Genomic DNA, 121,896 nt, shown 5'->3' on the forward strand with positions numbered 1-121,896 from the left:
GGCAAAAAAAAAAGTATCTCTCTGAAGCACTTATCTCTCTCTTTCAGGCATGACTGCAAACAGATTGGAAGGTTTCTCACCTTTAATGCTGCTTTTTATATATATTTTTAAATTAATGGTGATTTCTTGTGCCCCTGCACTGTTCAAATGTTTTCATCGTGATATTATGACCAGTGTTGGGGAAAGTTACTTTTAAAGTAATGCATTACAATATTGCGTTACTACCTAAAAAAGTAACAAATTGTGTTACTTTTTATTAAAAAAAGCAATGAGTTACATTACTTTTGCGTTTTCTAACCTGGGCTTGGCTTGCTTGTTTGGCTTGCTTGTTTGTTTTTTGGCAAATGTAAAGTGAAATGAATAAGCTTCAGGCTGATCACAAATGTGATGTTTTTCTAAAGTAATTTTTTCTTAGTATGGTTGAATTGGATCATCGAAGGTCAGCAGCAAAGACATTATTAATAAAGTGAGATTAAATACATAAAGTATATTTGTTTAATTTAATATATATTAAATTATTGCAGGTTTCTGTAATATTCTGAGATTGCATTTCACTGTTTTTATTCATTTTGAGGAATATTGACTCTGTTTTTGTGCAAGTGAGATGAGTAAATGCTCACATTTAGTACAGAACTATAATAACCTTCATGTTTAGACACAATGCCTCTTCTCTTACTCTCGATTTCTCTCAACATGGGGACAGGAGAGGTGTCAGGGAAAAAAGTAACTCAGATATTTTGTTGTAAATTTAAATGTAACATGTACTAGCTACTTGAAAAACGTAATCTGATTACGTAACAAGTTATTTGTAATGTGTTACCCCCAACACTGAATATATCATTATCATTGTTTTTTCATCCATTTAAATTGTCACATAAAGTCCTTTTACTTGATTTTCATCATCAACAAGAAAGAATGAAAGAAAGTTCATACACAAATTCAAAGCGCAGCAGTTTCTGGTAGATGGCATGAGGTAGAGAGAAGCAGGACCCCATCACCCAGATGACACCAATCCAGGCTACACCCTGAAGTCGAGACATCCGCTGTTTCATTGGATGCATAACCACCTGATGGACAGCAACAATCTCCAATCATGACTGTGCATTGGTATGCACTGATACATTGAGTTTTGATAAGAGGTGTGAAAAAGCTGTTTTAAAGGTTTCATTGATAAGATATTACAAAAGGCTGTGTGTGTCTGTTTGTGAGAACACATACCTGGTGTCTATCAATGGCAATGGCAACCAGTGTAAGAACCGAGACATGGACAGAACAATACTGTGCAAAGCGGCTCACATGGCACATCACCTTCCCAAACACCCAGGTACTGTAAACAAATCGAACCTGAGAGAACATATACAATAAAGTGGCCTTGGATCCAGATGCATGTAAGAATTAAAAAGCATACACATGTTCACCCCCACATACTCATAAATGTGTGCACAAATGCTGTTTTGTTTAGAGACACCACCACCAAACCCAGTAGAATTTTTTTTTTTTTTTTTTTGATTATTAAACTGCTTCATATAGCTATTAACTGACTGTTGGAATGTTGGATATGTGTTTTTAAAAACGTTTTTAAAGTGTCAAGTGCTGTAAAAAACAAAAACAAAATAAAAAACAATAAAATAAATAAAAAAATTAAATATTAATATTTTTTGAGTAATTAATATCAAGTGTTTGACTCAAGTCAAAATCAACTCAAAGTCAGGGAGGTGTAGTTGGGTCCTCTCTATTTTATGGTTTTCTTGTCATATGACAAATAATGGCTTCTGTTGCTTAGCCCACTCTTAGACTTAGATTTGGCAGAATAATATGTTTTAAATATTAGGAAATAATAATAAATTAACTATACTAAGATTTTTAAAGAATTGCAGCCTTTATTTTTTCCAATCTAAGGACAGTTACACTTTAACTTTAACCCCCAAAAACATTAAAACGACTTTTTAAATCGGATATTTGCGAGCATGTCCATCATAGAAGGTCTGTTTTCTTTTTTGCGTGAATTGTATTGTTTAACGCATTTTTAAATAGCTAAATCAAAGATTAGGACTATGAGCGATTGACCCGTAACAAAATTGTCTAGATTTTAAATAGCATAAAAAGAAACACGTTGTTTGAACAATAACAACATCGATATATTGTTTTCTTATTATTAAGTGAATAAGTGAAACTCGTGTAAACTTACCAGTGTAAAAGGCGTGTTGAGGAGAGTTATAAGGATGTCAGCAATGGCTAAATTCATGATGAACAAACTTGTCACTGAGTGCATTCTTTTATTCTTAATAACAACGTGACAAACCACCACGTTTCCGAAAAGCGAGATGACTATAATAACGGAATATGCGACGATGAGCAGCGCTCTGATGGTCGGTCTGTGGGATTCAGACTCGTAATTCGCTCCTCTGTCGTACATCGCGTCCAAAGAGAAATTAAAAAACGTGGATAAATTCTGCAAGATATAAAACTGCGAGAATAAATCCAAGGAGGTGTTTCTGAATGTCATCATAACGAGATTATCCGTAGCAGGTGCAGTGTCAAAAACACCAAAGCGCAGTTCTGTTCCACTTTTGGACACAGTTAGTGTTTGAGTCAGCCTGCTGCAAGCCAAATGGACAGAACAATCCGCTTCACAGACTCGCACGTCAATTGAAGCGGATTGGACGAAAGCCACGGTTATTAGGGATGCTGCATCTCAACCCCTGGCATGATCCTAATCACAGTCTTCGCTGTGGCTGCCACTTCACAGACTCACACACATACACACTATCCACGGCGTGCACCAATTCTCATCAGTATGCGCCTCACTGAAGGGAAGGTCACTTTTAATTGAAACCTCAATAATAGAACCCATCTTCCTTTATCTGGAAATACGTTGTGGCTTTGTAGGGTTTCATAACATAATTTCTCTTATATTCTCTCACTTCCATTAAAGTCCCCCTGTAGCCAATAATTTTATCCCTTGAAACTCATGTTTGATCACCAAAATGACACATTTAAACATTTTTTTCCTGTAAAAAAAAAAAAATGTCTTCATGCCTTAACATAGCTTAAATGTAACTCTACACCCTTGCCTTATTTATTATACGCGGATATATGAATATGCTAATTTGCCCCGCCTCCACTCACTAGGCCTACGAGCTCAAGAGATCCACTCGGTGAACTTGCTGAGGTAAAAGCTGCACAATGGTATCGCTTTTTACAACGCCAGACACATAACGGTATTTAATATGATTAGCCTTTTGCTTGACTACATTATCAAACAGCTAATAAAGTGTTGCTAATGTTACACAAACCATGTTCCCGTTCGTGAATCAGACAGCTGTCTTCTAACAATCAATATTAGAAACGCTTTGAACACCTCAGCTGAGAAAGGCATATAGTTATATACGTCATACACCCGCTATATTGCCAAATCTATACCCGATTTTTTATATCAACAGAAAAATATACCGGATGTATTCTCTAGAGACTCTCTTGCTCCAGAGCGGTCATGGTTAATGATATGCTAAAGCCCACCTGCACGTTGACATGATTGGTTACAAGGTAGTTTGTGACGTCAGAAACACCAGCAATTTCAAACCAGGGGTTTGAGACTGTCCTTTTTCACTGCAGTTTTAAATAGAAAATAGTCAGCAATGGTGTTGACTTATGCATTTCCACATGAGTTTGTCCTTAAGCATATTAAAAACACCACATAGACATAAACAACATTAAAAACTTGATTTTCAGCATTTTCAATATATATTTTTTTCTATTGTTTTTTCTACATTTGTAAATAAACTTCATGTTTTTTATTTATGTCTTTTATTTATGTAAAATTAAATACAATTGAATTCACAAAAAAATGAAGAGAACCACTGCCCAGCAGACTATATTAAACTGCTGGTCAAAAAGGGACATTTTAAGAAGAAAAAAACATGTACTGAGAAGTACACTCCACATATATTTTAGCTAGCTATTCCATTGCAATTTAGCCATGACTATAAGTATAACATTAACAAAACAGCCGTCTGTTTTGTTAGTTCATTTTTCAATAGTGTCTGTAATTATCAATTACAAAATTGTTCACATCAGTGTTTGTTTTCTTCCTAAATTGATCTGACTTTTGAACGAATTGGCTGAATGAACGATTTAAAGGGTTAGTTTACCCAAAAATGAAAATGATGTCATTTATTACTCACCCTCATGTCGTTCTACACCCGTAAGACCTTCGTTCATCTTCGGAACACAAATTAAGATTTTTTTGATGAAGTCCGATGGCTCAGTGAGGCTCTGTTAGTCTGGATTTTATTTTTAATTAAACATATAATTATAATATACTTAAAATATATAAGTTTGATTGCATTACTTATAAAATATAAGTATATTCTAATAATTTGTGGATATAATTTTACTGTGTTAATAAATTTAAGTTAAATGCACTCAAATTATGAAGTTTTTCTTTAGACCACGCCTCCCACACAGTGGTTTGCTGCAGCGAGTCAGGTAATGATGCCATTATATCATGGTGTGTGTGAATCCATGGGTACCAAAGACGTCACTTCTGCTATGCCCGCCGCCATATTTGTGTCTGAGATGGCAACTAACACAGCAGCGCTTTATTGTACTGATGATCATCTTTAGCTTCAGCGCGAGTGCTCAAACAGCAACAAAAAACATTATCTACGATTGTGGCTGTCATATTAATAACATTTTAATTGTATACACTGTTGTATTAAAATGTTGTGAATTCTTAGGCTTAGTTACTGTGTTTCGGTGTGTTGTTACAGGAAGAACGCATCCACAACAGGAGCTATTCTGACTACGTTACTTAGTTCAAGTTCACGCGTGCATGATTTTGTGAAAATTTAAGTTATAATATAATATATGTTAATATTATATTTATCTTGTATAAATATATATGAATTATCCTATATAGGATGTGTTCCGTTGAGTTAATTAACCTTCTAGCAAAGCGCTTTAGTTTACGGGTGTTCATCTCTTCAGCTTCAGCGCACGTAGCTCAAACAGTAATGTTGTCATTTGACAACATTATTTAGACTATAAAGAAACAAAATGCATGTGCCATGGATACATAAATTTAAATAGCCTCCGAACAGACAGTAAGGAAATGATTTTAATCAAACCATGTGTTGATGAAAATAATATGAGAACAATAGAAGTGCTAGTTATTAAAAATAATGCATTGTTTTTAAAAAAAATTGAAACATTTTTAATATTACAGTAGTGGTAAACATTTTTAATGACTGTTAATCGACTGTTAATTGCTCATTGCTGTCATTGCTGTTTGAGCTGCGCACGCTGAAGCTGAAGAGAATCAAAACCTGTAAACTGAAGGTTACTTAACTCAATGGAACACATCCTACACTGAAAAAAAAAAAAATCGTAAAAAAATTGTCAATGACTGTCAGCTACAGCTGCCAAACAAAAACCTTAAAATTAAAGTAAAATATTCTAATTTAAATAAAGTGTAAAAAATTTTAACAGAAATTTTCATTAAAATTTTTCTACAGAAAAACACTATTAGTTCTACTACTAGTTCTTATTGAGAATTAACAGAGGTTTAGATGTTGATGTTTTATTGAATAAAATAATAAAGTTTGAAGTCACCATTCTGGTGGTCAGTGCTTGCTTTAGTTGGGCTCTTGACCCTTGACTCTTTAACATTAGTATTTATAAATAAAAAATTTATAAAAAATATATATAAAAAAAAGAAACTCAGATGGTGTTGGTCACTTTTTAAGTAATGGTCATCATAAAGTGGTCTGATCTGGTATTAGTTGTAATTTAACATGCTGTGATACTATAAACAGTTTTATTAAATCATTATGCCGAAAATGTTTTGTTAAGGTCATACAGACTCACACAGACATCAAGAATCAGCGTATGAATATCAACAATGGTGACAAAAAACCAAAAAAAAAACTCATGTCACAAAACAAGCTGCTAAAGTCACAAAAAAGCTTTGTTGATTGTCACCATTGTTGAAATTTATGTTGATTATTGATGTATTGATTTAATTACTGATTATTTTTGTAATATTACATATTTGTTTGTAATTTAAGAAAACAGAAAAAATGCTGTAAAAAGAAGTATAGTAAATTTTCTGTAAAAAATCTGTGAATTACTGTATTTTTTCATTAATGTCATAATACATAAAATAACAGCCGAGTTGTAATTTTACAGAGTTTTGAGTGTAATTTAAAATAAAAGAAAATGACCGTAAAAAAATCAGTTATTTTCCATAAAATTAAGATTTTTTTTTTTAGTGTAGGCATTGTGTTAAAATATTTAACACACTAATGTGTCATAAATCACACAATTTGTGTCACAGATGTGCTACTTTTGACCAGTTAAAATGAATGGAACTCACACTCTTAGAAAGGATGTGTTAAACTGACTCAAAATGTGTTAAATTCTTACACATCAGTGTGTGAGTTTAGGGACAACACTTGTTGCGTTAATTCTTACACATTCATTGTGTTAATGATTTTAACACAGTGAATGTGTCTGGAAGGTGATCTGCTGTTAACAAGCAGAATCAAAGGAGAAAATCACAATTTTAAGTCACCATCATGGAGATCAGGGTGTGCTTTAGTTGGGCTCTTGACCCTTGACTTTTTAGTAGATTTTGTTTGTGCTGTTGTAGCTGAGTTATAACAGCCAGACAAGCAAAGAGAAAAAAAGATCAGGTGGTGTTGGTTATGTTTTCACATAACCATTGTTTGACCTGAATCACTGAACTCATTTAGAGCCCAATCTTTGAGTTAGATTTACATTATTGATTATAGAAGCACCGTGATTCTACAGCAGAAGGTCCAGCTTGTCCAGCTTTTTCCAACAAATCCAAGGATCTCTTAAAAGTTTTTCTGATTTAAAAAAAAAAAAAAAAATAGGCTACTCTTTTATTTGGAGACACAGATGTCAAGAATCAGCCTGTGAATCTCAACAATGGTGAGAATAATAAAGCATGTTGCAGTGCATTCTGGGTGCCACCAATCAAAATTTATCCATGGCTCCCAACATGCATTGCTGCATGAATAAATTATGAGCTGAATTGTCTTAGTAATTTCCTTTATTCTCACTACTTTATTTTTTTCTGTTTTTATGTGACTTTTTAGTAGCTTGTTTTCTAATGTTCAGAGTTGATCTGTATATCAGAATATGTTGCTTGTCACTAGGGATGTAACGATGCACCGCGAGTCGGTTGAAAATTGATGAAAATATGTGACTATTCAAGTCGGTTGAGATGTTAAATGAATCGCGATACACATTTTAAACCACTGTCGCTGAAGCTGATTACTGTGACGCGCTTTACAGGCACGAGAGCAGCGAGCAAGTCGAGCATCAAGCGCATCAGCGGTAATGTTAAGGACGACCCATCCTCATTCAAATGCAGGATTGGCGGCATTTACAAAGACTAAAAATGAAAGCGTTAAGGTGCAGATACTAATATACACTAATAACATACTAATACACACTAATAGCAGTCGGCGACGAATGCAAGATCTGTGTTTTCAAGGCAAAAGAGACGGTCGTTTCACGTCGTAGAAAGTTATTCTGGTCTGCCTCATCTAACGTTAGAGAAAGGATGTACGTTTTCCACAGACTGAAGGAGAAAGCTGTGCTGTGCTAAGGTCAGTTAATTGTATTTGTTGTACTCTTTCTAAATGTGTACATAGAGTTTTGGTAACGCTTTACAATAAGGTTCATTAGTTAACTACTTTAGTTAACAAACTAAGAATGAACAACTCTTCTTAGCGTTTATTAATCTTTGTTATTGTTAATTTCAACATTTAATACATTATTAAAATCTTGTTAACATTAGTTAATTCACTATGAACTAAACAGTGAACAGCTGGATTTTTATTAACTAACATTAAGGAAAAGATTAATAAATACTGCAGCAAATGTATTGCTCATTGTTAGTTAATGCTAGTTAATATAACTATAATGTTAACATGACACCTTACTGTAAAATGTTACTAGATTTTTAATAACATGTAAATTATTATAGCATATTTTTCTAAATGTGTTCAAAAGTAATTCTTTAAAGTGTAAAGATACAAATTATAGCAAATATTAAAATCTTGCCTTTATAGCGATGTGAAACCTCGGTCACTGTTGTACAGATTTTACTTCTTATATCTGCAGCCTCTTGACCAGACAGACACAGCAGGAGCTGAGCCGAAACAAACCTCCTCCTGAGAAAACAGTGTTAGAAGATCTAATTGGAGGGACTTTTTTGGGATTAGTTCTAAAATTTAAATTTAGTTTTGTTATTTGACCCAAGATATTTCAGTTTCACAAAGAAATATGCAGCATTTTGTCTTAGAAATAATAAAATCATATTTTTTTATTTATAATTTGTCTTAAATTTAATTTTGTTAAAAAAAATTGTGAGAAAATCGTATTGTGAAACAAGTATCGTGAATCATATCGCATTGTGAGTTGAGTGAATCGTTACATCCCTACTTGTCACCGTTGTTGAGATTCATATGCTGATTCTTGATGTCTGTGTGTGCCTAATATAAAGATTTTTTTTTTTTTTTTTTTGATTTAATCAGAACAACTTTAAAGAAATCCTTTGGATTATATTGAAAAAGTTGGACCTTCTGCTGTAGAATCACAGTGTTGCTATAATCAATAATGTAAATCTAACTTAGAGATTGGGCTCTAAATGAGTTCAGTGATTCAGGTCAAATAATGGTTATGTAAAAACATATCCTGATCTCCATGATGGTGACTTAAAAATTGTGATTTTCTCCTTTGGTGATTCTGCTTGTTAACAGCAGATCACCTTCCTGACACATTTACTGTGTTAAAATCATTAATACAATGAATGTGTCAAAATGAACACAAGTCATCCACCAATGAAGAAAGAGGCGAGAACTTGCTTAACGGCTTGCGGAGTGACGCAGCAGCAATGTGATTGGATGATAGTTAACACGTTGTGTTGAACACAGTGTTGTTTCTCTCTTTCTCTCTCTCTTTCTTTTTACACATGATTAACTTAAATGACACAAAATGTGTTAAAATAGCCATAACACAAAAAATGTGTCATTAATTAACACATCCTATTTGAGAGTGTAGAAACATAGAAACATGTCTTAACGACATACTATCTTGTTTTGTGTTGCAGTGTTGTAGGTCAAGAAGAGATGCTTTGGATTGGAAGTGTAATATTGCCCTCATAACTGTGAAAAGAGAGCTCAGCTATTTAACCCCTTAACTGTCACAGTCCCACTGGCCAGACGCTTCCCAACCAGAACACCCATGTAGGCCCCACATGGTTTAGCCCAGATTAAACACTACTCAGTGTGAACACTACAGGCTGTTAAATGTAACACTGAAACATGCTGGAGTTAATGAGATAATTAGGTGATAACGAGCAGAATCACCGAAGGACAGAGGAACAACAAGAACTACGACTTCAGCCACAGCCTTAGATGAAATCAGATAAAAGATTTTAAATATCTCAAGATCTGATCAAACAACTCCACAAACAGCATTACCAGCTTCACTTATTACTAACCAGATTGACTTTTTTTTCTGACATACATCTACAAAAGTTATTGAGAATTACCAGAGAATTACCAGAGGTTTAGATGTTGATGGTTTGTTGAAAATAATAGTTTTGTTTGATGTCACCATCATCGAGGTCAGTGTTTGCTTTAGTTAGGTAGTTTTACTCTTGACTTATGAAATGTTATTTTTTTTCTGGTTGTCGGTTATGGCAAGAAAGACAAGAGAACATGTGATCAGCTACTGTCAGCTATAAAACTATAATCGTTGTGTAGTGTCTTAATTCACTATTCTAATGATTGAGCTTTATATGAGCAAAGCGTTGTTGAGTTTGTGTTGGATCTCTTCTAGAAATACAATGATAAAACCGTTTTAATCAGAAAAACTGAATGAGATTTAAAACACATTATACACTAAACACTTTAAACTATGGTGAGATTTACTCACACACAGACATCTACAATCTGCATATGGATCTCAACAATCGTGACATGCTTCATGCCACAATGCATTCTGGGTGCATCATGCAAAACTCATCCATGGCTCCCAGAATGCATTGCGGCATTAAGCATGCCACCATTGTTGAGATTCATAGGCTGATTCTAGATGTATGTGTGTGAGTAAATCTCGCTGTAGTTTAAAATGTTTAGTGTACAATCGGTTTTAAAACTCATTCAGATTTTCTGATTAAAACTGTGTTGGATCTTTACTAGAACCACTATAAAACAAAGTTAGTAAGATATCACTCATATTAAACTCAGTCATAAGATCAGTGAATTAAGCCACTACACAATAATTACGTTATTATGAAGCTGCCACAGCATCAGATTGCGTTTTTTCTTGCTTTTCTTGTTACAACAAGCTCAGTTACAGCAGCCAGAGAAACTCTAACATTACAAAGACAAGTCAAACTACCCAACTAAAGTAAACATTGATCACCATGATGGTAATATAAAAAAACAAATTTCAATAAACAATCAACAACAAAAAACTCTCTCTCTCTTAATTCTCAATAAGAGCTTCTGTATATGGAGTTGTTTAATCCTCCTCTGCTGAGATCTTGAGACATTTAATGTTTTCTTTTATCTAAGGCTGTGGCTAAAGTCAGTTGTAGTTCTTGTGTTTCTCTTTCTTTCATTGATTCTGCTTGTTAATAGCAGCTATCTTCAATAATGCTCAATCATCACTTAATTAATTGCTTAATTATCTCATTAACTCCAACACTGATTCAATGTTACATTTAACAGCCTGTAGTGTGCACACTGAACAATGTTCATTTCATCTGGGCTAAACCATGTGGGGCATGGGTGTGCTGGCTGGAAGGCGTCCCGCCAGCAGGATCGTGACAGTTAAGGGGTTAAATCCCTTTTAATCCTTTTAACCCTTTAGTTGGCAAGACCATAAAGAGACATCAGAAAATTAATTTATTGCTATTTTCCATCCTATTAGGACACAAATAATACAACTTGATCTTTTTTTTTTTTTTTCAAAATATGACTTTTAATTTTGATTTTAATGTTTGTATCCCCCAGGGTACATTGCCACTTTGGGGGTATACATTCATTGAAAACTGAATTCTTGTTTGGCAGTGCCTTTTACAACATTTTAAACTATTTTATTCTCTTACAACATACAATAAACATCCTTTGTAACACAATAAACAATAAGTGATAAACAATATTTATGAACTCATTTATAATGCAAACTCATATAAGTCTGCACAGTTAAATTTCATACTAGCCCTAAAAAGGGCAAGACCACAAAGAGAAATCAGAAAATTAATCTATTGTTATTTTCCATCTAATTAGGACATAAATGATAAAATTTCATGATTTTTTTTTTTTTTTAAACAAGGCTTTTATTTTTTATTTTAATGTTTGTATCTCCAGGATTGCCCCTTTGGGGGGATAAATTAATTGGAAAAAGAATGCTTGTTTGGCAATGCAAATTGTCAAGCTAAATTTTTAAAACATTCATTCTTTCATAACTTAAACTAAACATTCTTTGTAAAATTCTTTTGAACAAGAAGTATAATGCCTATTTATGAATATTTTAGCCTGCTGTATCATATTTAATACGCAAAATTCTAGGGCCTATAAATTATCAATATGACCAAAACTTTGCTGAAAAAAATCTTGTGTTGTACACATTCCTTCTGTCCTCTGATTGACAGTTCATACTTTTCTTCTTTTTTTTTAAGTCTTTTTTGCTTATAAATTTGTAATGATTTTTATAAAGTAAATGTAAGATAAACATTTACTGGACTGAAGCAACTCGATTATTCATATTCATACACCATTTTTTTAACGTAAAAAATTAACCTAAGAAAAATTTCTATCATTGGTGATAGACAATAAAGTTTCTCTGAACTCTGAACTCTGAATAAATGTTTTAAAAAATGTGGCTAATATGTAGTAACACGCATTGCCAAACAAGCATTCTTTTTTTCAGTGAATTTATACCCCCAAACTGGTGACGTGTCCTGGGGGATACAAACATTTACAGATTATAAAAAATGTAAAAATTATATTCATAAATTTTCAACATTAACATAATAAGCTAACACTTAACAACAACTTTTTAAACATGTAAGTTCCCTACAAATTTTGTAAATATGTGAAATATGTCAACTTTTATCTGAAGGTTAGTGGATTTCCCACTACAGGTGGTCATGTTGTTTTTAAATGCTGCCCGTGAGCTAAACAAAACATTTATGAACAAAGTCAATATACCTAAATATTCACAACAAATACCCTTTCAACATGAAACCAAGAAATGAGACCTAAACTTTCCCTGACTCTCCCCACAGCCTCTCAAATGTTTGTATACCCCAGGATACTCCACCAACTAAAGGGTTAAATATTTAATTAAGACTAAGCCCTGATTTTGGTAATTCAGTTGGTAAAACAGGTTGGAAGGAAAGCATATGTTATCTGTATTTGTCAAAACCTAAAAGCAAGAGAAACTGTATACAACTTTGATTATATATTAATTATATTATAAAATTATATTCTAAAAATATTATTGTGAAATATTTGTTGGTTTATAAATAATCCTTTCTACTGTTTTGGCACTTTGATCAGTGTATTTTTCGCTTCTGTGTAAAAAGTTTGGGAGTTCAATGGTGATGCATTGACATCAACATCATTGACAGGATGTCTGATGGATTTCTTTCTTTACTGCAGTTTATGCTAGAATTTACTTGGTGGTTTGGTCATCTTATATAGAAGAACTGGGCATTGCTGGTTATCGTTCTGTCACACAGAGATAATTACTAACTTGAATTACAGGCTATACCAAATGATCTGTTTGATTGGAGGCAGTCAGGCAAACACAGAATTCAGAGACAAAGGAATTTTATAAAACCTGAAAAGATTGTAAGGGGCAATCTTCTTTGCTTTTCAAACACAAACACATGACAATTGTGATCCATATATAGGCAAGAATAAGATCTGAAGAAACACATCTGCAGTAAATCAATGTTTTCACAAAGCCTTTCCACACATCTAAGGCAAAAACCTGTTAGAACGAAATAAAATGCTAAAGTAAAACGTTAAAAATAAATCCAACCACAAATAAAGAGTGAACAATGAACTTCCTGCCCACGTTTAGAAATCGAATATATCCAAGCTGTTTATTCTTTTTTTTCTACCCCTGAACCAAAAACATAAAATCAAGCTGAATTCTTGTTTTTCGGGTTTTTTTTTTTTTTTTTTTTTAAATGAAAAAACCAAAAAGGAGCCATTTTCTCATTTTTCTACTTTCAATATTAAATAAAAAAAAAAATGACTGAATGAATGATACACGGATTTTGTTCACCCAAAAATAAAAATTCACCCTCAAGATATCCTAGGTGTATATGACTATCTTCTTTCAGATGAACACAATCGGAGATATGTTTAAAAATATCCTTGTTCCTCCAAGATTTATAAAGGTTATGAATGGGGGGCCACATTTTGAAGCCAAAATAAATGCATCCATCCATAATAAAAGTAATCCGTACGGCTCCAGTGGGTTAATAAAGGCCTTCTGAAGTGAAGCGATGGGTTTTTGTAAGAAAAATATCCATATTTACAACTTTATTAACTATAATAACTAGCTTTCAGCAGACGGCCGTACGATACTCCTACATCCTGCATCATATATCCCGTCAGGGGGTTAGTCGATTTGCGCAGTATGTGTACAGTCGTCCGCCGAAACTGGTTATTTGAATTTATCAAGTTTTAAATATATATATATTTTTCTTACAAAAACGAATTGCTTAGCTTCAAAAGGCCTTATTAACCCCCTGGAGCCATATAGATTGCTTTTATTATGGATGGGTGCATTTTTTTTTTTTTTTTTTTGTGGCCCCCATTTACAACCATTATAAAGCTTAGAGGAGCAAGGATATCTTTAATTATATCTTTAAATATATACACCTAGGATGGCTTGAGGGTGAGTAAATCATGGGATAATTTTCATTTTTGGGTGAACTATACCTTTAAAGATACACCACTCAAAATGTAAAACTTGTTTGATTTGAATGCTTGATACTATTGGCACGTAGCAGAGCTGACAGATTCCATGTCTTTTTGTTACAGTTCATGTAGTGATTCAAATCATTTATAGAGAACAGCACCTAATTTACAGGTTATTCTGAAAAAAATATTACCACACAGCTAAATAGTGGTTCTCAACTGGTGAATTGCGATTCAAAAGGGTCACAAAATTAATATTTTTAGATCTATATTTTATTGTTGATTTATATGTAACAAAATTATTATTGTTTGTACTGTTGTGTAGTAAGCAATTAGATTTGGAGAACAGCTTCTCTAAATACTGACTTTTTGTGTACTGTCCCTTACATTTGTACATGAGAAAATAAATTGTGATTTAGGCTAATTTATATAGGTTTTCTGACAAAATGAAAGCTCAATTGTTTAACATTTGAAAACAAAGAAGACTTTTCAAAACCATAGTATTGCAATTTTATTGTTGTGTAAAATAAAATGGTGGCGATTATTTTACAGTACAATATGTGATGGTTCAGGTTTTCCATTTTTTAATTATTTTGCTGATCACATGGCTGATATAATGAAACCTTGTTTGAAAGGCTTCTTGGCTGGTAAAAGACAGGCCTTCAAGTCAGGGTCATGAAGATGGTCATAAGGGTTGTCCATAAAGTGCATAAATGACAGGCTGGATTCAGCAGATGGAACCATTTTCACAGCTCAATCATCAACGAGAGAACACTAGCCAAGCTATTTCCATTTAATGTCAAATTAAGGTTTGACAGGTGTAATCTGTTCAGGATTGTTGGTGTGTCCAACAATGTCCTTGTCTATCAAGGCCCATTCTTTTTTGTAACTGAATTCTTCTACCAGTGGCAACTGGCAACATGTGAATAACAGTTTAGTGAATAGTAAGTTGGTTCTCCATCAAAGTGCACTCAGTCAGCCCTTGACACAAAGAACCTGCCTGGAAATTAATTTGAATTCTCACTGTCTTCAGTACTTCAATTTACAGTCATTATCTGCATTCATTAAGCCTGAAGAAATGCAGATAAGCTGCCAATCTATTCATCAAAACAGGAAATCTTACCTTGTGAGTATCTTAGTTTATGAACTTGTTCTCTAAAGACATCAGTTATGTTTGCTGTACAGAGACATCTTTATTTGCATAACACTTTTAAAAGAGCTATAGTAAATGTATAAACACCCCACCTGAAATATTTATTTAAACACATTTGTTGAATATATTTGCCAAGTGTATGATTTTGTTTCCTCAGTCATAGATGTGTTTATGCCTTCACTCTCTCCAGTGTGGTGGTTGTGTGCTTTCTGTGAAAGTGATGTGTTTTAACTTTTATCCTTGATGTTATTTGATGGTAATACTGCACTGCTTTTAAAGTGTTTTTAGTTATTGGCGATGCATTGTCTATTTTAAAGTCAAGTGCTTAACAAGACGCTTTTAGGTTGAGATACCAATGTGTTACATTTGCTGCTTTTGGTTTTTAATCTCTCTTTGTGCACTTTTGGAAATTGCCACTTTATGTACAATATGTAAATGTTGCCATCTCAAATATAGTTTTACCCTTGACCGATGTGCTTGGCTTTTAACTATGTTGTTAATAACTAAAACCTTACTTAATAGTAAACCTACAGTTTTGTGTCTCTGAATAGGAAGTTAGTCTTATTGACTTCTTTCATAGTAGGGGAGACCATAACAGGGTACTACATTTTCTCCGACGTTTTTAATCTTTTGATAACAGATATATGTTAAGGCATCAAGTTTTTAACCCCTTAACTGATAGTGCCCCGCTAACAGGGCACTTGCCTTTTATTCCTATCACATATTTTATTAATCATCATAAATTAAGTATCATTCAAAAGCTTACACCCACATCCTGTCAAAACCATTTCGAACCCAGACATTGCGTTACCATGGAAAAGGTACTTAAATTTCATTTTTGCTCTCCTCCCCCCTAGTGGGCAGTGTCATGTTTCATATTACAAAATTTATTGCACGTTTATAATCTCAACTTTTTCTAATCTTGACAAAACAAATCTTTGAAAAGGTCTAAGACTCAAGGCTTCATATTTGTTGATTATTTTGTGATAGAAGTGATATTGTGACAGAAATGTTTTAATTTGTGACAGGAGAAATCATAAAAAAAAAATTGATGGAATGTGCGTTACACCCGGTAGCTATTTTTCGTGAACCGCACCTAAACCAAATCTCATGGGAACTTCAATTCTTGTGATATTAGCTTAAAACTTGGAACACAACTTGGTTACACATATGGCTTTGATTTTATAGTAATTTTTAAAATGCACTTTCATTTTTTGAAGTGCTGTAATATGCTGAGTGTCTTCTTTAAAAACAGACCAACTTTAGGTCTGTATTCCAAAGCATTCATAAATTACAACCATTTAAGTATGGATAGTGCATTTTTTATGTCTATGCTGAAAAGGGAGGGAGGTGACAGTAACAGCATAATCAAAAAGTCACTCTCATCTCTGAAAATTTAGATTTCCCTCATTTGTCTCAAGCAAAGAGAGACATGAGTAAGTGCTATCACAGTTTGTTTGTTTGTGATTGAAGTGTGTTGCAATTGTCCCCAGTCTCCTCTGCTTAGCACCCTCAACATATAATTTTGTTTCATTTTGTTCTCATACAACACACTTGGGGTTTAAAGACCTTCGTTATCTTTTAGCCATTCCCCCAAAAAGATTGAAAAGCTAGAATGAGAAGAGTATGAACTTTTCTTACTAGTTTATCTAGTTTACCTGTTACCTAGTTTTTTATTTATTTTATTTTTTATGTTAAACAGTGTGGGAATATGCATGTATCAACATTGTGGAAATTTAATCCCACAAATAATAAGAGCAATTATAAAGCGACATCATGAACCAAGCACACCAAAACATTTCTACCAGAAAGACTCGGGAGACAAGATAACATAACAATGATATTTATTAACAAATCTGCAAATGTAAGCAAAATATTGTAAGATAAGTTCTTTGGCGTAGGCCCCGTCCGTAGCTCACATCCTGAGGGTTGCAGACTCTGCATTTCCTGCCTTAAGATGAAGGCAGGGGTGTAGCCGACCCCCGGGAGGTATGGACAGGGACCATCCTGGTGGTGGTGGGGAGGATGGGGGTGAAAGTTGGCGGCATCATCTGCGAACTCAGACATGTGTAAGTACCGATCTTTTATACTCCAAGTGTTAGATAATGATTGGTTAGATCTAAACATAATTAGTGATGTAACATTTGACTCTTCCTGGCAGAACTTACGCTAGAGCTTTTATTTATCATATTCACAAAACCTGCAAGCACTCTGAATAAGTTCATCTGACATCTGCACCGGCTATGGTTGAGTACCATTCATTTCTCTAAAAGACAGCAATATTTCTGTGCATTTTTAAGGACTCGACAGATTGTAAATGCATTCAACACCAGTCTTTTGGTATTTTTGGAATGGAATAGTCACTATGCCTACAGCATATGCTGTTACAGCCTATGCACAGTGTGCATGCTTATTTAACAGTAGTGTGCTTTATTATTATGACATTCTCACTACGTTGTATCTCTGTATCTTGGCGAGACATCTGGTTATCATAAATAGGTAATTTAGCCATTCTGGTTTGTCAATAATGAGTCACAAATTAGATATAATACACACAATGTACAGATTCAGAATAGGCCACACAATATATACATTTTTCACATATAGTCCCACACAAATGGGATATGAATTATACAAGTGTTCGATTTGTGGTGTCAGCAAGAGAAACTTTAAACATGGATTACTTTAAAACATACACAGTAAAAATATATGGGTTTCCAGTGGAGTGTCGGTAATGTAAAACAGTGACAGTGGGCTCAATGTGCAATAGTGGAATACAATCAGCCAGCAAGCATTTTGATACTTTCAAGTATGCGGAGTTCATTATATGACTGCATATAAGAGTGCATTGAGAGATAGATGTGCATATTATTTGTTATTTCTGTTCTGTCTGCAATCCGTGCATACAGAAAATGTGCATACTGCATACATACTTTAATACAATTAAATTTTTTTTTTTTTTCAATTTTAATGGTATGACATTTGAAACGTATGTTTTTATTTGTTGTAGACACCAACTGACTGCAAAAATTGGACAAGGTCTTCAGAAAGAACAAGAGAAGAAAGGCACCAGGCCCAGACAGCGTTTCACCAGCCTGTCTGAAAACCTGCACTGACCAGCTGGCCCCCATCTTCACACAGATCTTCAACAGATCACTGGAGCTGTATGAAGTCCCCTCATGCTTCAAACGCTCCACCATCATCCCCGTCCCAAAGAAACCCAAAATTACTGGACTTAATGACTACAGACCTGTGGCTCTAACATCTGTGGCCATGAAATCATTTTGAAAGACTGGTTTTGGCTTATCTGAAGGACATCACTAGACCCTTACTGGACCCCCTGCAGTTTGCTTACCGAGCACACAGGTCTGTGAATGATGCAGTCAATATGGGACTGCATTATGTTCTGCAGATAGACCAGGGACTTATGTGAGGATCCTGTTTGTGGACTTCAGCTCTGCTTTTAACACCATCATCCCATCGCTCCTCCAGCACAAATTAACTCAGCTCTTCGTGCCCACCGTGATATTTCATGATTGTGGACTTCAGGAGAAACCCCCCTGCTCTCCCCCCACTCACCATCATGAACAGCACTGTGACTGCAGTGGAGTCATTCAGGTTCTTGGGCACCACGATCTCCCAGGACCTGAAGTGGGACAACCACATTGAGTCCATTGTGAAATAGGCCCAGCAGAGGTTGTACTTCCTTCGCCAGCTGAGGAAGTTCAACCTACCACAGGAGCTGCTGAAACAGTTTTACTCTGCCATCATTGAATCCGTCCTCTGTACTTCTGTATCTGTCTGGTCCAGCTCAGCTACCAAATCTGACCTCAGAAGACTACAGAGGCTAGTCCGGTCTGCTGAGCGAATCATTGGTACAACCCTCCCCACTCTCCAAGATCTGTACTTATCCAGAGTGAGAAAATCCAGCACACTCCCTCTTTGAACTGTTGCCGTCTGGTCGACGCTACAGAGCTCTGAGCACCAGAACAGTTTCTTCCCTCAGGCAATCCATCTCATGAACACTTGACAAATATGGAACACACAACACTATTATAGATTATTTACTTAGAACAAATACTTATTTATATTTCAGATTTGCACACATCATAACTGTACATACAAATTGTCTATATTATATATTGTTTTTTGCTTTTTTTGCACTTTGTCTATCTTATATATTTGTATATTATTCTTTTTTATTCTTTTTATTATCTGTGTCTTGTCTTGTCGCTGTCACTCTGTTGCACTGTGGAGCTTCTGTCACTAAAACAAATTCCTAGTATGTGTAAACATACCTGGCAATAAAGCTCATTCTGATTCTGATTCAGCTTACCAACAATGAAAACAAATGAGCCGTTTTAAAATACACATTTTTGTGACTGAATCTTTAATTTTAGAGAGTGATAACAGATTTATTTATTAGTTGGTGAGTTAAAAATATATATTAAATGTTGCCAAGATGCATGTCTTTCTATTTAGGACCATCTGGACACTGTTGGCAACACAATATGATGCATTACAGTGAATTGTGCAAACTTGTTAATAAGCATTACTGAATTTAGAAATTGGCATGACTTAAGAATAAATGCAATTCATTCATCAAAATCACTATTGAGCACTGGGATTCATTTACCGATAAACACATTAAGCTGCAAAAGGCTAATATGCATATGGACATGTACACTGCTGGCAGTGTTGAATGTGTTGGCTCAGAGAATGTCACAGACTGTTTTTAAATTTGTCACGTTGCAATGCATTACCCAAATAGAGCTTAATTATGTCCTAGGAGTCTCAACGGAGTAAAGTTGTATACATGAACAACATGGTGTGAATGAGAGATTATGTGCACACAATTATAGACAACAATGTCTTGTACCATTTATAGATATTTGACATAGAATGTGTAACCACAGAAATCTTGACAGAATAACTGGTTATTTTACTTGGAAAGGTTTTTTCCCCTTTTAATAGGTAGCTGTTTGCTAGCTTCTACAGAAGCACTTCAGACATCTTCCTGAATATCAAGAGGTGTTCTATTTGCAGTTGGAAAAAGTCAGATTGCCTGTTTCCTTTAGGTGCAGTGAGTGTATTTCTACCATTTCTGTATGTCCTGCTGAAATAAGGCAGGTTTGAAGCAGCACCTCTGGAGGTTCAGAACATGCAGCAGTGCTGTCAGGTGTTTTTTTTCATTGGATGTTAATGGACATGACTGCTCTGGCCGTTTTCTCCCAGTCAGCAGGAAATGACTACCATGATCATTAGTTCAATTCTACATTTTAACAGCTACACATAAGCTATGAGTGAAAAGAATAATTCAAACCTAGAAGTATTTCTGCCAGAAAAGATATGTGAAAAGATGTACTAATGACCTGCCATTATTAATTTGTTTTTGACTGTGATTGCAATCACTGTCCCCATTTAATATGCATCATTTGCATTCATATGACAGGCTTAGAGTCATCATTTAGAGCAGCAACGACTGTGGCAGTCCAATTTGTGAGTGGCAACCTTTAGCACAGTTTGCGCACACATAGATCTCTGTGTTTCAGTTTGTTCATAATGGGCTACATTCAAATTATTTGCCCAATAGGGGGCTCCACACAAATAAACTCATAACAGCTCATTGCTCTCTAAATGCACAGTCTGCACCACTCTAGCCACTGGGGAGTGTTTGTAATTGCACATTTCATTTCTGCTGCTCTTCAAATGTATCAGACTCATATGGTTTCTATGTGAACATGCCTGGTCTGTACTGCCATCTAGTGGTGTGGGAAAGCATAGAGTAAACCAAATTGTCCTTTGTTTTTCTCTGTGAAGATCACATCTGTGGATTGCAAAACAAAATGGTGGTTTATTTTTTATTTTTCTAGCGCCTATCTTTGTGTTTTTCAGAAAGTATCATTATCTCAGCTTAGGATGGTCTATAGCTTCTTGAAATAAAAACTGATCTCACACTGATAAAACTTTGAAGGCACTGTAACTCGCTTTGGAAAGTGTCAACCAAAAGTACATGTATGGATTGAGGAGTTAATATTTAGATACATGTAGAATTTATTGTGTCAGCAGAAAAGTATCTAGATGTTTAAATGCATTTAAAACAAACACTCTGTTAGGGTGAAATGTACTCAACATCAGTAGCTAAGACCTATAGTTTATAATATTAAGAAGTGGATAACACTTATAACACTATAAAATTAGCTGTAATAATTCATAATCTATACTATAATAATCGTATGAAAATGTGAAATTGTGAATCAAATTGTGACACATCTCTCAACCTCTAGCTTCCAAAAGCCCATGCATCTTTAACTATAAACATGCATTTACATTGCTGTCATAGAAACTTAAGCTGCTATTTTTATTATTTCACTTCACTATAGTGCTAAATGTGCCAACGTGATTGAAATCATCTGCATCATAACTGTACATATCAAACCTAATGGAGTCTTCTGTCTCCTCATTCTAGCTACAGCAATACATTACATTTTCTAAAATCATTTTTTAGATAATTATGTTTTTAAATTTCCAGGCTTTCATGAACCCCGACCTTTTAACACACTGGCTGTTTGTTTGAAGTGCCTCATTGCTTCATCAATGTTTTTTCTCCCAACCCCCCACATTTGCTCTAATCTCTGTATCTTCTTAGTACTATCTAGAGCATCCATCTAAAGCCTCCAGCATACACTGCGGTTTGGGTATCAGGTTAATTTTACTGTCGTAATAATCAACCGCACAACAGTGAAATCAGGAAATCCTGGACTACATGTTACTCCAGTGCAGGAGTTAAAATATTAAACAAATAACACAATAATAACAAACATATTATTTACACAATTACTCTGAATATAAACAAAATAGAATGAAGATCATCCTGCCTGAATTACAAGAGTTTGAGGTCTTTTTGCAAAAAGGGTCAAAGAGTTAGAGACACTCTGAAATCACTGGACCAGATCAGAGCCATGCAGGAAAAGGACGAGAAGTGTGTCTGACAGTTCCAGGTTTAAACATGATTTCAGATGACGAATTCCACTATATCATTTTAGTTGTAACAGAAATCAGTGATGAGATTTGTGGGCATACATTGTCATAAAGGGTAATGCATATGCAGAATTACCTGTGCAATGGGGTATTTCAAATAGATTTTTTAAGGAAAATAAAACTTGTTTTCAGAATTCATGCTTGAGATTATTAATAATATTAAAAAATAAATAAATAAAAATGAAAATAACAAAGTGCAGTAGTTTATTTCTAGAGGGCTGAAAAGAAGCTGAAACAAAAGATTACCTTTTACTTTGTTCCTGGTGGTTCAAAAGCAATGACAGGAATGTGTTTTGCTGCGTTTTGGCAATGTTTACATTTTTAGGTTATGAGAAATTTCATGGGTCTATTCAGTTGAAAAACACTATTTTTGGGGGTTGGGCAGAGTGGAGAGATAGAAAATGGATGATGTATGTATAGGAGTCATATACAGAATTAGTTAATTGTTGAAGTTGTTCAAGTTCAATCCACAAAACAGTTTTGTAAACAGAAAACTCTCCAACAAGGCAAGCAAACTGAAGACTAAACAACACATCAAATCAGACGTCCAAATTAATTTTGAGTTAACTAACAAAACCTCCTTCATTCTGATGAAGGACATCCAAATACCCTGATAAATAAAACACACACAGAGAAGTAGTGAATCTCCTATAATGAATGTGAGTATATAAACAGCAGAAGCTAAGTGCTGTTTTGTATTCTGAGTGTGCAAGTGAAAGTAACTTACAGTAAAAGTGAAAGAGATGAATGCTTAACTTGTGTGACAGTGTTCACAGGCAACAGCAGGAAAGGCGAAGAAGACTAGTCTGAAGGATTACAAAAGACTCACAGACAAATTTGCAGTTTTTCTTGACACAAAACTTGTGAGAGCTTCAGGTCCTCTGGACGTTCTTCAACTGAGACTGGAGATATTTTGACAGAAAAGGTAAAGCAACAAGCCACGGATCTGTTCACACACACGCGCACACAAACACACTGTGTTCTGTGTTTAAAATGTGAACGAATGGAAAAGTCTTTAAAAGTAGAAATTCTTTTACCATTGTACAACATCTTAATGGGTCATAAACAGACATCTGATTTTGTTAGTTTTATGATTAATTAAATGAATGTCAGTAAAGCTGATAATATTGAAATACGAATTGTGATATGGTAATGTTGAGTTGTTAGATGAGATTTCTTTAACAGTTTCTTTGTCCCAATATTTAGGAGAGAATAATGGCATCTGCAAGCAGCAGTAAGGCTTAAAATTCTGTCATATGATATTATTTCATTAACACACAAAATATAGCATCAATTCGATCATGTACACAAGTCCATGTGTTTCTTTCTTCCTTCACAGATGAGTTTTATCTTATTGTTCCTAATGAATCTCAGAGTGCTGAGGTCAAACTGGGGTCTGATGTCACCATACCGTGTCATCTGTCACCTGAAATCAGTGCTGTTGACATGGAGATCAGATGGTTTAAGGAGACAGACTGTGCTTGTCTCTATAAGAACAAAGAGGTAATAGAAGGGAGGAGCTTTGAGGGCAGAACAGGTCTGTCCACTGAAGAGCTGAACAAAGGAAATGTGTCCTTGAACTTCAGAGAGTTCAAAGAATCAGATATGGGGGTTTACTTGTGTCAGGTCATCAGTGAAGACAGAACAGAGGAGATAACAATAGAAGTAGAAGGTGAGCATCCCATAACTTCTACAGCAGCACAATGTCCTCCACAGTCTCTTACCAGAAAGAAATGAATCTAGAGGTGATCAGTCAACTGTTACACCACACCCAATCAAACACATGCTCATGCATCAAATTGTGTCTTGTTCCCTCAGAAAGGAAAGATTCTGATGGCCAACCTGTGAATCAGTCATCAAAGATTCAAGGTAGACAAGTTCATCTGATACTACATGAGGTAAGACATACGCTGTTGGACATTGTTGATATTTGAAATCAACCCAAACAAACCCACCCCTCTCTTCATTGCTCCGCCTCCAAAACTCACACTCCAATCCTAACCACCCTGATCCGAGTCGAACCCCGGCCCGTCCGCTGCTGGCAGGCAAGGCGAGAGCACTAACAATGACGCTAAACACAGCATTCTCTAGAGGTTGTCAGTGTGCAGTAGTTTAACTGCAAAACTCTCACTATCTGACCACTGTTACACATACAGTGAGAGTGGATGTCTGTTTATCACAGCTGACGTGCAACAAAATGCTTCACGAAAAATAAAGCGCAGTTGATGAACGAATGACAACGAAGCGCAAAAAAATGAACGTACAGTACACAAGAGTAAATACAAAGTGTTCGTTGTTAGTCGCCAACAGCACAGCAGCCCCAGACAATCAAAACCCAGTGTACTCACATGAGAAGCGGGATCAAAGCAGCCTCCGCGTCTGTTTTCAGGCCTTCCCACTTAGCTCTCTCCAGCGCTGGAAAGCTTTTCTAATATAAACGTGGGTCCTAAAGCGCTTGCCCAGTCATAAACCTTCATTCCAGCGATATTCTTTTGAGCTCTTTTGTATTGTGTCCCATCTCTCGTTCTGCAGTTTTTTTTTTCTTTTTCAAATCTCCCTCTTGCTCGTTCTCTCTCCTCAACCGTCATACGCCCCCTAATGCTGATAGGTTAGACGTTTGTTGTTGGTGTTGGCCCGACTAACTTCCAACAGTGTTTTTGAAATTCTACTGATTCCACCTATTTGTTGAGATGTATATTAACCATTAATATGTCATGTAATTGCTTTAATGCATTATTGTTGCTCTGACTTAGTTTTTTTTTTTTTTTTTTTTTATTGCTTTCTGGCTTTGATTTAAACATTTATGCACAAGGATGCTAAATCGTTATAAGAAGCTGTTTTGCTGCATAATAGATTTTTAATTTAATTCTTAGTGCCCAGTATTTACATACACTTTATATTGTAAGCAAGTGTAAATCGGGTCATAAATGTGATCTAATTAGAATATGGATGCAAAAAGATATAAGACATGAATGTTATGCAGATGACCGCATTATAACACTATACCAAAAGCATTACTGAATCAGCTCCAATCAGAAGTGTCTCTAAATAACATCACCTCTATATGATCATTTTTTAAACAGAGAACTTTTTGCTGTATGAAACATAATGGGCTCTTAAGACTCTTTTTCTTGACTTCCACAGTCAAACAGAACATGGAGGGAGAATCAGAGAATGAAAATGGAGGAATCTGCTTTAATGATAGGTGAGTGTTGTTAAAGTTCATGTTTGTGTGTTATAAATCAGGAGGGACAGACACATTAGGGAGTGTTACAAGGTTTGACAGTGCTGCTCCACCACAGCTCCCTGAAAGACCAGCACAAGGAATTAAAAAGAAAATGTGGGTTTATAACATAGAACACCTCAACCCCACAAACTAGACAATGGTACCCGGAGTCTCATCTCCCACTCTGAAACTTGTATACACAAACCCTCAGGCAATTAAAGGATACGTTTATTTAAACATAACTCGACTAGGAGACCAAACGGAAAAGCTTCGGGAGAGGGAAAGGTTAAAACGAAAAACAAAAGTAGCCAGCTAACTATAATTACAAATATTTACTACACATAGGAAAGAAAAGGAAAATAAACAACATAAGTTTACCTCCCTGGCTAACCACAATACAGGAGAAAACATGGTACAAATAAACAGGCACCCTTCACCCTACATGGGTCTCCGTACAATAAGATTAACAATCTTTTACACAGGGCAAATCAATCTCATGATTTATATGTTCAGGAACATATAAAAGGTAAAAAGGTTATTATACACAAACAAAGTGACTTAAGCTTATGGACTGGGAGAAGAGAGCTTGCCGACTGAATTTCCACAAAGCTTAAATCTGCTCCGCCAGTTTTTCCGGCATTCCGCCTCATGATGTAGTTCACGGCACTAATAGGCAATGTCAAGAAAAACAAGGGGAAGAGGAAAACAAAACCATGTGCACAACACAGAGCTAAAACAGCATCACATACATTTAATAATAAGTTACGTAACAGGGAGACATTAAATTCCATCTGGTAGATAAATGTAGACATCATTATGTGATTTCCCTTTTCAGAGTTTGAAGTGAATTATGTGAAGGTACTTCACCAAACTATATTCAAGGTTTTCAAAAATCAAGGGAAAAAACTGGAACAAACTGAACTACAGTTAAAGGAATCAAAGACTGACTTGGAAAGAGTCTTACAACAACTAGAAACAATCACAGAAAAATTCGGCCTCCTAGAAAATAAAAAAGACCTTAATATGAAAGAATCACAGATGCAACAAATAGAAAAACAACTGCTACAAATAACCAAATACACTGAAGAGAAACAGAATCAGCTTGAGGAGAAAGACACACAACTGGAGAATATGAGCAAACAGATAAGCGAAAAAGAGAAACTGCTGGAGAGCACAATTAAAGAGATGGAAACCAGTAAACAACAACTAGAGACATTGAGACAGGAGCAAATGAGACAGCAGGAATTGTTGGAGAAGAAAGAACAGTTGAGGATTTCAGGTAAGAAATTTGATCAATAATAGTAAACCTTTGTATATTTTAAAATCTTATCAAGCACATACATGTTAATATAGTTGTTTGTTAAGGAAGTAACTTGCTTGATCTCACATCTTGGTTTTATATTTTTGCTTCCTTTAGAGTTGAATGACAAATCCAAATGTCTTGAGGAAACAAAATCTCTTCTAGAAGAAAGAGAAGGAAAGATTAAAGATCTGGAGAAAGAGAAAGACAGACTTAATGAAGAACTTCAAAACAAGGACAAACGTCTTAAGGACATGAATGCTAAACTGATACAAACAGTCAGAGAGGTTGAAAAGAAACAGAATCAGCTTCAGGGGAAACACACACAACTGGAGAATATGCACAAAATGTTGAGTGAGAAAATGAGACACCCAGAGAACAAAGCGAAAGAGCTGGAAGCCAGTCAACCAGATGAACAGGAAACTAAAAGCAAACTGGAGAAATAACAGCTGAAGTGTTCAAGCCAGATTTTTTAAAATACTATATGGTGGCAGCTTCTTTTTGAGGACATGCATTTAGGGTAATGTTTTTAACAATCTGTGTCTATGAATATAAACAAAATAGAAAAGCATTTTCTATAAATTTCCTATACATTTTCAGACCAAATTTAAACGAACAACTCGACAATGAGCATACAAATCCAGTAGAAAGAGACAACTTTTCTTTTTTTCTTTTTTTTTTTACTGTATATTGTACTGAGAGATATTCTTCAAAACTTAAGATTTTAATAATTTAATTTAATTTTTATATAATTCGGATGACAAATAATGTACGCAGTTATAATTTATACATACATTATAAATGGCAATAATTGCAATGTTGTGGTTGTTCATTTTAATAGGCTAGGTATTTCATTTGTTGGTTGTGTTACTTCATACTTCTACTATCTGCTACTGTGCCTATAATGGTAAATGTGTGTGTCTCCCACATCTATAAATGATCTATAAATGACATTTATATCTATAGATCAGTGGCGTCTCCTTTTATTTAACTGTGTTCATGTAACAGGGTCATGACATTTCCTCAGGTTGCTGCAGGTTGCTGCAAGTCGCTGGTGGTGTGAATAGGGTTTGCAGTTTAGTTTACAGCTAGTTAACCCAGAAGTTGGCTATGCAAAAAGCAGCAGAAACTACCCTTTGAAAACAGGATGAGCCTGAAGTTTAATGAATAATAACAATCCAGCGTTTTTAGGCTGAACCCGATGAAAATGAACAACTAAGTATTTCAGAACTGTAGGCCTGTATAATCAATTGCGGATCTTGCCCAGTTTAAAATATATCGTTTGACATGATCTTTTATTTTCAAATCATTGAGTGATATCCTAATATGTATAGACGTTGTCAAAAATATGTAGGCTATGTTATTAAATGCATGAGATTGTGCTGGAGACAATCTAATAGAAACACTCAGGATAATGGATATAAATTATTGATATAAATAGCAAAAGCTACGCCTCGGTTTGCTGGAGTGCGTGAGAGGTGTTTAACCGCAGTTAAGAGAAAGTGAAAGTACAGGTGCTGGTCATATAATTAGAATATCGTGAAAAAGTTCATTTTTTTATTGTAAATTATTTTAAAAAATGAAACTTTCATATATTCTAGATTCCCTACATGTAAAGTAAAACATTTCAAAAGTTTTTTTTTTAAAATTTGTTGATTAGAGCGTACAGCTCATGAAAGTCCAAAATCCAGTATCTTAAAATATTAGAATATTTACATTTGAGTTTCATTAAATGACCATCCCTACAGTATAAATTCCGGGTATCTTTTGTTCTTTGAAACCACACTAATGGGGAAGACTGCTGACTTGGCAATGGTCCGGGAGACAATCATTGACACCCTCCACAAAGAGAGTAAGTCACAGAAGGTCATTACTGAATGGGGTGGCTGTTTACAGAGTGTATATCAAAGCATATTAAATGCAAAGTTGACTGGAAGGAAGAAATTGGGTAGGCAAAGGTGCACAAGCAACAGGGATGACCGCAAGCTTGAGAATACTGTCAAGTAAAGCCAATTCAAACACTTAAGAGAGCTTCACAATGAGTAGAATGAAGCCGGAGTCAGCGCATCAAGAGTCACCACACTCAGACATCTTCAGGAAAAGGACTACCAAGCCACTTCTGAACCAGAGACAACGTCAGAAGCATCTTACCTGGGCTAAGGAGAAAAAGAACTGGACAGTGAACAGTGGTCGAAAGTCCTCTTTTCAGATAAAAGTAAATTTTGCATTTCATGTTGAAATCATGGTCCCAGAGTATGAAGGAAGACTGGAGAGGCACAGAATCCAAGCTGCTTGAAGTCTAGTGTGAAGTTTCTGAAGTCAATAATGATTTGGGGGGGCCGTGACGTCTGCTGGTGTTGGTCCATTGTGTTTTATCAAGTGCAGAGTCAATGCAGCCATCTTCCAGGAGATTTTGGAGCACTTTATGCTTCCATCTGCTGACAAGCTTTATGGAGATGCTGATTTCCTTTTCCAGCAGGACTTTAGCACCTGCCCACAGTGCAAAAACCACTTCCAAGTGGTTTGCTGACCATGATATTACTGTGCTTTATTGGCCAGCCAATATGCCTGACCTGAATCTATGGGATATTTTCAAGAGAAAGATGAGAAACAGTCGATCCAACAATATACAGATGATCTGAAGGCTCAATAGTGCCTCAGCAGTGCCACAGGCTGATCACTTCCATGCCACACTTCAGTGATGCTGTAATTTGTGCTAGGAGCAAGTCATTTGCTGTAATATGTCCTGCCGATCAAGTATTGAGTGCACAAAAGAACATACTTTAAAGAACTTGAACTTTTCTGTTTTGCAAATCCATTTTTTGATTGATCTTAAGAAATATTCTAATATTTTGAAATACTGGATTTTGGACTTTCATGAGCTGTACGCTCTAATCATCAAAATTAAAAAAAAATTTTTTTGAAATGTTTTACTTTACATGTAGGGAATCTAGAATATATGAAAGTTTCATTTTTAAAAATAATTTATAATAAAAAAATGAACTTTTTGATGATATTCTAATTATATGACCAGCACCTGTATTTTTCCTCAGAGATCAGACCAGTGTGACGGGTTGTTCCGATCAGGTTCACTTCGGCGCTGCATTTCAGCTGAGGCAGAAGATTTGAAGAAAGGTAAGTCAAGTTCATGCTAACATACATGCTAACCATACACAAAATGTCACTTAACAACCGAAATCTACAAGATAAAATTTACTGTAATTTATTTTCGCTGTCGTTGATACTGGCACTGCCAGACTGACCGAATTTGTTAAACTGAAAAAGTGTGTGTCTGATCGGGTGATGATTCAATCCAATTTTCTTTGAAAAACCGGCACAAAAGCAAACATGGGATTTCCAAATTCAATGGCCTACTGCACAGAGGCTGTATCCCAAATGGCACCCTAAACCCTCGGGGTCTTCCTCAGAGCAAAGAATATACACTAACAAGAAGCGAAACTCAATAGAACGTTCCATTGCAACACCGGCGCCCAGCAGCAGCCCTGCGTTTCCGCCATTTTGGGGTGAAAGCGACTCGGCAGTCCATTAGTTTCTATGGCAATATCAGCTGCTTTGTTAAAAAAAAACGTACATTAAAGCTGAAATTAGCTGAAAACCTGAATGATGACAACACAGAATAACGTACAATCACTAGTGATCATCAAATCCTTTTAACGATAGTCTTCCACTTTTTTTTTTCCTCCACAAACCTTTGCACTCTAGAAACCCAATCAGTTTGGGTTGAAATTATTTGAATTTCAAGTATTAGCATTATAAACACTGAATTAATACCAACATATGAAATTAAATTAAGGACAAGCATCAGAAAAATTGGGAATGTTGGACAATAAATATAAAACAGAATATATATAGGCGTAATTTGCGGGTGGGACGGGTGAGATATGTCCCCACCACTTTTTGAAACTCGCGGCACGGATGTATACTAATACAAAAGAAACATCTCTAGTTGATTAGCAATTTACTCGTTTGTGTTAAATAATAGGCGATCTGGCGCTGGGATGTGTTGTTTTTGAAATCATGTTGACTGCTCGTTGCCGCTGTTTTCAGTGGCGCAACAGTGTTCTCTTTGCGCTCGTGCACACTGCGCAGTCTTCCCACGGACGAGCGCTTCAATCTATCGGTTAAGGCTGTTGTGACCGGATACTCTATTCGTTCCGGTGAAATCACAAAACAAAATGCACATAAACGTGTCCCTGCTCTTGATATACAATCACTGATCTTTCGTTGTAATGAGAAAAAAATAAAAATAAATGACACAAGGGCGGATTAGAACCCAAAACCTCTGGCACGCTGAACGAAAATTCTGCCTCTCGTCCATCCAAACAATCAGATTTTTTTTTTGCGGACGTAAATACTGACGAGGCTTGTGTAACGGTGTGTAAAAGTGTTAAATTGATGCATAAATGGGGACAGCGCCATCTGTCTGCTACGTGATGGCATATAGCACGTGAAATAGGGACCGCCCACAGCAGAGATAATGAGACATGCTGTAGGTAAGTCGCACGTTTTCAGCAGCCGGAGAATTATAAGTTAAAATGATTAAAAATACATAACTAACTGCTTTATTGTGGTTTTATCCTGCAATGAAGTTCTTGTAGAACTGTTATGTGTTTGGCGTCGAATGTGGTGTTTTATGTTGAGTTATTTTTAGTTTGTATTACGAGGCCTAGTCGTAATTAATTTGTGCATTGTCTTTGTTTTATGTAGAAGTGATTTTGATTCTCCGTGCAGTATCCCTTATTTCTACGTGTTCCCCATTGTGCAGGTATGTTGTAAGATGTGTTGTTTTCATGTTTAATGAATTAATTAATTGTTAAAATGGAATTGTATATGTTTGCCGCTAGGTGGGGATGTTTACCCTCCGATCCAACTTAATTGAATTGAAATGTTCAGTTTTTCATTTATTTGTGATCAATTAATTGAAATATCTATTGAAGTTGTCAAATTGTTAAAAAAATTGTTAACACTATACGATCACAACGCATAAAGATTTAATTGATTTGAAAAGACTAAAAAAGAAAGAACTGTTTTAAATAAACAGCAGAGATAATGAGACAAGCTGTGGAAGTGATTTTAATTCTCCATGCAGTTTCCCTTATTTCTACGTGTTCTCCATTGTGCAGAAAGACCACCCAGGCAAGACCGTCACATTTGCAATATTTTGTATTATTGTAGATGTAAGGACGAAACTATAATATTAAACATGAGGTCTATTTCAATAAATTTTGTGCATTTATTATTGTAATAATAGTTACGGTACGATTCCCTTGGATCACGCTACAAACATGATGATCTTAACTTTATTAATTATTAATAATTAATTTACTGTTAATAGTAAATATGTAAAGTTGCATAAAATGGAAATAGTAGGCTAACTACGTTACCTCAGGTGTGTAATGGTTGGATTCCACAACTGATGATAATATAATACACATATAGGTTAACACAATACAACATTTACCTGTGTCAAAATTTACTGAATTTGAGAAATTTTCTATTGCGTTTCTGATTTGGCTGTGAGATTCGCCGATTTTGGGTGCGTAAGATGTGATGGATTCTATTGTCCAGTTGGCATTTTCACCCCAAAATGGCGGCCGTGCTACCGAAGCGCCTCTTCGTGGCTGTTACCCAAAAAGCATCAGATTTTCGCCTCTTGGGTTCTATACTCTTTAGCTGTGTCCCAATTCAGGTGCTACGCACTTCGGAGTGCATGAAAGGGGTGGGGCTTTGGAGTAGAGGGTTGCCAGGTCTGCGCAACAAAACCATCCCAACAGTAGCGTAATCACAGCACAAGTGTAAAAGTATCCCAATCCTAGACGTGGCAACAATGAGCCGAGCCGTTACATGGCTAGCGGCTGTGTGACATTTGACGTTTGTGTGTGCATTTTAAAGTTTTGTGACTTTCTATTGGGTTTTGACATGCTTCACTGCCGGCGACGACGGGACACTGGACCAAAATATGTATGGTTAAACTATGTAATGTTAGTTTTATATCGTTAGCAACTAGTTAATCTTGTTTGTTTTTTTATGTTAAATGAAACGTTAACTGTGAAAATATATTCATTCATATTTATACATTTACTCTATTTAAGCTGTATTTAAGTCTAAATTTAAAGTACAGTACTTTAGGATTTTATTCAACTGCACTCCATCTCAGAGACAAATATTGTATTTATGAAAAACTGACGTTTTGGACATCATGGATATTAGTTTGATTTAGATATTACATATTGGTGAAACCAGGGCATTGCTTACATTTATGTGAATTCACACAGCGCTCCTGTCGTCACTGGCGCGCAATTGTGGGATAGTGTAGACCGCGAAGTGTCTTGAGATCGACGCTTCATTCGACGGGGAAACGGAGAGGGTGCACTTTAAGTCGCTCTCGAATTACATCAGCCCTCCTCGGTGACAGTCGCACTTCAAAGGCCGCTCCCCCCCCCCCCCCCCCCCCCCCCCCCCCACTTTTCTCAAGAACAGAATACAGTGCATAAAATGGGTACATTAAAATGTGTCGATATAAATATTATTTAAATGTCACTTTGTCAATGAAACAGCCTAATTTCTGTAGTTTATTTTTGTGATGTAAGTTAAAAAAGAAATGCATAAGATGTATACATTATATTTGTAATGTAATTTATTTGTAAATGAGCCGGAGTAATTTCTGTTATTATTTTTACATATGTTCACATGTGTAAATAAAAGAGAATTGTTCTGTTCATTGTTTATTTCTTTTGTGGAACTTACAATTTTACATGAAACATTAAACATATACAACATATAGGCCTACAATCATTTTTTCATCATGTAAATTAAATGTTTTTACATTAAAAAGCCTTTTCAAAAAGGGGGAAGAGTAAAAGAAACTAACTCACATACTCAAATCAAACCATAAAATATTTGAACATACAAAACAGATCTATGATCCATTCAAATTTTGTCTTTAGTTGCTAACGATATAAAACTAACATTACATAGTTTAACCATACATATTTTGGTCCAGTGTCCCGTCGTCGCCGGCAGTGAAGCATGTCAAAACCCAATAGAAAGTCATAAAACTTTAAAATGCACACACAAACGTCAGCTGTCTGTCACACAGCCGCTAGCCATGTAACAACGCTCGGCTCATTGTTGCCACGTCTGGGATTGGGATACTTTTACACTTGTGCTGTGATTACGCTACTTTTGGGATGGTTTTGTTGCGCAGACCTGGCAACCCTCCACTCCAAAGCCCCACCCCTTTCATGCACTCCAAAGTGCACAGCCCCTGAATTGGGACACAGCTAATGACTCAGCTGAAGTGCGCAACGAAAGTGTGCATGCAGCAGGCTCCTTTGCCACTCATTCTGGCTGAGGGGGCATGTTCCGGCGGGAAAGTGACGTCAATGCATACCCTCTATACTATGCATAATAATGTACATTGAAGTTTAAACTGCTATGTCCATATCAATATGCGCATGTTTGAAATCAGGGCTTCGCACCTCTGACATTAGGGATTATCATTCCCAACATGGCACTTAAAGCTTAAAGCTCATTCTGTGTCACTTTGTGTCTTTAAGTTCCTGTTAAGGAGACAAAATGGAAGCTGAAATCAACAGTAAGTTCTGTTAAAATCTATTTTATTTACCTTAATCAAAAATACCATTAATATGATATAAAAAATAATAATCATTTATGCAAGTCCACATTTTTTTCTCTTTTTTTCTCCACTAGGGCAGTACCCTTAAAGGGGCAACTTTGTACCTTATCTACACCTAAAAGGTGCCTCGTAGTAGAGTAGTATAATGGTACAACAATGAGTAAATAAGGTACAAAGAAGTACCTTTAAGGGTATTGCCCCAGTGACACGCTATTGTAGCGCCTGAAGGTAACATCTTTGAACAATTTTTTCTAAGAGTGTTGGATCATCAAACCTAGTGGAATTTGATTGCTCGCTTTATATAGATTATATTCTCACTATATTCAACAATACTACTCGACAGTACTTGTATCATCAACCTAAACGGTCATATGAGTATTTCACAAAAGTTTGTATTTCATATAAGGTTGTTGGACAATGTTCTTCTCTTCAACAGATCGGCAAAAAATGGACTGATAAAGAGAGAACAGAAATGGCAAATTCTGCTTTATCAGCAGGTGAGATCTGTTAGGACTCTCTTTTTTGTGTGTGTGTGTGTGTGTGTGTGTGTGTGTCAGTGATCAGGACAGACACGAGGAACTTAGTGGACTCCATCTGAAAAAGAAAAAAAAACACAAAGCTTAAAGTAAATGAAGTTTGAACACAGGACACTTCAATATTAAATAAATCAAATGTGGTTATCTTGTATATATGAATTTTTATTAAGGATATAATATGCTTGATTTTTATCGGGAATTGTGTGTATAGTTTTCCATTGTCTAGAAAAAAGAGATGCGCTGAAAGAAGATCATCAGAATATTAATGCTGCAGCGCTGCAGACAGAGGAAGAGACACTGACTGAGGAGAACGGCGTGCAAAAGGAGGATTTGAGCAAACAGATGAGTGAACACGAGAACATGAGACTCCTAGTGAACACAGTGATGGAAACCAGTAAACAAGAGGAAAAGGAAGCCAAACCAGAAAATAAAATAAAACGTCTGAGTGATCAACAACCAGGATGTTCAGATCAGAAATTACCGGACAATGGTGGGTGTTTATGGTATATCACATTTATAGTTTCTCAGGATACATCTGAATAAATCATTTTTGTGTATTCCAAAGTTAAATCTTTACATTAACATGCATATCCACATGAAGACAGTGGATGGAGCAGGTCAGCCATGATCAAGGTTTCAAGAATGAAAAGAAAGAAGAAAAAAAAAAACACAAAGCTAAAAGTAAATGAAGTTTGAACACAGGACACTTGATTTATTCAATATTAAATAAATCAAATGTGGTTATCTTGTATATATGAATGTTTATTAAAGATATAATATGCTTGATTTTTTTATCGGGAATTGTGTGTATAGTTTTCCATAGTCTAGAAAAAAGAGATGCGCTGAAAAAAGATCATCAGAATATTAATGCTGCAGCGCTGGTCAGGTCAGTCATGATCAAGGTTTCAGTAACTGCAGGACATATGGAATTATATAAAACTGATCTGTGATTACTGTTAATTTAACTGAAAAAAAAATTGTCTGATGATAATTTCATCGTCAAAGACTGAAAGAAAGGAGGAGGTTTAAATTAGGATGATTTCGAAATGAGGGCTGTGCATTCAGAGTAGATAAACAATGTTGCAATGTACCACACATTCTAGAATGTATTTACTATATCTGCTAGAAACATCCTGTCATTTCAAGAGCAATCGTTAGAGTAAATGATAGAAGGACAATGTTATAAATGTCTTCAGTCTTAGTACTTGTTGCCACATGTTAACATAGACACAGATTAGCTAGTTATGTAATGTAATTTTCATGGGAAAGAGAAAGAACAGGAACTGTAATAAGGTTAAAAGGCTGATACAGTATACATTTGGGTGAAAATGTGGATTTGTATATGTGAAGTCAGAATTGACATGAACTGCATATCCATAACATGCAATTTTCTTCTTTTTTTTTTTTTTTTTTTTTAATATGCTATAAAATTTTCCAGATGTCAAAGTGTGCATATTTCGGTCTGGAAAAACAAATAACGCAGATAAGGAATTTACTGACTTTCTGAAAAACAGAATTCTGAATCTGAGGGAAGTTTCTACAGTGGAAGAGAGTAACATTATTTTGGTTTTCTGTCCTGCTGTTTCCCGAACTCGGACTGATATTGAAGAAGCACTTAAAAGATTCAGTGGCAAGACAGGTTATTTGAGTATATTGTCACTCTATTTTAAGTAATAAATAATGTTTTAATTATTCAGAATATTCTGGAGACATGACATTTTTTATGGTGAGGACATTAGACAAATTTGTCTATTTCCTAAACAGACTCCCAGCTGGCTGTTCTAGTGGTGCTTCATCACACATTTGACCCAGAGAAAACTGTAACAGACAGCAGCAGATGTGTTACCAGGACAGACATACTCACAGTGGATTGTCTGTTCTTTGAGGATGAAGGATTACTGAAGTGTCAGAAGAATTCAGATGCATTTGGCAAAGTTGAGCATTGGTTAAAACAGCAGGTATTTAACAAGATGCTCTATACAATATGCTCTGAAATATTTCATTTGAAAATCATATCACTGTTTTCTCAGTAAGCTCATGTTGTAATCATTCTCTGCAGTGGTGGAAAACAGGTGCCAAAATATCTCACTGTCAAAGTAAGTTAATGTCACTTTAACAGCAAATACATTTAATCAGTATTATATGTTGCTAATCATTTTATCTTCATTTCTACTGATATTACCAAAATGTTTTACAAACTCAGGGCCTGGACATATCCAAAATGAAAGCCCACACAAATCAAATAAGGTAAGCCTCATTTATAAAACGTGCGTACGCACAGATTTGATCTTAAGAGTGTGCTTACACATAAATCGCCAACACTCATATTTATAAAAATGGTCTTTGAAGTGGAAAAGTGCTTAGCACCACGTCAGGGTCAGAGCAGACGTACACATTTTTCCTTGTAGGATTTGGATAATGACTGTTTTTTTTTGTTTTGTTTTTTTTTTAAATATGTAAATGACATTAATTAGGCATTGTTTACAAGGTAGAGAACTAAAACCATTCAGCTGCGCACAAGTTCAAAATCATTTGCAATTTATAGATTTCACATCTGAAAGAGGCGTACACGCGTTTTCTGTGCGTAGGTTCATTCTATGAATCACATGTACGCATAGTTGAGAAATGATAGTAAGATTAAATGTAGGACTGTTTCTATGCAACATTTTATAAATGAGGCCCCCTGTCTTAAACTGTTACACCTAAGATGCTGTTTAAAATGTCATTTATTTCTTCTATTTAAGACTTTTTTTTTATTTCTCTGGTAAACACAGCTACAGAATAAAGGTGAATCTCAGCAAACGGTGAGAAAGAGGCAGAGAGAGGAGAACATTTCTAGTAAAAGTGAGTTTTTTGAGGGATCACTTATAATAACCAGTTGTTTATTTACACATATTACATGCTTGACTTTTTGATTATAACTCATCTTTCAGGGCACCATTCCAAAGAATGGAATTAATTTTTAAAAATGTGTTGTGTTGCATCTATTTTTATGATCTTATTTGTACATTACCATTTTACTTAGTCCATCCCAATTCATTTTCCAGAGGGGGTCAAAGTGTGCTCCATTTTGGCTGGAAAGACAAATAACTGTGACAAGGAATTTATCACCACTCTGGGAAAAAAAATTGAGATTCTGGGAGAAGTTGCTACAGTGGAAGAGAGTAACATTATTTTGATTTTCTGTCCTATTGTTTCTCGAACTGGAACTGACATTGAAGCAGCACTGAACAAATTCAGTTACTCTACAGGTTGTTTGATCATCACATTATTTTTACTTTTTTTTTTTTTTAAAGAGTACTTTGAGTCAAGGTAATACACTTATAAATATTTTATATTTGTTTATGTCCTTGAACAGACACTAAGCTGGCTGTTCTAGTGGTGCTTCATCACACATTTGACCCAGAGAAAACTGTACCAGACAGCAGCAGATGTGTTACCAGGACAGACATACTCACAGTGGATTGTCTGTTCTTTGAGGATAAAGGATTACTGAAGTGTCAGAAGAATTCAGATGCAATTGACAAAGTTGTGTATTGGTTAATGGAACAGGTATTTATCAAGATGATCCAAAATATGAAAACTGCCATAAAATGTATCATTTAAAAAACGTCACTTGTAAACTCATGCTGTAATCATTCTTTTACAGGGGAGGAAAATGGGTGTCAAAATATATCCACATAAAAGTAGGTATAGATTAACTATAATCAATATTATTTGATTTCTGTTTGTTGTATGTCCTAATGCTCAGTAACACATTTTTAACTTTTTTTTTACATTCTCTCTCTCTCTCTCTCTCTCTCTCTCTCTCTCTCTCTCTCTCTCTCTCTCTCTCTCTCTCTCTCTCTCTCTCTCTCTCTCTCTCTCTCTCTCTCTCTCTCTCTCTCTCTCTCTCTCAAAAACAGACAATTCAACCAACAAATCAATCTGGCAATTCTTTCCCAGAATTTGGCAGTGAGGATCAGTACTCGCTTGTCACTCTGTCCACCATTGCTTACTGCAACGCTAAATGATTATTAGCTATTAAAGTGTGAATATAGGTTTATATAAAGTGTGCAAATAAAAAAGTCTGATTATTATAAACCATTTATGTGATGTGAATGAAGTAAAAGTCTACTCTATAGAGATCATGTTATGTACCGATGAATTATATCCGTTTTTGCATTTCTCTTCTAATATTTGCCTGAAACCTAAGAGATATAAAGCATTATAGAAATAATTAGGGTGTATAGCTATTAAATGGGTGTTTTATTGTTTACGCAAATTTTCCCTAGTGGTCAAAGGTGTTTGTTCCACCAGTTCAAAATACATTCATTTTCTTGACAGGTTACCATTGTGACTCCAGACTTAACTGCAAATTATTGTGTAATAAACATTCATTTTCATTTTGTTACTTTATGCTATTTTACTTTTAATATTGTCTTTTTATCTAGAGGTGAAAGCTGTATCCAACTATAGCTTTTGTAGATGGATGCTAAATTGAATATGGAAAATGCTGGCAATAGTCAAGTCAGAAAGGGAAATCATTTGAGAAGTTACATTGAGGCTAGATGTTAGCTTTAAAATGTGACTTGACACCATCTCTTAAAAATAATACATTCTCTAGGTGCATCCCAATTTGCGTACTTATGCAGCATTCTGTGACGTTTTTAAGTAAAAATAGTGCGAGTAGTGTGTTCACACAGAAAATTCCAAAAAAAAAAGTGCACTTTAAATACCCGGATGAAGCTTTAAATTAACGGAAAAAATTAAGTGTGGAATGTTGGACACTTCATGCACTCAACTGTCGCAGCTTTAATTACGTTGCGGAGGGGGAGGGGGATCAGATGTTGATGTTTAATGACAAAATAACCTTATAAAATTTACATACTACATGGATGAGTACATAGTGCATAAGTACATAGTGAATAAGTGCATAGTGTGTCATTTGGGACGCAACTTCTCTTTATCTGTAGGCCTATACCGCTCAGTCATGTCTTTTAAAGATATTCCTTTTAAGTTATCTGTGAAGGGTTTAATTATTATTGTTTAAATGTAAAGGTACTTTAAAAGTGGAGTGTCAAGTAATCATTAGTGAAGGGCCAATTTTTCAAACAATTTTTATAGATGAATAAACACACCTGCAAATAAGACACAGTCACCAAAATCAAAACTCCACAGCACACTGATATATACAACCTGTATTTATGAAGTAGTGCAGATATCAGTACATAAATTATTTAATGTTTAATTTCAGCTATACAAGTGATCTGCTCATTCCACTCATTTCTCTATCATCATCCAAACCCAGTGCTTTGCTGAAGATTGAAACCCTTTTGATAAACATGCACAGCTGTTGCATAGAAATCACCTCTATATTCTCTTTCATGCAACTTAATAGTGTTTTTCTTTGATGTAATGTGTGAACTTTGAATAAAGAAGGGCAACCCACACTGTCTATTTTAGGGCTTTTTTTTTTTTTTTTTTCATTCTTTCAGAAATGAATTAAAATATAAAGACTTGCTGGTGAGGTCAAGCTGGGGAGATAAGTGAGTGGCACTGCTAAAGAAACAAAGGAAGGTTTAGCAAACCAAAAACTGACCACATGGTCTAAAAATTACTTACACATATGCAGTGTAGTGACTCTGTCTATCAACATTTCTGGGTTAATCGAAGAGTTCAGTTATTTAAAAAAAAGTTATTTTAGCACTGCAGTGAAATCGCAACACTGACCATATGTGGCAGCTTTAGGAAATGCAGGGATCATGGTGTAGTGCTTCCCAGTGTCTTTTTTAATACTCCAGATTGTTGTTTGGGGAGAAATTGTGCTTTTTGCAGGTAGACCATAGTCAATGTCACTCTGAAACAAATGTTGCATATGTACAAGAGTATGAAAGTGAAGTCAGATGAGTTTAAATTTTTTGGCTTGCCTTTTTTTTTTTGTGGCTATGCTTTGAGAGGGGGACTTGGTTGACTGGTTGTCAGGAGTGAATTTGCTTCAGCAAAGATAAGAGAGAGACATACAGAGCAACATTTTGGTAACAGACATTCATTCAATCACATTTATCAAACACAGATACATAGTGCAAAACAAGTTTAGACCCCATTTATGCAGTTTCTATGACATTATAATCAAAGACATCCAGATTTGACCCATACCAAGTCTAAGCCAGTCCAGAGGGTGTGTGACTGTTTTTGGCTGTCATAAGGGGCTGTTTTGTGTCATGTGACCGTAGGAACTAACTACTTCTGAAAGCAAATGCACATAATCAGCTCAGCAGCCAACATGCAGGTCAATATTTGCATGTTTAACTGGAGCTGATCGGGGTCAAGCGTCTGTAAGAAATGCTTTCTGTGATCAAAACTAATTGAATTCATAAATGCAAGTTTTATCTGAAACATACTGAATGTAATACTGGATGAAGTGCCTGCATCTGCTTATTACATGCATTCATAAGGCACCCACAGTGAGAAAAAACTGTCACAAAAAACCCATCAGACGAGTCCTAATGTTTTTTATCTTCCAAGCAGAAGTTTGTTGACAGTGTTAGATTATAATGAATGTGATTATTCACAGATTTAGATTCACAGGGCTAGTTTCTACAAGGTCTAATGTCAAGTTCAGACATTGGTCTTAGTTTGAATATGATGCTGTTGCATAGACAATGAGGCCAGTCAGAGTTTAAACTCAGAAGATAAAATTTTTGTGGTGAAAACAGAGCCAGAGAGGAAAAGCTTGACCTCACCAAAATGATTTACAACGTAAAATAAAGCTGTATAGGACCATCAGTACAAACAAGTGGAAAAAAACACCTTAAAAACAGACAAATTGTAATGTTTATTAACGATTCTTGTTTACTATGATATTTTTGTTTGTATCATATCTGTGTAAATATAATTTGCACATATATATTTCAACTATTTTAGGGGGAAAGTCATTGTCTTTGTCAATATTAATTGCAACTGCTGTCAGGAAACAGTTCTCTTAACATCTAAATTAAACACAAAAGTATTTTAATGGTGATTTCTTTTTTTTTTTTACAAGGATCCTGATCTTTCTCCCTGGCCCAAAAAACAAACCGTAAACAGTAAAAGTTGCTTTCCATATGCAAGAGATCTTGGAAACGGCGGCTAACGCGCATGTTTACCACCTAAATTCAGCCAGGGGGACTTTAAAACAACTTTTAACTTGTTACATTTTCAGAAGTTGATAAAAATGATATATTTTTTTTGTAATTAGACGCTGCAGTTCATAGAAGTAAATCTCGTTTACTAGTATATATACAAATATATATATATACAATCTTTTTCTTTATAGCATGACAAAGTCACAGACACCCTATTTTATGTGTACTAATTTTACAATCAAAGAGTGATGTAAGGGGGCAGAGATGATAAAAAGCAGCATATTTGTACACATACGGGGGGTGATCGTACTTCCTCTTAGTTCAGGGAAGAATAACCTTGCACTTTAAATTCGAATCACGATAACCTAATAAATACGATCAATGAGATTATACATAGTACATTTGAGCTCTTTCTGGATGGAGCTGTATTCACACACACACACACACACACACACTGCCACATTATGTTCACGTATTGTGATTGAGACTTCTTCGAGTATACTTTGGACCGAATCACACTCACCTCAGCACTGTGAAGCATCTCACATGATTAAAACCATTACTATGAGCAGCAGGTGGAAGACGTGTGCGGCCTCAGGTGAGAGAATGGTGTTCCATACCGAACATTTTCCCATGATGCACTGTGCATGTGCGTATGCATGTGTTGGGCTGTGTAAGGATGTCGATCAGGAGGAACACTGTCCCTACTACCGCACCAGATTTCTCTCTCGGAAAGTCCTCTCTGTCACTTCTCTCTCTCTCGCACTCGCTTGGAAGAGCAGAGCAGCTAAAACAAGCGCCATCGGTTACTACATACAGTATATTGCTTCAAGAAAACGCTTCTAAAATATTAAGGGCTATAGTCATCCTCAATAATCTAAAGTGCCTTTTCTGTGAGAGTCGAGCAGGGCGGCTGAACGGGCCCTCTGATGCTGGGATACGTTCATATACTGATTCTTTCACAGACGTTCTCTTCAACACATTGGCACACGCACACAGACACACATCGACACATTCAAGAAACATATTCAATTACATCTGTCCTGAAATCAGGCTGTCAGGACAAACAGAGCGACAGAGACAGAGAAATGCAAGTCCTGTCTTCTCTCTGGAAAGATGGAGGGATGGATGAGTAAATAAACGTGTCGAGAGATGAGTCATTTGCTTTTTCCCGAAGTGCTGGAACCCCTGGAACCCCTGGAACCCCGGTCTCCTCCTTCGCCCCTCTCTCTCTCTCCCCTTTCACCTCTATCTCCTCTCTCCTTCTCAGATGCGTCCCTCTTTTCTGAGCTTTTGTCCGATGCCTCTATTTTATCTGATCGGTCTGAACGCTCAGACTTCTCTGACCTCTCTGATCTCTCCGCCCCCTCCAATGGCTCCGCCCCTTCAGAACGTTCCTTGCGCTCTGATTTATCAGGGTCAGTTGAGGAGTTTGTGGCTTTTTCCCACTTGGCAATTTCCTCAATCTCTTTCAGACTTGCGTTGATACTGTTGACCCAACCTTTCAGATCCTCCTGTCGGACAGAACATACACACACTTGTAATAGGGCCACAATAGGCAGAATATTTACCAAACTCTTTTGACCAACTCTGATCTTTTTCCCTGATGGGGCTTTGTTTGACGTACCTCGTCCTTAGCCAGGAAGATGTAGTCCCCTTCAGCAGTGGTCCTGAAAATAATCATTAGAAACAAATATATATATATAGAAAACGTGTTAAAAGGGTAAGATCATATGAAGTTAAGAGTTTGTGGCTTTAGATTTTTAGATCTATTTTATTATATATTTTTTAAATTTATTCAGTTTATTCCTATGATGGAAATGCTGTATTTTCAGCAGTCATTCCTCCAGTCTTTATTCTCACACAACCCTTCAGAAATCATTCTAAAATGCTGGTTGAGTGTTTAAGTAACATTTCAAATTATTATTAATGTTGAAAACAGTCTTAATATTTTTGTGGAAACTGTGCTACGTTTCCCCAAGATGCTTTAGAAAGAATACAAATTTCAAAAGAACAGCATTTATTTGAAATAGAAATCTTTGTAAAAATATGTCTTTACTGTGATTTTAAATCAATTTAATGCATCCTTGCTGAATAAAAGTATTCATTTGTTTAAAAACTTTTGAACAGTAGTGCAAGATATAAGAAGAAATAAGTAAATCCTTCTATATGTCCTGCTCCCTATCTTTCTGTTTCAATAGAAAATAAATCAACACAAAAAAGCATGGGGTCTTTAATGGAATGTTTACTGAAAGTGCATTTCCTTCATGGTTATTTGTCATTGTTTTTTTTGTTTGTTTTTTTTGTAGATTAGCAAGCAATGCAGCAGTTATTAAAGATCACAATGTGTTAGTTTTACCTGAGAATAAAGACATTCTTCTTCTTTTTGTATCCGTTGGTAGTGTCAAATTCACAGATGGCCAGGTTGAGAAGTGGCTCATCGTTGTAGGGTGTGGTCTTGTGTCGTGCGTCCTTGTAGAAACCAATCTCCCCTTGTTTGAGCACGCAGAACAGATTAACCCACGACTTGCTGCAGCAGGTGTAAAAGGTTAGAAATAACTTTGTGAGATATTAAGCCTTACCAAAGCATTTAGTATTGCTATTATCAGACAAACACACCCAGAACAGCATTACTAATATACTATTCACAGGGCCATGACCACCATTGAGTCCCCAATATTCAGAACAGCAGTTGATCAATATGGGTTTTAAATAACTGATTCTTCAAAAAAATACATTTGGTCCCACAATCTTGAATAGTAAATCTTTGACTATTCAAATTACATATTTATCATATTGGAAATGAACCTCAGTATGCCATATACAAATTTAACCCTATACTGAATGTAGTATATTTTCAGTGTGTAAATGCTCAAATCACACTAAATTCATAAAATTCAGTGAGAGCTCTCTTAGTGTACACAATTTACCAGAATCTACCTCTAGCTTTTAAAAGTGGCAGGTTGTAGGTCAAGCAGTAACAATTTAATGTACATCAGTTAATTTAATTTATGTTTGCATTATTACATACTGTGTTCGTTTACTATCTAACAATATGCATGCTATTCTGAACACAGTGTTATTTGCGGATAAAATTAGCATAATTAGCTAATGGCTTGGTAATGTGATTTCTAGTGTATGAGCAGTAGCAATGAAAAGCATTTAGATTATCCATAATAAAATTATAATGATGAGAAAAAAATTCATAAATAAAGATAGAGATTATGTCAGGACATAACTGCAATCAGTTACTAGCCATTAGCAGCTAGTAAGAAACATACCTGTTTGGGCTTCTTTCTTTCCCCTCCTCTTCGTGTTTCCTGTACAAGAAGCCCTCGTGATTGACAGTGTGGGTAGGAGGCTGAGGTGTGGATGGGACGCTCTGAGCAGGTGCAGAACGGGACCTCCGTGGCTCTTCGGGTTCTTTTGGACGAGGTCTTCGCCGTGGTTTGGGGCGGTCACGAGCTCGAGGGCGATCCAGGCGGCTCACTGGTGCAGAGAGGCTACTGGATGGTCTGTACGCCTCTCCCTTCGCCTGAAAAAGAAGATATTCTTTGTGCATGTACGAACTGTTTATTGATACTGAATCTGTGTATATGGAAATTAGGCGTGTTTTGCATGACATTCTCACTTCATGATATTCAAGTGCTTTCTTTGCTTATAAAAATATACGTACATACTGTACTGTATCACACTTTTATTTATATCTGCATACAGCAAAGTCTGCACAAGATCAATCTTACCTAACACAATTCTGCTCTATCACCTCCGTGCCCTTGAGCAAGACACCGAACCATACTTCAGAGGCACTTTATGTGCAGTAAGTCTACACTTATTTCTACTTTGAATGACACACATGGCACAAAAATCCTAAACCTTTAAATCAGTGGTGTGTAGACTGATTTAAAGGTAAAGAGAATCACCTGAACATACACTACCAATCAGTTTGGGGTCAGTAAGACTTTTATAAAGCAATTAATACTTTTATTCAGCAAGGATCTAATAAATCAGTAAAGACTTTTACACGGTTACAAAAAAAAAACCATTTAAATAAATGCTGTTGTTTTGAACTTTCAAAGAATCCTGAATCCAAAAAATGTATCACGGTTTACACAAAAATATTCAAGCAACACAACTGTTTTCAACATTTATAATAATAAATGTTTCTTGAGCACCAAATCAGCATATTAGAATGATTTCTGAAGGATCATGTGACACTGAAGACTGGAGTAACGGCAGGTTTGCCATCACAGGAATAAATTATATTTTAAAATATATTCAAATAGAAATCATTTATTCTAAATTGAATCTGTATTTTTATCAGATAAATACAGCCTTGTTGTAAGCCTTGGAAAAAACCTTTCAACACAATAAAAAAAATCTTACCAACCCCAAACTTTTAAATGTAATGTATTACTAATTGTTTGGAGCATGAAGCATTAAAATGGTGATGGGGAATGTGATGCATGATATGAATTAAATCTATGACAAATATAAAATCCAGTACAGACACATGACACATACATGGCAAGCTTCTCTCTCCTGCACTTGCTCAACAATCTCAGCCATAGTGGAACGCTTCTCCCTAAAAAAGATGAGAAAGCCAACTTAGAAGTCAGATACCCATATACAGATAGAACACACACATACACAGATTTGCTATTTTTTCAAGGCAGGGACTTTCTTTTGACTTTTATGCTTTTATATTGAGCTAATTATAGTTTCTAAATCTTAACCATAGACATAACCCTCACTACAAACTTTCAGCATTTTTATATTTTCATAATCATCTATATTTCATTATTCTGTACTATTTTGTAAGCATTTTTATAGTATTATTTATATTTTGAATTAGCATTTGTTTTTATATTTTCAGTTTTTATATTCATTTTAGTTTATTTTTTGTAATTTTGTTATGTGCTTTTTTATTTCAGTTAAATGCCAATAAAACATTTTTAATTATTGTTTTCCATCTAATATTTATATTCTACTTTATTCCCACTTTATTTCAATTAACAAAAAATGATTTTAATAGTTAATAATTACAGCACTGTTCATTAATTAGTATATTTATTAAGCTTCATTGAGACTGTTGGCTGATTTCAGCTTTTACTCTCCTCGTGGGGATCTTTAACATTAACCCAAACCCTAGACACACCTCTAAAAGCAAATGCATTTTAGAATTTAAAAAAATATTTTTATAAATTATTTTTACCTTTAAGGACATCACAGAAAGGAGGATTTTGTCCAAAGTATAGCCTAACAAACACATATACACACTCACCCAGATAGTTTCTTGTCAGACGGCTCTTTCCCAGACTCTGCATCGCTGGAGTCATGTTTCTGTACTCTCTGCCTACCGCTGCCCTCCTGCTCACTGGACGACTGTCTCTCCATTCTTCGACGGTAGCGTTCCTGCCTAACAATCAGCGGGAGCTCGTTAAGTCGCGCCTGGATCTCCTGCTCGCTGGAGGTCTGCCGGCCAAGCCGGTATTCTCTCTCCCGCCGCAGATGATCCATCTGCGGGTCAGAGCGGCTCCCACGGGGGTCTCTTTGTAAACGGCTGTGGATCATCTCCAGGGAGGGGTCCAGGCCCATAGGAGGAGCTGGGACACTTGCTCCTCCACCGGCGAGCTGAGCTCGGTGAGCCTCCAGTAAAGGTGGAACAGCTTTGTGAATGTGGTTCATTTTGGGCTGAAAGCAGTCAGCTTTAAGGTGCTGCCAAGCATATCCTACTTTGGGCTCTACCATCCCCACAGCACCTAAATGGTTCAGGCTATGGTAGCTGGAACCGTCCTCTCCTAAAACACCTTGTTGGTTTAGTCCAGTGTAGCTGGAGCTGTTCGCCCCCAAGACACCAACTTCTTGGTTTAACCCCTGATAGCTAGAGTTATCCAACCCTGAAACACCCAGTTGTTTTAGCCCATGGTAGGAAAGACCCTCTGCCACAACCCCTGATGGCTGGTTTAGCCCGTGGTAGGAGGAGCCATTCATAACGGGCGTGTAGGGGTTCAGGGTGGACCCAAGCCGCTGAGCAAGTGTGTGTGCCACCATGTGTTCTGTGGCGTGCATGAGGTCCGGCCCGGGCTTGGACTCCAGAAGTGAGTCCTGAAGAGGGTTACGGAAAAGAGAGGAGGACGAGGATGAGGAAGAGGAGCTGGGCACAAGACAGGAGAGAGGGAACATCTGCCTACTGAGGAGAGAAGAGGTAGAAGGTGGCTTGTTCAGTTCCTCCTTCATCTTCTCTGCCTGCAGATGGAAGAGAAAGAGAAAGTTAAATAAAGATACAATGAGCGTTTAGTTCCTCACCTTATGTTATTTATATAATCTTTGTTTCCATAATGACCTGTCGTAATGAGCTGAAATGGTCCTTCCATGTGGCTGCAGCCTTCCTGAATGCTTCATGCCGGCGAATCAGCTCCTCCACCTCGTCTGTCCCGCCCCCTGCCTCACGAGTGTTTGGAGTGATTGGTTCCTTGATTGTGAGCCAGGATTGCTCTGCCAATCCCGGCTGGGTAGACTGCAGCCTCTGCTGGGCTGAAGGGCACAAATAAAGCTTATGGATAACTCTGAGGAAGGATCAAATTAGCAAACCTTTGACATGACGTTACAACAAAGTGATCACTGACCTTGCTGAAGCTTCTCCCAGTGCTGTTCCCATCGGTCATTCAAGTCTTTCTGCTTTGCCATGACATATTCTAGCTTTTCCTTTACCTGGATAAGAGGGTATAGATATTACAATAATTTATGAGCAGAACACAAATGGCAAATTATCCATGTTCCATGCAGGGGCACACAATGGGGGTATGCAATGCAAATGAAATCCTTAGATCTTTACACTACTGTTTAAAAGTGTGGGGTCAGAATTTATTTATTTTTGAAAAAAAAAAAAAAAAAATTTAATAAGGATGCATTCAATTGATCAAAAATCATAAAAGACATTTACACTGTTGCCAAAGATTTTGATTTCAAATAAATGCTATTCTTCTAACATGTTATTTAAAAGAATTATCACAGTTTCCACAAAAACATTTAGCAGCAGAGCTGTTTTTAACATTGATAATAATAAGAAATGTTTCTTGTGCACCAAATCAGCATATTAGAATGATTTTTGAAGGCTCATTTTACACTGTAGACTGTAGTAATGGCTACTGATAATTCAGCTTCACCATCACAAGTAAAAATTTGATTTTAAAATATACTCAAATAGATGTTCATTTAAATTGTAATAATTTGACTGTATGTTTGATAAAATAAATGCAGCCTTGATGAGCATAACAGACTTTCGAACGATAGTGTACCACTAAAGTTTTAATAAAAATCAACTCCTGTAACATAAAACATTAAAAAGGCAAATTTTAAGACATGAGCCTGGCCATTTGCATTTTTGGATAACTCCTTTATTAAGGTATGATTCCATGAACGTTGAAACTTTGAACATGAAACTTTGACAAATCCAGCATTTTTTTTTCTTCTATTCTCTAAAGTACGCTTATAAACACTAGGGGAGTCCATATAAACTGTGCATATATATACTATGCACAATTTATGTGGCACTATGGAAAGGGCAAAAAATTATATTCTTAAATTGTACATTTTTTCTTCAAATCATCTTTTTTAACTACAAAGGTTTAAACTCCATAGTGATTAAAACACAGTAATGGTTAATGACTTCTTTAGTTTCCCTGGTTTCATGTATGCATTTGCATGTTTTAAGGTGTGCACATAAACGGTTCAGTGTTTGAGTATGTGTCTACCTCTTCAGCTGCGGGGTTGCGTGCAGCGAGCAGCATCTTCCCCATCTCCACGCAATGCACAAAGTTCTTGCTCTTGTTATCTATCTTACTCTTCAAATTCTGATGTTGGGACATCATGCCCTCCAGCACAGAGAGGTCCCTGTCACGTACACAAGGACCCACCCAACACCAAAACCCACGCCCAGACACAAACAAGAAACATGCACAAACATTATCCTGATGCACATTGTCTATCTTGATTAGTTTAAATACAACTGTATATTCAGGATGATTCAGACAGTTCTATAACTGATCTGGTACCTGGCATCATCAGTCGAGCCAATCTGTCCCATGATTCCATCCATCCACATGCTCAGTTCTCGCACCACAGCGAAGAACTGGATCTTATCGGTTACTGTGGTAACCTGCACACGGCTGCCCTCACATGCAACGAGGAGCTCTTTCCAGGCCTGCATCACTTCCTGCTCACGGCACAAAATGGCATCTGCCTTCTCCCCTGCGTAAATTGCACGCAGCTGAGCTGCATTTTCTTGCAGTTGGCGCACCTGAGGGGGTAAAGGTAAAAACTAAAATTACTTGAGACTCTATTTACTGACACTAGGCAGCATCTGAAAATCTTTGTCTAAAAAAGATAATTTGTTATTCACCAAAAGTTCTTTATATTATATTATATATATATATATATATATATATACATACATATATATACACACTACTGTGCAAAAGTCTTAGGCACGTCAGTATTTTCACCCCCAAAAATGGTTTTAAGCCAGTTATTTATATCTTTTGCTGTAGTGTGGCAGTAGGAAATATCAGTTTACGTTTCCAAACATTAATTTTGCCATTAATTTTAATAATCCAGTGAGATTTTTGAATACACAAGGAGTCTGACAACAGCCAGTGCTCCACACGGAGAAAATACTGACGTGCCTAAGACTTTTGCACAGTACTGTATATATATATATATATATATATATATATATATATATATATATATATATATATATATATATATATATATACACACACACACATTAAATCATGTCCCCTTATAATCTTTAATCAAAATAACTTTCCCCTCCCTCTTCAAACGACATCTCTTTTCCGTTGACGTGTTAATTGGCACGAGGGCAGGACAACCTGTCACTCACATGAGATCACAGCAATAGCAAACTACAATGAGTGCGTTTACATGCACTCTCATAATGCGATTATAATGGGATTTTGGCAATATTGCGATTAGACTTTATCTCATGTAAACGCAATACTTCGATTAAAGTAATGCGATTAAGCTCATAATCGTAGTAAGCATAATTGCATTAAACTAGGTGGTGTACGCCAATTTTATTCGCAATATACAGGCATGTAAACACCTTAATCGCATTATTCCTGCTCTGACCAAAGTGCGCGTGCTCGGACGTACACGGATGCCGTGTGTTTATTCTCCGTGACATTATTCAGAAGTTTTCTCTTCACCAAATTGCTAAACTCTGTCAACATGACTTGCTGCACAGTCTCTGCTCCGTATCTTCATGCAGACGGCACGAAGAATGCAACGGAAGTGCAGGCAAACCCGGCATTGCGATGTTCATCATGGTTAAAACAATGGCTGGGTAACATGCATACTGTATGCCTATCTGAGTGTGGTATAACCACATATTTATTAGCAAATAATCAGAGTAATGAAAATTGCATGTAAACTGGAGTGAAGAGTTCTGCTTGTGTCATGTAAACATCTTACTGCGATTAAGGCCTTACTCTGATAATGAGAAATAATCGCAATCAATGATCCAATCAATTCCCGATGGACAAAATCAAGCCCCACCCTACATTTTTTCTTGTTCGAGAAGCCGTTTCACTCAGATGTATACATCACAACAGGGAAGAAAAGACTATTGCAACTTCCATTTCATGCCAATTTTAAAGTATTCAGCACAGTGTGATAGTTGTAACTGTGTTTCTGAGTATTGTTCAGCCGATTGTTCTTATCGGTTGAAATGGGAACCACCCCTTGCTGGGTCAGGAGGACGAACCAGCCTAAACACTTATTTATCGCGGCTGCTGCACCTGGTCAGAACAGGTGTTGTTGTTTTGAGTGAATGAGTGTGTGTTAGTGTGAGTCTTACCTGCGAGACCAGCAGCTGCAGGGAATGCTCGAAAGAGTGCAGAAGTCTCTGCAGTGTGCCAGGGTTGGCCGAGCTCACCTGACAGGACCTCACCTCTGGCAGCTGTCTCATCTTTCCCTCGATCTGGACCAGCACCTACAAAACACAGACACAGATACATCGATGATACTTCAATATGTCAGTCAACTGTGAATGTGTTAAAAAACATGCTTTATTGATGTATGTGTGCTTGCATACCTCCTGACAGTCAGTGAAGAACTTGTGCAATTGGTACGAAGCTGCGAGCATCTGCGCTCTGGTCTCCATCAGCTCCAGAAGATCCGCCCAGGACTCATTCAGTCCGTCCTTCCACTCTGCGATGGTGGCGGCATCAGAGTGACTGCAGTCAATCATCTCATTCACCATCTTATTGACAGAATCCATCTGTTTCTGACCCACTGCACGTGTCTCAGAGGAGAACTGAGTAAAGCTGCCCTGCAGAACCTGAGAAAATTAAACAACACAAAAGCATGTCAGAGATGAGCTCAAAGAAGCTTTGAGACATTTCTGAGTGAAACTGAATATTCAGTGGGGAAAAAGAATAGTGCAGGACTTTTTTTCCCATCTGCAACATTGTGATATCAACAGTGTTATGAACAGTAGCTTAAAACACTGCCTAAACAGCTTTTTGATTATTGGTTAATATTATTTCCAGCCTAAGTGACATCAGCATAAATGGAAAATTGTTTTAGTGGAAGAGTAAATACAGTGATTTAGAAAGTAAACAGGGTTAATTTTGATTTCATGTTGACTGGAAGTCAGTATTTTACATCCCTGAATTAAGTGTAAGCTGGTGATACCGTGACATGCTCTAGGTCCTGGCCTAATTCAGTGGAGCTGGCGACAGCCTCCCTCTCAGAGATCCATTTCTCCAGCGCCTCCACTTCTCGCTTCAACTGATACAGCCAGTACTGCTGCTCCAGCTTTGTTTTCCTCTGTTCCACCAGGTCTTTCAGAGATACATACAGCCGGTCTATGTGAGCCTGCTGTTTGGTGATTTGCTCACTGAGATAGAAGTGAGAGAAAGAAAGAGACAGACAGAGGTTAAATTCTAAGAGAGAGAGCCACACCCCATTTATATAAAATCGATAAATCTACTGTCCAAAAGTTTGTGGTCGGTTATATTTTTTCATGTTTTTGAAAGAAGTCTCTTATGCTCACCAAAGTAGCATTTATTTGATCAGAAACACAATAAAAACAGTAATATTGTGAATTGTTTTTTAAAATTTCAAACTGTTTTCTATTTGAATACATTTTAAAGTGTAATTTATTCTCTTGATGGCAAAGCTAAATTTTCAATAACCATTCCTCCAGTCTTCAGTGATCCTTCAGAAATCATTCTAATGTGCTGATTTGGTACTTAAGAAACAATTCTTATTATTATCAATGGTAAAAACAGTTGCGTTGCTTAATATTTTTTCAGAATTCTTTAATAAACAGAAACATTATAAATGTCTTTATTGTCACTTTTGATAAAATTAATGCATCTTTGTTCAATAGAAGAAAAAAAAAAAAGTATTACTGACCAAAAACTTTTGAATGGTAGTGTATGCAGCATGACAGAACCTGATGGACAGCTCAATCAAATATTGATTATGCCAATCAGAACAATTGATATATACTGATTTGTAAAATGCAGCTTTTGGTTGTGTAATTTTGGACCAATCAGATTTCACTGTGGGTGGGGCTACACCGAAAAATAAAACAGAAATAGAAACCAAGCAACCGACAAAATGTAGAGCCTGTCACTGTCATGGCTAGTTAGGCCAAAAATTTGTTTTTCGATTTGTTGCGGTGTGCCTGATTTGGACTTGGTGTAAGTGATTTATATTTACCTATCTGGATGTCCCAACTCAAGCATGCGACGGCACTGCTGGGACAGTGAGCCCACTGTCTCTGCATAATTCTCTACTGTTTGATCTAAGGCCAACTGCTCTTTCAGTAACCTAAGAGTGCTGGCCTCGTCCTACAGACAAAGAGGAGGGAGAGAGAGAGAGAGAGAGAGAGAGAGAGAGAGAGAGAGAGAGAGAGAGAGAGAATAAATCTTGGTTTACAAAGTGAAAGACAAACAGATCACACTGTATTGACCACAGTTTACAACCCTGCTATAGTCTCTATTCTCAAAACTTTTAATAAACACACATATACACATGCCAGTGTTTTAACACACCGTAATACATAAACTCAACATTCCCGAGTAATGGTGTATGAAAAAACAGCGTGATTTAAGTTTGAATCTTTTAGAAGCCATGGATCTCCAAAATATGATTATTCTCATGCAAGGGTCCCCCATCCAAAAATTTTAAAGGCATTTATTTATTGTGTTTTATATAAAGGCCTAAATTATATTGTGAAAAATTCATATGAAAAATATGTCTAAATATTATTTTTGATTTTCTAGGTAATTATTACTTTTTTTTTACTCATAGCACTGTATTGTTAGATGCATTATTTATTTATTTGCTCTTTTATTTACAAATTCAAATAATAATAATGAAATATTTGTTTAGCTATTTTTATTTATTTATTTATTGTAATCTAACTTTGATTTCTTTTTAAATAAAATATATATTTTTTACGATTATTATTTTTAAAAAATTCCCACAGACCCCCTAGCTCTCCCTTGCAGCCCCCTGGGTGTCCCCAGACCCCACTTTGAAAACCCCTGATTTAAGTGATAGATGGATTGAGTTTTAGGTACAGTACATACGTTTCCTTTTTCCTCATTGAGGACCTGAAGTTTCTGTCCACTGAGCCAAGACTCCGCCTTCGCTGCCTGGGTATAGTACTGCTGGGCATGGCTCACAGCATCCAGCATCACTGTGCGACGTTCCATCTCTACCTGGAGCACCTCCCACAGCTGCCTCACATGCCCCGCCCCCTCCCGCACAAGCTCCACCTCTGGGGTCCTCAGAGCAGCAACGGCCTCCGCCCTGTCCAGTACCTCCTCGACCCGCCCCCTCCGAGCCTGCATCTCCATCTGCAGTGCCTACATGTCCAATTATACACACAAGTGAACTGTCAATCAAAGCTCTCCGACCAATCAAAATTCATCACTGGAGGCCATGAGAACCAGGCTATCAAACACAGGACAGCTAAATTAAATATCCTCAATCTTAAACCACAACAATATCCAGAAATCTGCAATATGACTAATGATGTATGAAACAACAGGTAGGGTCGACTGGATTCTGATTGGCTGTCAATGTTTTTTATCTTTCATCAGTTGAAAAAAAAAAAAGTGATTCCAATGATATCGTTCCTCTGTGTTGTTATCATTATAGCTGTGGTATGGGCATCCCTGTTCTCATAGAATTAGATCAAGATTATTTAAACTCATAGTTATTACTACAGTTATCATCCTTGGTGTGAATGGCCCTTTATAAATTAAGCTGATAATGAATCCAAATTGATTGACAGACTCCAAAAGCTATTTGTATATTATTTGGCTGTTGGCCTACAATACAGCACTGAGGTAAATCAATTCCCAGACCTCTCATTTATTCTGCTCCCTTTTATAGTCTTATAGTTATGGAATGTTGGCAGGAAATATCCTCTTACATTATTTTGTAAATGTACAAATAACATACATGATTGTACAGTGTAGAAGTTACATCAGATCAGTTATGCATCTGGTGTCCCAAAACAAAACAAAAAGTATCAAAGCAAAGAACAGCAATGACTTTTTATTTAATGCGATCAAAGCTAACCTTTCAAATTGTTTAGATGGACACTTTTTCCCAAAAAATATGGGTATGACATGAAAACATGATTAAGGTGATAGAAATTTAGTGTCCATGCTTTGGCATTTATAATGACTTTAGGCTTAAAACTAAAGCTGTTAATTTAATACATTGTTTTAATGTGACTAATTGTAAAAAAAAAAAAAAAGGAGCATAGCCTACAACGACTGTCTTTATTCTATATCACAGAAACACTACTAACTGTCTGAGAATGTACTAGAATCATTTCTGTCAACAGGTTTGTGACTCTCACCTCGTGGTTTTTGATTAAATGCTGGACACTCTGCAGATTGGTCCCATATTCTGTAGATGAGGCCAAATGTAACCGTTCCTGAATCCATAACTACAAAAGCCAAAATTGAGGACTTTAGGTATAGTAAAAGTACATACAAATTTTTCCTAAGAACATGTGCATGGTGATTGCCCATGCAAAACTCACAGAGCGTTGTGGGTGGTTACCAAGGAACTGCTATGCAGTTCTGATCTGCATAGCATAATAATCTGTATGATTAATCGAAATAAAAAACTGAAATTAAAACCGCTTTTTCACCAAAATACAAGCTTGGTGGTTTAACATTTAAAAATGAAGAAATTAAAACAGACCTAAATATTAGTACTGTAATTTTACAGTTATACTGTAAAATAAAATTAATATATTTTTCTTAAATAATCTATTTTTTTATTTCACAGTGAAATATTACAATAGTAATATTTCTTATTTTAATATTTTATTTAGCAATAATAATAATAAAATGTATTATTATTATTATTACTACTACTACTACTACTACTACTAAATAGTTGTATTTATATATAATCACAACATTTTTGGCTAAAGTGTGCAACCCTACAAACAAGCACAGCAAACTTGGCATTTAAATGAATAGTTCACTTTCAAATGAAAATTAGCCCAAGCTTTACTCTCCCTCAAGCCATCCTAGGTGTATATGACTTTCTTTTTTCTGTTGAACACAATCGGAGAAATATTAATAAATATCCTGACGCATCTGAGCTTTATAATGGCAGTAAACAGGGTTCACGAGAATGAGCTGAAGAAAGTGCCTCCATCCACATCAATTTTTTTTACACAATTGCTCATGTGTGCCATTGTCAGCTATTCCTTTTTGTGAAGAGAAAAGCTGGAATAGCCGTTTAGGGAGGTGGATCATGACTACTCTTTTAGCGTGGAGAGAAGTTCAGCGGAGTTTTGGTCTTTCAACTGGGGACTCTGCCCTGTCAGATATCTCATGTTTAAAGAAATTTATGCCCCTACAGCTAGATTCAGGTTTTCAGAGGTGGAGACTGTACAATTTATGTTTTATTCATCAACTGCTAGCTGGTACTACATTGAAAACCTTTGAACAGCTGGAATTAGAGTTTGGTTTACCAAGAGCTGATTTTTACCGATATCTTCAAATAAGAAATTTTCTTCTCAAACATCCAAATTCAAAAGAAATTCTAAACCAATTATCACCAGTGGAACAATATTTTAAAAGAATTCAGCTTAATGAGTTGGCAGGTAAACCGGTATCTACTTTATACCGGGCCTTCTCTGGTATGAAAAAAGATAATATTGAACATATTAGGCACATATGGGAAAATGAGTTTAACAAGGAAATAAATGAAGAGGCCTGGAGAAATATTTTTATTGACTTGCATAAAGTAACAAATTCGGTTAATTGGAGAGAATTCAGCTGGAAATGCTCAATGCGATTTTTCAGATCATTAATAGTGGTATCCAAGATCAATCTTAACCAAACGGCTTATTGCTGGAGAGACTGTGGGGAGGCTCTGACCAATCACACACATATATTTTGGACTTGTCCTAAACTAACAGGTTTTTGGAATGACGTATTCGATATTGCAGAGAAAACATTTGTTATAAAATTAAATAGAGACCCCATGGTGGCTATTCTTGGGGCCAATATGAAAGAGGTGAAATCTAAAGAGGGAAAATATTTACTCCAAATACTCTTTGTAGCTGCAAAAAACGCTATCACCAAAAACTGGCTCCACAGAGAGCCTCCAACCTGTAATAAATGGTTATCTTTAATTAGAGAAATATATGTTATGGAAAAAATAACATACACTCTTGCAACAGGCCTGGTAAGATGGGCAGCCTGGTTAGAAGGAATGGCTTTGGATTGGGACTGACGGCTTTCCAGGTATGGCCAATCTACTAATATATGCACAGCAATAGTAATACCTATAATTAAAATGAATAAATAAAAAGTCCTACCCTCCTTGGTTGGATTCAAGAATTTATTTATATAGTTTTGTTTATTGTTTTTTATTTTGGTGTCATTGTTTAATTATTTATTTTAAAATATATTTTTGTTTGTTTATTTATTTATTTATTCCCTGTGAAGATTGTTGTTGTATAATGTTTGTTAAATATGTTTTCTGTTCATGGTTGGTGACTAGGTGGAGCTGCAACAAATGTAAAAACAGACATATGTGATGTATGTTACACACGGGATGTATGTAAGTTTGTTCTCAAAAGAAAAAAAAAAGGAAAATAAAAATTAAGTTGAAAAAAAAAAAAAAGCTTGGCTGCATCAGGATATTTATTAATATTGCTCCGATTGTGTTCCCCAGAAAGAAGAAATTCATATACACCTAGGATGGCTTGAGGGAGAGTAAAGCCAAGTAAAGCTAATTTTCATTTGAAACTGAACTATTCCTTTAAATGCCAAGTTTGCTGTGCTTGTTTGTAGGGTTGCACTCTTTAGCCAAAATGTTGTGATTATATATAAATATAACTAACTTAAATTAAGCATTTAAGATCGCAATAACAATTTTTTTTTTTAGAAAAATCACTATTAGATTTTTCCCTTTAAAGCGTGCAGCCCTTTGTTCTGAGAATTTTTTTGAATGTCTGTATGCAATTGATAGGATTTGAGTTGGTTGCTAACTTTCTAGGGAGTAACTGATTATTAAGCTGGGAATTTCTTCACCCTTTTAATAGTTCTTCGATTGCTTAGAAAAGTAATAACTTCACTCTTTAACAAGCAGCACAATTTGAGATATGCATCATGTCCATAGCACAATATGTGCACATTTTAAAACTTAAATAAGCAATGATCAAACAGGAAGGTTGGCTTGCCATAGGAAGCACCACAAACTAAATGGAGAAAAGAAAGAGACACTCACAATCTCATCCTCCAGGTCCTGGGTGACCTGGTGCATTTCTTTTGAGGCAAGAAGGATCCGCCTCCTTTCCTTCAGAGGCTCAATAAGACGCACGATTCGGGTCTCCACCACACCTCCTTGCTCTTCTTCTTCTGGTCTCCGGTGATCAGTGCTGCCCCTGACTTCACCAACGCCATGATAGAGCTGCATTTGGGCTTCCAACGACTAAAAAAATGAAGATAAAGTGAGATTACAAATGGATACACTGTTTCCCAAATCAAGAAATATCATTCAGTGGTCTCACTTGTATCCTCTGGAGTTGCTGGCTAAAAGTGGGGCGGGGCTGAAGGAGGGTGGGTTGAGTGGTGTGGGCGGAGCCTAGTGTGGGTGGCTGCTCCTGTATGACGTTGAGATGCTGGTCCAGGTCACTAAGGTTGTTGGTAGGCAGGTCGGTAGTGCGGTGGTTCTGGGTTTCAAAGAGCTGGCGGGCCTTGACTTTTGTGGTGTTTTCCAGGTGAGACCAGCACTCTCTGATTTCCTTCAACTTCATCTCCACCACCGATCGCAACTCTGGCTGTTCCTGGATCAGCTCCTCGCCCTCCTACACACACAAATGTAACATCATCCATGGACTTGTTACTGCTCTGACCCTCACCCTTCATCCTTGCCTGAGTGTGTATGTGTAAGATGGAAAGAGATCAAAGTAAAGAGAGTATCTGTCTCTTCAGAGCCATGGCTGAAGTCCAGCCTCCTAAAATAGGGAACACACACATATACACGCACACACACTCACACTCACTCACTCTCTCTCTCTCTGCATCAGTACCTAAAGGTTCGTTCTTCCCTGCAAAAACACATGAAATTAACTTCACTCCTGAATCTCTTTTCAAAATGATCTACATCCCTCTTTCCATCACAAAGCCGTGCATGTGTGTATGTGTGTGTGTGTGTGTGTGTGTGTGTGTGTGTGTGTGTGCGTGTGTACACGTGTGCGTGTCCATAGGTCTGTGCGTTTGTGTTTCATAATGCAGTGCAGCATTTCTCCTTTTGGCACAAGTCGCCTGCTCCCCTGTACTGCAGAGTGTGTGAGAGAAGGAGAGAGAAGGCAGCAAAACAGAGATTAACGCAAAGACAGGGAGAAACAAAGAGATGGAGAGGGAACAGAGAAAGAAACAGGAAAAAGGGGATGTTTGGATGGAAAACAAAAAGATGAAGGAGAAGAGAATGAGCTTAAATATGGAATGAAAAACTAGATAAATGGTTCTGGCTGGATGCTAAGGTATTCTGGCTGGTTGCTAAGGTGATCTGGATGGTTGCTAAGGTGTTTGAGCTGGTTGCTGGGGAGTTCTGACTATTGCTAAGCATTGCTAGATTGTTCTAGCTGGTTGCTAGGTGCTGCCAAGGTGTTCTGGCTGGTTGCTAGGCATTGCTAGGGTGTCTTAGCTGGCTGCTAGAATTTTCTAGCTGATTGCTAAGCATTGCAGGCGATCTGGCTGATTGCTAGGGTGACTGAGCTGGTTGCTGGTGAGGTCTGACTGGTTGCTAAGCGTTGATAGGGTGTCATTGCTGGTTGCTAGGCATGCCTGTCAGACGGACAGACAGACAGACATACAGAGAAAAAGAGGGCATAAGCAGGGAAGCACAAAATGGTGAGGACCTCTTTTTATTTCATTAGATATGACTTTTAATATATCATTAATTTGTAGTACTTAACTAGTGTTCCAATCTGTGCATGTGTCTGTGTGCGAGAAAAGGTGAGAATGCGTCTATTATTGTGCATAATATGTTACATCATGTGCATATGTTCTTATGAATGGCCTGGTTGAAACAAGGAGGCAAGATGTGTGTTCGACTTGAAGCGGCGCTGCGCAGACCGATCAGTGCGTGACATCAAAGTACAGCGAGAGCGATTCAAAAGCACACAGAGCCGTCTGATCTCTAATCGCTCTCACGGTACTTTGATATCACACACTGATCGGTCTGCGCAGCACCACTTCAAGTTGAACATACCTAACAGGGTTGCCAGGGTTGCAACAAATCCCACCCAATTGCTACTCAAAACTAGCCCAATGGTGTTTCGGGGGGGTCCCCCGGTAAATATAGCGTTCCAGGGGGTAAAATATGCATATTTGGCAGGGTTTCCCTAGTAAAATTCGTATTACAGGGGCTAAATATCATGTTATTTAGGTTTATTTCAACCCGCGGACATTAAAAAACAACCCGCGACAACAGTGTAAAAGTGGCTACCGCGGACTTGGCAACACTGATACCTAACGTCAGCTCTAAGGACATCATTGTGTCCTGTGATTGGTCCAGCCACCTGTCTGTCATGAGTTGAGAGAGTCTTAAAAAGTGGGGGAGGGGGCGGGATCTTTTCCAAAATGACAAAGAGTTCTCCAATCACAGCGGGACGTGGTGTCATTGCTTCTATTATTTCTCAGGTTACAGCCTCGTTAACTCACGTTTCCATCAGGTTCAGGAAATATTGGCAGCCATCTTAGTTTAGCTGAACAAAAAAAAAAAAAAATACTAGGGTGTCACAGAGGAAAAAGATTGTAATGTTTTATTGATGTAACATTTGATATACAAAGTTTGTGGTTTTTCAAGAGATTAGATTTGAACAAATTCTGAGACATCCATCAGTGAAAATGATTAAGGATAATGTGAAACTTGTGAACTTACAAATTTGAGAAAATTTTGTAAGTTCTGCTTACAATAATGTTATCTTATGTTTCTTGAATTCTGTGTCTTTAGCTCACGATACACTAGTAAAGAATCATAACATTTGGTTTCAGTATATGCACAAGTACCCAGGTACTCAAGTACTCAAAAGTGACAGCAATGATCGATCATAAAAACAATGGTCAGGTGGTCTTTAAAAACTGTATTTTTCTTTGATAATGAAAATATGGTTAATCACAAGCCGTGCCAATCCGTCATATACATAACATTATAATCAGAACATTCTTGTAATAGAATGTTGTAGATTCTTGCTTTAGTTGCCCGTTTTAGCACAGCTTTCAATACGTGCGCATTCACAACGGGAGTTACAAATTCTGACTTGCACATACAAGTTAATTTGTGAAAATGTAATTTATAATATCAAAGGCAAACTATGTACATTTTCACCGCTAGAGGTCACTTATTCGAAACAAAGGCGTAGATTGATGAAGCCTTGATTTTGCAGAATCATGGGAGGTGTTGTCTTCACATCTACAGCCGGTGGAAAAGAATCGGGATGGGACTCGGGCATGGATGAGATTATTAACATTACTGTAGTATGAAGCAGAGAGCAGGGCTGAGTGCTGTGCGAGCAGAAACAAGGCCGCTTGAGCACTGCTAATGAGAGACAAGTGCGACACATGTCTCGAGAGCAGCGGAACTTTTATTATCGCCGCTTCCGCTTCTTCCGGTCAAGCGTATGTGGGGTAAAGCAGTGCTGTTTTATCATATTAGATACATTTGTGTGTTGAACATTGTTATAGTGCTACTCTGCGTTCGCTCGGTGGCTAATATGAGACACTTAATTCACTCTGCAGTAAGCTAGATTGATATTAGGCATGGTAAAACATGGTACTTGTGGTAAATCAAGAAAACGAGATTTAAACAATAAGACTTACTGTGTTGAGCTATATAACATGATTAGTTTTCTGTCGATGAATGTATCCATCCAAACAGTTGCTCACCTGTCTAATAAAACACATAATATATTAAAGCGTCTTTGGTGTTTCCATGGTTTCTACAAAATAAAACCTGAAATCAAGGGTAATGCAGGTATGATGTCATTGATAGGTGACGCACAGACACAGTCCGTCTCCTGGTTAAAATTGCTTATTTCTCTGGATTTAAACATTCTTGAAAATATTTGGGATAATGTACAGCAAGTACACAAGTCAACAAAATATATTGTTCTAGTGGTTTTTGGATATTTTAATCAAAAAAATCGTACATATTGTGCCTTTAAGTTTATTATATGTATATAAAGTGCTTCAGTTTATCGTTGTTCATTCACTCTTCAGCTTCAGCTCACACAGCTCAAACAGCAATCGATTTGTTGAATATTACTGAAAAATATCAAAATCACTGCATATGATTTTTTTTTTATTTAAACCAATCATATTCCTTTTAGATTATTTATTTTTCAAAAACATTGATTCATTATTAAAATGAGACCCATCTAGAAATGCAGAATAGAATTCTAAATTCTAAAATGACCTGCATAACTGTAAAATAGATGCTAGAGTTCTGACACAGCTGTAGTCCTGAAACAAAATCCTGAAGAACAGAGAGAGAAAAGGAAGCATGTTCCAGATTGCACAGAAAGCAGAATTAGACTCTCCTTCTCAAACTGAATAGAACAAGCATACATCTGACAATTCAAAGTCAAATACACAACGTGTTTAGACACAAAACTTTGACTTGACTCAGTGAAGCAGAAAACAATTTTCTACACAGCAACACAGAATATTCAACATATATATATATATATATATATATATATAAGTATTCCCTTTCATCTGCTGGTAAATCTAATTCACTGCAGGATTCAGATTATAAAAAGCTATTTCACTCATGAGATTGGTTTGCATGTTTGATACGGTCCACTGAAATCACCCGAACAAAGCTTTGAAAACATTGGCACTGAAGTACCAGAACAACATTAATCAGAAGTTTCACAAAAGGCCTGGAGATACATGCGAATCACACCCACATAGAGTAGCCAAGAAGCTACTGATTTCCACTGGCATTTACAAGATCAAGAGCTGAAGGAATCATGCCATTTATTATAATTAAAGATAGTATGTCATACTATGACATTAGCTTTCCCAACCCATGATCTGATACTGATCCACATCACATTAGGGCTGGGTGACCCATTCAATATTCACAGTATATTCACAATGACTTTGCTAATGATAACAATTGACATAGAGAATACAGTGAGGATTTTAATGTGCTTTTTATTTTCAAATTAATATATTTTTTAATATTTTTAATTAAATATTATCATATTTAATCTCCAAAATAATGTAGAAACAACATAAAGATGGTATATTTTAAATATTTGTTTAATGGCATCTTTTTACTAAGCACAATGAATGAAGGCCATTATCACAGTTACTGACCTCTATTAAATGGATTTTTTAAATCAATTTTTACATATAATAGGCATTAAAAAAAATATACTTCACATAAACCAATAGTAATGTCACATTTAGCTGTGCTGTTAATATATTAGAGCTCAACACTAAGGTTTTTTTTTCTACTGGCCCAGGTGGACAGGTTCATATTTTTACCTGCCCTGCTAAAATGCACAAAAAAGTTATTGTTTTTGACTCATGTATCCTTGTAAACAGTGCTTCAAGATTTTCAGATATGTCTAACAAGTAAATATACAGAAATTGAATAATCAAACTCTGTACAGTCTTCACTGCATAAATTTTAAATTGAATATAGATTAATCCTTATTAAAGCTAAAAAAGCTAATCCGTCAAGAGCAGTGAGTGATTTTCTCTGTCTTTTGTTGATTAACATGACAGGTTTATTAGGCTGCTGTCGGTTTACCGTGACACGGATCTGACACAAATCCTACTTTCTCACAACTCTTTACGTTCATTTAACACTTTTTAACTAATTTGAGACTGTGCTTACGAGGATACTCGACAAAAGCGTTCAAGCACGAAAGAGAATTCAAAGAATTCTTATCGCAATTGAAGGGTTTAATGGCACTTGAATGAATGATAGTGTGATCACTGATCATATACTGTAGCGCAGCCAAAGGATGACAGAAAAAACTGATGCTGTGTTAATTGCGTTAAATATTTTTAACGCGTTAAACTGAAAATAAATAAATAAATAATCACAAAATTAACGTGTTAGTTTTGTCAGAGCTATTACAAAGTAAAATGAATAAATTAGTGTTCTTATGTTGATGTAGTGGAAAACAGTGGAAAGCTTGCCTTTATTTTTTTAACTTCTTGCATTAAACATTTCGTACAGGCCTACATGCTAAAATGACTGTATGTCGGAAATTATGGTCTTTCTGACCATTTCTGTGCCCTTCCAAAATTAATGTATAAATATATAGATAAATAAATGAATCTAGTATTGTCATATTAGATGTCATATTTTTAGCTATATTTCCCAGCCCTATGTCCCACACATTAAAAATTAACAGAACAAGTCTTTCTTGCCACATGAAGAGATGTTTTAAGGGCATAAACCAGTCTGAATGCTGCATGAAAAATGATTGTTGACTTTAATAATTCCTGTAAAGGGGATGATCCTCAAGGCAAGCTCTGACACAGAAGTATCAGAAAATAAACACAAGTGACATTTAAAATCAGCTTGAATAAAGATTAGCTTAATTATTACAAAGTAGTAATAATTAGCCCAAAGGCTACAGAGTTTAGCATCTTACATCATCTATTCCTTGGTGAACTGTAAATAGCAGCAAACTTCAATAGTAATAAATGGAAGGAAGAAATATGAGAAGAGAAAACAAGGCCAAAAAAGAAAGTTAGCAGGCCCACAACATCTAATAAACCATTCAGAGTACTGTAATTTAAACATGTGGCACAAATCCACCACAAGCACACATTGAAGAATCAACAAGGCATTTTAATTATTATTTAGCAAATCATCAATGCAGCAAAATTCATCAGAAATTTCTGTTCATAGTTGGATTGTTTACCACATACAAACACACTATTCAATCAGAACAGAAACCTTCGTGGCGAAGCTTCTTATGTTTAGATTAACTGGCCATCACAACCTTGCTTTGACCAACACTGCATACTTGATCTTTGTTCACACAGCATGTACATCTACCACAAACACACACGCATGCCAAACCTTGCCAAACCATATCAACAGATAATGGATTCATATTTTTCTCAATCGAACTCTTGGTTTTGTACATATTTTTGCGACAATTTATCATTTGGAAAACACTTAGCACATACCAGTAAGGCTGTTCGTCAGCTTTTCACCTACTGTCAGCATGAAAAAAGAACATCAGCATCTATGCAGTCATACAGCAACACACGATGCACTATGTCACATGGTTCCTTGCCATTTCTGTGATCAACAATACCAGCAGATATCCCACTTATACCCATCATACCTTTAGACTGATTTACATACTAATCATATTATAGTCCCTGCCATCCCACAAGATGCTGTATGATTTCAGACACTTTACAGTGCCATTTGAAACCTAGCCATCACACATCAGCTGCACCAGAATGTCCTGTTGTGTATCAGGTCATGATAAGCAATCTTTCAGAACAGCATGTACCAGATCAGAACAGGTCACCTGGTCACAGGTCATCAAATATTGTATTGCAGGGCATCATAAAGTACCACAGACTAACTGAAACAGAGCATGTAATTTAACATACAACATTTAATGGCAACTGATATTAAAAATAAGATGTGAATATACATTCAGATGTGAAGACAGTGTGGTTGCATCATGGTATTAAGGACAGCAGAGGATCCTTCTTTTCCACCGGCCTTGTCTATCCACTACTGCTTTTCATTTCCACTATCAAGCTTTCCATGACCATTATCACCACCAAAGCTTCTTCTCGTGTACACCACCAAGGTTTTTTCAGCTTCAGCTTGACACAATGAACAGTTGCTGTCAATGTGAAATGCTTAAGTGAATGTAAGCATCACAACGTTAGAATTTACAGTATGAAATGAGGATAACTGTTAATTTTAAGAATAAGACATTTTCTATAATAAAGGTGAGAAAACGCCCTTCAAAAAATTGTGCTGTCCTCAGCTCATCTTGAATCAAATAATCTTTTCTCAATATATCCTCAATCAAAGCTCAACTAATCCACAACCAATGCTGAATCTGTCCTTGACCTATCCACAATACCGAATCTTTCCTCAATTCATTCCTAAATATTCAATTAATTCCTAAATATTTCCTCAACAGATCCTCAATGTCCTCAAACCAATCTTAGCAAATCCCGAATCTATCCTTAATAAATCTTTCAACTCTTTAACACAACCAAGTCTTTCTCATACAATCTGATTTTTATCCACAATCCCTCTAGGCTCTGTATTCATTTCCATACTTCGCAGAATTAATTTACATTTATTATCCAAGTATTGTAACCCAAGTTAAAGTTTCTCATCAAGGCTGCATGTATTTGATCAAAAATATAGTAAAAACTGCAATATTGTGAAATAGTATTACAATTTAAAATAACTATTTCTATTTTAATATATTTTAAAATATAATTTATTCCTGTGATGGCAAAGCTGAATTTTCAGCATCATTACTCCAGTCTTCAGTGTCACATGATCCTTCAGAAATCATTCTAATAAGCTGATTTGGTGCATGAAAAATGTTTCTTATTATTCTTATTATTATCGGTGTTGAAAACAGTTGTGCTGCTTGATATATTTGTGGAAACCGTGATACTTTTTTTTCCAAAAATCTTTGATAAATAGAAAGTTTAAAAGAACTATAAATCTTTTGTAACATTATAAATGTCTTTGGTGCCACTTTTGGTCAATTTAATGCATCCTTGCTGAAAAAAACGTTTTATTTTATTATTTTTTTTAAATCTTGCTGAACGCAAACATATGAATGGCAGTGTATACGCGTCCTTATATTTTTATTCTTGTATATTTACAAAGAAATTGTGGTAATGTATAAACTAGCCAATGTGCTGAAAAGGTCTTGGAGCCCATGGAGTCACCTGAAGAGCACCTTGTGTAAGTAGCATCCACCTGTATATTCATTTTATCCTCCTCTCTCCCCATCACATTTCTTTCATTTCAGCCCTTGTGACTCACCTGTTCGATCTTGGCAAGCCATTCTTTGTTGCGGGCCAGTTCGGCCATGAAGGCCTGGTGCTTCATCCATTTCCTGTGCAGCTTCTGAGCTTCATCTCGAGCTCCATCCCGAGCTGTCAGCATCCTATTGGCCTCTGGGAGCTCTGCTCAGCTATACCATACACACACACACATGCACAGAGCAGTCAGCAGACAGCTACGACACAGACACACTCTGTCACAATCTTTTAGCCATCATTTACACACAGACACACACAGCACTAGGCCCCATACATTCAATAGCAATACAACATTGCAGTACCACAAAAAACCTCTTCACCTCCACCACCAACACACACACATTTCCCAAAAATCTCCAGAGCAGAGGAGAGAGCAGCACCTCAGCAGAATGTGCAGCAGCAGTGGGGTCTGGAGCTCAGGGGTGGAAGATCCACTGGGTCTTCATGTCCTCCAGGTTAGCGTCCAGGCCCCTGCAGTTCTGCTGCAGTATCCGTGCGTCAGTCCAACGGCTCAGAAAAAACAACCGGTACGCACGCACACGCAAGACAGACACCCACCGAAAGCGTTCAGTCTCCTAGAGAATCTTCAGTGGCAATGACTCCAGCTGATTCCTGCAAAAAAACACTGCATTATAATCCCTCAGGCGACACGAGAACCAAATGCCGTGTCTTTGCCTGCCTGTATACGTCCGCTTCAGGGCGAAGCTCTGGTTTCAGCGCTGCGTCCAGAATCGCTACGCCGTCCTGCTGTCGACCTGGGTGGATGGGGGGTTTGGAGGAGGAGTGGGAGGAGTCGCCAATGTGCGTGGATGTTGGGGGGGGGGGGGGATAGCAGATTTAGACAACTAAAGACACAAGTTACCCTCTCTGAATGAGCTCACGCACTCGCAAACATCGTGCTGCAGAGGATCCGATGGCTGAATGGATGCACACGTGTGCTTTTGTGGGCAGATTCTCATGTGCTCTAGTATGATTGCAATGCAGCATGCTGCAGTCTCTCTCTCTCAGTGCAGAGAAAACCGCCTCAGTCCTATCAACACACTTTACTGCAGTGCCTCAGAGTGAGGGAGGGAGGGAGAACAAGAAAGAGGGAGAGGCAGAGAGAACGAGAGAGAGAGGGAAAAAAGGGAGGGGGTGGTAGAGGATGAAGGCAAAGGGGGGTGGCAGAGACGGAGGAGAGAGAGAAAGGAAAAGACGAGGAATAAGGATGGAATGTTGGCTACAAAGGGAGATAGAAATACTGTAGGAGAAATACACCTAATAAAGGGCAAGGAAAAAGAGAACGGGGAGAGACAGGTGTAAAGGAAAGGGAAGAGTAAGTGGCGACATTTTTCAGCATCACTGGGGACGTTTAGCTGCACCATGGGGGTGGGCGTGTTTGTGTGTGTGTTGGGGGACAGTAAGGAAAAAAAGAACAGATTGGTTTAGAAAACAACCACAGGGATGCTCAGGCATTGGAGGTCACAGTCCCAGCAGTAGTGTTGGGTTGATGCCACACAGTGTGTGTGTGTGTGTGTGTGTGTGTGTGAGGACATTGAGAAAGGAAGATGCATGTATGTTGCATGTACACTGAGAAAGAGACTGGAGAAATTAACTTGAAAGGTGGATTGTGTCATTACAAAGGTCAAAAGGGAAACTTGATGGTTCAATGGGAGATATCTTGACTGTGTGTCTATAAGGCATCTGTCATCATTTCAAACAGCTGAGTGAGAGCAGAGGAAAGGACACACACGTGTCACTGTAGCATAGCTGCTTCGGATTTAAAGAGACAGGCACATGTTTTAGAAATGCACACACCCAGAAAATAGAGGTTTGGACTGGAATATTTCTGAAGAAACTGACAGATTTTTCTTTCAGAAACAATTGAAGCAATTAAGCCTTAATGTTATTAACTGTAGAATTTGGATTAACAGGAAACTAGAGGCAAGTATTGTACAATTTGAATAACAGAATCTGCATGAAACACTGCTTGTTATATTTTAGGCCAGCGGTTTGCACAAGAATGGAATCAAACCGATTGGATTTAAAACTAGAGCTTTGTAGCTTTAAATGTTATATTTGAGATATTCTAGTGCAGGGGTTTTCAAACTGGGGTCTGCAGAAAATTTGACAAAAAAAATACTGCATGTATTTTACTGTAATAAATCATACAAACACACACAATTATACATATACAGTGGGCTCCACAAATATTGGCATCCTTGGTAAATATGACCAAAACTGACATAAAAGAAATGTATTCCACAATTATTGGCACATTAACAGCTCTGGATCTTCTCCTATACTGCGTAATAAGGTTGATGAACATATAGCGAACATATAGCAAGAGATCTAAGATCATTCCTACATACAGACAACGTGAAAACATGAGGTGCGTCCCAATTCACAAACTTATGCACTATTCTATGACGTTTTTAAGTACAAATAGTGCAAGTAGTGAGTTCACACAGAAAATTCCAAAAAGAAAAAGTGCACTTTAAATACCCGGATGATGCACTAAATTGACAGAAAAATGAGTTCTCCGTTATTAATCGTAGATATAGGATCAAACAGCGCTGACGTGGAAACCAGGATAAACATTGTGCCATTAATGAACAAGTTATAGAGGGCTTTCAGTCCACAAATGAACAACATTCGCCATGGATTTAATGTAGTAACACTAACTGTAACCATAGAATTTTGGCAGGAATAGTAAAATGCTTTCAAGTACTTCACACATCTTTTTCCAGCACTTCAAAGTTCTATAGATTACCCCCATTTATACAACTAAAAGTTTCAACATGTAGGAAAATTTACACTTATTTAAAAATATAAAAGACATTAAATTACTATTGTAACCAGTAGGTGGGTGCCATTTCCACTCCCTAATATATATTTTCAATCATTTTGCTTTTGAATTATTATTTAGACATTATGAATGATAATGCTGCCCTCAAATGTTAATTTGGAATCTTGCAAACTTAATATAAAAATAAAACTGCACATTGTAATTGTCACAGTTCCCATCACTCCCAGACTCCATCTCCCATGATCCTCCCTGGTCAGCACCTGCACCTGCACTTCATCGTCAGCACTCCCTTTATATGGACTCACTTCCCTGCGCTGCTTTGTCTGTTCTTATGTTTGCTTGTTGGTGTACAAACCCGATTCCAAAAAAGTTGGGACACTGTATAAATTGTGAATAAAAAAGGAATGCAATAATTTACAACTCTCATAAACTTATATTTTATTCACAATAGAATATAGATAACATATCAAATTTTGAAAGTGAGACATTTTGAAATGTCATGCCAAATATTGGCTCATTTTGGATTTCATGAGAGCTACACATTCCAAAAAAGTTGAGACAGGTAGCAATAAGAGGCCAGAAAAGTTAAATGTACATATAAGGAACAGCTGGAGGACCAATTTGCAACTTATTAGGTCAATTGGCAACGTGATTGGGTATAAAAAGAGCCTCTCAGAGTGGCAGTGTCTCTCAGAAGTCAAGATGGGCAGAGGATCACCAATTCCCCCAATGCTGCGGCAAAATATAATGGAGCAATATCAGAAAGGAGTTTCTCAGAGAAAAATTGCAAAGAGTTTGAAGTTATCATCATCTACAGTGCATAATATCATCCAAAGATTCAGAGAATCTGGAGCAATCTCTGTGCGTAAGGGTCAAGGCCAGAAAACCATACTGGATGCCCGTGATCTTTGGGTCCTTAGACGGCACTGCATCACATACAGGAATGCTACTGTAATGGAAATCACAACATGGGCTCAGGAACACTTCCAGTGAACTTGTCGGTGAACACAATCCACCGTGCCATTCGCCGTTGCCGGCTAAAACTCTATAGGTCAAAAAAGAGCCATATCTAAACATGATCCAGAAGCGCAGGCATTTTCTCTGGGCCAAGGCTCATTTAAAATGGACTGTGGCAAAGTGGAAAACTGTTCTGAGGTCAGACGAATCAAAATTTGAAGTTCTTTTTGGAAAACTAAAGGACTAAAGAGGACAAGGACAACCCAAGTTGTTATCAGCGCTCAGTTCAGAAGCCTGCATCTCTCATGGTATGGGGTCGCATGAGTGCGTGTGGCATGGGCAGCTTACACATCTGGAAAGGCACCATAAATTCTGAAAGGTATATCCAAGTTCTAGAACAACATATGCTCCCATCCAGACGTCGTCTCTTTCAGGGAAGACCTTGCATTTTCCAACATGACAATGGCAGACCACATACTGCATCAATTACAACATCATGGCTGCGTAGAAGGATCCGGGTACTGAAATGGCCAGCCTGCAGTCCAGATCTTTCACCCATAGAAAACATTTGGCGCATCATAAAGAGGAAGATGCGACAAATAAGACCTAAGACAGTTGAGCAACTAGAAGCCTGTATTAGACAAGAATGGGACAACATTCCTATTCCTAAACTTGAGCAACTTGTCTCCTCAGTCCCCAGACATTTGCAGACTGTTATAAAAAGAAGAGGGGATGCCACACATTGGCAAACATGGCCTTGTCCCAACTTTTTTGAGATGTGTTGATGCCATGAAATTTAAAATCAACTTATTTTTCCCTTAAAATTATACATTTTCTCAGTTTAAACATTTGATATGTCATCTATGTTGTATTCTGAATAAAATATTGAAATTTGAAACTTCCACATCATTGCATTCCTTTTTTATTCACAATTTGTACAGTGTCCCAACTTTTTTGGAATCGGGTTTGTAGTTGTTCTGTTCCCATGTTAAGTTTTGATGAATAAACCTGTTGTTGCTGATGTTCGTTCCTGCATCCTCTCTTGCTTGCAACTACCCGTAACAGTAATTTCTATAAGTTAAGTCTACCAAGGCATTTGTCAGTAATACAGACAAAATGGGGGAAAATGTGAATAACTGTGCTGAAGGTTGATTTAAGGTGTGCCCCTAAATTTTCTGCTTATTGTCAGTCTGGAGTGACACCCGTAAGACCTTCATTCATCTTCGGAACACAAATTAAGATATTTTTGACTGATTCGATTCGTAAAGCTCCAAAGCAGTGTTTTGAAATCGGCCAATCACTATATTGTTTTTTTGGCGCACAAAAAATATCGTCGCATAAACTGTTTTAAATGTTTTTAGTAACTTTATGGACCTTGAGAGAGGAAATGTCATTGCTGAGAATGCAGGCCTCACTGAGCCATCGGATTTAATCAAAAATATCTTAATTCGTGTTCCGAAGATGAAGGCCTTACGGTTTTTTGAACGACATGAGGGTGAGTAATAAATGACATTATTTTCATTTTTGGGTGGACTAACCCTTTAAGTACATATTTGAGGTAGTTGTAGCCTACTTTATTGAGTATTTCCATTTTATGCAACTTTACACATGTACTATTATGATTATTAGTTACTATTACTCCACTAGGTCTGAAATATATATTGTATGTTTTAATCCCCTGGATCACGCTACAAACATGATGATCTTATAGAACTTGAGAATTGAGCTTTGCTGTGTCTGTTATCCCATAATTGCCACTTTTGGACACAGTGGCTGTGTTTTTTTGTTTACATAGTCTTGCTTTAACGGACATTAATATAAGACAAATACTGCAAAAACAGTTTACTGTCAAGCTGTTATATTCCTGTTATATATTTATTGTCCATCATTCACAATTTTTCTGATGCATGTCCTTAATTTAATTTCATATGTTCGTATTAATTCAGTGTTTATAATGCTAATACTTGAACTTCAAAGAATTTCAACCCAAACTGACATGGTTTTTAGAGAGCAAAGGTTTTGTGAAAAAAAGTAGAAGACTTAAACACAAGTACAGGTGCTGGTCATATAATTAGAATATTGTGAAAAAGTTCATTTTTTTATTGTAAATTATTTAAAAAAATGAAACTTTCATATATTCTAGATTCCCTACATGTAAAGTAAAACATTTCAAAAGTTTTTTTTTTTTTAATTTGTTGATTAGAGCGTACAGCTCATGAAAGTCCAAAATCCAGTATCTCAAAATATTAGAATATTTACATTTGAGTTTCATTAAATGACCATCCCTACAGTATAAATTCCGGGTATCTTTTGTTCTTTGAAACCACACTAATGGGGAAGACTGCTGACTTGGCAATGGTCCAGGAGACAATCATTGACACCCTCCACAAAGAGAGTAAGTCACAGAAGGTCATTACTGAATGGGGTGGCTGTTTACAGAGTGTATATCAAAGCATATTAAATGCAAAGTTGACTGGAAGGAAGAAATTGGGTAGGCAAAGGTGCACAAGCAACAGGGATGACCGCAAGCTTGAGAATACTGTCAAGTAAAGCCAATTCAAACACTTGGGAGAGATTCACAATGAGTAGAATGAAGCCGGAGTCAGCGCATCAAGAGTCACCACACTCAGACATCTTCAGGAAAAGGACTACCAAGCCACTTCTGAACCAGAGACAACGTCAGAAGCATCTTACCTGGGCTAAGGAGAAAAAGAACTGGACAGTGAACAGTGGTCAAAAGTCCTCTTTTCAGATAAAAGTAAATTTTGCATTTCATGTTGAAATCATGGTCCCAGAGTCTGAAGGAAGACTGGAGAGGCACAGAATCCAAGCTGCTTGAAGTCTAGTGTGAAGTTTCTGAAGTCAATAATGATTTGGGGGGGCCGTGACGTCTGCTGGTGTTGGTCCATTGTGTTTTATCAAGTGCAAAGTCAATGCAGCCATCTTCCAGGAGATTTTGGAGCACTTTATGTTTCCATCTGCTGACAAGCTTTATGGAGATGCTGATTTCCTTTTCCAGCAGGACTTTAGCACCTGCCCACAGTGCAAAAACCACTTCCAAGTGGTTTGCTGAGCATGATATTACTGTGCTTTATTGGCCAGCCAATATGCCTGACCTGAATCTATGGGATATTTTCAAGAGAAAGATGAGAAACAGTCGATCCAACAATATACAGATGATCTGAAGGCTCAATAGTGCCTCAGCAGTGCCACAGGCTGATCACTTCCATGCCACACTTCACTGATGCAGTAATTTGTGCTAGGAGCAAGTCATTTGCTGTAATATGTCCTGCCGATCAAGTATTGAGTGCACAAAAGAACATACTTTAAAGAACTTGAACTTTTCTGTTTTGCAAATCCATTTTTTGATTGATCTTAGGAAATATTCTAATATTTTGAAATACTGGATTTTGGACTTTCATGAGCTGTACGCTCTAATCATCAAAATTAAAAAAAAAAAACTTTTGAAATGTTTTACTTTACATGTAGGGAATCTAGAATATATGAAAGTTTCATTTTTAAAAATAATTTATAATAAAAAAATGAACTTTTTGATGATATTCTAATTATATGACCAGCATCTGTATGTATAAAAAAATAAAATAAAAAAAAAACATAAAAGGATTTGATGATCACTAATCTAGTGATTGTACGTTCTATTGGCTTTCACTTCTTGTCAATAAAAGTTCTTTGGTTGCACGCTGTCCACCATGTTCTCTGCACTCAAGCAACTGTAGCGACAACAATGTCTGGTAAGTAATTGAGATGTTTTGTTGTTAGATGTAAGAGTGAACATAAAAGTCTTCATTTACTGACATCTGAGCCGCTGAACGCAGTGGATTAGTTTAATTTTTGAAGGGAATGCGCCACAGATCTAATATACACGTGATTTCTGTACCTGTTGTTTACGTTCACATACATAACTGACTGTGTTTATGTGAACTGTGAGTTTTTGACAGAACCTTGTGTGTATTAGTTTAAACACAACAAAAAATGTGAAAGAGAAATTACTCACGAGACTTGACGTGTGCGTGTGCTTCAGATAGGTGCGCTCAGAAAACGATCCGTTAGAAGTTTAAACTGATATGCTTTAAAGCTTTAAAACGTGTGGAAACAATAAACTTTAATAATGAAATAAGAACTGTGCTATCTGTGAGAGTGATCGCGATATAGATAATAATCAAAACCAAGCAGATGTCTTGTTAATATTTGGCAGAGAATTCCATTGAGGCAGGAACTGTGATCGTGGAGAAGGGGCGGGGCACAGCAGCTCATTTGCATTTAAAGGCACATGCACGAAAACAGCCTGTTGTTGACTGTAATCAGAAATGGGTATTTACAACATGGATTTATAAATGATCTGTGAGGTATTTTAAGCTGAATCTTCACAGACACATTCTGGGGACACCTGAGACTTAAATTACATCTTGTAAAAATGGGCATAATGTGTGCCTTGTTATGCAAAATCCACTTTTACACGGTGTTTGGACATAAAGGTGTGTTGGCAGTGTGTTTTTCAGTTTTTTTCATTTTTTCCTGACATCTGAGCCACTGAGGACAGAGTGGATTCGTTTTATAAATCATTTCACTCCAGACTGCTTTTTGAATGATGGTCATTGCAAAGGGACAATACAAAATTTATCTAAAACGTTGTTACTCAAGGATGGATCAGTACCAACTGTTTGTTCATATGTTGTGTGATGTACAATAAACGTCATAAAACTCATCACTTAAGTTTTAGCCATCATTCGGACAGGGGTCCACTACAACAGGCTTGTATTAATAGTGGATAAAAGCAAGATGGCAACATAATTATATTATAACTGTAATTAAACTAAACTATACCTGTTCTATCTCCATGCAGCATATATTCTCTGGCTCTGTACTGTAGGCATCATTGTCTGACTCCAGTTCGAACTGAACAACATTACTGACAGTTTCTGACATTTTCAGTGCTTGAGATTGTCCTGTTTGTTTGTTGCATGAGCTCTTGAAGCGCCACCCTCTTCTTGAATGAGCAGCAGCTCATTTGCAAATAAAGGGACACACACAAATGGCGTGTTTTTGCTCACCCTCCAAAACTGGCCATTTTAAAGGGTTAGTTCACCCAAAAATGAAAATTCTGTCATTTATTACTTACCCTCATGCCATTCCACACCCATATGACCTTCGTTAATCTTCGGAACACAAATTAAGATATTTTAGTTGAAATCCGATGGCTCCGTGAGGCCTTCATAGGGAGCAATGACATTTCCTCTCTCAAGATCCATAAAGGTACTAAAAACATATTTAAATCGGTTCATGTGAATACAGTGGTTCAATATTAATATTATAAAGCGACGAGAATATTTTTGGTGTGCCAAAAAAACCAAAATAATGACTTATTTAGTGATGGCCGATTTCAAAACACTGCTTCAGGAAGCATCGGAGCACAATGAATCAGTGTATCGAATCATGATTCGGATCGTGTGCCTCACGGAGCCATCGGATTTCAACTAAAATATCTTAATTTGTGTTCCGAAGATGAACGAAGGTCTTATGGGTGTGAAACGGCATGAGGGTAAGTAATAAATGACAGAATTTTCATTGTTGGGTGAACTAACCCTTTAACATGCTATAAAAAATTATCTGTGGGGTATTTTTGAGCTAAAACTTCACATACTCACTCTGGGGACATCAGAGACTTATTTTGCATCTTGTAAAAAGGTGCATAATAGGTGCCCTTTAAATAAAGGTAAAGGCTTCAAGCTATTTGGCGCCCCCCTGTGGATAATATGCTCTGCAATATGGGAATAATGTATTTCCACTCCTACAAGGCACCAAATAATCAGGGATGAAATGATTATGGAATAGTACAAACATTAAAGAATAAAATCTGAAAGAAATGTTCATGTGAAATGTTTGGGAGCATTTATATGAAACCAGTGTAAACACAGTTGTTTGCCTATATGAATATGAACAAGGATATCATGATATCATATATTCTATTTAGTAGTAGTAGTCTTTATTTCGAACTTGAGTTAATAAAAGAAAAAGACAAAAATAACACAAAATATAAAACTACAATTTCTACATTAAATTATCACAAATAAAATAACTGGTTAGCAATACAAATAAAAATACAGAAATAGAAATACAATACAGGTACAGCATGCAAAAGATAGCCCTTCATAAATAACTGAAGGAGTTTTGAGTTTCAAGTTAATTTTTCTTTTACATAGTTTAAGCTACTATTGATAAGAATGATAAATTAAAAGGTTTAAGGAACAATGTTAACCTGTTGCACTAACATTATTGGCTCTCTTCAAGAACAACAATGGCCAATGTTGTGTCAAATGTAAGTGTGAGAATCGGCAAGGAATCTTCAACATGACATTACCACAAAATTTGATTCACAATTTGTTAATTGCATTAGGCCAGATGAAGACCTATGTGGTCAAAACATTGCTTCGTTTCTAATAAAACCTTATTGTCAGTCAATTTCTTTTATCTAGGTTTGCAAATCATAGACATTTTTCAATCACTGGCACTTCAAAAACAGCAAAATCCCCTCACACATACATGGTTTGTTCTTTGTCTTTTCAAATTATTTCACTTTAATTAACCTCATTAATCTGCATGAAGGGAGCCAAAGGCGAACATGTACAATCAGGTGTTATTAATCAAAGCTCCAGGACATGCAGTGTGTGTGTGTGTGTGTGTGTGTGTGTGTGGATGGATGAGTCTGAGAGGGTGGTTTTGTTTAGAAGGCATGTCAAGCTAAACCGTTATTGTGCAGGCGTGAATTTCTAGCCACATCTAGCAGGCCAGTATAATGTGCAGTATGCACTACAGAATGCACCCTGAAGTCATTGGGTCAGGCAGATGTTATTATCGCTCATCAGGAATGACCTAGTGAGTGTCGCCATGGTGATACTGGCAGCCAGAAGCATGCTGCATGTGCCAGTCCATATCAACTTCTCAGATGGCCAGCGGGCACACAGCAGCACAGGCAGTTTTTCCTTTTTCTACTGGATGTTTGTTCTCTATACTTAATTATTCTCTGACAAACCAAACAATAACAAATGAAGAACATCAATAAAAAAACGTTGTTATTAAAATATTACCATGTTTATAACTCACTTCTGATTTCAATATATTCGTCATTTAGTACAATAATAATGAAACAAATAATCTACATAAAGTAACTCAACATAAAATGAATCTATGAACTCAAAACTGAAACACAAATATTGTACCACTGTAGACAAGCATACTTTCCATAATCTTTGAAGCTCTTCTCTCAAACTTCTTCAATCTTGTTTCAACTCAAAAATTGTGCAAAAGTGGTGTTATTATTATTACTACTACTATTATTATTATTATTTAATTTCGCTGTAAGAACAACCTTTTTTGTCCTGCAAACAATTGTAGAACTATTTATTTTAATGTATTTTCATCGAGAGTGTATTATGTATTATTATTATTTTATGATATTTTAATCATTTTCTAAAACAGTAATTGTTATTGGTTGCCCTCATCGTCCTTTCTGAGTAGGTAGCCTACAAAAAGGAACGTTTGTGTGAGTTTTGGTCACGTTTCGAGAAAATGTCGCGATAAATAGAAATAAATATAGCCTAGTCGAGTCTTTACAGATTATCTGAATACTATCGAGCTTCTGCTTCGTCGGTGGTATCAAGTATATTAACATTAGTCATTAAAATACTAATAATATTGGTATTCATTTGTATGCTCGGTTTCTCGACCATTAGGTGGTAGTATCGTGCAAGAGCAAACAGCGCGAGACCTCTCTTGTGCGACCCGGTACTAATGCTCTGAGTGACGTCGCTACTTCCTCTTTGCTCCTGCGCCGCGAGGGCAACCATGGTGTGTAATATTGTCCTGTGGACTTTCAACCAAAATCTGTTTTAATCCTAATTATGTGAACAACCTAGATCTAAACAAACTGTACAATATGAATGTATATAGCATCGGGACCATGTACAATGTTTTATTGTGTTGTTTATATAACGAATGAGATGATTATTCTACACTATTTGCCGATTTCCCTATTCGTAGTTTAGATGCTTCAATTATAGACGCATATGATTGGTATTTGAAATAAGCTTAATAAGAACACTTGTTTTTTGTCTTCGTTTATTCGAATGCATTATTCACACCTCTAAACGTACGGAATTTTGTGTATATTTAGTGAAAATGCTGATTAGCTCGAGCGCTAGTCCGTCTCCTGCTGGTTTTTAGCGCCGCTTGTAATGAACTCGGACTGTATGGGATTTCATTGACGAGGTGTGTGTTTATCCGTAGGTGAACGTACCGAAGACCCGCAGGACATACTGCAAAAAATGCAAGAAGCACCAGCCACATAAAGTGACCCAGTACAAGAAGGGCAAAGACTCTCTGTACGCCCAGGGTAAGTCCTGAGAATTGATTGAGATGCTGAACGATGTAGACTTCACTTTCTGAAGAATTATCTGCATTTGTTACTTTTAGGAAAGAGGCGTTACGACAGAAAGCAGAGTGGTTATGGAGGACAAACAAAGCCTATTTTCCGAAAAAAGGTATGTTGGGTCTTGCGAATGGTGTCAAGAGTTGCCATGTTTGATCAAATTGTACATCTTCAATATTGTTCCAAAGCAGTATTGCTGATATATTTAACTGATTGTATTTGGTTATTTTAAAGTCTCTTTCCATATTTGAAACGCTTTAGGTGTTGTTGCAACACAAAGAATAGTTACTTAAAATGAACAATCTACATCTAGTGAAGTTCATTCGATTTAACTATTCAGCAAAGGGTGTAAATTCTCAGTATACAATAAAACTAAAATGAAAAACCTCTAGTTGTGATAAAGCGATCTTGACAAAAATGTGAGCCACTGGTGTAGAACATGGTAAACTGGGCTTGAAGTGTCTTTGGGTCATTGTCAATGTTAATAATTCATATATATCTTTATTTGGAATTTGATTAAACATGTAGCCTTATATTGTTTACATGTGTACATTAACATCAATTTCAGGTTATCACAAATGGTCAGTACTAAATACAAATGAATGAGAACCAAAAGGTTTTGTGATCCAATCACTTAAATCTCATTTGGAGGTAGTGGTCACATGCATTTTCAACATCACATTTGCAGCGTAAGCTTCTCAATAGGTCACAGGAGATGCATTTAAGTTGCAGGTTACCACCATGTGTAAACAATGTTCTGTTTTGTCTGACCACTTACAATTAGATCAATAATACTAGGGGAATTGTATAAATCTTTACGTAGATTGTCATAAAAGTGTGCGTATGCACAAGCTAGATTTAGCGTACGCGCAAGTACACAAGTAAGAAATTCCCTTTATAAAACCCAGTCAGTGGAAGATTGTGCATACATGCATCTCCACCCTGTATCCTCCCCAAATGACCATATATGGAGCTTACAATGCCTAATTTTACTATGTGTATACTCATTTGCATATTTCCACATAATTCACTAGACATTAAGAAAATTAGATATGGACTATAAATGCCACTTGTGCTGCCACATTACATTGCTCAAAATCATTTAGTATCCTTGTTTTTTTTTTGAATAAATATAGGCTATCAAAATATCCCTAAAAGTAAAATTGTATGAAATACTTTTCAGAGAAGAGTTATTCATTCTTTTCCACTGACCAAATATTTTTAATTGTTTTAAAAAAAATCAAATTCATGCAATTTTGCTTAGGGTAAACACATGTTAGGATGTTTATACAGTATATTTTTAATGGACCCTTTTCACAGACTGTGACGCGTTTTAACGGTTATCAATATCGTAAATCCTGCAAAGTTTTTTTTATATTTTCATTTTCTAAAAAACAGATGTACATTTATAACACTATACTTAGTATTATATTACCTTTGCATCAAATTACAAAAAAACTAGTTAAAACTGGTGTGAGGGTGTTTCTAATACAGCAGCTATAGGAGTGATGGTAAAAATGGAATCTTTCTCTCACACTATTGTGGAGTTTTTCTTTTGCTATTTAAGCAAGTGGAAACACAAATATATTTAATGTATTCTCTCATTCACTGCTATAGAATTTTACCCAACTATGAGGACTTCTGCTTCTGAGAAACCTGGAAATGTGAAAAGGGTCTATGGTCAAAACATTTAAAAAAATAAATGAATAAATAAAAAATGCAAATCTTAGTTTCCTTCAAGTGCTATCCTTCAAGTGCTATCCTCCAAATACAATATTTTTTTTTTTTTTTTTCATAATGTTGGGAAGATCACAGAGGGAGTTATCATTGGGAGACTGTCTCCCTGCACATGACATCAACAGCACACCTCCGTGCAGCAGTGGTTATACAGTATTGTCATCAGACTAGTATTTTCAAATTGACTAGTGGACCATTCTACCACCGAACAAGTGCGCATCATTGTTCTTGTGAGGAATATTTTCTCAGAACATGAGTTCTGCAATTGATTTTAAAGAGGAATTATCATGCACATATCACTCTTCACTGTCTTTAAAATGTAGCATGCCACAGGTAATTGTTCAAAAGTAGTTCATCTAAATCTGTTAATTTTGACAGCAAATTTTGATAGTTTAGTCTTTTGACTAAAATACCATTTAGTTTGTAATTTTAGTCTTCTAAATTGTTTATTTTAGTCTAGTTTTAGTCAATTTCAATATATTTTCATCATAGTTTTTGACATTCAAAACTGGCTTTAGTTATCGTCTCGTTTTTGTTAGTAAAATAATGTCGTTGATGAAAATGAACAAATTGTTTGTCAACAAAATTAACACTGATCTAAATTCATATTTGTTTAATTTGTGGATAATGACTATGTAATTTGAGGGCTCAACTCCGTTAATGAGCGGAATATTTAACTTAAATGTGTACATCAAAATGAGAAGTTTAAAATATTTGTTTCTCATTACTTCACTCACTCCAGTAAAAGAGTATGTATGCACAGTCTATAGCAGGGATCCTCATATCTTGCCCTGGACCTGTAGAGTTTAGCTCCAACCCTGATCAAACACACCTGAGCAAATTAATCGAAGTCTTCAGGATCACTAGAACTCAAACACACAAACTCACTAGGTAGGTGTTTGATCAGGGTTTAAGATAAATTCTGCAGGGCAATGGCCCTCCAGGACCAGATTTGAGGAACCCTGGTCTAGAGTGTGCGCATATTTACGCCTTAAATTTTTATAAATCCTGATGTGTGTGGAAAATTTTGCACATTGCCTTTTACGCAACATTTATACATTGGGCCCCAGGTTTAAACGGAGCCTTAAGTAGTATTTTGGAATGTACATGTAGCTTTGAACCTTCCACAAATTACTATTTCTTAAGCATCTTAGTTTAGTTCAGATACATAGTGCGAGGAGAAACTAGGATTAAATATTAATTGTTGATCATATGGATTTTTACATATCGGATCAGGTGTAATTGTCCCTTCTTTTGCCGTAGGCTAAAACCACAAAGAAGATTGTGCTGAGGCTGGAATGCGTGGAGCCCAACTGCCGCTCAAAGAGGATGTTGGCCATTAAGAGATGCAAACATTTTGAGCTGGGAGGAGACAAGAAGAGAAAGGTAAGGGAAATACACATCAGCCGGTTAAAGAACAAGTAAAGTTAATTTGGAGCTATTTGTACTGATGCTAAAACGTGGGACAGAAGTGAAATGGTGGTTTGAAGCCATTATTTTAGTAATTCAGAGTTTTCTCTAACCTGGAAAAAACTGGAAATATGATTTAATTTGTGGCTTATGTGCATGGAAATTCGTTTGACTATTTTTTTATAGTGAACAAAGATTTGTGGTTATACACTCCTCTAAAAGATTTAATTGGCTAGAAAATGCTCTTTTTGTGAGGTAATCTCTGTAAAATGATTGCATGAATTTTTAAAAATGGTTATACAGTAACTGCAAAACTAGCCACGGAAATTCATTGGAGAAGAGATGTGGGAACCCTGGTGATTTACTAAAATAACCAGTGGGTGAATTATTTAACATTTTTTTGATTTTAACATTAAATCAAAAGGTTAATCATTTGGGCATGGATTTTCAATTGTTAGAATTAATTAGATCAAATGTTCGGCCTTTCAAATATGTACTTTTAGTCAAGTACTGAGAAGTCAAACCAGTTCATAATCCTCTGTGTGTATTGGAAAAGGGGTGACTGAACACATTGTATCATTTTGAATGGCAGAGACTTTGGCATCAGGACCGAACCACTGAAAGCTGTAAAACTATTTCAGACTGTTGTTAAGAGTATTAACATGTATAATTTCTATTCTCCTTTCTCTTCCAGGGCCAGGTCATCCAGTTCTGAGCTGGGCCAAGTGCTTCTTTTGTGGTTTACCATCACTGTCAATAAAAATTGTATACAGTTATGCTGGACTTTTGCCTTTCATTCAACATCAGTATCAAACTGTTTCCAGATTAGGTCCTACACTAAATGCATCGTAGGGGACCGAAATGGCAACTTTGCTTCCATAAATGCTTGCAAAAGTGTTACTATAACAGCAGATCTGTTGTCTCATGCTGCTGTTGGGGTAAAGCAAATTATGCATCCCACAGTGAAAGATTAATCTTTTCTTAGACACTCGCTGAGTTCTGTGTGTAGTTAGAGACAAAAACAAGGAGGGGACATTGCCACACGTTAAAAAATGAATGTGAGCAATTGTAACACTCGACAGCTGTAGAAAAATGTCTTAAGGCATTCATTTTAAAAAGTACAGGCACTGTTGGATCAACCTGAATAAAATATTTTAAGTCCGTTAATATTTTAAAACATTTGTCAGTTTTTATAGCCAATTTGATGCATGTCAATAAAGTGAAAGCTTAGTATTGAGATTTTGGTGCTTTCCCATTTATGTAGATATCTGTACCTACATGACTAGAAAATAGATGCCAAACAAACCCTTCCTCGTGACCCATCACCAACACCACTTGATATGACCACAATCAAAGTTATGCCCTCTTGAATTGGTGCTTATTTGCTGATCATTTTTAATCTATAAAGCAGAATTAAGGTCTATTCAATGTCTTCCTCAGAAAACAGCCCTGAGGAAGAATTTATAACATTTATTTTTAATAACAGACAGGAACAAATGTGCTCAGTGCAAGAAAAAAAAAAAAAAGACTTCCATCTGAGGGGTGATTCAGTCATTCTGCATATAAACTACAGGTTTATTTAGCTTTTGGTAAAAGTGGTCTTAGACACATGCATATATGCTCACTCATGCAGAGAGAACGTGTTGCACCTTTTCCTAGACCAGTTTGATTTTCAGTGTCTTTGATACAGGATCTCATCCTCACACTGGATTTTAACTGGCTCACAAAATGGGACACTGGGAAGTTCAGAAGTCGTAAAGGCAGTCAGGGTTGCAGGGCAGGGTGAATGTCCTCATTTCTAAGCACTTTATATGTGAACCAGTAGAATACATTGAAAACAAGGAAGCTGAGTGGGAAGACAGCTCGTGAGATGGTGTCAATCCGTTTAGCTCGTTCCACGAAGCGCCGGCGGATGTCAAACAGAATGTGGCCAGGCGGCAGGCCCGCAAACATAGCAGCAGCCTCAGAGAGAGGCCCGTCCCCAGACAGACAGGTGTCCATCTCGTATCCCATGAAGTACAGGTCTTGATTCTGTGAGGCTAACTGCTCTTCCTGAAGAAAAAGGAAAAAAATGAATATACACTATGGTTCAAAAGTTTGGGGTCAGTAAAATTTGATGGTTTTGAAAAAAATCTCATTTTCAAGGCTGCATTTGTTTGATCAAAATTATTATAAAAACAGTAATACTGTACAAATTTTAAAATTTAATTTTACAATTTAAAATTAGTTTTCTCTTGATACATTTTGAAATGAATTATTCCTGAGATAGCAAAGCTGAATTTTCAGCATCATTACTCCAATCTTCAGTGTCACATGATCTTTCAGAAATTTGGTGCACAAGAAACATTTCTGAAGTAGAAATCTTTTGTAACATAAATGTCTTTGTTGACTTTTGATCAATTAATGCATCCTTGCTGAATAAAAACTCAATCTTACTGTCACCAAACTTTTGAACAGTGATATATATATGAAAGTATGTGAATACATGAAGGACAATGAACATTCAAGTCAGTTATCACAAATAATGGGGCCTTGAAGGGGTTTGTTTTGCAGCAATGACCAATTTTTTTTTTGCTTTAACTGATGAAAAGTAAACCTTAATTTTGTTAATTGCATTTTTATGACAAGGGAAAGACAGCAAAGCAATATGGGAGACATGAAAGTAGCACAGTTATGTTGACATCAATCATGGTCAGACGAACAGCCATCATTACATAAAGATATTAGACAGCTCAATGTCACAACTGACCAATCGGAATCAAGTATTCAATATCGAAGTGTGAAGTATATGTAAATACTGTATATAGTTTGTGGGTGCATATACCCGTGCACATACCCGTGCACAGGCACTGCACTGGCGTTGTGCACTTTTACTTGGTGTGCTCCCTGTTACGTTGTTGCTTTTGTTCTTCATCTCTGCTCCTCCAGCCTGACCAGAAGCCTGAAGACAATACAAAGACACATTTAAAAACGGATTCATCATTTATTCAAACAATAAAATATTCTCTTCCCATGCACTCTTCGGCAGACCTTCCCGGCTTCTCCGTAACCATGCATTAGAGATTTGAAACAGGGTCACAATGTACCTTAAAAGTCTCTGGTGGGCATGTACATTTCTACAGTTAGGCCTATATCTTTAATTTGTCAAGACGTAACTAAGCCAGGCGGCAGATTGCACTCTGAACTGTTTAGTGTTTTAAACAATGCATTTACTTTCTAAGATACATGCATTTTCTATTTGTTTTTTAGTCTAAATATGTTTTTTAGCCTAAATATGTTTTGTACGTGCCTGCGTGTTTGTGTGTGTGTGAGAGAGAGGGAGAGAGAGATCAACAATGACAGCGTATTTGTTCCTTAGGGAAAGGATGCTTTTTTGAGTATGAGATCCGGTTAGGTGCGTTTGTGTTGAATCACGTTGTGTATAGGCACATGAGATCAGACAGCCTACTGCACCGTGCTGCTGTGACCAAACAGCCAGTCAGAGTGTGTTTATGTGTGTTTTTGTGTGTATGTGGCTAACACCACATGCACAATGGTGTGTGTGTGTTTTTATGTACATGTGCCTAAAAGCTTGAGTGCAGTAGTGTGTAAGCATGTTTGCATGTTACATGCCTAACAGCATCCCTAAGGCAAATGAGGAGGCACAGCGCCACCAACTCACCCACTGGGTCTCACACACACACACACACACACAGAGCCTGCCCTGCAGGGCGATAGAGGGAAGATGGAGGAGGAATAGAAAAGGACAGGATAGTGTAATATTTATTTTTTCTCCTCTTTGTGGCAGGACAGTGTCTGCTGTGTCCAAAAGAAAGCCACAATGTTCTCTCATCTAGCTGGTTAAGAGCAGAGTAATAAAGAAAGGGAAATAACTGCAATCTCTGCAGACAAAAATTCCTGAGAGGAGTCTGGGAATAGCCTCCTATTCCAGGCAGACAAAGGGCATGTCTGGGTCATAATACACCTCAAAAATCAAAAAACAAAACAAGTAATTATATAGCATAAAGAAAATGAAGCCTATTTTTAGGACCATTAAAAGTGTGTTGCGAGATTTTCCATGACAAGCACAATTACCCCGACCCCCACCCCATTCTCATTAGCATAATGCATCTGGATGTTTTTCTTAAGGGTTTGTTTGTATTTTTTCCACTCATTTCACATATTTTAAAGAAACAAATTATATATTACTTTCAATTAAATAATATACTGTATATATAATACTGTTCAAAATTTTGGGGTCTGTAACATGTTTAATGTTTTTGAAAAAAAAGTCTCTTATTTATTTATTTGATCAAAAATACAGAAATATTGTGAAATATTATTAAAATGACTGTTTTCTATTTTAATATATTTCAAATGACATTTATTCCTTTGATGGGAAAGCTGAATTTGCAGCAGCCATTACTTCACATAATGATCCTTCGGAAATCATTCTAATATGCTGCTTTGTTGCTCAAATATTTTTTAATATTTTTACGTTTAATATTTTTGTGGAACCTGTGATACATTTTGATGAAAAGATAGTTAAGAACAGCAATTATTTAAAAAAAAAAAAAAAATTAGTAACAATGTAATAGTCTTTCTCTCACTTTTGATCAGTTTAATTCATTTTTGCTGAATGAGATACATTTTAAAATTATATTTCTTAAAGGTCCCCTATTATGCCCATTTTACAAGATGTAATTTAAGTCTCAGGTGTCCCCAGAAGGTGTCTGTGAAGTTTCAGCTTAAAATACCTCACAGATTATTTATAAATTCATGTTGTAAATACCCATTTCTAACTACAGTCAAGAACAGGCTGTTTTCGTGCATGTGCCTTTAAATGCAAATGAGCTGCTGTGCCCCGCCCCTTCTCTACGATCACAGTTCCTGCCTCTCAGTAGGATTCTTTGATAAATATTAACAAGACATCTGCTTGGTTTTGATTATCATCTATATCGCGAACACTCTTATGGATAGCATAGTTTTTCTTTCATCATTAAAGTTTATTATTTCCACGCGTTTTAAAGCTATATCAGTTTAAACATCCAATGGATCGTTTTCTGAGCGCACTTATCTGAAGCGTACACACACAGACAACTGGCTGTCAGACGTCAAGTCTCGTGAGTAACTTCTCCTTCACATTTTTTGTTTCTGTTAAATACACACCAGGTTCTGTCAAAAACACACAGAGTTCACATAAACACAGTCAGTTATGTCTGTGAACGTAAATAGCAGGCAACGTCACAGAAATCACATGTGTATATTGGATCTGTGGCGCATTCCCTTCAAAAATAAAACTAATCCACTGCGTTCAGCGGCTCAGATGTCAGTAAATGAAGACTGTTATGTTCACTCTTACATCTTAACGTTACATATTACAACAAAACATCTCAATTACTTACCAGACATTGTTGTCTCTACAGCTGCTGGAGCGCGGAGAAAATGGCGGACAGCGTACAGCTCGCTGAGGGCGAAAACTATGGTAATACAGAACTGTCAATCAGTGGGCGTGGGCGGGGCATGAGTAATGTGACGTCACATTACTCCGAGAATTAAAACGGCTTATCTAATGAGACTGCTTTGGTTTAATGGCGATTTAAAAAAAGGAGTGGGTGGATTTTTATCATTGTAGGGTGGTTGTGCTCACACACTGCCAATGCCAACACACATTTATATCCAAACACCTTGTAAAATTTATGGATTTAGCATAATAGGTGACCTTTAAAAAACAGTTTTGAGTGGTACATTACTTACATTTATACATAAAGATAGTATTTGTTGAACTTAACTTTTTTTTTTTTTTTTTTTTTTGGGTAAAATATGAAACAAATACGTTCATGAGATTTACCTTTATAGCCATTGTCACTGAGTATAACAACACAAAATGCATTTTTAGAGCTTAAAAATTAGGAACATTTTCAATGTTAAAATGCTGTCTTAATAAATGAGGCAGCTTAATATTTAGAAACTATAAGAAAGTCATGTTTAGGTTGAATTCCCGCAAAACAGTATAAACACTTGCTCTTTTTGTGGTGCTATCAAAATACTGCTTTGTTTATTTGAGCACCCGAACCAGCTTGACAACAATACTAGATCAACCAATGGCGTGAGCTTGGGGCGGCATCTGTCTCACCGACCAATAGTTGATTAAAGTTCAGAAAACCTGTTTGAATGCAATTATTATTTTAGAAATTCCATTTGCTGGAGCTAGTAGCCCAGACATTACACATTTCAACTTTAAAAGAGAAATTATGCTTAATTTATCAGTTCAGCTAAGCATTTAGTATTCTGCATCACTGGGACATTCTCCATATTTAAAATCCTGCAGCTCTCTCACTTTCTTCCCATTCATATTGTCCCACATTTTATGTGGAAAGAACAGTATTACTCTGTGCAATATTCATGACATAGTTTTTATGCCATTCCTGACCTTCCCTCTCTGCTCTGGAGGGGGCCAGCAGGCTGCTCTCATGAAAGATCAAAGGGACACAGTGGCTGTACAGTATCTTAAGGGCACTCAAAGCATGTCGCGTGTGTACGACAAAGGAGAGTTTCTGACTGCCACTCACAGCTCTGTAGCGTTGTTCCTCCCGTAGTTTTCTCCGCAGTCTGAAGAATTCTTTGTGTTGCCGAGAGACAAAGTTAACTGCTGCATACTCCAACAAAGCAGCAAAGACAAACAGCAAGCACACAGCCATCCAGATGTCAATGGCCTTCACATAGGACACCTGTACACATGCACACACAGTGTTGGAAATGCAAACACTGTCTATGTTAGAGGATTAGTTCACTTTAAAATGAAAATTACCCCAAGCTTTACTCACCCTCAAGCCATCCTAGGTGTATCTGACTTTCTTCTTCCTGATGAACACAATCAGAGTTATATTAATAAAAATCCTAACGCATCCAAACTTTATAATGGCAGTGAACAGGACCAACAAGTATGAAGCTGAAGAAAGTGCATCCATTCATCCGTCGCGTCAGTTACTCTTTTTCCGTAAGTTGAATACGGAAGGCGTAGGACGTAGTGAAAGATTTTTGAACTGCGAGAGGCAATACACTTTCTTCATAATTTGAATACGGAAGGTGGTCTGGTGGATGCTAGATAAATATGGATATTTTTCTTACACAAACGCATCACTTCGCTTCAGAAGGCCTTTATTAATCCCCTGGAGGCGTGTGGTGTACGTTTATAATGGATGGATGCACTTTCTTGAGCTTCAAACTTGTTGGTCCCGTTCACTGTTATTATAAACCCTGTATGCATCAGGATATTTATTAATATTTCTCTGATTGTGTTCATCAGAAAGAAGAAAGTCATGTACACCTAGGATGGCCTGAGGGTGAGTAAATCATGGGATAATTTTCATTTTAAAGTGAACTAATCCATTAAAGGAATATTCTGGATTCAACAGACATTAAGAATCTGTCAAATGCTGTTATTAACAGAAAAGAAAAAACGTTTTAACAAGTCATACAGGTTTGGGACAACATTAGGGTGAGTAAGTAATGACTTGATGAATTTATGGATGGATAAAGTAGATTCTCTCCCACCTTAGGCAGTGATGCTCTGGATCCAGAGCTCTGTGTTGTCATGGTGAGAACTGTAGTGATGCCCAGCCCAACCCGAGCTGGGGCAGCATCCATGTTGATCCAGAAGGAGACCCATGACAGGATAACAGTTAAGAGGCTGGGAATGTACATCTGGATCAGGTAATAACCCATCTGCCTCTCCAGATGAAACTTCACCTCTATACAGGTGAACTTACCTGGGTGAAACACACACTCATGTTAGACAGTAAAAATAAATAAGCATCATTTATAGAGCATCATTTATATTTATTTACTAACCAAACACATAGCAACACCCTGGCAACCACTCTAAACACCCTTTCAGTCATGAAAGGGTGTTTCATGACTAAAAGGGACAACAGAGACCACCTCGGCAACCACTTAAACCACCATAGCAACATTATAAGAACCCATTTAGAAAAAGCAATATCCGAGCATCCTATAATAGTGGCGAGTTTTGTAGGGGCAAGCAGCAATTCAATTTACTTCTAAAAACCCATTTGCTGTTATTATTCCTCATAACATTCATTATCTACAGACTTATAAAATATTTGACTGCTTGTATGAAAATAAAAAAATAATAATGGTGGAATTGTAATAGCATTTTACTGTGCATCACAGTGCACAATATGCTGTACTTAAGTTGAAGCATTAGTATTGCGGTATTTAGTGCTGTACCAGTGTTGTAGTGTTTCGTACAGTATCCCAGGTCTTTCTCCTCTTTCAGGACAAACTGGGGCAGCATAAGGTCATCAGCCACTTGTACTGGGCCTTCATCCAACCACTGAAATATCAGATCATTCATAGTGTAGCCAACTAGAGAGAGAAAGACAAAAAGAATAATGGGCATATAAAAGAGAAATGAGATAAAAATGAGATGAGCTGATGATGCTGTGTCTTACAGCTCTCTAACTGCATAGTACAAGTCTGTATGTCCATTGGAAAATTCTTCAGATCCATAGGACACGACAGAATTAGAGTGAGTCTGAGAGAGAGAGAGACATTTCTGATGATCTTTCATGTAATAGTTTGGAATGATTTATGTTATCTATAGGGGATGATATTGCACCTGATACTATACAGAACATTTCCATTCTGGAAAATCCTCAGCAGCTTGTTGTCCGTGGTGACCTCATGAAAGTTGGCGCCTTTCTCATTGGCAAAGAACAAGTCTGGCTTCCAGATGGAGTCCAGCATGGATGGATCCAGATCCAGGGAATCGTCTGGATACTCTTTATAAGCCAGCCGTGGATCATTCCACTGCTGCCGTAGAAAAACGTTCAGCCGATAATCCTGATAAGTTAGTGTTCAGAAATTTATCAGATGACAAAGCAACTGAGTAAAATACATCTCCAGGTAAATATGTAATACTATCTACATTCATGTGAAAAAGAAAGGACACAGTATTGAATTCTATGGTTTTATGTATCAGGCCATAATGAAAAATAATGTGGTCCTTGGCAGGTCTTAAAATTAGGTAAATACAACCTCAGATGAACAATAACACATGACATATTACACCGTGTAATTATTTATTTAACAAAACTAGGCCAAACTGGAAAAGCCATGGGTGACAAACTAAGTACACCCTTACTGCTTCCATAAGAATTAAGAGCGTAAGCAGCAGTCATGCACTGCTAATCAAATGTCTTTGATTAACTGATCATCAGCAAGCATGAACAACTCTATAAAAGCAGATGTTTTGGCAGTTTGCTGGTCTGGAGCATTCAGGTGTGTGTTAACACAATGCCAAGGAGGAAAGACTTCAGCAATGATCTTAGAGAAGCTATTGTTGCTGCCATCAATCTGGGAAGGGTTATACGGCCATTTCCAAACAATTTGAAGTCCATTATTCTACAGTAAGGAATAATATTCACAAGTGGAAAACATTCAAGACAGTTGCCAATTTTCCCAGGAGTGGACGTCCCAGCAAATTCACCCCAAGGTCAGACCGTGCAATGTTCAGAGAAATCGTACAACACCCAAGAACTACTCCTCAGACTCTACAGGCCTCAGTCAACATGTTAAAGGCCCGCTGAAGTGTTTTGGAACGCGCAGCATTATTCAATGTGTTGACGTAATTTCAACAGGAAGACAGCGATATATCGAACAGCCCCGCCCCTTTTTTAAAATAGCCAATAGCGTTTCTTTTATATCACAGCTCGGCCAGAGCCGCTAAACTCAGTAAAACCTCTGTTTCCTTTTAATATCTAATGTCTTAATCTCCTCTATATCACTTTAAAATATAGCATTCTGTGCAGACTTTAAATGGGTCCGAATTCAATACCTTTCGTGGTCTGAGCCGACTCGCGGATATGATCCGCTCTGTGCCCTCGTGTCCCTGGGCCAGAGCAGACTGTGCTCGCGCTGCGGCGGTTCACATTATACTAACGTGAAAACAGACTTCATTCGCATCAATGGAAAGCATATTTACACTGCCTGAATCATTCCTTATTCTCTATATAGTGCACTATGTGCCATTCACCATGTAGAAACCAGTAAATGTGTAAATAAATGACCGATTTCAGCCGCAGTTTCAGTGTCTGTTGATAGTGTAGGAGGGGGCGGGACTTCAGATAGAGAGCATTTGATTGGACAGAAGATTTGACGAGAAACTGAAGTGTGATGTGATGTCATGAAAATCCATGATCCATTTTAGCGGAAGTGAGAGACTAAGTTTTGAATGCTTATATCTCCTAAATGCGAATTTTGTCATTATTTTGGAACACACCAGCTTATTCGTAACATTAAGGCTAACATATTCATACTAAAAGCTAAAAAAATTAAATTTTGATTTCAGGGGGACTTTAAAAGTTAAAGTTCATGGCAGTACAATTAGAAAAAGACGGGACAAGTATGGCATGTTTGGAAGGGTTGCCAAGAGAAAGCTTCTTTTCTCTAAAAAGAACACGACGGCACGGCTTAAGTTTTCAAAGTTGCATCTGAACAAACCTCAAGACTTCTGGAACAATGTCAATTGGACAAACGAGACCAAAGTGGAGATGTCTTGACTAAACAAAGCATATCAACACAATCACCTCATACCAACTGTCAAGCACAGTGGTGGAGGGGTGATGATTTGGGCTTGTTTTGCAGCCACAGGACCTGGGCACCTTGCTGTCTTTGAGTCGACCATGAACTCCTCTGTATATACCAAAGTATTTTAGAGTCAAATGTGAAGCCATCTGTCCAACAGCTAAAGCTTGGCCGAAATTGGGTCATGCAACAGGACAATGATCCCAAGTTCCAGTAAATCTACAACAGAATGGCTGAAAAAGAAAAAGAATCTAGGTGTTGCACTAGCCAGTCAAAGTCCAGACCTCAACCAGAATGAAATGGTGCAGCAGGACCTTAAGAGAGCTGTGCATAAACAAATGCCCACAAACCTCAATGAACTGAAGCAACATTGTAAAGAAGAGAGGGACGAAATTCCTCCAGAATGATGCAAGAGACCGACACTGACATACAGAAAATGATTGCTGCTAAACGTAGCTTTACAAGCAACTGAATTATAGGGTGTACTTAGTTTGTCACCCATGGCTTTTCCATTTTGGCTTTATTTTTGTTAAATAAATAATGACACAGTGTAATATGCCATGTGTGAGGTTGTTGAGGTTGTTTGTACCTAATTTTAAGATCAGCTAATGACCAGATTATTTTTATTATGTTCTGATACATAAAACCTTAAAATTCTAAAGGGTGTCCTTTCTTTTTCACATGACTCTCTATCTATCTATCTATCTATCTATTACAATTATATGGCTCAATAAGCGACTCTTTTTGTTTGTGGAGCGAAAAGTAAACAAAATAGCAGGCCATATTCTGTCTAAAATGTCAGTTACTCAATATTAACTTCTTGTTGATAGAATAAGACTCCTGTCACTTAATAAAAATAAAACTGAGTCGATTCTCTTATTCCGGTCCAAATATAGTCACATTCAGCAATGATTATGACCTGCTTCTCTTTCTTATCTGATTAAGGTTTAAGTTTTAACTGTGTGTGAAACAAACGTGTGTGTGTGTGTGTGTGTGTGTGTGTGTGTGTGTGTGTGTGTGTGTGTGTGTGTGTGCGTGCATTTTTGTGATTTATGAGGACATAAATTTGTATGATGACATGGGTATTACACTGGTATTACAATGTAAACATGAAATATGAGGACATTTCATGAGTCCTAAATACTAAACAATGTTTTATTAAAATGCAGAATGTTGTCTGTGATGGGTTTAGTAGTAGGGGTAATGTAGGGGGATCGAATGTACAGTTTGTACAGTATAAAAACCATTACGCCTATGGAATGTCCTCACTTTGATAGCAAAACAAACGTGTGTGTGTGTGTGTGTGTGTGTGTGTGTGTGTACCATGGTGGTCTCTGTAATGGAACCAAAACTGTTGATAAAAATGTTGCAGGTGACATTTACAGGAGGACCTGAAAAGAAAAAAAGGAACATTGTAAGAAACATTAGCATCTCTCTCAAAAACTTAAATCAGCCTAAACTGCTTGTTACCTGGTTTACAGTGGTCTAGCCTGTTCAGCCTGGTGTTTTACTGGTCAGCTAGACTGACTGAAAGGTAGCCAAAACCTCTCTAAAACCAGCAAGCCAGGCTGGAAAACCAGCTAAAATTAACAAATAATCTTAGGCTGGTTCAAGCTATTTTTCAGTATGTCAACTAAAGATAAAGGGAATCTGAAAGCCGAATGTTATTCCTGCACATGACCTAAAGGAAAACTATTGAAAGCTCAACATTTGTGTCAACCATTTTAACATATTAGGTTAGATAAATAATTCAAGCAGAATTGACCTGCTGTGTCAGCTTCAGTGTCTTGAATAACAAGAAATCCTCAAGCGGCAAATAGCAACAGATAGTTTCCAAGACAAAATACTGAAGAGGTTGTCTAGGACTGTTAAATCAATTTACAAGTGATGAAGCATTTTCATGAACAAGAAAAGCCTATAGCGAACCAGACAACTGTAAAATGCCTCATTTACTTAAAAATGAATTATACAGCTGGCTATGCTGATTTAGTCAATATGTTTTATTAGCTCTCAGCTGCTCTGTAAATATTTGATTGCAGCATTTTATTTATTGATTTAACGTTCATGACATTAGCGATTTATATTTAGCTTATCAGAGGGGACATTCCCCCACACATGCTGACAGCCACATCTCTGAGATGTAGAACAGATATGAAATATACACGAGCTCAGAGACGCCCACAGAGAAAATGCAAGAGAGAGATCATGAGAGAAAAAGAGAGTAAGGGGGAAAGAAAAAGTATAAATAAAAAAGAAATTTCAGTTTAAAAAACATAAGCAAGAGAATGAAAGGAAAAGACTTATTTAGGTCTGTGGGTTAGCATGCACTCGAGCGGACAGCATGGCAAACTAAATAGCCCTGATGCCAACGAAGAAACTGCCCCTCACAAATCCTCACAGAGGCTGTTGTGACACGTTTTACGGAGAGAAATCTAGCGTGAGCTGACAGCCGTATCCTGCATGTTTCTGAAATCATTCTCATCGTCTGGGGCTGAAAGTCTCGTATTCTGTCGGTTTTCGCCTGTGGGTTTCTCTTGTTGAATGGTCACTGGGAGTCTGTGTAAGGTGGGGAAGGGAAAAAATAGACCAGAGAACCCATGGGGGGGCCACATAGTTTAATGAGATCTTATGTTGCTCTGTGTTTTCGGGCTGCAGCACTTTTTCACATGCAAGGCTCAGAGAGAATGTAAATATATTCTTTGCTGACCACATCACATTTTTGCAGAGTTCCTGCCAAAACAATCTATGTACAAGAGATTAAGCTGCAACAGCACTTTTTACTTACTTCTGTGTTGCCTTATATGATGTTTAAAAATGACCAAGCTATCATTGAAAGAAAGTGAAAGAAGAGAAAGACCAGTGAACAGACTCCTAATGTCCTTCCAGCTTTATGTGTTGGTCCATCAGCAGGATTCAGCAGAAGGGAAGTACAAAATAGTACAGGAGATTCAACACTAGAAGGCTACTGCTTTGGTGGTGTGTCTGTAAAATGTACAGTGAGTGTGGTCGTCTTCAGTATTGTCTACAATTGCTTTTACTATATAGTCAATAAAATAACCATATCCACTATTATTCAAAAGTTTAGTCAGTTTTTGAAAAAAAAACAAACAAAAAAAACAAGTGTGCATAATTAAAACTGACAGCAAAGACATTTATTTTTAAAAATACAAAATAGTTTTATTTCAAATAAAAAAAACTTTCTATTCATCAAAGAGTCCTGAAAAATATATTACAGTTTTCACAAAAATACAACCCGAATTCCAGAAAAGTTGTGACGTTTTTTAAATTTGAATAAAATGAAAACTAAAAGACTTTCAAATCACATGAGCAAATATTTTATTCACAACAGAACATAGATAATATAACAAATGTTTAAACTGAGAAATTTTACAGTTTTATGCACAAAATCAGCTCATTTCAAATATGATGCCTGCTACAGGTCTCAAAATAGTTGGCACGGGGGCAACAAATGGCTGAAAAAGCAAGACATTTTGAAAAGATTTAGCTGAGAGAACATCTAGTAACTAATTAAGTTAATTGATATCGGGTCTGTAACATGATTAGCTATAAAAGGGATGGCTTAGAGAGGCAGAGCTGTGAAAGAGTGCGTAAAAAAAATTGTGGAATACTTTAAAAACAATGTTCCTCAATGTCAAATTGCAAAGGATTTGCAAGTCTCATAATCTACAGTGCATAACATCATCAAAAGATTCAGAGAAACTGGAGAAATCTCTGTCCGTAAGGGACAAGGCCGAAGACCTTTATTGGATGCCCGTTTCCTTCAGGCCCTCAGACAACACTGCATCACTCATCGGCATGATTGTGTCAATGACATTACTGAATGGGCCCAGGAATACTTCCAGAAACCACTGTCGGTAAACACAATCCGCCGTGCCATCTGCAGATGCCAACTAAAGCTCTATCATGCAAAAAGGAAGCCATATGTGAACATCGTCCAAAAGCACCGTCGTGTCCTGCGGGCCAAGGCTCATTTAAAATGGACTGATTCAAAGTGGAAAAGTGTTCTATGGTCAGATGAGTCCAAATTTTAAATTCTTGTTGGAAATCACGGACGCCGTGTCCTCTGGGCTAAAGAGGACGGAGACCTTCCAGCGTGTCATCAGTGTTCAGTTAAAAAGCCAGCATCTCTGATGGCATGGGGGTGCATAAGTGCATACAGTATGGGCAGCTTGCATGTTTTGGAAGACACTATGAATGCTAAATGGTATATAAAGGTTTTAGAGCAACATTAACTCTTCAGCAGCTGGAAACCTATATCAGGCAAGAATGGGACCAAATTCCAACACCAAAACTCCAGAAACTCATAACCTCGATGCCCAGACGTCTTCAAACTGTTTTGAAAAGAAGAGGAGATGCTGCACCATGGTAAACATGCCCCCGTCCCAACTATTTTGGGACCTGTAGCAGGCATCAAATTTAAAATATGCTCATTTTGTGCATAAAATGTTCTATTGTGAATAAAATATTGGCTCATGTATTGGAAAGTCTTTTAGTTTTCATTTTATTCAAATAAAAAAAAACATCCAAACTTTTCCGGAATTCGGGTTGTACTAAGCAGTACAACCATTTTCAAATGTGATAATAATAATAAATCTTTCTTGAGCACCAAATCAGCATATCAGAATGATTTCTAAAAGATCACGTGACACTGAAGATTGAAGTAATGATTCTGAAAAATCAGTTTTGCCATCACAGTTTTGGCATATCACAATTTTGCCATATTTTAAAATATATTAAAAACGAAAGCATTTATTTGAAATAGTAATAATATTTCACAATTTTGCTGTTTTTACTGTATTTTTGATCAAATAAATTCAGCCTTGGTGAGCATAAGAGACTTATTTTAAAAACCTAAAAACCACAAACTTTTGAACGGTATGATAGACACAACATTATCGCACAGTAACTGACTGTTTTTTGCCTCTTATTTGCATAAAGGTGTACAATTTTTTGATGCACTCATCACTTGCTACACTCACATCTTCATTTTTTTGTGAACCGTTTTTAACAGAAGTTATGCTACAGCAGATTGGAGTGGAATACCTTTAAAATTGGGCCTGATCCGAGCATCATATCCAGATGTTTTTCCCATTAGTTTATCCAGAAAATCAGACGGTGACATGGGTTTCACCCTACTGCTGGGAGATTTTAGCTCCTTACTAAACACACACCTGAGAGAGATGAAATAACAATAATAATTCACATCAGAGCATCAGATCTACACCCACAGTATCATCATATCAAAGAGCTGTTTGTGTTTCAGTGAGGGTCCAAATTCTGAGAGCACTAATGAAACAGGTTTTGTTGTGAACCAGATTTCCCTAAACCATTTATATTGAACACTCTTCTTCTTTGTCTTCAGTAACTTCAATTTTTCAGTTTAATTGGTATTTTAAATGACCAGAATCATATTGTGGTGTCAGACTTTTAATCTGTATGTGTGTGGTTTATTAATAAGTACACTCTCTATGAGCTCTTTCTGTTGTTCATTTTAACATTCACTGGTGCCAAAAGGCTGTATTATCATTCCATAATTGACTGAATGCTTTGGCAATAATGTATGCCAATTTTAAAAATGAACGAAGGAGGGAAATCTGCTTGCTAACTTAAAACCTTTAATAAGCCTTTAAAGGAGCACATCAGAACATCTGTCCCATTTTTTATTAAAACCCCCCTCCACTGGACATGTCCTGTCTGTTTCTCTGTGTGGCTGCAGTAAAAATTAAGATAGCAGTGGCATCTTTATTGCCTTGGACCTAATTGCAGGTTGTTGTAGGTGTTAATATTTTATTAAGAAAGAGTTAAGTAGAAGTCCAAGTAGGGAAAAAGACAGCACTTTCTCACATGCACTTTAAATCCTATTCCACATTTAGAGAAATTTCCTGGTCCAGTTCCTCTTCAATTTTCTTGTCTGTTTGTAAGCAAAACTGTGGCAAATTTTATTTGTGAAAGTATAACATCCATTTCACACAGCGCACAGGGGAATGGAAATAAATTCACAATGAATGCATCCTCAGGTGAGTCTTACAAGCCCTTATTGTTATTCTAAAGAAATGTCTTGTTCTAGACAGGCCAGTAATAGTTCAATCTCATTATGTGAACTTCAATAAATCTGCAATTTCAGTAACAGTGAAAATGACTTCAGACAGAGCTGTCTCTATGTGTCAGCCTCATACTTCTGAGACCCAGAATCATAAAGCCAACAAACACACACTCAGAAATATAAGAATGCTCTCCGGGATTAAAATAAACCCATCACCCATGAAGACTACTGAACTGAACACACAAGCCAAATACAGACGACTGAGCACACAAACACACACAAGTATGGAAATTGAAATATTAAGGAAGAAACAGGTCATTTGAACCATTTACACACACACACACCTGAGTTCTTCTGAGGACACTTTAAAACTATATTTGGATCTTCACAAAAATACGCTAAAAGTGTTTTAATCAATCACATGGTGAAAGCAGTGAGGAATGATGGCACACCTGTGAAAAACTCACCTGATGACCCCTTCAAACATCCACCAAACCAGTAAGAGCTCCAGCAGGATCCTCCAGAACAGAGAAAACATCCTTTCACTATTCAGCTGCTCTCTTTTCCTCTCTGGTGTCCTGTGGCGAAATCTCAATAAGCAGATGTGTTTTGGAGGGGCAGAACGCCCATTCTGATGCACTCTGGTCTCTCCTCCACTGCCATCTGACTGAGCACCGCATCCCGAGACGGGCACACTAAGAGATGTGTGTGTGTGTGTGTGTGTATACAGGGGGTCTTATGCGCTTTCTTTCTCTCTCTGGCCACATGTTAGCCTGAGGAGCAGATCTTCCATAGAGAAGAGAGAAGGCAACAGGGCGTAAGATGCGTTTAAAGACTTTTATCAGAATAAACAACTGTGACACGTCTCCACCTGAGGGGCTCCAGATCTACATCCCAAGACGCACTGCAGCAGAGGACAAACATCCATCCATATCTATTCCGATATCTGCATTCTTGACTATATTGGGTAGATGACACATAACATGGGCTTCCTGTTACTTAACAGTAAGAATTTAGGTTCAAATTATATGTATTAGAGACATTTTAGATTGTAGGTTCTGTGACTGGTCACCATTTATTTTGAATTTCCCACCATTTTTAATCACCTGGCACTTCAATAGTCATGTAGTGTGACAAATTAATTTTTGAAGTTACAAATACTGTAAGTATCTTCTCGTAGTAAATATGAAACGTAATATTGTGTATATTACGTTTCATATTTCCTGTTCAAAAGTTTAACAAAATACATTATTAAAAAAAATACCTTTAAATGCAGCATGTATTTAAAATAGAAATCTTTTATAATGCTGTAAGTGTCTTTACTGCTGTACATGAACCGGCAGCTCTATAGGATAATGACATTGAATAAAAGAGAAAAATAAGACAAGAATTAGAGTGGGTGCAAGAAAAACAACTGAAACAAAGAGAAATCCGAGTGAGCTCTATGTGTTGAGTCACAGTGGATAACTAGGCCAGTGTTAATTTTAATGTGTCTTCACTCTAGAGTGAACCAAACTAAAGAATAACAGACCCAGTTTTTCTCTGAAATCACACACACTCAGCGGTCATGTCCATGATGTGTTAAAACATTTCCTTGACCTCAGGAGGAATTAGAGCACCTGCCTAAACTACACTACGCACACACACTTCTGCTCTCAGTCTCAGCCAACATAATTATCCAAGACCCTCCAAATACACACACACCAGATTTCTAATCATTAACATACCTGAAAACAGAGTTATTAACCACTGAATCATAAAATTTTAAGCACCACATGCTCTTAAATTTGTCCGTCTCCACAGAGGTTAAAGGTACTCAGGCATTCTGAACTGAGAATTGCTGACTGACTCCAGATTAACTGGCGTGGAAGCAGAAACTTGTGTGTGTGTGTGTGTGTAGGCCTATGTATGTACGGGTCAGCGACATCCAGCCTGTTCATATGCTTTAGAGAATATTACAGTCCTGAGGAAGTTTATCTCAGAAATATCTGATCTTGTTTTTGTGGAGCTTAGATTTTGTCTATGCTTCCTGGTGCTTCTACAGAACTCAGTCGCACTAAAAATACAAATTACTTTGCAAAAGAACAAACAACGCAACCAATGTTGCCTAATTCACAAATTATTCTTATGAGCCAGTTCTTTTACCAAGGAGTTGGCGGAATTGAATCAGTCTGAAACACAGAGACAGAATTCCCCATTTAAACAATTTGAACATATAGCTGAAATACACAATCAGAACTGAGATCAAGAAACCTGAAACTCTTAAATTCTAGGGCATGTTTGATCCTCTATTTTGAACATTATTTATTCAGCAAAAAATAACTAGACCATAAATTAATAAATCTTTTTTTTCTTAATACTGAATTAATGTAAATCTGTAATATGTATATAGAATCCAATTTAATGCTGATTAAAGTGTGAGTTCTGCATCAAAATAACAGCATTCGGACACGTCAAAACATTTTGTTAAACATCAAAATTTCATAAGGCACAAACTGGTTATCACTCCGCAGAAAGACAGTATGAGACATTTTCTATTACTCTGACCTGTATATCAGAGTGCTGGTGCATAAGGAAATAGGTCAAGGCTATGTTAGGGAACATGTTTGCAGGCAATCACAGGTTTAATGAGCCTTAACATATTGCATCTTCTCCACGCATCTCAAAACCCTCAGGGTCACGCCCATATTGGACACACAGGCATTCAAATACACAACTTATGAATTTCTCGCACTTGCAGAGGGTTGGTAGGTTCCTCTGACTTCTGGAAAGGCCAAAACAATCGCTGTACATTGTATCTGCAAATATTAAAAAGTTAAGAAGAATTAAAATGAAACGAGGCATAATTAAAAATAATTTACTTTTATTTAGTTTCATTGGTACCAGCTGCTTTGATCGTGCAGACAGAAAACATTGTGCAACCAGGTGTCAGAGGACTGTCTTTCATCTGGTTTTGTTTGATTCAAAATGCAATTTTATTGCAATTCTCAGCAAAAGTGGTTATCCAGTCTGGTTTTGAGGTTTTGGAGGACGTGTTTAGAAGGGATGCACACAAGAAGTGAGATGAAATTTTACTGACCTCAACAGAAAAAAAAACACAGCACTTTTCAATACAAACAACAGGTATAGATTTCCTCTTAGTAGAAAATTGAGTGATACAGTTTGAACCAATCCATGAGCACATTGAAATCACAGCGCCACCTTGCAGCCCAGAGGCAGCATTGCATGTCTTGATCTCAGAGAGTTCAAGGTCAAAATGACAGAGGACAGGCTGATGTAAGCCTGTATGTGTTTGTTCTGTGTGTATGTGTCTTTTTCCAAGTTCATTCCACATAGATGTGGACAGAGAACAGAGAAAATGAAAGATTATTCAGTCCTCATGGATGTTGAAAAGCTTGGCCACCTCATTCAGATCTGTATGTTCCTCTCCATCTTTGATTATCTACAAATAAAGTCAAAACAGTAAATTAATAATCCTTATCAGAGAAACACTGAAATGAAGATGAATGGAGAAAGGGAACAATATCTCTGCTCACCTTCCTTGCGATGGGCATTCTGTTGAAGACGTTCCACAGAACGATACCGACCACCACTTTGTCCCTCAGGTAGAATATCACTCCCTTCCCATAATCCTCCTTCTGCTGGATAAGGGGTGGAGGGGCTGTTGTTTCTGCCTTCAACGCCCCAGCAACCTCCTCTGTCTCACTCTCGGAACGGATTCCGGTGCCTGTAAACAGAGAAAACGTGTATTTTTTTGTTTGCACTCTGGTATTGATGGTACCAAGAAAGTGGGTTAGCAAATGATGATGATGATGACTGATACTTTATTAATCCTGAAGGAAATTCAAGGCATCTAGTAGCTTATTCTACAAAAGGACACAATATCAAAATAGAGCAACAGCAAACATGTTAGCAAATGTTTGTTTACCTGATTGTTCGGTTGCAGCTTTCGGTGTGTCCTTGGCTGTGGCTTTAGCAAACACTCCCACGGTGGGCAGACTGCTGTCCACTATACCGATGGCTTCATATCCAACATCTGGTCCAAGATCACTCCTGAAGACAGGGACATATTTTGAGTGTGAATTATGATACAGGGTTCCAACCCTTTCACCTTTTATTTTATATCAAGCGCATATTATATATATATATATATATATATATATATATATATATATATATATATATATATATATATATATATATGGATAATGTAATTGTTATCCATATGTTACCCCCCCAACCATTAAATGACTGTAAAAACATTGATTTAAAGAATGTTTGTAGTTCAAATAATGCGTTTTGACAAAAACAAGTTTTATAAACAAAATAGATGAAAAATTAAAAAAAAAATAATAATCTCAGCCTTTAAACCATTTTTTAAGAAAAGTCAAAATTATATTAGATTATACATCATTTAAAATATGATTGTATATAATACTATAGGTACTTTACTATTCTACATTTTTGGAAAGCACATTAGCTTCTTATCAGTCCATCGGTTAACATTTATAACACTGCGTGTAAGCTGTGTAAAAATATGGATCGTTCTTCACATTCTTCTGAACAAAAACGGCAGACGCGTTGAATAAAAAAGCAATTTCAATCTCAGTAGATGAAATATATTTATTATTGATTAAGTATATTTATTAGCAATATATTTGTTTCCCCAGCACTGCGCTTATAAACACAACTTTATAAGGCGTTATTCTTTGGAATTTTGATTAGCCAATTTTTATGTAGCTAAATACTGCGCTGTTTCATCTGGCTTTGGCAGCACATAAAGGCTAATTTTTGTAATGAGCACCATGCTACTCTAACAAAATTTATTTCATGTTTAATTCAAGCACTTTTTCAAGGACTTATGTTTGTTTTTACATACTTTCCAGTCCTTAAATCCATGTGTCTGAAATTCAAGTACTTTCAAGAATCTTGGGAACCCTGATGCTATTAAAAACACATATTAAAAGGTGAGTTTATTGAAGATGTGTGGATACCAGAACATAGACTGATGCCAATAGGGTTTGTTGGCTCCAGTCATGTTTTCACCGGCCAGTCTGCCGCTGACCACCGCGTGATCATGATGCTCCACACGCCGGCGGCCCAGCCTGATGTCATAAAAACATGCAGCATCTCCTGCCTAGAACACAAACAAAGAGGAACCTTAATTATCATGTCAAAATTTGTCTTTCAGAACTAGTACTGTTCCTATGAAAACTGAGCCAATCATCCCTTTCGTTCTTTAGGACCTTCTGTCTTGGTACCGTCTGCTAAATACAGACACTTTCAGTAGTGTAAGATCCTCCTCTCTTCCCTTTTGTAAGTTTTGCGAAAAAACCTCAGCCTTACATACCACCCAGATGTTGGAGCGAGCCTGGAGCTCAGCGTTAACACGGTACCCTCCGAAATCAGAGTCCACCTCCAGTCCACCTGATTTGGCAAGTTCTACACTGGGCTCCAAACCAACTGCTGCCACAATGTGGTCGGTCTTCACCTAAAACAACAAGAAAAAAAAAAAAAAAAAACTCTATTAGTGTTAATAACATGAATCATTATTATTTACCATAACACAAATATAACCATAATACACTATAATTAGCAAACAGATGATCGAGAAAAGCAGACTCACCAGTCGTCCATCCTTCAGTTTGATCTCCAATTTGTCATTTTTGTAGCTCACATTTTTGACTACAGCATCCGTGATTATGTTCACACCCTCTATGAATGGTCAAAAGGTTAGCTTGGTCAACTTTTAGCTTTCAATCTTTTCAAAATGTCTATATTTAAATGTCCAGATTCAAAATATAGGCATTTAAATCTAAAGGAAGCAATTCCTGTGCCAAACAGAACTTAGGTTTCCCAAACACGGTCATTGTTTGTTCAAAAAAGTAATCCCACTCAAAACTAATGCTAGTGGTTGAGACAGTGTTTCTATGTCAGGCTGCTCAAACAAACATCCTTTATTCAATCTCTTACCTTTCCGAACTTTCTCAGTGGTCCAGTTACTCAAGTATTCAGGTAGTACTTTTCCCATGTTACCCTTCTCTGGGAACAACTGGATCACCTCTAAACCAAGGTCAGCGGCTAAAAAGAGGGAGAGAGAAAGAAAGTGTTGGCAAAAAGAAGGAGAGAGGAAAAGTCAGTAGTTTGTAAATAAATAAAAAAAACATTTAAATTATGCTACACACACACACACACACACACATACATACATACAGTGCTGGACAGATTACTTACCAATTGAAGTCAGTTATTGATTTCAAATTACATGGCCAAACTTGTAATTAATAATGTGATCTATTACATGACACATTCTAGGTAATATAATATAATTTGACTACTTTTTGATTACTTTTGAACTGATTTATCATATTGATTTGAATAGGACAATCTTGTAACATTTATATACAAATACAAAGAGAAAAGACAATATATTCCATCTTTATCAACAACATGATATACACTAAACATTAGGGTTACATCAGGGTTTTCCCAAACTGAGGTTTGTTAAGGAACTGCAGGGGGTTTATAAGCTGATAAAGCCAGTAATTAATTTAATCATAATTTTACAATAAAAACAATTGATAATTAATAATAATTAAAATGTGTTGGTCAGGAGCTGATTAGATTTGCAGTGTTAAGGAAATACTCCTGTGGTCAAATGCTATGTGGCCTCTCCATTTTACATAATTATACCTGACTAGAGGCTGGTCTGTGTGTGAAATTCAACAACATCCTAACTCCTTTCTAAAAAATTATAGCTTTTATAAAATTATAAATGTGGTATGCTTTTTAGAAAGAAAAATGTAAAAGATTAATTGAGGACAATCAATTATTAACAATATACTGCTATTGCGTGAATAATATTTAATCAATAAAAAAGCAACTGTAATCTGATCAAGAGCATATTAAAACATAATATAGTCTAATTAAAATTACTTCATTTTTGGAATCTGATTATGTAATACAGATTACATATAATCAGTTACTACCCAGGACTGCATATGCATACACATGCATACGCATACACACACACACGCACACACTTTATATATAGAGTAAGGTTTTTTTTTTTTTTTTTTTTACAATCAACACTTTTAGCCATATTTTTTTCCCATTTAAAGTGACAGCTGAGGGTTTGGACTCACATCTGCGACCCATGGCACATGCTAGCTCGCTACCGAGAAAACCTCCGCCGATGATGGTAATGGACTTAACCTCTCTGGAGATCTTCTCTAGAGATCTAAAGTCTTCAATCTACCAAAAAGAACACATGAAGGTTAAACTCTGGAACAAATAGATATATAAAGACAGGATTCCTATACATTTTGACCATCAAATTTTCATTAGCTTTCTAGTTATTACATGTTTTTAGGATTTACAGGATAAAAGGGGGAAGAAGAAGAAGAAGAATTATAAATTTTTACACTTGAACATAACTTTGTTTATTATAGAACTTAACATTAATTATTTTTCCCACAAATTGAAATTCCTTGCTATTTTCCAGGTTTTCTTGGACTGTAGGAACAAGTCAATTGACTAATATTGAACTCAACATGAAACGGCATTCACAACCCATTAATGTGCATAATGTAAACTGTTAGATTGTAATAAGATATTCAGCAAGAAAAAAAATTGCGCAGGACATGATTTTATCCATCATCTGAAAAGGAAAGTTTTTAAGTGTCTGAGTGATGCATTGCATGTTGATAAAGATAAAAAATTTTCCTTTAGAATAACATGTATTGATGAATTGTGCACTGTAAGACCAGGAACATGTATTTAGAATTTAAATGGGATCAATTTTGATTTCATGTCAACACAGACATATTAATTAAGTATTTGATTTGAACACTACTGCTTCACTCTGCTCAAAAAATGTGCAGCAGACATACTTTCCTAAAGAGCGTCGTCCTCTTTATCACCTCCTCTCCTGCCCTGTCAATCACTTGCAGGTTCCTAGGCACCCCACCTAATACACAAATATATACATTTACAGGACAGTCAGCAATAGATTTTACACCCCTGCATATGTGTTCATGTGTATATTATGTGTTTTACCTGTGGCAATCAAGCACTTTTCATAGGAGATCTCTGCACCATCACTTAGTTTGACTTTATTTTCTCTGACATCCATGTGTACCACCTACACCATAGGTACAAACACACACATACACAAGGTTACGATGAGGACAACTCAACTGCACACACTTGAATCCATAAAACATTTCCTCCTCTTCTGTGACCTCAGCATTTTTCAGACTTGCTCAAGTGAACATAATTAAGAGTGCAACTCCACAGCAACATGAGATACTGATGTCAGAGTTTCTCACCTTACGGCCAGTAAGCACAGCCACACCCCCATTCTCCACTTTAGCAAGATCCGCGGGACTGACATAGAACGAGGGAGGCTGGAAGTAAATACTAAAACAAACAGAAATAAATTAATATCACAATTTCTGCAAACAGTCTGAACAAAAAATCCAGAATTCTGATACAATTTTGACACTTTGACAACAAAACCAGTGTATCAGTGTTAGGTCTGGTTTAAGTGGTCTGGAACACTCTTGTCACACACCTCCTCTCTTTGCCGTTCCATTGTTTGAAGCGCAGTGTTTCGGTGACCTTGGGGTCATCGGAGAACCAGAGCTCTTTAGAGAGAGGGGGTCTCATGTAGGGAAGGTCAGACTCCTCCGTTACAATCAACACCTGTGTAACAAACACACACAATCCGCACACACACTTTAATAACTAGATATGTTTTGCATATGGGATTCAAGCAAGGGCACAATCTGTGGTTAATTTATTTGTTTATTTTTTTAAATTGGAAAAAAAGAAAAAAGACTTCACAATAGTATTTTAGGGCTCTTAGAATTTATGTAAACTTGTGCACCGAAGATATTAATTAAATACTTTTAATGAAACTGGATGAATTTGATTATATTACTCTTTCTGCTTTCTACATACTGGTCAGATTAATTTATTAATCATAATTATTCAACTGACATCACTAGTTTTGAAGTAAAAAAAAAAAAAACAATCTGGTTAACAGTTTTGTTAAAAAAAAAAAAAAAAAAAGGTTAATCTCAGGCACGCTATCAACTTAAAAGTAAAAAAAGTAAATATTTTAACAGATTTCTTTAGTAAAATGACAATATAAAAACATTTAATTTTGAAAACAATGGTTTAATTTTGTTGTCTTTACAATGTCACATGTACTGTATTATTTTCTATATTACTGCTTTTAACAGGAAAATATGTGTCTATATTTAAGAAAGGAAGTCTCACACAAGGTCCCTCACCCTCATATTTGGGGGTTCTTGGCAAACACATGTTTTGATGATTACAATACGTGAGCATTACCATAATTCTGCCAAACTACTACCAAACTGACAGACTCACCCTGGCACCAGGGTCACGTGCCCGAATAGACCTAGCTGCAGCGAATGAAGCTGTGCCTCCACCAATCAGCAGATAGGGAGCGTGTTCAGGGACATCTAATTGAGCAGCAGTGGGTTCAAAGGGCACCGCAGCAGAATCTGGCTCAGGATCTGCAGCTGGTTAAAGAAAGACAAATTTAGTACAAACACACACACACAAACAAGCGTTTATGAATAACTTGACATGAATCGTGAATTAGCCATGTGCACTTATCATTATCTGTACAAAAATATGTGAGAGATCTCAGGAACACAGCACTAGATGAGGGGAGAGATTAGCATTTTTATAGTAATATTAGTGCAAATGATACCTCGCATAATCTAGAAAAGCGGCTGCAAATTGGTCATAAGTGTGTGACCTTGTACAATTAGCATTAGCCATTAGCATTAAATCAGTCACACTGACACAACAAACGTCCAAAGAATGAAATGGCTGAGTGGGGAAAAAAGATAAGGCCTTGAAAAGAAGTGAGGACAATGTGGTTTATATAGACAAGTAAAACGAATGATCTTCAATGATAAAGGAAATAACCAACCAAAGACAGACCAAGACACAATCTAGTCAAACAACTCAAAAAAGATCATATGTAGACATAAAAATCAAAAGGTGTAGTAATAGAAAGTTTTGAAATAAGTGTCAATATGTGTAAATCAAGTAATTATCAGTATGTTTATCGGTAACATGTTTAAACTGCAGAACTGTTTCCCATCCAGTCAAAACTGGACTCTTACCACTCTCAGAAACAGATGAAGCCTCTGGAACATGCTCAGCGATGATTACAGGTGTGGGCTCGGTTTCTTAAATCCGATGTAAGAGGAGAGGAAAGACGTTAACCTCAATTTCCAAATAAAAGTATTTCCCTCCTTTAAAAAAATTCCTGGATTTCCATGCAGAAGTGTCAAGCTTACCACTCTCAACTACAGGAGCTAAGGGCTCTTCACTCTGTGTAACTGCTAGAGCTTCTGCGACAGGTTCCGTTACAGGGACTTCAATGACGGATTCTGCTACAGAGGCTTCAACAGGTTCAGTTACCGGGGCTTCCACAATGGCTTCTGTTATAGGTTCTTCCACAAAGGGTTCAGTTATGGGAGCTTCTGCAACAGCTTCAGTTTCAGTGGACTTCACAATAGCTTCTGTTACCAGAGGTTCTTCAACAGGAGGTTCTGTTGGAGTTGGTTCTTCAGCAACTGGCTCTAATGCCACAGATGAGCAAAACACAAGATTGTTTGATTGAAAGAGAAGAGGCACCAAAACAATCCTCCACTCCATCTTCCTCAGCTCTTACCACTTATAACTGGCTCTGGAGATGGTTCTGGGATGGATTCCAGAGGTGCTGCAGCATCTAAAGCAGGATTATGAGTAGATAAGTGACTTTTAAAAAAAAATACCTAGCATTTTCTCCATTTCCCTGAATCCTAATACTTTTAATCTTTGATGGGTTGTAGGAGTGGTTCTTCTGGTGAAAAAGGAAAAAATGAAGGATCCGGGATCAGGAATGAATTTGTCGGAAAAGGGTAAAAACGTAAGGAAAAGGACAATCGTTATGGGTGAATGTGAAGGTGTCAGAGTCTTCATCCACTTCCTCCCATAGTTGCAACATTTTCTTCGTGAACTTCCATGACAGGATCATCTTGTTTTGGGGAGGACTACCACGTTACCATGAAGTGCATCAATTCTCAGGAATGTTCTCTCAGACTTCACTACCTTTACATTAAACTCATTCCAAGATTCTTATATCAAAAATATTGAAGCTCCTCTTTGCCATTTTTCTCTTAACACTCATAGCTGATTCTGATGCTGGGTCAATGTGTCGATGCCAATCAAAAATCCAACAGAAGCTTATGAGGAACATGGACATTAACAGATTTTTTTTTTTTTTTCAAAACAAGTTCCAGAAGATGATGAGAGTTTCTCCAAAACTTCAGCTTCATTGTACAAGCAGAGGACAGGACAGACAATCCAGACAAATGGAGAGTCTAGCCATCTAAAAATCTTTCCACATATTTTAACAGGAAAAAAGCAGTTAAAGCAAGACAATGAGCAAGGCAAAACAGCTTTCTTCAAAACACCTAAGAGTTAGTAGGATGAAAAGAAAAGGAGGAAAAAATAGTGGTGTTCTTGTGGCAGAAATATTTGGTTGGTGAGAGACAATGTGTGATGAACAAAACACAACTGACAAGTGAAAGACATGATGAAGAAGAGCCTCAGGCATTTCCATCAACGATGAAAGAACATCACCTCATTCCAACCATTCTTGGCTCAATGGCAAAAAGAAAACATTTTGCACAATTTTATCCTCTCAATTCGAAAAAGCACAGTGGATGAAATTTAGAAAAAAAACAATGGATAGTCAATTGGTTGGGTAAGGAACGTCAATGGAGTTACCCACAAGGCAGTCACACAAAAACAAAAGCTCACAGACAAACACTTGATATAGAGGAGACAGTTCACCATATATGAGCAGAGGTGGAAGGTCACGGTGACAATTCTAAAGACAGCTGACAGTTTACATTTACAATTCCTAGATGCTTGTTTAGAGTTATTTAAAGCTTATTTAAAAGTTATTTAGAGGAAAGTGCTCATATAATGCAGGAATATTAGGAGAGTTAAAGATGACATTTAAAAAAAGTCAAAAGACAGTTAACAGGAACATTAAATAGTCACATCATGCAGCATGCATTGTCCCAAGAAGCATGCATGACTGAAAGTGACAATTCATGTACATTTTACCAGTCTCAGGTTCACCAAGGCTGCATTTTTTTTTATATTGAATTTATTTGAAATGCAGTATCAACAATATCATTGTGAAATATTACTACAACTTTAAATAACTTATTTTATTTTTTTAAATGTAATTTATTCCTGTCCTGTTTTCAGCATCATTACTCCAGTCTTCAGTGTCACATGATCCTTCAGAAATCATTCTAATATGCTGATCTGATGCTCAAGAAACATTTCTTATTATTATTATCAATGTTGAAAACAGTTGTGCTGCCTAATATTTTTGTGGAAATTTGAATTTTTTTGTAACAATGTAAAAGTGACTTTACTGTCACTTTTGATCAGTTTAATGCATCCTTGCTGAATAAAAGTATTATTACTTTTTAAAAAAAAAAAATCTTACTTGAATGGTAGTATACATTGTACATCAAATTCCCATATTCTACAGTCTTTGATCGTGTTGCTGTCTGCATATAGCTGTTATTTGTGACAATGCATCAGTTTTTTTAATGCATTGAATTAATGCAATGGAATGGATATTTTTCCAGTCCTTAAAGAAGAAAAATAGCTTCCTCAGGTAATTAAATGCAAAATTAAAATGGCTCTTATCATGGGAAATTAAATTTTCCTTGACTTTTCTATAAAAGAATTTTAAAACTGATTTATAAAACTTCCTGTCCAGTCAAAAAAATATATATATTTTTAAAATTTAAAATATTTGATACTAACTAAAACTCATTCTGAACCACTACAGTAGACAAAAGCTACCCATTTATTTCTAAAAGTAGTAAAATTGGAAGAACTAAATTAGGAGTGATTTTACCACAACAAACCTTGACTAAAATTATAAGAGAACTGTGGAGAAAAAAATAAATAAATAAAACAATAAAATGTTGGATATGACCTGTTTCAGATTATATTAATTTTACTAAATCAACTATTTTTACTCTGATAAAACCAAGATAGTTAAGCAATGTTATGTTATGCTATGCGCAAATGAAGATGAAGATATTAAACATGTGATCAGGAGCTGACTTGATCGTTGTACATAATAAAATATACCATTTAATATGTTCAGGTTGTTAATTTCTTTTTCAGACTAAGCAGAGTTAAGAATTCTTCCTAACTGAAGTGCTGCGTCATCATGCATGAACAGGGCATGCTGTGTATGTTAATACCCAGGTGTGCCCCAATAACATTGGCAAAAACCATCCAGAGCCATGAGACCTCAGAGCACAACAGTATTGCATCACATATCTCATATGTTTTCATCTTAGTTTTCCAATCAAATCAGAATTTTGAAAACTTTCAAATAAAGTCATCAGATAGCTGACATTTAAACTAAGACTTAAGTTTTGCACTGTATTCAGCAGCCAATGCACAGGGAGTGGACAGCAGTGCTCTGTGTGTAAGGCTGTGAATGTGCACATATAGATTAGGGATGTGCGAGACGACTAGTCGATTGAACGATATTGCTGCTGCTAGACGACTTAGAAATACTAGTCGTTTACATTTTATTTAATTTGCAAATTATTTTGCAAATTTAATGTTTTGCTTGATATTTGCTTGAAAAGTTTATATCTGAAGCGGAAAACAATATAATTTCATTTTACCTCAGATTTTGAATGCCTTCTTTTTCTCTGTAATGCTCGGGGCAGGTTCAGAAAAATGTCCACTCGGAAGATGAGCAAGGTGCGGGAGTATTTTTACAGCCTACACAAAATTTTTCTGTTTTCTTCTATGTAATGTCAAACTAGTATGGTGAATTCAGGGTGACTGGGAAAGATATATTTAACTGCAGAAGCGCATAACCACATGTCACAGCGCCAGGCCAACAGTGTCAGGCTTGAAATTAGGGTGGTGCTGATGATTACATAAAGCCTGGTTTATAGTATGAAGATGTCCCCATTTCGCGTGGTGCCATGCACAGCATTTTTTGTAACTTCGTGCGCGGCTCCACTTCCAAAGATGCACGACTTCTGTACCGGCATCTATGCTGGCACCCAGATTGTGCTTGTCTAAATGAATTATTACATTTACAAAACTAGCCTACAATACCCTTTTTAATGAAAATAAAGGTCCACGTTTAATAAAAATGTTCATGAAATTAAATTAAAATGTTTATTGACATTAGAAAACATTTAAGAAACTGGTTCAATTTAGTTTTATACATATGTTGTCATATCCATATATTATGTTCTAATGTCACAAGTAATAAGGTTTACTGGGTTTTACATGATTCATTATTTTGTAGTGTGGGTTTGATGAAGTGTAAAATCCCTGACGTTTCAAGGAATAGTACTACGACAAACACGTCAAGTATAAATGTCTCATCCTTTTTGGGGAGGATCGTGTGCAGTCAGCGGAGGCTTGCGGTGCGGAGCCAGGCGAAAGTATAAACAAGGCATCCTCAGACTGCTGTGACGTATGGTTCTGCAGTTGGTTATTATTGGAGAGAGGGACACTTTTTGCCACTGAAATGACTTGGAAAAAGTGTCCCAATCAACCTGAATTCACCCTATATAACAATTAAGCTTGCGTATAGGCTTGGTATACTACCGGTCATAAGGGACAATACGGTATGATATTTTATGTTGAATTAAAAAAGAAACATTATGAATGTAACTTACTTGACACTTGCTATATCAACATCCTAACGAAGAGAATATGCTTAAATAATGTATAGCTGTCAGTACACGTCAAGCTTTTCTTGGGGTTGTAAAATATCCGTTTAAACGTTAATGAAATTAGTCATTCTGCACATCCCTAATATAGACAGACAAATGGAAAGAATCTATAGCAGCGTATAGAAATAACCTCTCACCTTCTTTTGATTCTGCCACAACTTCACCTGAAACACAAAGGACAACATACTGAATTAAACTTCTCTGATACTAATTAAAGAAAGAATGATTATTTTTTTCACATCTGTGCTGCAGACAGAAGTAAATTAAAGGCAAATAAGTTTTTTTATATGTTAAGAAATAAGTTGAATATAGGCAGGAGGCACACATTAGGGACTCTTTAAGATGAAAATATACTAATTGAAACAACTGCTAATTAAAAGAGACCAGTGATTTATTGTTTAGTTTGTGTTTATGTAGTTAGCATGTCTACATGTGATTAGTAAAATCACTTACCTACAGCCTCAGCTGCTTTTGGCTCTTGTTTTGGTCTACTGGCAAGTTCTATCATACGCTCATTATATCTTTCCTTGTCCCCTGAGACAGTGCGGTATGCCTTCAAACACACAAACAAATAAACAACACTCATTTTGAACTCTGCAAATCTGAGAATGAACATCATATTTAAAAACAGGAGGACAAAATCTGTGAGGTAAAAAAATGTGAGAAATTATGACATCATTATTTACTACACTGAAGAAAACCGATGCGCCCTTTTGAGCCAATGTCTGAAAAGGAGGTGTTGAGAAACTGCTATACAAGCAATTATAACAATCAAGCTTATTAACCTGTTTCGCCAAGTGCAATTTGCATCAGTATCTTGTGTGATAAAGTTTGCTACATGTAAATGAATACCAGTTATATACATGGCACACCTCTACATTAGATCTTTTCTGAAAGCAACTGAGCCTGCAGTTTAACTGGCAGAGCAAAGCAAAGCAACATTACGTATTATAGAGGTCAAAAGTACCGACTTTGGTACCAAGTTTTTAAAAATTGATGATACCAGCATTTCCCCCTAGCATTTTGAGTATTTTGAGTGCTGTTGAGCGGATTCTTAAACACCTCTGATTGGCCGTTGTATTCACGCGCTCAACAGATATGTCTGTGATTGGCTACAATGATTCACAATTACAATTCACTGAGCGCTTACACAGATACACACGGGAGTGTTTGAAAGCAGGGATATATTAGGGATCCGCTGATAGATGCCTGCTTTCAAACGCTCCCGTGTGTATTTGTGCAAGTGCTTGGTGAAGAGCGTCAAAGATATTTATTTACAAAATGTTTTTGAAGCAGTGATCATTGTAGCCAATCACAGACATATCTGTTGAGCGCGTGAACACAACGGCCAATCAAAGGTGTTTAAGAATGCGCTCAACAGTGCTCAAAATTCTAGGGGGAAATGCTGGTATCATCACATTTTTAAAATTTCAGTACTGACTTGGTACCGACGTCGGTACTTTTGACAACCATTTTATGTATATCTTGCATAACAGTATATCTTGAAAAAGAGTCTGCCGAACACACATGTAAATGAACATCAAACAAATTACAAACTAACCACAACAAGAACAGTACCGATTCAAATATCAGTAAAAGTTGTAGTAACTATAGCCACGTTTCCACCGAAATTACCCGGAACAATTTGACCCAGGAACATTTTTTTCTATGTTGCTGTCTACGTTTCCATCGCGGTCTAAAGTACCGTGAAGATTAGTCCGGTGACGTAGGACTGCACACAACTTTCCAGTTCCCGCTGGATTTCGTCCTCCGCATATAAGTTTAATAAAGAATTATTAAACTTATTTTAAGTTTAATTTACCCGGAACTAAATTTAGACCCTGGTCCCTGCGGTCGAAACACACAGAGTAGTACCACCCCAAAGTCCCTAGTTCCTGCCTCCTGGGCAAGGTTCCTGCAGTGAAAACGCAGCTTATGTGAGAATTTGGGTGGCCAAATGGTTAGAGTCAGACTGGTAACCTGAAGGCTGCAGGTTCGATTCTCAATACCAACAGGAAATTACTGAGGAGCCCTTTAGCAAGGCACCTAACCCCTAATCACTCCCCGAGCGCTACAGCAAATGGCTGCCCTCTGCTCTGGGTGTGTGTGTCCACAATTTGCAGTGTGTGTGTGTGTGTGTGTGTGGTCACTACTCCTAATGTGTGTGCAGCACTAACTTGGATGGGTTAAATGCAGAGGACAAATTCTGAGCTAGCCATACTTAGCCTTCACGTCATGTCAATAAATATTCAGTATATAGACCCTTTTCACATTTCCAGGTTTCTCAGAAGTGCAAGTCGTCATAGTTGGGTAAAAGTCTATGGCGGTGAATGAGGGAATACATTAAATATATTTTTTGTGTTCCCATTTTCTCAAATAGCAAAAGAAAAACTAAACAACAGTGTTTTCACAACTTTCAAAAAGATGAAAAAAATAGAGAGCGATTGATAACGGCAGTCAGTAGAGAGAAAGATGTCAACTTTACCGTCACTCCCATAACTGCTGTATTAGAAACACCCTCACAGCAGCTTTAACTAGTTTTTTGTAATTTGATGAAAAGGTAATACAATACTAAGTATAGTGTTATAAACGTACATACATTTAAAAAAAAAAAATGAAAATATAAAAAACTTTGCAAGTTTTGCGATGCTGATGACCGTTAAAACGCGTCATCACAGTCTGTGAAAAGGGTCCATTGTCAATATGGGGCTGATGAAGAATCAAGTCATAAAGGTGTACTTACGTAAACTCCTGCCCCCAGACATGTTGCTCCAACCAGGATGTAATACAGAGTGTTTTCCCCACTTCCTCCTGCTGGCCCTGATGACATCTGGGCTTTTTGAACCATATCCAGCCTTCTGCCATGTCTCAGCACTGAAGTGTCATAAAAACAACAACAAAAAACTCATTGTACTGGTGTTACACTTATATCAAAAATATATGGTTATCCATTCCTTCAGGAACTCCAGAATAAAAATATTTTACACCCTTAGGAAGACAATTTCATAGTGCTAAGCGTCTGAGTATCACAGTCTTCAGACTTTCAAGTCATTCCGAACACAACAAACTCACATGTGCCTCGCCCCTCGTCACGCTGACCTTTCTAACATGATTACACAATGCGTGGCACATCGCAAAGCAGTGCAAGATGAGCATTTGTGGTTAAAAAGTATATAATGTTTTTTTTTTTTTAGAAAATGACCGATCGTTTCACTAGATAAGACCCTTATTCCTTGGCTGCGATCGTGTAGAGCCCTTTGAAGCTGCACTGAAACTGCAATTTGGACCTTCAACCCATTGGTCCCCATTGAAATCCACTATATGGACAAAAATTCTGGAATGTTTTCCTCAAAAGCAAAAGAAAGACATAACATCTTGGATGACATGGGGGTGAGTAAATTATCAGGAAATTTTAATTCTTTAGTGAAATAATCCTTTAATATGGATTAGGAACTATTCATCTTTTTTATTCTCTTTTTTAATTCTACTCAATTAATATTTAAAACCAACATTTGTTCATATTTATTAACGTATTTATTTAGTTGGTAAGTATCCGTGTAATAAGCGGGATAGTATACAATCAGTCTATCTTAAAATAAACCACAATACTGCAGCAATAAAATTCACTTAGCTGAATGATAGCGTCATGGAGTTGTCAGAGCCCAAAGTGTATGAGAGGGAGACTTGACGTTCGCCGACCTTGAACCAAAAATTACTGCAACACTTGCACTCTTGCATTAACCCATACGTCTTTTCGTGCCAAAAAAAAATGTTTACAGAATGGCCGCATAGCGATTTTGCTGAAATTGTGTTTGAACATCAGCGCTGTCACCGCAAATAGCAGTGAATGAAACTTCAGTGGTGTTTATCTATTCAACTGAACTCAGCGTGCTTTATTGGTTTGACTATCCACGCGGTCAAATAAGCCCTTATTCTACCGGTGCCTAGACTTGTGTTTCCATAGAAATTCTGCAAACCGTTGTTCTGCTAGACTGAAATGAAGTTCACAGGTGATTTGCTGAGCAACAGATTTCTGCCGTTTATCTCAACTTGCCTGATTTCCTCGCATTCTGCAGACACAAAGTGGATGAGGCCCGGGCCAGCGGAGCCAGCTTATTCCATACTGTCTTGCACTTAAACATCGCAGTTCTGCTGTGCTTTTCGGTAACACAGTCTGGGGAAGTTCACTGCCAAACTCACCGTGCAACTCTTGCACAAGGCCGGAGACCTTCTCAGGTCACACAGCTCCTGCAGGCGCTTCCGGTTTCCGCTAACGGCCCGCCCCCTCCCTGCTCTGATTGGCTGTGGTACTGAAGAATTATTGAGTAATTGGTCAGTGTTTCTGTCTGGTAAAATTTCCTAGCGTCACGATTGGCTATTTGTAAGATACGCCTTAACGACGCCATAGGTCGTGTGACGACAGACGTCCCACTATTTTCAAAGTATGTAGAGAGACCTATGAGAGAGACAAGTGATTGATATTTCTTTTCTAACTTTCTACTACTTTATCTGGCGTTTCAGGCATTTATAAATTCTAAATGATTTGAATCATTTAAAGGAAAATTTTCAGAAAGAAATCACAAAAAACTTCTAAAAGAACGTTTAAAAAATCACAAAAATGATCACATATCGCTATACTGCCTGAAAAGACCAAAAATTACTGTTCAAAGCATGTACATGTAATGTAACTTACATGGGTAATTCCTGGTGAATTCGGTAATATTTTTTACTATAACTTTTTTATACTACATATGATTAATTGTCTAAATACCCCACATCATTAGGCACATATCAAATTTCCAACAAACCATATTTTCCCACCTCAGGCATTAAAGACCTTTTATTCTCAACCTCATAACAGACAAATGGAGTTGGTTTAAAAAGGATTTTACACAAAACTTGTTATAAAACAAACACCTACTGCTCATGTGTCCCTCATAACAAAACTACAAATGTAACATTTATGATAATTTTCACATTTTTATTAGACCAAAGTTAAAAATAGACAAATTCTCTGTCTGTAGTCTTTATTTTTGTAAAAAAAAATTAAATAAATAAATAAATAATCAAGTAAAACAAAATGTTTTCAATTTAGATAAAACCACAAATTTATTGTGTTAGTCCTTAACATGTCAGGTGGTAATCAGCAAAAAATGCCTTCATTTTTAAAAATGTCTTCCATATTTTTTCCCCCAAAATATTAATGTGACAAGGTTGAGAATAGTGTGACACAGTTGAAGGTTTGAAGGGAGACATTGCCTTCAATTTTATATTTTTAATTTTGTATCCCTTTCATTTTGTGCCCTGCTTTCTGGGTCAATATATCTGCATGCACAACACAGTATTTCTGCTGCTGATGTGACTGCCATTTCTGACATAGGATACTTGTCAGTGTTTAAGTGGACACATTACACAAAATTATGAGTTGTCATGATTTTTGGTAAGTATATCTTCACTGAAACCATGACTATTTTATATTTTGTTTATTAAAATTATTCTTAAATGAAGTAAAATAACACTAAATAACACTGTCACAAGTTTACAACCCCAAAACAATGAGATACAGAGTTTGAGGCTTTTTGCTCAAAATGGTCACTGCTCCTCTTGTAGTGTAGGAGTAGACCATATGGCAGCAATGAAATAAGTGCATTATAATCCATTAATCCATATACTTATGGATTAAAATAAAATTTAAAATAATAATTTTTCAGACGTTCAGATAAGCCCTATCCAAAATGGCACCCTAAACACTCGCGGCCCGCTTTGACTGACGGGAAGAAGTCTGCTGCGGAGCTCGCTTCAGTCTCGGCAAAAGTGTGCATCGAGGGCGCATATCGACCACAAAGTGGGCACTTGCGAGCACACTTCTGAAACCTAAAATGACAAATGGGACACCCTACGGTCTCATGGGCTTAAAGGACACGCGTATGCAGCAGCTATTGCCCATAAGATCGAAAGTGCATATGAAGTGTGATATTTGGGACAGGGCCATATTCTTAAATACTGAAATAATTCTTTGTTTATTGCTTGAATATGTTTTTTTCCCCTCTTTATTATTTACTGCTTGCTTGTTTTGAAGCTATACTAGTTTATATATTTAAAATTCTTAACATACAATTGTTTTAATTTAAATTTTTAATTTTTAATTATTTTAAAAAGTACTTAAAATTACATATATAATTTTAAAAAGAATTTCAAGTCTGTAAACTGATTCATTAATAAGAAAAAAAAAGTAGGTCAAGAATCGTTTTAGAATTGGATCGTGACTCCCAGAATTGGATCTAATCAAACTGGATCGTGAGGTTTCCAACCCTATATGCGTAGCTGTCAATAGAGGGAAATCTCTCAGATTTTATTAAAAATATCTTCATTTGTGTTCTGAAGAAGAACAAAGGTCTTACAAGTTTGGAATGACATGAGGGTGAATAAATGATAACAGAATTTTAATTTTTTGTGAACTAACCCTTTAAGCATCTGTGAATTACCTGAGTCTGTGCGTCTCTCAACAGTGTTCGGCAGCAGCGTCTCTACAAGCCTAATAGCAAATCTGTAAGTTTATCTGTTTAAAGAACAGCCCCGTTATTGCCTCGCTAGTGAGAAATGTCATGTAGCTTTTAAGTTGCTAAATTATTTTAATCGTCAGAGCAGCACTAACAACACATTTCTGTGCAATTGTGTGTGTCCATGTGTTGAGATGTAATCTTTATCTTTGTAAGATTCTTTTGAAGGTATCTAATTTTCATAAAAAAGTACTTTTTTGGAAAATGATATTTACCCATAACTTTTGCTCTTAGAACTCCACTCTTTGGAACAATAGGGCTGTAGCTATTAATAGGAAATCTCTGTTTAAAAGTGATTGGTATAGCAAAGGCATTATTTTTATTCATGATTTATTAGATGATGATGGCTATTTCTTATCACATAATGATTTTATTAATAAATACAGAGTTAGAATTGCAATAAAAGGTTATGATAAAGTATGCAACGCTATACCTGGATTGTTAAGAATAACCGAAACTCAAAATGTGACACTGATGTTTTAAATTTTGTTTTATTGATGGGTAAATATCTTATCCATATATCCTTGTAAATGGAAAAAATGTAAGCCCTCCTTTAACATATTTCTATGTGAGTTTGTTAAAATGCTTCAGTGCTTCAAATGCTTAAAAAACATAATAGAAACTCTGAAACTTTATGTTTCTCTTTGTCAAAATATTTATTATTTTAGTATTTTTTCTTTTTCTTTGATGTCTACATCAGCTACATCTTTGTCTTTGTCCTTGCTCCTTGTGTTTTTCTCCTCTTTTTCTTCTTTAATGTAAACGCTGTGTGCATGCTTTCTGTACATAATAAAACGTACTTGGTTACTAACGTAACCTCGTTTCCCATAGATACGGAACGAGTACTGCGTCGGTCGTCTTATTAATTAATA

The 121,896-nt window shown here is 36.6% G+C and overlaps 7 protein-coding genes across 12 annotated transcripts in view; 3 read left to right on the forward strand and 4 right to left on the reverse strand.

The window, feature by feature from the left end:
• The window catches only part of gpr83 (G protein-coupled receptor 83), a 9,423-nt gene extending 6,694 nt beyond the window's left edge, over window positions 1-2,729 (reverse strand). Inside the window, exons 1-3 of the mRNA XM_051895609.1 lie at window positions 2,189-2,729; window positions 1,219-1,344; window positions 934-1,067 (exon numbers count right to left, since the gene is read on the reverse strand). Of these exons, the coding sequence (XP_051751569.1) occupies window positions 934-1,067; window positions 1,219-1,344; window positions 2,189-2,509 (581 nt within the window). The 5' untranslated portion in view covers window positions 2,510-2,729. The remainder of the gene's footprint in view (window positions 1-933; window positions 1,068-1,218; window positions 1,345-2,188) is intronic.
• Window positions 2,730-22,960: 20,231 nt separating this feature from the next.
• LOC127513011 (tropomyosin-like) lies at window positions 22,961-27,867 on the forward strand. Its single transcript, XM_051894446.1, has 7 exons — window positions 22,961-23,107; window positions 23,389-23,416; window positions 23,522-23,854; window positions 24,001-24,080; window positions 25,327-25,387; window positions 26,244-26,687; window positions 26,826-27,867. The coding sequence occupies exons 2-7, from the start codon at window positions 23,398-23,400 to the stop codon at window positions 27,152-27,154; spliced, it is 1,266 nt and encodes a 421-aa protein (XP_051750406.1). The 5' UTR covers window positions 22,961-23,107; window positions 23,389-23,397; the 3' UTR covers window positions 27,155-27,867.
• A 3,564-nt stretch (window positions 27,868-31,431) lies between these two features.
• On the forward strand, window positions 31,432-41,942 carry si:dkey-27p18.3 (uncharacterized). Of its 5 annotated transcripts, none has more exons than XM_051895107.1 (13): window positions 31,432-31,494; window positions 34,289-34,326; window positions 34,805-34,865; window positions 35,116-35,394; window positions 36,343-36,543; window positions 36,669-36,862; window positions 36,964-37,000; window positions 37,108-37,151; window positions 37,679-37,748; window positions 37,952-38,155; window positions 38,263-38,456; window positions 38,554-38,590; window positions 38,810-41,942. In XM_051895107.1, exons 3-13 carry the CDS (start codon window positions 34,841-34,843, stop codon window positions 38,860-38,862), a joined length of 1,338 nt encoding a protein of 445 aa, XP_051751067.1. In that variant the 5' UTR covers window positions 31,432-31,494; window positions 34,289-34,326; window positions 34,805-34,840; the 3' UTR covers window positions 38,863-41,942. The 5 variants fall into 5 exon arrangements, with proteins under 5 accessions (XP_051751067.1, XP_051751071.1, XP_051751072.1 ...); XM_051895111.1 differs by having other exon boundaries at window positions 36,514-36,543; XM_051895112.1 differs by lacking the exon at window positions 36,343-36,543.
• Window positions 40,070-68,641, reverse strand: sptbn4a (spectrin, beta, non-erythrocytic 4a). Its single transcript, XM_051895106.1, has 20 exons — window positions 68,007-68,641; window positions 67,628-67,778; window positions 59,112-59,408; window positions 58,829-59,032; window positions 55,929-56,018; window positions 54,643-54,921; window positions 53,768-53,898; window positions 52,733-52,937; window positions 52,131-52,376; window positions 51,894-52,028; window positions 50,068-50,312; window positions 49,768-49,906; window positions 48,640-48,724; window positions 48,357-48,547; window positions 47,295-48,259; window positions 46,535-46,595; window positions 45,292-45,545; window positions 44,370-44,540; window positions 43,638-43,680; window positions 40,070-43,524 (listed from the first exon to the last, which is right to left on the reverse strand). Exons 2-20 carry the CDS (start codon window positions 67,748-67,750, stop codon window positions 43,168-43,170), a joined length of 4,221 nt encoding a protein of 1,406 aa, XP_051751066.1. The 5' UTR covers window positions 67,751-67,778; window positions 68,007-68,641; the 3' UTR covers window positions 40,070-43,167.
• A 10,480-nt stretch (window positions 68,642-79,121) lies between these two features.
• On the forward strand, window positions 79,122-83,740 carry rpl36a (ribosomal protein L36A). The gene is made up of 5 exons (XM_051893239.1): window positions 79,122-79,237; window positions 79,676-79,781; window positions 79,862-79,929; window positions 82,818-82,940; window positions 83,659-83,740. Exons 1-5 carry the CDS (start codon window positions 79,235-79,237, stop codon window positions 83,677-83,679), a joined length of 321 nt encoding a protein of 106 aa, XP_051749199.1. The 5' UTR covers window positions 79,122-79,234; the 3' UTR covers window positions 83,680-83,740.
• Window positions 83,741-84,387: 647 nt separating this feature from the next.
• glra4b (glycine receptor, alpha 4b) lies at window positions 84,388-100,301 on the reverse strand. The gene is made up of 10 exons (XM_051893240.1): window positions 100,086-100,301; window positions 98,619-98,746; window positions 94,878-94,945; window positions 91,588-91,811; window positions 91,421-91,503; window positions 91,197-91,334; window positions 90,501-90,715; window positions 89,516-89,674; window positions 85,801-85,905; window positions 84,388-85,016 (listed from the first exon to the last, which is right to left on the reverse strand). The coding sequence occupies exons 1-10, from the start codon at window positions 100,154-100,156 to the stop codon at window positions 84,729-84,731; spliced, it is 1,479 nt and encodes a 492-aa protein (XP_051749200.1). The 5' UTR covers window positions 100,157-100,301; the 3' UTR covers window positions 84,388-84,728.
• Window positions 100,302-102,464: 2,163 nt separating this feature from the next.
• Window positions 102,465-118,747, reverse strand: aifm1 (apoptosis inducing factor mitochondrion associated 1). Of its 2 annotated transcripts, XM_051893237.1 has the most exons (20): window positions 118,519-118,747; window positions 117,208-117,338; window positions 114,918-115,017; window positions 114,602-114,628; window positions 110,342-110,398; window positions 109,965-110,249; window positions 109,788-109,853; window positions 109,018-109,172; window positions 108,194-108,324; window positions 107,949-108,039; window positions 107,677-107,761; window positions 107,511-107,587; window positions 106,764-106,872; window positions 105,592-105,699; window positions 105,245-105,333; window positions 104,969-105,109; window positions 104,613-104,755; window positions 103,547-103,671; window positions 103,155-103,345; window positions 102,465-103,060 (listed from the first exon to the last, which is right to left on the reverse strand). In XM_051893237.1, the coding sequence occupies exons 1-20, from the start codon at window positions 118,604-118,606 to the stop codon at window positions 102,989-102,991; spliced, it is 2,271 nt and encodes a 756-aa protein (XP_051749197.1). In that variant the 5' UTR covers window positions 118,607-118,747; the 3' UTR covers window positions 102,465-102,988. The 2 variants fall into 2 exon arrangements, with proteins under 2 accessions (XP_051749197.1, XP_051749198.1); XM_051893238.1 differs by lacking the exons at window positions 109,788-109,853; window positions 109,965-110,249; window positions 110,342-110,398.
• Window positions 118,748-121,896: the final 3,149 nt, after the last annotated feature.

Source organism: Ctenopharyngodon idella, chromosome 5, assembly GCF_019924925.1.
Source record: "Ctenopharyngodon idella isolate HZGC_01 chromosome 5, HZGC01, whole genome shotgun sequence".
Classification (NCBI taxonomy): Eukaryota; Metazoa; Chordata; class Actinopteri; order Cypriniformes; family Xenocyprididae; genus Ctenopharyngodon; species Ctenopharyngodon idella.

Excerpts from the sequence above, each read along its gene's own strand:
- aifm1 (XM_051893237.1), bottom strand. The coding sequence starts at position 118,606 with ATGTTTAAGTGCAAGACAGTATGGAATAAGCTGGCTCCGCTGGCCCGG. Across the intron at positions 109,854-109,964 it reads AGCTCCTGTAGTTGAGAGTG|AAACCGAGCCCACACCTGTA; the intron begins GTAAGCTTGACA and ends ATCGGATTTAAG. Across the intron at positions 105,334-105,591 it reads CACTGAGAAAGTTCGGAAAG|AGGGTGTGAACATAATCACG; the intron begins GTAAGAGATTGA and ends GACCATTCATAG.
- glra4b (XM_051893240.1), bottom strand. The coding sequence starts at position 100,156 with ATGTTTTCTCTGTTCTGGAGGATCCTGCTGGAGCTCTTACTGGTTTGG. Across the intron at positions 90,716-91,196 it reads TACGAAACACTACAACACTG|GTAAGTTCACCTGTATAGAG; the intron begins GTACAGCACTAA and ends TGTTTCACCCAG. Across the intron at positions 85,906-89,515 it reads AGGAACAACGCTACAGAGCT|GCTTCTGGTCAGGCTGGAGG; the intron begins GTGAGTGGCAGT and ends TATTGTCTTCAG.
- LOC127513011 (XM_051894446.1), top strand. Across the intron at positions 23,855-24,000 it reads GATAACAATAGAAGTAGAAG|AAAGGAAAGATTCTGATGGC; the intron begins GTGAGCATCCCA and ends TTGTTCCCTCAG. Across the intron at positions 26,688-26,825 it reads AGAACAGTTGAGGATTTCAG|AGTTGAATGACAAATCCAAA; the intron begins GTAAGAAATTTG and ends TGCTTCCTTTAG.
- sptbn4a (XM_051895106.1), bottom strand. The coding sequence starts at position 67,750 with ATGCTGACAGCTCGGGATGGAGCTCGAGATGAAGCTCAGAAGCTGCAC. Across the intron at positions 49,907-50,067 it reads GGCTCGACTGATGATGCCAG|GGACCTCTCTGTGCTGGAGG; the intron begins GTACCAGATCAG and ends TGTACGTGACAG. Across the intron at positions 48,725-49,767 it reads GCAACCCCGCAGCTGAAGAG|GTAAAGGAAAAGCTAGAATA; the intron begins GTAGACACATAC and ends CCTCTTATCCAG.
- si:dkey-27p18.3 (XM_051895107.1), top strand. The coding sequence starts at position 34,841 with ATGGCAAATTCTGCTTTATCAGCAG. Across the intron at positions 38,156-38,262 it reads CAAATTCAGTTACTCTACAG|ACACTAAGCTGGCTGTTCTA; the intron begins GTTGTTTGATCA and ends GTCCTTGAACAG. Across the intron at positions 38,457-38,553 it reads TGTATTGGTTAATGGAACAG|GGGAGGAAAATGGGTGTCAA; the intron begins GTATTTATCAAG and ends ATTCTTTTACAG.
- rpl36a (XM_051893239.1), top strand. Across the intron at positions 79,782-79,861 it reads AGACTCTCTGTACGCCCAGG|GAAAGAGGCGTTACGACAGA; the intron begins GTAAGTCCTGAG and ends TGTTACTTTTAG. Across the intron at positions 82,941-83,658 it reads GAGGAGACAAGAAGAGAAAG|GGCCAGGTCATCCAGTTCTG; the intron begins GTAAGGGAAATA and ends TTTCTCTTCCAG.